Raw genomic sequence first — 144,179 nt, 5'->3', positions numbered from 1 at the left:
TCTCATTGCTCCCAGTTATACTAATAAAGATGACACCAATGTTAGAAATGATTATAAAATTGAAAACAAAAAAGTAATTTTCCAAATTTATATTTACAGAAAAAAATGGCAGAATTGCTCTAAAGGTTTTTTAGTGTGATAAATTATAAAAGAAAAGAAAAGAAATAGGAGCAGACTAGATTATTGACATGTGTGCCTTTCCAGATATTTTAGAGTGACCTCTTACCTCAGTCATCTGGGGCTCCAAAATTTATTCAGTCTATGGATGTAAGCATGATCATATGTCAACAATGATTCAAATAAAGTGAAGGTGTCAGACATTTCTATACATAATATACATGAACAAATCTTTGAGTTGAAGAACATGTATAAAGGAAAATCTCATTTATATCTCTTTACTCTGTCCCTGAGGAGTTTGAGAAAAAGTTCCTTTCTTCATGGATTTTACCTAGGAAGGTAGAGCTAGAGCTGTTAGAAAGCCTGCAGTGGCTGTTCTTTGCAACTTGGAAAATTGTAGCAGCCTGGGCCATTGAAATGAGCTCACCCATTGCTTTGTTTGTTTGCTTGGTTAATTTAATTTAATTTTATCTTATTTTATTTTATTATAAAGGTAACATACAGAAGTGTTACAATTACATAAGTAGGTAATGAGTACATTTATTGTTGAACATTTTTACCCTCTCCCTCATTTGTTTTTCTCCAATTTTCCCTCCTCCTGACCCCCTCCAAGTTGTAAAGTTCATTTCTAACATACTGTCAGATAAATGTACGTATGTATGTATATGTATATATATATGACACAGGGTATAAAAATAAAAAATAGTGATAATAGGGGATAAACCAAAGGAAAAAAATGAAAGAAAAAACAGCTTCACATGGTACATTAAAAAAAACAAAAATAGAAACATATAACAACAAAAAACCCCTCTGTTTTCATATGTTGGAGTTCATTTTGATTAGCATCATTTTGTATGGTCATATGTATATAGCTATTGAGCTACTGTAATCCCCTGCTAGGACTATTCTAAATATATACTAATTGTTACAAATAAGGGAAACCATTGAGCCTATGTTTCTTTAGGTCTGGCTTACTTCACTTAATTCAGCTTGGTACTGGCACATGAACAGGTCTAAGGACTAATGGAATAGAATTGAAGACCCAGAAATGATCCCACAGACCTATGACCACATAATCTTTGGTGAGGGAGCCAAAATTATCAGAAGGAAGAAAGATAGCCTCTTTAACAAATGGTGCTGGCAAAATTGACTATACACATGTAGAAAAATAAGTTAGATCCTTTTGTTTTTAATTGTGAAAATACCGTACAGAAGGGTTCCAATTACATGAGCAAGGTAATGAGTACATTTTTTTATCAAGCATTGTTGCCTCCTCCTTTGTTTCCCCTTACCATCCCTTCCCATCTCCCCTTCAACCCCCTGGCCAAAGTTGTGAAGTTCATTTTTCGACATCACATCTTGTACATCTCATTGTTGCAAATGAGTCCACCTATATCCCTATTTAAACAATTTGTTTTCTCCCTTCCCCTTCCCAAATTATACCAACATCAAATACCATGGGGGAGGGACATACAAAGCAACAAAGAAATCATCTTATGAATATGTTAGAAACAACTTAGATACTTTTATATCATCCCGCACCAGAATCAACTCCAAATGGATCAAAGACCTCAAGGCATGAGCAGATACACTGAAAATATTACAGGAAGGGATATGGGATACATTAGGATGCCTTGAAACTTCCTAAACAAAGATCCAGAAACACAACAAATCAAAGAAAAGCTAGATAAATGGGATTGTATTAAACTGCAGAACTTCTGCATAGCAAAGGATATAACTAGCAAGATCAATAGAAAGCCCATGGATTGGGAGAAGATCTTCACTAGCCATACAACAGACATCATATCAAAAATATACCTAGAACTCAAAAACTCAACCTCCCAGTAACAAATACTCAAACAACCACCCCATTAAGTGGGCTAATGAATTAAAAAGAGACTTCTCTGGAGAATAAATAAAATAGCTATTAGACACATGAAGAAATGCTCACCATTGCTGGCCATAAAAGAAATGCCAATCAAAACAACATTGAGATTTCACCTTATCCCAGTTAGAAGAAAGCAAACAATAACAGATACTGGCTGAGATGTGGCCAAAAGGGAATATTACTGCACTGTTGAAACACTACTGTAGTGTTTTCCACCCCAGAAAACAGTATGCAGGTTCCTCAAAGGATGAAACATAGAGCTCCCTTATGATCCAGCAATCCTACTCCTACACATTTACCCAAAGGGTCACAAACAAGACCACACTAAAGCAATCAGCACAATTATGTTCCTTGCAGCATTATTTAACATAGCTAAGATATGGAATCAGCCTACTCCCCTTAGTAGATGAATGGATCAAGAAAAATGTGTTATACATACACAATGGAATTATATTATTCCATCAGAAAGAATGGCATTGCCACATTTGTAAAAAAATCATATTAGGTGTTTGCTTGTTTGAGACAGGATCTTACTATATAACTTAGGCTGGTCTCCTACTCAGTCTCTGAGGGCTAGGATATAGGAATACATTACCATGCTGTTCTAGGTTTCCTTGACTATAAGGGACCAGTAGGTTTTAGAATGGCAGAAGCCAATGAGTATTATGTGCATTAAGTAGCACAGTTAAGGAGCTAAAATTACTATAAATGGCAGAATATGGAGAAGAATGGCTTGATGGAGATGTGTTAGGTCTTGATAGTTCAGCAACCTAATAAAGTGTTATTGATTTGTACAAAATATACTTGGTCTGGATATTTTGTTACAGCTACAATAACTGAACCAAGTGTGCCCAGTGGTTCCTGCCTATAATCCTGGCTACTCAAGAGGTTGAAATCTGAGGATCACCTTTGGAAAATAGCCTATGCAGGAAAGCCCAGTTGGCTCTTATCTACACTTACTCACTAAAAATCTGAGAAGAAGCCACTGTCTCTCAAGTGGTAGAGTGCTAGGCTTGAACTCAGGGAGAGTGCCTAGGCCCCAAGTTTAAGCTCTAGCATGTACACACATACACAAACCACCACCACCACTACCAACATCAACGAAAACAACAACTAAAAAAATAATGACTGTATGTTTAGTGGTTAGACACCTGAATTGAGTCACTGCAATGAGAAGCAACCTCTACCTCAAGCCAAAACTTAATTCAGTTCCAGAGCCTAGAGACTTTTCATGAAGCAAAGACAGGTTCCTTCCAGGAAGCAAACAAAATTCTTATGAGTAGATATTGCATTTTTTTTCTTGTAGACTTCCATAAAGTAACTAGAGTTAATATAGAGGATGATCATGCACTGAGTAATAAGAATGACCCCAATTTTAACCAGAAACTGACAGTGATAGTTTCAAAATAGTTATACTTATCAGATAATAAATGACATATGGCTAATATCCTTTGACACCTTATGATTAAATTTTCCTCGTTATAATCATATGATATATCAGATGACATTGGTCAAAACATATATCGACCAACTGAACATCTCCTAAGTTAGAATCAGTATACATATCAAATAGCAGAATTACCAGATTGCCTTTCTGCCCTACAGAAGAGCTACTATAGTCTAGAGGGAAAAATAGAAGGTGAGGAAGTGTTCTTCCTGAGAAAAAAACAATAAAGGAAAATTAAATGCTGAATCATAGGCAATTGCAGAATATTTCCTCTGTCAAATATTTGAAAATTTAGGGCAAATTAAAAAAAATTATATTCCTATTTTACTCATATGGATCTTGTAGAGAAATTAATCAGGTGGTGACACTAATTTCAGATGCTATTCCAGCTGTAATATCTCTACTGAAGTAAATCAATTTAGTCTCTAGCAGCTGGTGTATAACTATTTGTCTGGAACATTTTCTTTTCCTTATTGTAATCAGTAAAGACCAACTGAAAGCAATTTGCTTTCATTAGTCAGGATCAACAGTACATCTTCATTATATTATGACAGGGTTTTATCAGCTCTTTCTATCGTAATGGTTTCTATAGGAACAATCACACAGGATATTACATTGGCTCACTATCTTGATGACATCATGCCAATTGGATTTTGAGACATACCAAAATACTACAGATCCCTGTTTAAATACTCATTTACCAGAAAATCATAATAGAAATTTAAGAACCTCAATAAATTTTCCAAGTGTTTCATGGTATGTACCTAGCATCTCAAGATATCCCATCCAGAGTGCCAAAAGAAGTTACCATTGCTTATACTACCACTAATAAGATAGATGAATGATTTTTGGTTGGACTTTTGATTCTGAAGGCAGCACATCTAACACTTCAGGATTCTCTGATCCACTAAAGCAAGTAACACGTGAAGCTGCTCTGTTATTTCTGCATAGAATCTAAAAGAAGAGAAAATGCAAAAGTTTGTTTGGACTGTATTGTATGGTGTTTAACACTTTGAATTTACTTCACATCAGATAAAAAAGTTGCTCATGACATCTCAGAAAATGACACTTATTATTCTGTTGCACCTCTGTGAAAGCCTGAAAGGTATAGGATCACATATAGCCCTGTGGATTTTTGTTTGTTTTTGAGACATGATCTTGGTATGTATCCCAGAGTTGTCTTAAATTCAAGATCTTCCTGCCTCAGTCTCCTAGGTATTGGGGTTGATCATCATGCCTAGCCATATCTAGGATTTTTAAACAAAGTATAGTCAATTGTTCTAACTTTACATTTTGGCCCTTAGAGTGACAGGATGGCTCAATATAAGGTATAGATTTACCATGATCTTTATTTTTCTTACCATACACTATTACTACAATAAATTATACCATAATCAGTGTCATTTTATGAACAAGTAGAATTGATGAACATGAAATCAAAGTGGAACAGCCCATGAAAACTAAAGTAAGTTGCATGAGCAGGCGGCTCAATAGCCCAGGGAGTATCTATTTCAACTTCATCATTTTCCCTTCAACTCTAATAAATGGACTCCTGGGGCAGCAGCTATCTATGACCATATGTCTCTGGCAGAAAAAGTTTCAGGTGTCATTTAGATATAGTTCTAGATGGTAAGCTGTCAACAGCTATTATACAAATAGTTCCATTTAGGAGTGCTATTGAGAGACAGTGAGGAAAAGGTCCTTTTAGTAAGCAAAACATTTAAAAGGTACATTTAGAAGGTACATTGCTAACTGTACCTGGAAGGGACAACGGCCAGGGGTATGGATGCATACCAATTCATGGGCAATGACTAATGGAACAGGTGGGTAAACACAGGCTTAATGGAATGAGCTAAGAGGTTGAGTGCTACAGATGTCTTTGGATAGTGGATGTGGATGATTATACTAGCATTCCAGAGGAGGTGCTCTACAATTGCTTGAATAGCCCAATTGGTGCAAGCGAGTTTCCTTTTTCATGTTATACATTCCAGTACTTTATCACTGGACTTATGAATAAAATGACTACTATAAGGAAGAAATCTACACAACTAGCTAATTTTTTTTCTCACAAAGCTCATATGGCAACCACACAGCTGAATGGTTAATCAACCAGTCGTGCAGACCAAATCTGAGCCTGCACTGAAGCAAGCATTTCCTAGTGGGACTAGTGAGCCATTTGGTGGCAGAATGATTACATTGGATCACTGCCATCCTGGAAAGAAAGACAATTTTGCCTTTGGAAAAAAATAAGATACTTTAGATATGAGTTTGTATTTCCTCCTCTACAATGCCTTTGCCAGCAACACCACCTGCATGTTTTTTACTGAATACCTTATCCTCCATCTTGATATCACACATAATGTGGCTCCTGACCAAACAGTTCATTTTACAGCAAAAACAGTGACGCATATCCATGAGCCAGTGCTGGTCTTACTATGTAATACATCACCGAGAAGCGAGTGTCCAGATAAAATGGTGCAATGATATATAGAAGCAATAACTCATTACCTGTCGGGAAGACAGAGCCAGAGCATACTAATGTTATCTTTCAAATGTGCAACAGAATTTGACAAGATATAGTACATGTTTTGATAACAACTTACATCAAGCACTAGTATGTAATTCTGTTTCTACAAAAGTTGGGACATATGGGCCAGAAACTAAAAACTGGGGTAGGAGTAATTCTGTTCCTATTACTTCAGTGATGCACTCATTAGCATTTTGTTTCATATTCCTGTAAATTTGAAATCTCTAGATTGTGCATTCAGTGTTCATACAGCTGGTTTTGTTTAACTAGAAATTGAGAAATTCATCAACCCATTTCAAAGTTCCTTGTATCACTCTCCTGATAAGAAAAAAAACAAAACAAAACAAAAAAACAAAAAAAAAACGATAAAAACAACTTTGCTTAAACATCCATGTCTGTGATACTTCATCCTGATTATCAAGAGAAAAGGGCTACTTCTTATATGTTTTGAGCCATTTTTATTCTCAGTATTACTGTTATTGCTGCTGATATTAATGCTACTGTTACTAGTGCCATTTCAGGAACAACATTTGGGCCATAAAACCAGTTACAAGACAACAGCCAAGACAGAAATGCTAGCTGAGTAACAAGGAAAAAGAATTGGACACAAGGAAATTATAATACTCAGTTTGAAACACATGACTTGTTGTTATATGTATTTTCACACACACACACACACACACACACACACATCCATGGCAAATTTTGACTGAAACCAAAAGCTAACATTAAAACATTAAAAATATATCATTTAGCATGGAAAAAAAAAACTAAATAAGCGCTAGAAAACCTAAATAGTTAAGATTCCAAAGGACTGTGTGTTTAAAGTTCTGAAATTATCAAATTTCCAAACCTCACTAACATGTGTAACCTGTGTGTTTGTGCTACTTACCCTACATTTACATACATATTGTATCATGACTGGCAGGCAGGGGTATCTTGAATTTTTTTTTTTTACTTATAATACATTAAAGGAAGGTTTCATAGTAAGTACTCATGGCATGAGAACCCCACTAAACTCTATTCTCTGTACTTCTTCCTCTTATGGTTTGCCATATAGTTTATGTATATTTTTTATGCTCATTCCCCTCCTTGTTTCTTAAAGTTACTGACATTTCCCAAACTGCCACTGGAAATCCTTGTTCCTCATTTCTCATGATCTACAAGAAGAAATAAAAGCATTGGCTACAGGTTTAAGCAACATTCCTCTCTTTGCTTGAGGGAGATGTGATCTATTTTCCTGCTGCATCCTGAGTTCTTTTTCTTAAATGTTTCCCAGGGTGTTGCTAAGCCCCAGAACCCTTGGTACGATTGCCAAGAACAAATTGTGAAGTGGTTTCTGCGCTCATTACCTACTAAGATGTTGTTGCTCATCTTAATTTGAGAAAACATACATCCCTAGCCAAAAAATGGACTTCCTTAAATAATGCCTTCTGTAATCAGGGTAAATCTTGGATGAAGTTTTTGAAATATTCTTTTTTTTTTTTTTTAAATTTTATTTTATTTTATTTGAGAACATACTGTACAGAGGGGTTGAAATATTCTTATGAAAGATAACAATTGCATAAAGGAGTGAAGGCAAGTTTTTTTCTGAGCAGCTTTTTAATTATTATTCCTCTGTGTTGAGAACTTGTAGAAGTTTTATGTTGTTACTGTTCTTTTATTTTGGTCAGTCATAGGGCTTGAACTCTGGGCCTGGGCACTGTCCCTCAGCTCTGCAGCTTAAGGCAAGTGCTCTGCCACTTGAGCCACAGCACCACTTCCAGTTTTCTTGTGGTTAATTGGAGATAAGAGTCCCACGGAATTTCCTACCTGGGCTGGCTTTGAACCATGATCCTCAGATCTCAGCCTCCTGTGTAGGATTACAGGTGTGAGACATGGGAACCCAGCTCTTGTAGAAGATTTAACCTGCTGTGGATTTCTGGGAAGTCACTGAATGAGATAAGCTAGCTCAGTAATTGGATTGAGTTTTTGTTTTATTTTGTTTTGTTTTTTGGGTCTCAAGAAATGGTGTTGGGATATGGATTCTGGGAAAGGCTTATGAAGGGCTTCAGGCATTGCCAGCACCAGCTGCAGCTGCAGTCCAGAAAGCGCTTGGTATCTCTGTGTGACAGTTTACTCTGCTGCTTCCCAGGGCTGGGATATTCACACAAACCAGAAGAGATAAGACCAGAAGAGAGCCATTTATGACCTTATAATGTTTGCATTCATGTACATGAGTGAATACAAAATCAGCATAGAAACACATATGAAACACTTCTCTGTGGTTAATATCTTCATCTTATCATCAAAGTCATAAAATCTATGAACTGCCCTCATTGATGTTGAATCTCTCAGGGGCACCCAGCAGCTCAGCTGTCACTGCTACACAACAGGGCATGGAAGACTGGAGGTCTCAGCTCTCGGCCGCTAATAAAGCTTGAATGCAAAACCCAGGCTTGTTACAGAACATGGTTTATCTGAGCCCTCCTCTGAGAAAGGGATGCAGGATGTCTGTATCTAAGCAGAAATGATGGAGAAGGAAGGTGAAGCAGAAGAAGGGGAGCATAAATATACCCTGTGAGCCGGAAGCTGGTGGCTCACGCCTGTAATCCTAGCTACTCAGGAGGCTGAGATCTGAGGATCTCGGTTCAAAGCCAGCCTGGGCAGGAAAGTTCATGAGACTCTTATCTCCAACAAACCACTAGAAAATCGGAAGTGGTACTGTGGCTCAAGCGGTAGAGCACTTGCCTTGAGCTGAAGAGCTGAGGGACAGCACCCAAGGCCAGAGTTCAAGCCCCACGACCGACAAACAAACAAAAAAAAAACCCCACAAATACACCCTGTGCTCTAGGGTGGGGGTGGGGTACACTTGTTCCAGTGACGAGTCACATGGGCATCATCTATAAGTTCTGTCTCACATTGCTATGATACATGGAGTCTAAGGTTATTGTTTTACATAGCAAGTACTTGGATTTCTTTACTAATTTAATATTTAAACCATCTAAAGCTTAGCACTGCAAAAAACCATAAGGAAAATTAGTCTTCCCTCCTTTAAGTTGTTTCTGTTAGGTATTTGGTCATGGTGATGAGAAAATACAAGAAACTGGGTTTTTAAAAGACATTTGAAAATGTTTTTTTGAGGGGGAGTGGGCTAAGCAAGGGTGGACTCTAGGAAGCCTAGAATGTTACTAGTGGAACTTAAAGAGTTATTGTGGCTAGATCTTGAAGAGCAGCATGCCATCAGAAATGTAGACAGTAAAGAATGGCTGACAATGCTGCAGATGGAAACTGAGACTATTGGGAAATTTGTGCTAAGAGTCTAAGTGAGGCTGGCTTCAAAAGTTAGGGCAGAGGAGATTTCACAGTAGTATGCAGGCCTGTGGCACAATCATTGCTGGCTGCTTTTGGCCAGATTTGTAACAAGAATCAGGAACGTAAAAGAGTGGAAGGATTTGAAAAAATTGGGCTCCTTTACTGAAAATGGAACATTTTTAAAATTATGGACAGGAAGTCATGTTTTATCAAGAAGTTCAGATGCATTCTGGTCTGCACTGACACTGTACTGTCTTTCGTGATCATCTGTAGCCCATATGGAGAAATACGGCCTTAAATCGCCAACTGTGGGTTCTTCTGTATGTGATAGTGTGTTATGGAGGGGTTAGGTTAGTGGAATGAGGTGTGTGTGTGTGTGTGTTTTAAAAGTCTCACTGTAGCTGAATCAAAATCTTCATAGTACAAAGAAATCATGTGGGGAGCTTTCAAAACACTGACTTTGATATGCTATTCTGACTTTTTTGTCTTACTGTGGCCTGGGTAGTGATATTTCAAGAGAAAACATCCTGTTGATTGAAATGTTTATTTTTTATTAAGATTCATTATTTTTTTTGGTCGGTTATGGGGCTTGAGCTTTGGCTTTGGGCGCTGTCCCTGTGCTCTTCATCTCAAGGCGAGCGCTCTACCGCTTGAGCCACAGCGCCACTTCTGGTTTTCTAGTGGTTTATTGGAGGTAAAAGTCTCACAGACAGCTGAATCCCATTATTAGAGAATCCATAAGTTACAATAGCTGGCTGGCTAGAAATCAGACTCCAGAGATAGGCTTTATATTTGGTGTTACAATTATATTCTAAGGACAATAGGGAGTTGCTGGAATATTATCTGAAATTCATTTAAAGGCCTTATTACTGTATGCACTACAGTATGGGCAGTAGTTGAGAGTGTGTTTCTTGGCAAGCAAGATGACCATCTGTAAAAAGTATTTTCATTGAGAGGCATTACTGGTCTAAATGAGGAGGGAGTAGCAGAGATGGAGAGAGGCAAACATACGTATAAGATATTTGGAAATGTTTAATGACTAAAAGCATAGGAAAGTAAAAAATAAAAGCAGTGAAAAAGGGCAGATATCCTTCCCAGAACATTAAGTTTCTTTACTACCATTAGCAAAATCCTGAGAACAAAATTTAGGAGATTTTTTTAAACTCTAGCAATCTTCAGCTAATAATCAAAGAATGCTAGATACTATAGTTGAATTGCACTCTTGGCTCTTAAATTCTGTTTGCTGGAAAGACCAAATTATGAATAAATATTGTCATAACTAGCCCTCATAGACTATCTTCAGACGAATGGAGTATTTGCTTTATATGAAAAATTTACTGTGTGAGCACAAATAAGCTGTCTTTAAAAATAAAACCCAATTTAATGAATTTTGTCAAAATCTAAAATACAACAAATATATGCATTTCATTTTGCTTCCAAAATGTCAAGCAAAGTTCTCTTTGAGGAAAATGGTGGTGAGAAAAACACACATTTCAAAATCCACTAAGAATGGATTTGCAGAAATGCCACATTTAAGAGGACAGTGGGTGACAAGGTTCTGGGAATCTTAAAGGAAAACTTTCCAAATATATCATGTGAGTGAGAAATGAATCAGAGAGATGGATGTAGTCATAGTTTTCACTGAAATTCAGCCTCAACAGATTTTTATGAGCATTTTCAAAGAAAAAACAAGTTCAGGAAGTGAATATTACCCATTGCTTCATCTGGGCTCAATATATAGAAAATAAAGTAGCAGTATACCCATTTCATTGATTCATTGGCTTTTATAGTCATCACTATTTATTACAGCAGGTATTCAATGGGCTACCTAATTAGCATTTAAGCATATAATTCTACATTAAATGTATGTTACAGCCTATATAAAATAAGTAGTTTCTGTTTTTATATGTTCTTTTATATTTGATTTCAATTCCACTAGAGTAAGATAGCTTTTTCTTTCTTTAGAGGCCCTATGCAACTCATTTTTTAAATATTGGCTTCTTTTGCTTATGTAACTTAATTTTATTTTATTTTTTATTTTATTTATTTATTTATCGGTTGTGGGGCTTGAACTCTGGGCCTGGATGCTGTCCTTCAGCTGTTCAGCTCAAGGCTAGCACTATACTATTTGAACCACAACACCACTTCCAGTTTTCTGAGTGGTTTATTGGAGATTAGAGTCTCACGGACTTTCCTACTCAGGCTGGCTTTGAACCGTGATCCTCAAATCTGAGCCTCCTGAGTAGCTAGGATTATAGGATAACTTAATTTTAAAAAGTGCTCTTAATCATTAGTCTTCTATAAACAAAATAATCTAAAGATAAAACTACAGACTCAGTGTATTGTATCTGGTCAGGCTGTAGTGTGTGTGTGTGTGTGTGTGTGTGTGTGTGTATGAGAGAGAGAGAGAGGAGAGAGAGAGACAGACAGACACACAGACAGACAGACAGACAGACAGAGACAGAGAGAGGATAAAATTCACCCCAAAAATATCCCTTACAATTGCAATCAGAATTCTCATATTGTAAGAATCAAAGCAGTTAAAAGAAAGTTTCTCAACTGCTCTATTCACCACAGAAGTGAGTGATAAATATTTGAGACACTAGATATGCCAATTAGATTGATTTGACCAGTCTACAATGTGTACATGGGGCATTACATATTATTACACATACATTATGATTTCCCAATTAAAATGTAATTAAAATCTAAAATGTATCAGAGGCATGTTAATGTAGAGAAATGACAAGAGGGACGCAAGAGTCCCTCTTTAGACATCCACAGCATTCCTAGAAGCCAGATGCTAAGCAAATTGCTCAAATAGGAACTAAGCAGGTGGCTTTATACCACTAATGATCAACAGACATGCATTATGGGAAAATTTTAAGTGAGTATAATTTGTGAGAAATTCTCATGTCATTGAAATGCATTATGGAACTGTAGTATATTAGTTTTCTTTAGGGGAATTTTATAAATTTTACATCTACATAAATGTAAGAGAGTACTCACTAGCATGAGCACACACAAACACATACACACACATTTCTGTTTTTCAGGTATATCAGATAAGTTAAGTAGTCTTCATTTATTTACAATTTCAATTCAATTTGTGTTGGCCATATCTTTGCATTGTAACAAAAAATTTAGAAATTACATGTAGATTAAGGGAATTGAGTGATATATGGTCACTATAGACAATACTAGTGTGTTGATAGTATTGATTCATTAATTAAATCACAAGGAAAGCTTAAAATGATCTTACAGTGCAAAAAGCATCAAACTGTACAAAGTTTTAATAATGAACATTTGTATAGTTAAGATTATATCATGTTGTCTCTCTTGTGTCAGTAAACTATGTAAAAATAGTTCATTTCAGCTACACGATACATTTGATATGCATTAAGTATATTTTGAAAATCAAAGCTCCAGATAAAAAATAAAATATAATAAATCAATAGGCCTAATAGTGGATAAATCTTATTTTTTTCTATTTCAGGCACTTCTTTAAATATTTGAGATTATACACTTCATAATATTGTCAATTTGATTAGAATAATGTATCAGTAAGAATGACAATAAAATATTTATTATTAATTTTAATCCTTGGAAGGCAAATGAAACTATGCTACATGTTGCCATTTACTTTCAAACATTACAGATGTTACACATGAATTAAAAACATTATATCTTAATTACTGAACTATGGGGGAAGACAATTCGGCTTTCCCAAGGAGCAATATGTCACTTCTAAGTTTAAATTTAAGTGAGGGATAGTCTTGATTCCAAATATAACCAAGGGCTACAAAAATATGCATTTTAAATCACCTGTATAATTTTAGATCCACTGCTTATTCACAGGCTTTTTGTGAATTTATTTATGGATATTATTTCTCTATTTTTAATCATTATGATGACAAAAATAAGACAGTAATGACTCATAGTATAAGGATTGACAACATCAATTAGAATGTCATAACTACCAAAGTGATTAAATGACTTTTGTTTTTTAGTTTAGTTTTGTTTTGTTTTTGGTGTGCCAGTCCTGTGGTTTGATTTCAGGGCCTGGGCACTGACCTGGAGGTGTTTTTTGCTAAAGGCTAGCAATCTACCACTTGCACTACAGTTCCACTTCTAGCTTTTTCGTAGTTAAATGGGGATAAGACTCTCCTGGATTTTCCTGTCCAAGCTGGCTTGGAACCATGATCCTCAGATCTCAGCCTTTTTAGTAGCTAGGATTATAGTTGTGAGTCACCACCACTGGTGCCTTGTTCAATGAGGCCAATTTCTTTCTTTTTTTTTTCATTTTATTTTATTTTATTTTTTTTGTGGACATACTGTACAGAGGAGTTACAATTACATGGGCAGGATAATGCGTACATTGCTTATCAAGCATTGCAGCCTCCTCCTTTGTTTACCCTTCACATCCCTTCCCAGCCTCCCCCCTCACCCCCCCACCCAATCCTCCCGCCCCCCAACGTTGTAAAGCTCGTTTTCGACATGACAACTTGTACTTCTCATTGTTGCAACAGGTCCTCCTGTATCCTTAAACGACTTGTTTTTCCCCATCTCCTCCACAAGTTATGCTGACATAAAATATAGTGAAAGCAGGGGTTACACTGTGGGGGAGGGACAAACAAAGCAACAAAGCAATAATCTTATAAATGCATTAGAAACACATGCATGAAAGAAAAAAATTTTAAAATACATATCTAAGGGTTCATTTTCCTAACATCACATTATCTGACCTTTTCCGCTTGACTCATACATATACTAGATATTGCAAATAAGGGAAACCATGGGACCTATATTTCTTTGGGACTGGCTTACTTCACTTAATATAATTTTTTCCAAGTTTTTCCATTTCCTAACAAATGGGGCAATATCATTCTTTCTGATGGAGGCATAGAATTCCATTGTGTATATATACCACATTTTCTTGATCCATTCATCTACTGAGAGGCATCTGGGTTGGTTCCATATCTTAGCTATGGTAAATAATGCTGCAATAAACATAGTTGTGCTGGTAGCTTTAGTGTGGTCTTGTTTGTAAACATTTGGGTAAATGCCCAAAAGTGGGATTGCTGGGTCATAAGGGAGCTCTATGGGAAGTCTTTTGAGGAACCTCCATACTGCTTTCCAAAGTGGTTGAACAAGTAATTTACATTCCCACCAACAATGAAGTAAGGTTCCCTTCTGTTCACATCCCCTCCAGCATCTGTTGTTGTTAGAGTTCTTGATTTTTGCCATTCTAACTGGAGTGAGGTGGTATCTCAATGTTGTTTTGATTTGCATTTCTTTTATGGCTAGGGATGTTGAACATTTCTTCATGTGTCTATTGGCCATCCTTCTTTCTTCTTCAGACAAGTTTCTCTTTAAGTCTTTAGCCCACTTTATCAAAATAGAACTTAGAAAATGGCAATAATGCCAATTTCATACTTGTGTCAATGAAACCCTCTTGTCCTACCTCTGGTTCTTTACAACTCAAATGGCTTGCCCTGGCCTGATCTGAGAGCATGATAGAACTGTAGTATTTCAAGTCCCAGCCAGACCTAATTTAGAATCTGCATTTTGACAAGATATCCGGATCATCACTGCACACAGGAAAGTTGTGCTTGGGTAATGCTGATGAACCTTATGTACCTATACTGATGAAATCGGGCTGGTTCGCCATGGATCGCTGTAGACAAGTAAATTGTAAATTTTGTTATATATTATATAGGCAAAGATCAGTACCATTCAAACCCTTCCTGTGGAACATTTAGATTCCTTGTGATTGCTGACAAATGAGGAATTTTAAACTCTTACATCAGAATTTGGTGGCAGCTGTATTAATTACCATTTCATGGCTTTGTGGCATACTCCACACTTTAAAAGGAGACCGTGCACTTAACAGCAGTAGTTTTATGCTGCATAGCTGTTAAAACTTCCCCGGCAAATGCTACTAGCTAAATTATAAGGGTGAATTAAAGGGTGCCCTTTATAAATAATCACAAAAGACCTCTGCAGCTGATTACTGTGTGGGTGTAATTTGGAGAAAGGTTTGCTGTAGGCACACAATTATAGTACTGCTGCTGGAACCGACCCAGGGGCCTAGCCACTTCCAGTGGCACCATCACCACCTGCCAGTATGCTTATTCAGAGCTGAATCAGAGGATGGGAAAAGTCCAATGAATTATAAAGTCTTCATCGAAAACAATATCTAATTAGCTATTACTCTTCTATAATATCCTTGCTTTGAGCTGACCTGAATGGCTCTATACAAAGGCTTTTTTTTTTTTAACCAAATAAACAACTGGATTCACACTGTTTTGCTATCAGTCCTAGGATTTTTTTTCTTTTGTTTTAATCTCAAGTCTCCTGGGTATCTTATAGAGGAGCACAGGTCCTATGGAATCGTTTTCTCTTTTCTTGATGTTGATTCCGTAGCTCAGGGTTTTTAGTACTAAACCAATCTATGTCTTTGGTCTTAAGATTCTTTGGCTAAGGAAGTCCTCAGACTGCACATTTTTATTCTAGCCAGAATAAATGTGGCAGCAAGTCCCTTGCCTCAAGTTCTGGGATGCTTAGGTAGAGTTAGCTACTGAGCAGATCCTTTATTCTGGGGCTTCATTTTCCACTAAATAAGCCTTTCCAGTCCCTGACTGAATTGGATCTGATTTTCGAAAGTCTCTCTGGCTGTCACGCTTTCTGTATAAATGTGTGTAATGTGCATATAAATGATACTTTTGCCTTTATAGTAGTAATAGTCATTAAATTTATCAAATTTAATGATATAAGTCTATAAATGCACATATATATGTGATATATGTGTATACAATATACATGTAGCATAGGTATGATACATGTATATATACATGATATATCATATGATATATGTATATATGATATATGTACAGGTACATACATACATATACACACATGCATGTATACATATATGTGTACATATGTGACCATATATGTATATTCACATATATGTAAACATATGTTTATATTCATATATATATATACAAATTTACATGTGCATATGTATATATATGATATATACATGTATATATATATCCTATATGTTATTTATCCCTTACTATAACTGCAACTGAGGTGTCATTTATTTGACAGGAAACTGAGGCATAGAAATATTATTAGATTTGTTCAAGTTTACAAAGCTAAAAATGAGCCAAGATTCCATCTGAACCCAGGCAGTAGAGATGCTAATTGTTATTCAAAATATATATGTATTAGTTGATGGTCAATATAAATAGCAGAATGAGGGAGCAGAAGTAGAAGAAATCCTGGAATAGAGACCACAATTTAGGCATTGGGAAGAGCAGTATCCTAGATTCATAGTGACTGGCAAGTAGCTGATAGCCTAATGAAATGAGACACAAGTGGTTCTTTGGCTCTGGCTACAAAGAAAGAGGAGCAGAAATACAAGACAATAATGGCAGAAAGCAAGGAAGAGAAGCAGATGTACTCAGGATATCAACCAGATGCAGGTGAAGAATTTTCCCATTAGTTTCTTTCTGTAATCAGGAATGATCCAGGGTGATGTTTGGCCCGGTTGCCCAGACTGCCAGGCATTACATGGAAAGCTGAAGGCTGATGGAAGTGAAACTGAGAAATCTTGGGTTTCTCTGTGACCAGATGAAGGCTTGTGTGGGTAGAACAGGATACGGTAGGGTCAGCTGTTATTCCTTGGGTCTGAAGAGAACTAACCAGTTCTCTATTTTATGCAAAATATTCCCAAGTATTTCCAGTATGTTTTGGAAAGAAGACAGAATTCCTTAAATCCAGTGATGCACAGAGTTTTTCATTAAAAGTAAGAGGTGGAAAGTACTACCACAAGACACATATGATACTATTGAGAGAAAAAGCTTTTAATTAATACTGGAATAGTGATGACTTTGTTGGCAATGAGAACAAAATATTAAAATGCAATGTTATTGCCTGCCATTTCCTTTCCTCTTTCGACAATTAACATAGGATCAAACATTTTAAATCAGATTTCAACCCCATACCAAGCAGCTGTGTATTCTATTACAAAAGACAATATACTCATACATATGCATTATGCACTTAATTAAGAATGTTGGATTTTGATTTTAAAAAGTTCTAATGATGTGCTGAATTTTTATAGTCATTTAGATTTCTGGCTGACCACCAGTTTGCATATTTTAAGTGGAAAGAAGGTATACACAGAGGAAGCTTTCCAAAGTTTACACAATTGCAAAGAATTTACCAGTAGAGGTAAATCTGACTTATCAAGGAATTTTTTCCCCATGAGATTATTTTTACAAGTAATGTGAATTTATTATAGAAAGTTTATAAAAATATATAAAAAGATACAGGAGAAAATCAAAATTACAATCTTGCAGTGAAGTAAATAAATGTCTTATATTTGTTCTCTGTTATTCTATTATATAATATCTATGTATTTTAGGAACATATTTTACAGAATTCATATTATGTTCACAATCTTTTTAGTTTTTGTTAATTTTTAAAGAATAAATATTTTTCTATGCTCTCTCTCTATATATGTGCTCATGACTGCAAAATAATAAAGATAATAGCTAAGAAATATATGAAACTATTTGAGTTATCGTTTTGATTATTATCAGATCTAGAGGCATGATAGCCATGATATTGCAGAAAGGAAAAAAAGAGATAAGATGTAGTGTAGGACAAATTCTTAGACATTAAAGAATGAAGTGAATTGTTATATACAAGAACACTTTATGAAATGAGTTCGAGAAGTGGCGGGGGGGAGAAGAAAATTCAAAGTCAGCTTCTAAAAAAGAGAAGTGTGTTGATTTTAATTAAAATTAAATTGAAGAACTCAAATACGAAGAGTGATGGTTTTCTAAATTATTTACTCTCTAATCATCTGCATATAAAATACATTTTTAAGTATAAGTTAATACTAGCCAGGAGTTAGACTTTAAGTGTACCTCAGACTTCTACAGGAAGAAACATGTATATTTGTATGAATGTGGGGAAGACAAGGGCAAGCCTCCACCAAGAATTTAGTAGAAGGAGGCATGCTCTGAAGGACTGCATAAGGGCCTGGGACTTTACATAAGAAGCAAGTGGAGTGTATATGTCAAGTAGCACTGCTCTGTCTCTGGGACAATTTTGCTCTAGTCCAATCTGGCCAGATAATGTCATCAAGCGTGATACAGCATCTTAATGTAAAACCTATTAGATATGGAAAAGAAAGTTCATCCAAATCTCATTATATATAATAGCAAGGGGCAGTGTTCTGAGCAATGTGTCTATTTACCAGAACACATAACATATCTTCATTATAAACTTTGTAGATTGCCCATGCTGTTTTGCTATGGTGTGGTTTCATTAAACTATATAGCTAAAACTACATTTTCAAACTGAATTATTGAAAAGGAAAAAAATAAATAAAAAGACTTCTGGATTTCCTGAAACAAATTATGAGTTTTGAATTTTGAGTTTAGTTTTCAAATTAAAAAAAGAGAAATATGCCTTCTGACATCCTTTTGTTGTTGTTTTCTTTTCTGAATGGAGTGGTGCCATTGTTTGGGTTGATTTTTGTACTTGGAAGTTTAATTAAAAGAAGATAGAAAGGTTGAGGTATACCTGTTATTAATTTGTTGATATGCTTATTAGTATTCTTAGATGTTTAAAATGTGCCAGTCACTAGTTAACAGCTGGTCTATAGCACTGAATGAAAAATAACCCATACTCCAGTAAAATCAGCTGTTTGGGTGGTGGAGGAGGAGGTAAGTAGGAAAGCTATAGTAAGCAATTTAGTCATAGCAGTAAACTCTGTCAATAGCACAGATTATACAAAGTTTCTATAGAATATATATATATATATATATATGTACACACATATATATATTTGTAGTAAGGTTTTTATATGTAGTATAAAATGCTAAAGTACTATCTTTCCTTATGGAAGGAATAAAGGAAGATTATATAAAAACCGACTTTTTTAAAGAATTAATTATATGTCAATCAATGGTTTTGGAATCATTGATTGAATTTACTTTAAAGGAAAAATTTAGACTAGAGAAAGAACGTTAACTTTCTGTTTCAGTTGCACTTTTCCAATAGAGGTTTCTTTTATCTTGCTCTCCTTTCTGTCTCATGATAAACCACATTCCTATGATTATACTCATCTATCTTTGTCTTCTCTATATCCTTTACTTCCTGTGTGAATAGTTTTCCCATTCATTCTTTCTCCTTTTAGTTTATTTTGGGCTATCTGCTTTCCCCTTGTTTCTCCATAGCCACTATCCACTAAATAGCTTTAAAATTTTATGCAACCAAATTCATCTTCAGGCTACAAAACAAGGCAGGTCATTTATATTCCTGTTGGGACTCTAAAATGAGTTTTGCTTGTCAAGTGGTAAGCAAAATAATGGCTCCATGTAATGTCTACTTTCTATTTTGCAGAAGCTGTGAATATATTAAAATTACATGAAAAAGAGAATTAACATTGCCAATTAATTTATCTTAAAGCAAGGAGATTATCCTAAAGTATTGTGGAGGTCATTTAATTACAAAGGTCCTTGGAAATAGAAGGAAGTAACAGGAGAGAGTGGTAGTGTTAGGATGCTCTCCCCTATTGCTGACTTTGAAAATATCAAAAGAAAACTATGAGCCAAGGATGTGGGAAACTTCTAGAAGCTGGAATAGATGAGTAAGAGAATTGGACTACCTTAGAGGAAGCCCAATTCAGACAGGTAAGCTCTAGAAGTGAGAATGAATTTGCACTGGTTGAGTCACTGTAGAGGTCCTGGAGTTTAACCCTTCATCTGTTACTCCAGAGCAAGGAAGAGGGAAAGTTCCTCTCTGTTTAGTGATTTGGGCACAATACATCAGAAAAATAACTTCAGAGATCACTGACCCCAGTTATTTATAATTTAGAGCCATAGTAATACCTAAAATGGACTAAAAACCAAAAAGGAACCCACCAGATGTACCCTGGGTCAGTATCATGAAGAAAAAGATAAACATTTTTGCCAACATTTATGCAGTGTGTGTGTGTGTGTGTGTGTGTGTGTGTGTGTGTGTGTGCACGTGCATGCATGCACGTGTGTGTGCTAGTTTGTACATGTCTGCTATAAACCTAGGTTGTTGGTGTTATGATAAATAGAATAAAATACTATCAAAAGCATTATTAGTCATCTATTGTTTTCGTATCTTTTACACATATTTTTCTAACATTTCTTAATGGGGCTATTAGTTATTTTTAATGCTTAGAAATATGAAAATCTTTCATTTTCAAGAGGAAGAGAAAATAAAAAGACCAGAAGCAAATAAACCTACGCAAACTAGAATAAGTTCACATGTACAGGGGATTAACTCTATGACCTGACTCCTGAACTGTTCTCTCATAATGAGGCATCACATTCAGCCTGTAAAGGTTCCAGAAAGGCCATACCCACTCCATCCACTTAGAACTAAATGATGATGATGATGATGATGATGATGATGATGGTAATGATGAAATGACCTCAAACATGGAAACTGCTCAGTGACTTTACATAGATATGCCTCTCCTTAACTTTTCCATGAGTCTTTTGGAAATGGAAATAATTACTCTGCAAAATATTCTTGAGCCATACATAATAGATAGAGAACACAGCTTCAAAATCCCTTTGTATTTTCCTGTTCTCCATTTGTTTTGGTAGATTGCCTAAGATTAGGATATTGTTCACGATATCAGTTTATATTTTTTCTCATGCGTATATTCTCTAGCCCAGGTGTTTTTGGTTGAATAAGTCAGACTGCATGTCAGCATTCCAGGACAATAAAACAGCCACAGTCGCTTAGGTCTGACTCAGCCAAACTGTGAATAACATAGCTTCTGAACCAGCTGGGTATTTCAGATTTCCCTAAACACTTGGATAAGAATAGTTGTAGGGGAAGTGAATGTATCTTACTGTTTTTAATGTCTTTTGAATGTTTGATTATTCTAAATTTGGAACAGGGTTTAGGAAGAAGGAGGAGATTAAAGAAAGCGCTATTCCAGCTTCAGAATAAAGCTTTATACCATAGAAGTCAAACACAGAAGAAAAAAAAAGGTAAATAAACAAAACCTGCACCCAAACCAAACTCAAAGTGACTGTAGCATGCCATATAAATTAGAATTTATCTGTAGTAATACAATCATGACATGAGTAAAGGCATGTTGAAAGTAACTAAAATCCAAGAGAACATCAACCTTCCTCCCAGTTGTCATTCACTTACAAGACAGTAAACAAGGTAAATCAGTAAAGTAGAAATAGATTGCTTCTACAGTGAAAAAAATAGCCAGGGAAGAGGAATAATATATGGGGTAGATGTAGGAATACCTGAGGGGGAAGCATAAAATATTTTACCCAGAAAATGTCACTTATAAAAATCTGAAGAAATTGAGGGAAGGAATCATGGAAGTTTTGATTAAGAGCACAATAGGGAAAGACCTAGAGTTTAGGCTGTGACAATTATTAGAGACAGAGGTAAGAAATTATAACTGGGAAAATTCTTATTGGGAGTTCTTATTGGTCACTATGATAGTGAGGATTTCTCATGCTGTGACAAGTTAAGAGAGGAATGATTTGTTTCAGTTTCAGTTATTCATGGTGCAGAGATAACAACAGAACATCATAAATACTAGAAAGCAGAAGGAGAATTCTTTTTTCTTTTTTCATTTATTTATTGTTATTGTAAAGTTAATGTAAAGGTAAACAGAGAGGTTACAGTTACCTATGTCAGATAAAGAGTATATTTTTAAAAACGATATCACCCCTGAGTACCAGTGCTGCATTTGTTCACCCTTTGTCCCACCATGTCTGTACCCCTCATTAGCATTCCAAAGACAGATAAATGAATAAACAAAAGGAAATGAAAACAAAAACAGCAACAAAGCAAAAAACAACTTATTGTTTCCTCTTCCTAGAGTTCATTTTGATAAATATTATTTCCATGTGGTCAGGTGCACATAGCTATTGGAAAAACAATACACTGGGACCTAATAAAGTATACAGGTCTTTAGGCATTTACACAGATTGAGACCAAAGGAGGATATTCTTAGGAGAGGATCACATAGGCAATACCTATGAGCATCAGAAAGAAATTTCTTCAACTCACAAGTTTACTCCTTTCTCCATTTTATTTTTATCTGTAGAACCCAGACAGAGCTCCTCAGCTTAGTCAATACTCTTGGAGAAAAAAATATCCTCACAGGCACACCCAGAAGTATGCCTTATTAATTGTCTAGGCACTTTTATTTCAGTCAAATTAACAATCAAGATTAACTATGACCTTCATTCAGAGAACTTGGCTTTTACTTTTAACAGGAAAAACTATTGGGGAACTTACTAACCTACATAATTTAAGTCACACATTTTTATATCTGATGATACAATTGAAAATTAATTAATATTAGTAAAATTAAAAACTTGGTTATTTATACATACTAAGCATATTTAAGTGATGAATGTTCATGTGGCTATTGGCTGCCATTTTGGGCAACACAGGCATAGAATATTTCCATGTTGCAAGATGTTGTATAAAGTGCTATTTTAGAACAAACTTATTACTTATACATTAATTCTTTAAATTATGTATGCACTTAAACTTTTCTAGATAATGTTATGCTATGAATATAAAATGCACACACATATATGAAAGATATGAACTTTTCTTTATATATATTTCAATTTCCTAAGGAAAGCAAGACATAGGGTTATAGTCTATTATTGAAATATGTTCAGGATTCAAAGGGAAGATTGATATCTATATTTAGGAAAGAGTAACCTTAAAATGAGTTGAAAAATTGAGTTATAAGTCTTCCACTGTGTATAAATACTTCAAGTAAAGGGATTTGATGAGTAGAGTCAGGAGAATGATGCTAGCTGCAAAGCTACAGTGACAGGATATGGATTTGAATTCACAGTATTTGACTGTAAAGGCTGTGGTTTTATTAAAAAGGAGCAAAAGAGAAAAAATGAATCAAGATAATAGTTAATGTGAACACATGTACATTCAACAAAAAATAGAAAAATATTATATAATCTGAGGAAAATGCCAAGACGTAAACCAAAGCTGGGCAGGAAAGTCTGTGAGATTCTTATCTCCAATTAACCACCAGAGAACTGGAAGTGGCACTGTGGCTCAAAATGGTAGAGTATTAGCTTGAGATCAAGTGCCCAGACACTGAGTTCAAGCCCTATGACTGACAAAACAAAAACAAAGTGTGTTGCGTTACTGGCAAGTAGGTGGATAAGTAGATAGATGGCAAAGAATTAAAGATGCAGAAATAAAACAAACTGAGTTTTGACAATGATTCAAATATCTTTGGTAAATAAAAAGTATGTTTTCTGACCATTAGTGCTGGGGCAACTCTATAACCACTTGCAGTTTTTATTCATATGCAAAAAGTAACTAAAAATCACAACCTAAATGTAAGAGCTAAATCTATAAAATCACTAAGTAGGATCATAAGACTAAGTCTTGATAACCTCAGGTTGGCAATGAATATTTTGACATCAAAACACTTGCTATAAAGAATAGAGAAATTGAGCTCCATAAAGTCTTAAATAATTGGGGCTGGAAATGTGACTGAGAGGTAGAGCACTTGCATAGCATTCTTGAAGCCCTGAAGTGGATTCCTCAGTGCTACATAAATAGAAAAAAGCCAGAAGTGGCACTATGGCTCAACTGGTAGAATGCTAGCCTTGAGCAAAAGAAGCTCAGGGACAGTGCCCAGGCCCTTAGTTCAAGGGCCAGGAATGGCAAAAACAAAACAAAACCAAGCAACCTTCTTAAACAGATGTTCTTCAAAAGACATTGTCAAGAAGATGAAAAGGCAACCTATGGATTCAGAGAAAATATCAGCAATCACATGGTAATGGTTTACTGCCTAGGATAATAAAATCATTAGAATACAATATAAAAAGACAAATATTTTAATACAAGTGATTGAAAACCTAAATAAGCGAAAAGGTTTATGTAAAAAATGCAATGAAAACAAAGTACAGATGGCCAATGAGTATGAGGAAAGATGTTCACCACAGTTTCTCATGAAGGGAATACAAAGCAACACAAATTATCACTTTACTCCCACCATCACAGCTATAAACTAACAAGTAAAAATAATTATTACAAGGAATTTGGAAAAGTTGGACATGAATGTAGATGTAACTTGGTAAAGCCAAAGAGCAAATTGTTTTATGATGCCTCAAAATACTAAACATACTTATACAAATGAAAGAGAAATACTAAACATATTTATATAAGCAAGAGAAATACTAAACATACTTACATAGCAAGAGAAATGAAAATATATATTTACACAAAAACTTGTAAATATTATTTGTAATCTTCAAAGGTGAAAACAACTGATGATATAACCATCAGGGATGAATGGTTAGATGGTGATATATGCATACAATGGAATATTATTCATCTAGAAAAGGTCATAAAGTATGACTTCATGAAGCCAAACAGAAAGGTCAAGAATTTCATGATTCAAATAAACTATCAAAGACACAAAATATTAGTGGTCACAAATAGATTCATGATTCTAAGGAACAAGGGAAGTCTTAATGACATCTTTTCTATGTTATTCTGGGGTGAAAGAAAATGTTAAACTAGAAAGCCATGGTCACTAAAGAGCATACTGATGCAGTAGGTGTCTGCAGTCTGCATTTTAAGATCGCTTAATTGTAGATTATATAAGTTTCATCTCATTTGGAAAAAGTACAGAAAAACTTGAGGTATAGCTTGGTGTTCAGCATTCGCCTAATATTAATAAGGTCCTAGATTGGTTCCTAGTAGCGAAGGGAAGAAATGTAATTAAAGAGGGAGAAGAGAAAGAGAAAAGAGTCAAAGGAATGTCATGGTAATTTCCACAGAATTAAAGTTTTGAACTCATATCCCTTAATGTAATAAATTTATAAATTAAAACAACATAATGACAAAAAACAGACAAATGTCAATGAGTCTGGAAACTAAATAGCATAATTTAGAACAGCCAATATGCTAAAGATTATAAATGTATATTATTAAACATAGACAACTTATTTACACTTATAATTTAACTTGTAATACCTAAGCCATGACTTGTTAAAATTTAAAAGATAAAGTGAAGAAGTAATGAAGAGGGAACTTCTACTACGAATTGAAGAGGGAAAACACAAATAAAGAGAAAATAGGAATAAGAAGAGAACAATATCAAGATTGATGGCAAAAATTGTACAAAGAAATTAGGGACATGCATAAAATACAGAAATGCAACAAAAATAAAGAAGTGAAAGGAAACAAAACTCATTTTTGAAAGGTTTGGAAGTCATGTCTAGGTTGTAAGGAAAAGTAAAACTGTCTCTGTGTTTTCTGGGTCTTCAATGAATCCTGTTCTAACTTACTCTGCTTCTGCTGGTTCCTTGCATCTTCTATGTCTGTGCTCCTAAATTATGAGGAATTCCTAGGAATTACACATGTCTGAGAATAGTTCACAGTAAAGAAAAAGGGAGCACTCATAGGATCTATTGGTTTAGCCAGTATTTTTACATCTCTTCTCTCTCTTCCCCTCCCTCTTCTAGTCCTTATGAAAAAGCCACTACATTGTAAGGTTTTAATTTTCTGTTATTTATCATGAGCATATCCCTTCTTACCATGAGCTGTTATATTTCCTGTTTCATTATAGCTAGTGTAATAGTACATAAAGCAATGAATAAAATACACTTTTATCATGAACCTTTTGGACAAATCACAACATTTGATGATGGGAAATGACAAGGCTTATTGCTTTCATTGAAAAATAGGCACTTTATGGCTTGCTGAGGTTTCTGGTAAAGATTAGATTTTTTTAAATTTGTAATCACTATTCTTTTATTTGAAGCTGTCCTTAAACATGATTGTGACTCCTAACTATGGGTCAATTCCTATAGTCACACACTGATATTATTTCTAAGTAATCACGGGAATATACTGAGAACAGAAAGATAAAATACTGGAGATAAACCTCTATTGAAACAATTAGGTATACATTCTGTGCAATGATAGAATTGTTCAACCTTTTCTGCTGAAAATGTGAGTGAAGACATCACACTCCTGTTTAACTGACTGGATCCACTATAGTCTGAGCCATTGTTTTCACCCATTCATGGTGTAGCACAGTCTTTTCCAGAACATAAGGTAGCTATTTTTCTTCAAAACTAGTTTGCATTATTCATGAGCACTAAGTTATGGAACCATCCCAGCTGCCCTAGAATGGATGAGTGGATCAAGAAAATGTGGTAGATATACACAATGGAAATTTACTCATTTATTAGAAAGAGTAAGGTTATGCCATTTGCAAGGGAAATGGATAGACCTAGAAAAAAATACATTAAATAAGTCAGGCTTAGGGAGACAAACTGCTCATGTTTTCGCTTCTCTTACATGTGAAAGTTAGATCTAAAATATAAGCATACATTATAACACATACAGGGTTTTATAAATGCAGGTATATTTATATTGTTTGTGTACAAACAAACTGATGAAAGGTTGGTATACTTAGGTAACAACTAACAAACCCTTTAGCAAAATGAGACTCAGGAAGCAGAAACGTGTTCTAGGAAGAATGAAGGAAAGGACAGGAATTGATGGAGGAAGGGTAAGCAAATGCAGTTGTTATGGTCAATGCACATTATGTAAAATTTAAACTACATAACTTGAGGGTAGACATGGGCGGAGAAAATGGGCGGGTGAGATGGTGGAAGAGGTGACATTGATTGAGATTTATTATGCTTATAACCTGACTTGGGAATTAAAACCTCTCCGTACAACTACTAAATAAAAGAAATGTGTGTTTTGTAGGCATAAGAAAATTATTGGAAAGGCTTCTTGTCATTAGTGAAATTCTCTGAAGTTATATGATATTGATGGGAAGGGAGAATGCTGGGGAAGTCAGCCGAAGAGACCGTCTTTCATAATGGTTGGGCTTCTGTTATGCTTGTCTACCTATGTGCTTAGCCTTCTGTAATGATAAATTTGCCAATATTTTCCCCTATTTTACACGTCAGCTTACCTCGACAGCCTTGAGGACCAAGCCTGCTGCTAGTTCTTAGGAACTATGACCAACAAAAGTATGTATATATGATCTTGGCTCGATCTCTAACCAGGAATTGGAAAGAAGTCATGATCCATATTCTAGGCATCATTGGCTGGCTTTCCCTCGTTTATCCCCAGTGCTGTAAATTTAGCTGACACAAAGGCCTGGTGTTCCTGGCCAGGGTCCCCTAGGTCTCCTTCCCTGAATTAAATTACTAGTGTATGTCTGAGATAAGCAGAAACAGTCATATAAGTTGATGTTAGGCGAAACGAACCCAAAGATAAGGATTCAAATATTTTTTTCTTTCTTGCAATTGTTTCTAACATATTTATAAGATGATTGCTTTGTTGCTTTGTATGTCCCTCCCCCACAGCATAACTCATATTTTCACTGTATTTGATGTTGGTATAATTTGTGGAGGGGAAGGGAAAAAAATTGTTTAAATAGGGATACAAGTGGACCCATTGCAACAATGAGATGTACAAGACATTATGTCAAAAAAACGAACTTTACAACTTTGGTGGGGGAGGGGGAGAGCAGGAAACAAAGGAGGAAGCAACAATGCTTGATAAGAAATGTACTCATTACCTTCCCCATGTAATTGTAACCCCTCTGTACAGTATTTTCACAATTAAAAAAAAAAAGGTGGGACATGGTTGTAGGTATCTGTCATCCCAGCTATATATGGTAGGCAAGGGGGTCCTACCTGCAGGTAAAAGGATCACAGTTCAAAGCCAGGACAGAGAAAAAAAGATATAAGACCTTTTTTGTAAAACAGTTAAGGCCACAAATGGGCTGGAAGAGTAGCTCAAGTGGTAGAGTAGTACCTTTTCAGCAAGTTCTTGCCCCTAAATTCAAATCGTAATACCACCAATAAAATAAAATAAAATAAAAGGTAAACACACCAAAAAAAAATCAGGTTAAGCCGCATTCGCTCATCTATTTACTACTAAACAAAGATGAATTGGATATTTTACTGTTTTCCAGACAATGTCTTACCCTTTTGGAAGACATTAATAAATTGAACAAATCATCTTCTCATGTATATCTAAGTGGAGGGGAGATAAGTAATTTCACACACTGATAGATGTAAGGACTACCAAGAAAATTAAAATAGAGACAGACATCCTTCATCTAGAAATCCAAAATCCAACCTGCTTCAAAATCTGAACCTTCTCAAAAGCTGACATGTTACCATAAACAGGAAATTCCATACCACACCTGACCTTATATAATAGGCTCATTGTAACAATGGTCCAATAAAAATCTTGTATAAAATTAAGGTTAAACTAGGGTGCTCACCAGTGGTGATTCACACTTCTAATCTTAGCTACCTAGGAGGCTGAGATCTGAGGATCACAACCTGGGCAAGAATGTCCATGAAACTCATGTCTCTAACATGAAAAAGCCAGATGTGTAGTTGTGGTTAAACTGGTTGAGTTTCATCCTTGAGGGAAAAGCTAAGTGACAGTGCCCACTTCCTTAATTCAAGTCCTAAGGTTAGCACACACCACACACACACACACACACACACACACACACACACATACACACAGACAAGAAAAAAAAAGAAAAAAGAAAACAAAAGGGATAATGTACCTTGATTAGTGTCTTACCTTCCATCAACCTCACCCTATTTTGACTGCTTTACTCCTGATCTCCAGAAACTCTTTTTACTGCCACTGACTTAGTTTTCCTGATAAAAACAGTGAGTAAACATTTAGTTAATTTTTTAATAAGTTTTTATTGTGAAAATACTGTACAGAGGGGTTACAGTTACATGATCAAGGTAATGAATACATTTCTTAACAAGCATTGTTGCCTCCTCCTTTGTTTTTCCCCACCATCCCTTCCCTCCCACCTCCACCACTACACTCCCCACTGCCTAAATTGTGAAGTTCGTTTTTCAACATAGTGTCTTGTACATCTCATTGCTACAATGGGTCAACCTGTATCCCTATTTAAACAGTTTTCTTTTCCCCTTTCCCTCCCCAAATTATATTGACATCAAATACAGTGAAAACAGGGGTTATACCGTGGGGGAAGGAACATACAAAGCAACAAAAAATCATATGGTACCTTATAAATACGTTATAAACAATAACAAGAAAGAAATATGATCCGATAAGATGAAGTTAAGCAAAATGGACATTTACTTAATTTTCTATTCAGTCATTTTCATGCCAGATATCCTTAAGTTAATCATGCATTTTTTTCAAAAGGATGCTTTTCTAATGTTCTAAACGTGCATCTTATCTTATTGGAAGGACAAGGGGAGAAGGTAAAATAATTGAGTCAGAATTTCATCTAAGACTCACTTTTTCATTTAGTTGGGGAAAACTATGCCAGTCTCACTATTTTTTATTTTTGCATATATAGATTTTTATAACATACTTTATAAATGTTACAAAGATTTACTTTGTTTTAATAAAGGAAGCAGATTACCCATACATTTCTTCAACATTTTGGATTTTTTTGCTTTTCTTTGCAAAATAACCTATATTTTTGCTTCCTGATTCTCATTTTGTTAAATGGTTTGTTTGTTGTTCCCTAAACATACCATCCTTTATTTAGTTTGTTTGTACATGAACAATATAAATGTGAATGTATTTATAAAGAGATTATTTGAATTGAAACAGTAAATCTTAGAGGTTTTAGGTCTTTGGAAAAATTATAAATTCACTGAGTTGGCATGGAAGAGGTGACTTTTATTGTTGGATTTTTTTTTTATTACTTGGATATTTTTCCCCCTTAAAGCTGTAACTCTCCAGATTTCCCTGTTCCAATAGCTGTTATCTGCTTTGGTGAAAAAAATGCAATATAAATTTGATTATATGTCATTTTATCTTGAACTTTCAGCTCTACTACTCTAAAGAAATACTTTATTCACCTTATTTTAGCAAGTGAGAGGAACAGAAATAGAACAATATTGGACCAAGTGACAGCAGTCTGTTAATTTTCACTGACTGCTGATATTACTGGTTTCTTGTGTCACTGAATCAAAAAAAAAATCACTTAAAAAGTTAATGTGTCAAAAAATAAACTTGTGTATTTCCCCCTCAAAAAAAAAAGTTAATGTGATTATTATGAATGTCTTAAAATATCTCATTTGGGCCACATGACTCAGAAAAAAAAGAATGACTTTGTAAAAGATATTCCAATGGTAAATATGTGAAGCAAATAAACATGAGAAGCATTTATAAATAACATATATTTATAAATATTTCTTTTTGCTGGTTTCCTGGTCTTGAACTAAGGGTCTTGCACTTGCTAGGCTGACACTATTTAAGCCATGCTCAGACTCCTTAGTAGGTAAGATTGCAGGTGTAAGACATCTGTGCCTGGTATTGTTAACAACTTATTTTTAAAATCACATGTTTTTTACCTTCAAACTGTTATTGTTCTTTATAAGAATCTTACAGGCTCTTATATAAATTATCATCACATCAACAACACCCTTCCAAATATTCTCCCTCATTCTACATCTGTACTCTAACAGCTCACTTTCAATAGAGCAAATACCAAACAGATAATATTCAAGGTGAGGAAAAAATTATCATGGGCTTAGCTCAAGTTTAGGGCAATTCTGAATGTTCTAGTTACAGCTCCTTCTCCCTTTAAGAAAAAAAAAATCAGAATAAAGATGAATAGAAAATTACATTAAATGATTAATTTAACATTTTAATTACTTAACTATGATTTATATATAAGAAAACTCACAAATTTTAAGGATTACAGTTTCATGATGTGATAAAGAATTGTGGCCGATAAACACAGTGGCTTCTATCTTCAGTGCATCTGGAGTCACTTACCTTGCTTTTATTATTTGCTTGTTTTATGTTTGTTTTCTTAGTTGCCTGATTTTTTCATCACCACAGTTTGTTTTTGACCTTTTATGTTTTGCCATTGTCATGTTACGTAGTCTTAAAATGTGAAAAGTAGTTAGTTTTTATATCAAATAGCTAAGCAAATGAAAAACAATTCATCTGAGTATTTAATATTTCTTTTATAGGTGAAGGATGTGAGGTAAATTTTCACTGAGGAGAGCATATGTCTTGTACAATTAAGTAGCTATGTGGAGAACAGTGCTTAAACCTGACATGTGCTTTCTAAATTGACCACGTTTGTACTATAGTCCTTTGCTTAGGAATGGATTATATTCTTATTCAGTATTGTAATATCAGGGTAACTGTATTAGTGGCTCTGGGATATTCTTTCCACTGACCATTAACTTGCTGTCAATGGTATTTTTGAACTTCTATAAACATTTTCTCTATATATCTTTATAACTGAGAAATATCTTCTGATGTTCATTTGTGTATAGAATCTTAATTTTAGATCACAATATTCTGATGTCTACTAATAGTACTATGGTGATTTAATTGACTCATCTTTAGGTTCACATATATCCTATTTGGCTGGGGTGGTGATCATGGGCTTGAACTCAGTGCCAGAGTGCTGTCCTTTAGCTTTTTCATTCAAGGCTAGTGCACTATCACTTTGAACCACATCGCCACTTTTGGTTGCCTGGTAGTTAATTGGAGATGTGTCTAATGGATTCTTGTCCAGACTGGCTTTGAACCACAATCCTCAGATCTCAACCTCCTGAGTAGCTAAGATTACAGGGATTAGCTATAAATTCCCTGCTCACATATATCCTTTGAATCAAAACTTGATTTCAAGAAAGCAAGCTTTCTTTATTTATCTCACTACTCAGAAGTGGCAGAAGCTTCTGACGTGTCAGAGCTCAAACTGGCTGTCCTGATGGGGTAGCATCAGGTTGTGATGCCTGAGCAGATCTCCCGATTGAATCAGTAGATAGTCACTATATTCTAAGACCTCACCAGTCACAGAAGGACATCGAAGGTGTGGAGGTGATTCTAACAGACATGGTCCCTGTACATGGAACACTCAATCAATACACAAAATAAACAATCATAAAAGTAATCACAAAAGGTGTTTATAAGAAAGTACTGGTCCAATGTATTAGTAGGTAAACATATGACTCATTAGCCTTAAAAAATTCTTCCTTGACTTTAATGTCAGCAAGAAAATGAATGAGAAAAGAAAGAACAAGTCCTAGCAAATTGGTAGCCCTGTTGGCATGTTAGTTTCTATGAGAAAGCTCAGAGTTAAAGAGAGAACAGGGGAAATGGCATTGTTTGTAACTCCTTTGTTATATAAATGAAACATTACCACTATAACTTGGAAGGTGGAATATCATTCCCCTTTAAAAATAAAGAAGCTGATTCTAATACATGGAAAGTAGGTGGTGCAATTGAAGTTAGCTAATTCTTAATGTTTCAGCTTCATTCAAAATCATAGTAATAAGCTTTCTTCACTCAGTCTCCCTTCATACCATCCCTTCAATTTGTGAGGTTTTAATTTTTATTTATAATGAGTTTAACGTTCCTTGGAAATAGTTCAGGAAATTTGGTTAGCGAACAATTTGTAAAGTGATTTTAGGTGAACAAGAGCGAAACAAGCAGGAAAGACCAAAGAAAAATGGCTGCTTCTGCTGTGGTCTCAGTGAGTAGTCCTGATAAACTCTGGTGGCTCTAGAGTGCTCAATGGCATAAACTGCATCACTGTGTTGGGTGAGATGTACTGCTGGGCTAACTCATCTTTGTTCCAAGGAAGGAAAGTTATAGGGCTCTGACAGTCAACAGTTGAGAGAAACAAGGGGACTCTGGACACCATGAAAATTATGTTTTAAATAAACTATGGTCTAAAGAAAGGGTTGTACCAAATACCATCAGTTGAGTATTCTTTAATTTACATTTATATCTGTGCAGGCTCAATAAAAATTATGTGGAGACTGCTAATGACTCGCTGTAAGGTTACTTAAAGGCACAGTAACTAATGAGCTAGAAAAGTCATTTTACAGAAAAATAAATGTGGGTTTCCATATGACTGATCAGTGACATTTTTGGAATGGTAATCATGCCTCAATTTTCCAATGTTAACACTTACTAGAAGAACACTATGTAGTTGCAATGATAAAGCCTTTGCAAAGCCCATTTTTGTATGACTTGTTCACTTTTAATTATCATGTAATTTGGCAGTGTGTGATTGTCAGATAATGTTGTTGGTCATCTAGGTTCTACCATCTGAAATTACTCCAAGACAAGTCTGTTTTATATTTTTCTGCCATTTTCTTGTGGTCTTTATCTTAAAGCAAGGTATCATAAGTCATTTACATACATTATTTATCAACAAAATGAGAATTGAATCAGAATTGTTGGTTTGAGACAAATAATTCTAGTTCTGACAATGACATTTCCTTATTTAATGACATCTTCTTATTATACTATGAATTTAATAAAAAGATTATTTTTTCCCTAGTAAGTCATTTTGCCAGATGGAAGAGTAGAAGTGGGAATTTTTGTTTTCTGTTTTTCTAGTCATGTTTGTGCTGACAACTGAAATAACACAGTTCAACTTCCAGACAACTGCTTGGAAGTTAAATGCAGTGTGTCTCTGCCACCCTTGTCTGTATGAAGGGGTATCAGTATTCTATTTGAAACAGTACGTCAGCATGGGTTTTATCCTATGATTATCTAAATTAAGGTCTATGTTTAGTGGAGACAATAACAGCCATAACAACCCACAGTTTAGCAAAGCCAAGGATAACATTAAAAGTCACAGATGAAAGAGATCTGAGATTCTTTCTTATTTATACTCTTACATGCTTTTGTTTCCCAGCTATATTTTAGAAAAATATGAGACTGTTTCATCCAGAATAGAAGACACAATTACAATTCAGAAAGCAAATATGGAATGAAGGTTAAAAAATAACAGTGGTTATTAAAAGCAATAAGAATTCTAGTATGAAAATTTGGTGTGTTTGAGAAGAATAAATGTTATGCCTAACAAATGTAGCTTTAAACTAAAATTCTGAAAGTTAATAACAACAAATAAAATTTCATTTCTTGGGCTTTTTAAGTAAGCATGCTTATTTATAGAGAGTGGGAGGAAGTAAGAGTAAGTGTATCCTAGTGACCATAGGCAGCACTTCTTAAGACCATCCCATTTCTCTGCGTTTTCAGGACACACTGACAATGTAATTTCAATGTGTTTCTATATTAAAGATTGAGAGTACACTGCAAATATAAAACATGTTTTGGTACATCTGGAATCTAAGCAACTGAAGCACAGAAGAGCTTATTGTGAAAGGCAACGTGAATTTATCATACAGTTACAACAAACCCAAAGGTAAAAAATAAGTTTTATAATTTTCTTCAGTGGAGATAATAGAGAATCATTTTCAATATGTCTTCATTCCACTTACTTGATTTTTCTCTTAAAAATTAAATGTAGCAAGTATTTTGGGGAAAATAAAGAATTCATTAGAAAGAATTTACTGTCTGCTACATAAGAAAATGTTTAGGATTTGCCTGTTTCACTCTACTGGTTTTCACTTATAAAAGTGAATTTGATATCATCGGGTCGATCTAAACTCATTAAGCCATGAGTCGCTTGAAGAAGAAATGGTTCTTAGTAACACATTATATGCTGAAACATTTTCTTAAAATTAAAATACTTCATTTAAATTTCTTTTCAGTATTGTATATATAGACCATGAATAACATAATCTAGCCATTATATTAAAAGCAAATATCATGGAGAGCAAATTATAGATTTTGGCATAGACTAAATGAACATTATTGTTTTACCAATAACAAGCTTTTGAAAAAGTTAAAAAAAATTGGAGTCAGTCTCTTTGTTTGTTTTTAAAATTCTGTTTTAGCCTGTTCTATAACAAAAGTTGAGTGGATACTGATAAGTTTCAGAGAACTTGGTGATTGCTGATGTTGATACACAGCCATTTTGGAAATATAAGAATAGGTTCACTCTCCTGAGATTTTAAAAGACTGAGGGGGACCTTTGTGGTAACATGACTTCTCCAAATAGTGTAGCAAATCAGCAATAAGATTTTAAATCTCTAAACTTCTAATCTAATGTAATTTGCAATAACTAAAATAGAGAATGTATTATATTATCTAAAAGAAGTAGATTAGTTTTTAGGGAAGAATCAGAAAAAGAGGAAAAAAGTGCATGAAGGGCCATGATTTCAGTATAGTGGGCCTTTTTTAGAAAACAACAACTATAAAACACTTGTTGCATTCTATCTTAGTTGCTATTAGGCCAGAGTCTGAGTAAATTATATGTTTGTTTGAAATTTACTGTCACAAACTGAAGCCATACTAATTGTTATAGTACTTGTGACAAGAACAAATGTATTACTGACAATAATAATACTCACATTATGTTAAATTGTTTCCATAGTTCTCTAAAAAGAAACTCAACAGGAACTTTTCCTTAGTTTATTTTTTTGCTTTGCGATTTTATGAGCTGAAATTTCAGATGACATTGAAATGCAGGATTATGTTCTAAAATTATATTCATTTGTTCCATAATAAAACATTCCTGAGACATGAGCAATGACTTTTTCTCCCACTGCAGAGCCTCAATGATCCTAAATCCTCACCAATTCAATAGGTTCAACTAGAGTAGCCATTACATGAGTCATAAATCATGATGAAAGACTCCAATAATAGCGTTTACAGCTAAAATTCATACTGATCTTTATAAATATCTGCCTGTTGATACCCTCCAGGTCTGCCTTAGACCTAACAGATGATAATAAGCATTTTTAAAATGCGAACATGATTCAAGATATAGATTGTAAGTGCTTTTGGTAGAATAGCATTATAGGTTCTTAAAAAAAGACCTGTTTACAATAGTGATTATTTACTCTCAGGCAGAACTGAAATTGCAACTCTCTGTGGGAAACCACTGCTAGTCTATTGTTTGCTGGTCCCAGCAAGTGCCATTAAACCTCCATGATTCAAGCAATCCTTTTATCATTGTAAAATGCCTTCTAAAACGCCTATCTGGTCTCATCTTCTGCTCCACTGTACTTTAAATGAAAGAGACAGAGGAACATAGCAGACCATTCAGTACTCTTTGTTTGCTTGGAAGCTTTGCTATTAGCCTGGATCATCACAGAACATACCAGAGACTCAGGAGCCTCTAGCAAGACCAGCTTTGTTCCTTAATAGCAGATTCAAATTCAAAGTAAAGAGTAGAGACAGAATATCCTCAAGGAGCTTTTAGTTCTGAAGGCCTGTATTGTTTGAAAACAAGTGGTAGAGCTACATTGTTACTGATGATGATATTAAATGTCTGATCTTTTGTCTTATCTTTATATTTTATAAAATGGAGCACATGTTTTCATTAACTGTGGTTTAATTTTAATTAGCCAATAGCAAGGATAATCAGAGAATGGATTCATTGACCATTCCACATGATTGAGTGATGTGCATACTATCTGTGTTGGAAGAAAGGCCTTATAAAAACAGCTAGGGGAGCTGGGAAAGTGGCTCAGTGGTAGAGTGTTTGCTATGCATGAGGCCCTGGGTTTGATTCCTCAGCACCACATAAGAAGAAAAAACCAGAAAGTGGTGCTGTGGCTCAAGTGGTAGAGCGCTAGCCTTGAGCTGAAGAGCTGGTAGACAGAGCCCAGGCCCAGAGTTCAGGCCCATGACTGACAAAAATTTAAACCCCCAAAACCCAGCTAGGTTGTATTTTTTTTCTCTCACAATCAACCTGAGTTTTCAGGGTTCAAAAATACAGATTAAAAGTGATTCTGATTGAATCTCTGGAGGTTCCGTTTTTTTCCCCCTATTCCCACATGTAAAAAAAAAAAAAAAAAAAAACAGACACAAACAAGTAGAGAAATCCTTTGATCTGTCCAATTTTGTTCTGAGATGTTTTAGAGACATTATGCAGAGAAACTGGGTTCTGTTTCACAGGTATTCCTTGTGTTTTGAAATTATGTTTCTAAATATGGACTACATTTTATAATATAAAATAAATAAGGTATGAAAGTAATGATTCAGACTTGCACTTTGTCTAACATTTGGTTTTAGAAAATGGTTGTCATTTCCTTTGAAATCTCATATATAATTCTGAGTTCCTTCTTTCATTGCTCAGTAGAAGTAAAATAACAAATTTTTGGTTTAACAGTTCTATACTTTGCTTTCTACTTTAATCATATATCTCTCTAAGCCAAACCAATATACTGTTTAAATGCTCAGAGTTTTAGATAGTAATTATAGGACAATGTTTAAGAGTTGCCTTTAAACTTTGTTACATATTAGGATCCTGAAATCCATCTTATTGCTTAAAGATATTGTACATTAGTTCTTACTATGATCTTGTGGCAAGAAATATACATTTTCCACAACCTTGTAATTCTTAAACTTTTGTAACATTTGGTCATCTCCCATATATGTTACATAGTATTTGAATATTTTTGTTCAATTATAGATATATTGGAATTCTCCTGGGTAAATACATATTAACCCACTGGGTTATAGATGTGACATTGGTAGAAAACACTGAACATCTATTGACATGAAATAAGCTTTCCAAGATTACTGGTGAGGTGAACATTCACATTATTATTTTAAAGAAGTTTAATTCCCCTTGTGTATTTTTATTTTTATTTATTTTTATATATATTTTTATTGTGAAAATACTGTACAGAGGGGTTACAATTACATGGGCAAGATAATGAGTACATTTCTTATCAAGCATTGTAGCCTCCTCCCCTCGTGTACATATTTTTTTTTTTTGGGTCCGGTGATGGGGCCTGAACTCTGGGCCTGGGCGCTGTCCCTCAGCTCTTCAGCTCAAGGCTAGCGCTCTAACACTTGAGCCACAGCGCCACTTCCGGCTTTTTTCTGTTTGCTTCTGTGGTGCTGAGGAATTGAACCCAGGGCCTCATGCATGCAAGGCAAGCACTCTACCACTGAGCCACCTTCCCAGCCCCATCCCCTCGTGTATTTTTAATGCTTGATAGTTTTTCTTATTTTAAGATTTTGCCTGTGTGAAAATGTACTTTGGTTTTCTTCCTTCTGATTAAGCTTGAGGTTAATTTTGTTTTTCTATATATTTGCTCTTCATCATGTCTCTTCATTGTCAGGCCTGTTCATGGTTTCTGCTACCTTGTCATTGAGTTCTGTGATTTTACAAGACTTCCAAGATTTTTAAAAATATACTTCAGATTCTATCTTCCAATTTGCAATGTGTGTTTTACTTTCCTTTGTTATCACTTAGCATCATAAAATTCAATTAATCATTTCCTCTGTATGTGTAACTTTTTTGTTGTTGTTGTTGCTAGTGGGGCTTGAACTCTGGTCCTGGTTGCTGTCCCTGAGCTCTTCAGCTCAAGGCTAGCGCTCTACTACTTGAACCATAGCCCCACTTTGGGTTTTCAATGAGATGTACAAGATGTTATGTCTGTCGAAAAACAAACTTTGCGAGTTTGGCAGGGGGGGGAGGGAATATGGGAAGGAATAGGATGGGAAAGGATGGGAAGGGGAAACAAAGGAGGAGGCAACAATGCTTGATAAGAAATGTACTCATTATCTTGTTCATGTAATTGTAACCCCTTTGTATGGTATTTTCACAATTAAAAAATACACACACACACACACACACACACACACACACACAAAGAGTATCATGGACTTTCCTTTCGTGCCTGGGCTGGCTTTGAACCAAGATTCTTAGATCTCAGCCTCCTGAGAAGCTAGGATTACAGGCATGAGCCACCAGCGCCCCAGTGTAACTTTTTGAATCTTCTTTAAGAAACCTTTCCCTATTAACAAAAAAATAAACAGGTGATGTAAGATGTCATTTTATGTTTTCATAGCAGTAAACCTAACCCCAGTACCACTTATTAACAATTCTGCCATTTCCCCCAATCCCCTGTATTGTTTATTCTGCCATAAATTAAATTTCCAAAAATGTGTGGGAAAAGGAAGAGTATGAGTGGAGCAACATCTGAGCTATTAGTTTATATCTGAGCCACTATCAGATTGTCTTCATTGTTATAACTTTTTAAGGCTTCCTGATAATTGATAATAGTGAGAATTCTCATACTTTTACATCATTTTAAGGCGTTTCTTATCTATTTAAAGGACTTTGGGATTTTATTTATCTTAATTTTGCAGATTCCATAAAACGTAATCTTTTAAGCTTGACATTGATTTCAAACTACTGTCTGAAAACTGTTTTAAGCAAAATTGTTTTAATATGTATTCATTTTTTAATATATATATTTTATTTTAAAGATACTATACAGAGGGGTTACAGTTACGTGAGCAAGGTAATGAGTCCATTTCCTATCTAGCATTGTTACCTCCTCCTTTGATTTTCCCCTACCATCCCTTCCCTCCCATGTCCCCAGTTTCCTTCCCATCCCCCCAATTTCCTCCCCCCCACTCCCCATCACAAAGTTCATTTTCAACATAGTGTCTTGTATATCTCATTGTTACAATGGGTCATCCTATATGCTTATTCCAGCATTTTGTTATTTCCCTTCTCTTCCCAAATTAGAAAAATGTATATACAAGATGCAGGACACACATACACACACACATAATTATTGTTTGCCATACAAGGGTTTGAAAACAGGACTTTATTCTTGCTCCATTTGGTTTACCTTGTTTTTTTGTGCTTGTTTTTATATTTTTACTGGTTAGTTTTAGATATAGTCTCACAGTCTTCCCTCTGGGCTGGCTGTGAGTCATGGTCCTCTAGATCTTACCTCTCTGAGTTGCTAGAATTACAAGCTTGAGCCACCATCTCCAGGCTCTATTTTTCAATATATATATATTGTTTTATAAAAAATACCTCTTATAAGGTATATATAATTTATTATATTATAAGGTATATATATAATACTTTTTACATGATTATGTAATTATACTTGTACCCACTTTGTACTCTACTACATTTTTACTATATATTAAATTTTTGAGAGCTAACATAATTCAAACAGTATATTTTTAAACTAGTGCATTTTATTTTTTATCATTATTGGAAAGACGATACACAGAGGCTTTACAGTTATATAGGTCAGATAGTGAGTACATTTCGTTTTCAACAGTGCCACCTCTTCCCTCATTTTCTCCCAGTTTTCCCCTCCCTCACTAGTTGTATAGTTCATTATCAACATAGTATCTAGTATCACTGCTACATTTGTTTACACTTTGTCCCACCATTTTGGTGCTTCCCCTTACCATCCCTCTAACAGATAAATTTGCTTACAATATAAAAATACAGAAGTCAAAATCAGTGACAGAGGAGAAAACAAACAAAAAAGCAAACTATCAAAAAAATCCTATTTCCATTTCTTGGAGTTCATTTCAATAAACATCATTTTATATGATCATGTGCACATGGTTATTGAGCCTTTGTGAGCCTTTGTGATCCTTTCCTAAGAATATCCTTTTTTGATCTCATTGTGTGAATATATAGAGTGTTGAGTTCTATATATTATCATGTCCAAGTGGTTTGTGTGTGTGAGTGTGTGTCTTTTATCATCTAGTGTATTTACTTGCAGATTTATAGGCACATTCTAATTATAACAAATGAGGGAAACCATGCAACCTCTGCTGCTTTGGATCTGCCTCATTTCCTTTAATATAATTTTTCCAAGTCCCCACTTCATTGCAAATGGTACAATATCATTCTTTCTGATGTATAAATAAAATTCCTATACATATATGGATATATATATATATATATAATTTTCTTGATCCACTCATTCATCAAGGGGCATCTGGGCTGATTCCATATCTTGGCTATTGTAAACAATGCTGCAATGAACATGTTGTGCTGGGAGCTATAGTGTGAACTTTTTGTGGCCTAGTTATATACCACCATAGCATAAATGCCCAGGAGTGGGATTGCTGGGTCATAGGAAAGCTCGGTGTTTAGTCTTGAGGAACAGAAAACTTGAACAGAAAATGTTTCCCTCAGGATTTAACTGAGATACATCAATTACTGATACTGAATATTACTGTATTTTTGTGATCTGTTTATATAAATATCTACTTTAGTTTAAGCAAACTGTGGTCAGTTACATTCCCAGAGAACCTGGAGAAACAAATTAACCCAAAGTGGTAGATTATATCCTATGTAACAATTAAAAATAATATTATGTCATTTGCAGGGAAATGGATGGACCTAGAACAAATCATGTTAAGTGAGGTAAGCCAAAGCCGGGCCCCAGTGGCTCATGCCTGTAATCCTAGCTACTCAGGAGGCTGAGATATGAGGATCGCGGTTCAAAGCCAGCCCGGGCAGGAAAGTTCGTGAGACTCTTATCTCCAATAAACAGCTAGAAAACCGGAAGTGGTGCTGTGGCTTAAGCGGTAGAGCACCCACCTTGAGCTAAAGAGCACAAGGATAGCACCCAGGCCCAGAGTTCAAGCCCCACGGCGGACAAAAAAAAAAAAAGTGAGATAAGCCAAGCTCAGAGAGACAAATGGTGCATGTTTCCTCTGATATGCAGAAGTTAGATACAAAATACACTGGGATATGATCAATTATATGGGATTATACACATGAGAACCAAGGAGGATACTCTTAGGAGAGAAACACAAATGCAATACTTGTGTGCCTCCTTATATTTATGTAAACTAATGTATATCTATATATAACAAAACCAACACTAAGATATGGAAATAAGTGATCACTTCTTTTCTCTGACCCCAATGAGCTGTACAAGACACTTCGTTGAAAATGAACTTTACAACTTTGGCGGGGAGGGGGTAATTGTGGAGGTACAGGGAAGGGATGATAGGGGAAAACCAATGAAGAGGCAGCAATGCTCCATAGGAAATTACTCATTACCTTGCCCATGTAACTGTAACCCCTCTGAACAGTGTCTTTACAATAAAAATATACAAAAAATAAGATTTCCTTGATGGTTCAGTTTTCTTTTCTTTATTAAAATTTATTTGCAGGTATATCTTGGGTGGGTTGTGGGGAGGGCGTAACTCCAGAGAAAATGGTGAAAAAGTGCAGCAGTGGAGCTCACTAGACCCCGATGAAAGTGAACTATACACTTTGTGGGTGGAGATGGAAAGGAGGGTTGGGAGACCATGAGGGAAGAGAAGGCACTATATGACAGAAAATGTACTCATTACCTGACTCATGTAATTGTAACCCCTCTGTACATCATATTTATAATAGTAATAATAATAATAATAATAATAATAAAGTAAAATGCCTTTAAAATATTTCTTTCCAAAAGCATAGCTTTATTTATCCCAAGCTCTGGCTAAGTTACTTGCAAACCACACATAAATTTTCTAAGACAACAAGGCAGGCTATATCCTCATTTCTATAAAACTGAAATCTCTCATCACTTGTGTAGAAACTTTCTTTTTCATTTCTGGCTCTTCTTTCTCTGCCCTAACTCCAAGTCTAAGTTCTCCTGTCTCTTCAATATAGATTTTTACCTTACATCAATTTATCTGACTGTAGTTATTCCTGTTACAAGATTCAAACTTTTTGGGTTATTTTTGCTTTTACTCTTTCATTCATTTAAAAAAATCAACAGCTTAATTTGATGCATACAGGTTATTATACTGGACTGAAGATAAAAAGATAAATATGCTACAAGCCCAGCCCTCAATGGCAGCTCATGGAAAAGTGGTCATATTATTCCAGCCAGATGAAGATGCCCTAAAATGTAGCCTAACATGGCTTCAGCTTCTAACAACTCCGCTAAGGTTCACTTTTGCCTTAACCTTACTTATACATCCTAAACAAGCATCTTAAATATCAGAATTCCTTCAAAGATTACAAGTTGGGTGCTGTTGGTTGTTCACACTTGTAATTATGAAAGAAAGTTTTGGAAGCATGAATCAAGAGCAGCCCAGACTAAATGTTGTGAGATCCTCTCTCAACCAATAAGAGGAATGGTACATGACTGTAATTCCAGCTGCAGTGAGAAGCATAAATAGAAGAATATTAGTCCAGGCCATCTTGGGAGAAATATGCAACTCTATAAGAAAAATAACCAGCACAAAGACAGCTTGAGATGTGGCTCAAGCCATAGCAGGCATGAAGCCCTTAACCAACTCCAGTACTGCAAAATAAACCCAAACAAAAAACAATTATAGTTATCATCCTGTCTTCATAAAGCATCAATGATGAGCTATCTTAAAGTTCTCAACCTGTTGTTACAAAGGTCTCCTCCAAATGTTATCAATATTTGCTTTTTTGAATATACCATCATTACTCCTTTATAGTTCCGTTATATTATATTTATAAAATTCACACTATGACTTTATAGAAAAATAGAATTTGGAATGGATTTTTATCGTACATAAGAAATATGTCAGCAAAGAGGCGGAGAGGCTCAATCTTTAGGTTCCTTTAGTAATGTGCTACTCTGCTCACAATATTTAACTTACTGAACCAAGTAAAGGATGTCAAGAAGCTATTTTCTAACCTGCACCTGACCTATTGTACTTCATGGAACAGGCTGCTTTTTCTTGGTTGCTTACCTATAAAACAGTAATCATAAAATGTTTAGTTCTTGACCATCAGTAGATAAATTATATTCATTATAGATCAACTTGATTGAAAGTCCTTCTTGCTTTAATTACAGCTAGTGGGGAAGCTATCTTTAGCTGGAATGACCACTAACTCTTGTTTCCCTTTGTTCTTTTTCCAATCCGTTTGCTAGCCAGCAAGAGAACTTCTGTTTCTGTAACAAACAACAAACAGATGATAATGCGTATTTCTAAACAATTTTTTCTTAGTTACTACTGTTGATTCCGAAAGGCAAGGCTAGTGATCTTGAGCTTGGAGTAAGGAGCAGAGATGAGAGATGTCTGTATCTATGTGGCTTTTGAAACAGATATGAAGTACCTCTCAAATGCAGATATTTGCCTGGGATAATTTGTGAACTGAATTTGAATATAGATTATGTCTTTCCTTTCTCCATAACCTTGGGCATGTATTACTTCATTTTCTGCCTGCTTATCTGTAAAATGGACATCCCTAGTTTGATATACACAGTATCTGGAATAATGACTACTTAAAATTTAGCAATGGTGAAGAAATCTTGAACAAACTCTCTTTAAATGGCAATTGTTACCATCTGCTTAATAAATGAAATAAAATTTCTGACCATTATAATAAACTCAATCCTGTTGAATCCTGTTTAAAAAGATGGTTTATAAAAAGTTCACATGTTCCATGGGAGGAATTGAAGACATGTTTTCACATACGACTTGATATTTTTGAATTAATTTTAATAAAGAGAAAACACCATGGGGGAAAAATCTTTCTTGTAATATGGTTGGCTTTGCCCATTACCACACTGAGAAGGTGCATCAGACATGTGTAATAGGTGTAAAACATTCATCCATAGGTTGTGATATCCTAACAGCAGCATCCAAAATCACCTAAGATTTGATATAAGCACAAAACTTGAGGTCTCACAGGCAACCCACTGAATAAGGAACTCAGTAGATGGGGGCCAAATAATCTTGTGTCTGAACCAGCTCTACAGGGAGTGCTAACCCTGGTGTATTCTTGAAGGACTGCTGTGTTAATATAAGTGAATGCAAATCAACACTGTGATAATTTCTGGGAGGAAGAGAGTTGACTATATCTTCCTTGTTTGAGGGAAGTGGGAGCTAACCATTTACTTTGAGGTGGTAAATCCTTCATCTAGGAGGTAACAAAAACAATTAAACTTAGTTGGAAAAAGAAAGTATTGTCCAGGGACTATAGATGGGAAGGAATTATAAGTTACTGTGTCAAGACTAAACAGAAAAGGGAACAGAAGAGAAGGAGAGAAATGTCTATCTTTTGGTTGAAAACATTTGCATAGTTTCCAGACTGTAGACTTGATTAAAAAAATAAACAAGACCTATTTGGATTTATAATATAATACAGAATTTTTCTGTAACACATCAGCAAGGGGAAAAATGCTAGAAATGCCAGAGTGGGAGCTCTGTCTTCAAAGTGAGGATTCCTAAATCTCTAGTTAAAATCAAAAGAAAGGTTAAAAAACCCTATGGTTCCACAATTAGAACAACGAAGATTTCTTTAAACTTGGTCATGTATGTAATATTTCTATTTTCTACTTACAAAGAAACAAATACTCATTTCAAACTGTATAGATTGGAACGTCTTCTTGAGTCCTCCTTTCTTGAATGAAGTAAAGACCAGATCTTAGAAACAAAACAAAAACAAACAAACAAACAAAACAAGGAAAGAACATTGGTACATTTCAGTCCTTGCACTGCTTAGATTCACCGAGCCAGAGGCAAAGCAATTCTTATTTGCCCCTTACCTTCTGCTGATGGCTACCAGCTATGAGGTTTTTACAGTTAGGAAAATATGATTCTGGAAATATGTTTGGAAGTAGTATTTTGTTTTCAAGACACAAATTGAGTTAGTTCCATAGCCGGTTTGTGAGTATGACAAAAAGGTTCAGGAAATAATCTCAGTATGGAAAAAAGGCTATTCTATTCTGTTTAACATTATCACCTTCTAGAGAGGAAAGAAACCAAAGAGTTTGTTTTATTAAAAAAAATAACAGGTTCTTGTTCAGATTAGATTTTAAAAGATTTGGGATTTAAAAATGTCTTAAATAGTGGTATCTAATACCCTCAACCATATACAGAGAACAACTGTCTCCATTTACCTATGCATAATTCCTATTTGCCTGTTAATTTTTTTATTGAAAATGTTTTTTGATAAAATTTGTTTGTAAAGATGTTCTCATGCTGGGCACTGGTGGCTCATGCCTGCAATCCTAGCTACTACTCAGGAGATCGAGATCTGAGGATCATGGTTCAAAGCCCAGTGGGGCAGGAAAGTCCATGAGACTCTTACCTCCAGTAAACCACCAGAAAACTGGAAGTGGTGTTGTGGCTAAGTGGTAAAGTGCTATCCTTGAGCTGAAGAGCTCAAGGACAATGCCCAGGCCCAGAGTTCAAGCCCTATGACCACCACCAACAACAAAAAAGATGTTTTCAGTCCCAATATTGCCACAAGTGTGATCCTGGAAGGTTTTTCTTTCATTATATTCTTGAACTAGCTTCTCTTACATCTTCTCTGGTGCTGAGCGGGAGGCTGCTTCCCTGCAACTCACCTGTGCCAAAGCCTTGGCACACAAAGTGCCATCTCCATAATGCCCTAGCTGCCTTCCAAACCCTTCTTGTCTTACCCTTTTTCCAAATATATTTTACATTGAGTGGGGGGTGGAGGGGGGAGGATGGGAAGGGATGGGTAGGGGAAACAAAAGAGGAGGCTACAATGCTTGATAAGAAATGTACTCATTATCTTGCCCATGTAATTGTAACCCCAATGTACAGTATTTTCACAATAAAAAATAAAAAATATATTTTACATTTAATTAACTTATCAAAATGATATGAATATTTTAAGTTTTTAAAAAGTTGTAGAAATATCATTAGAAAACAAAAAACCTAGTCATCTTTAACAAACTAAATCTGGTCCTATACCAGGGAGAACTTTGTTGCTTTCTTTAAGAAAATGACTCTAGATTATTAAATAACATGCATATAAAGATTGATCTTATATTTTTGGTTTTCATTTTAGATATTAACTACTCACTGATTACATTCTCCTATATTACCTATCCAGTTATACTTTACCTTTCTGTACTCCTCAAAATGTATCTAGTTGTTTAAAGTTATTTCATCTTTAGGTTGTCATTTATTTTATATATATATATTATGATGACCATGTGATTATATTCACACCAGAGTCATGTAATGTATGTATGGAATTTAAATTTCCTTCCTTGTATATTTGTCTTGTATATCTCTTCCTCTTGGTGTTACTTATTCTATCTCTCTATTTAGTTTTTCTATGTACCTATCACTACATAGTTTTCTATGTACAGTATCACTATTTCCTCCCCAAATTCCTGTCATTAATGGAAGTCATGTTATATAACTCTATTCAGTTCATTTTTAAAATTCTCTGTTGCTGTTATGGGGCCTAACATTTCTTCCAGATGTCTTCTTCCCTGATCACAGCCTTCTCTCGCTAGAGATGAGACATGCATAATGCCTTAGTGTATAAAGAAAGTCAAGCTTATCAGCCATAGTCACAGTGTATAACTGCTTGGATACCACTCATTGCCTTCTCTCTTCTTCCAGTAGATAGCTCATTCCTGCCTCACACTTGAAAACTCTTTCTTCAGCAGGTCAGTTAACAAGCTGCCTTCCTGGAGGCACATCATCCTGTAAGTATTGTGCCAATTTCCCTTGTACTCCTCTTATCCCATGCTGCATAACCCTCGAGTTTAGCCTCCTCAGGGCTCTACAGTAGTTTCTAGGTGATGTCATGAATTATGTAATTCCCTTAGGTAAAATCTTTCAGAATCTTTCTCCCAGGTATCTATGATAAAACATATATTATTTCGCATGTTATACAAAGCCAACCGTGTTATTGCTTCTTTCTGGTTATTTCAACTTTTAACTGCAAACTTATCTTACAGTTAGCTAAATGTAGTCTATTTTTTTCAGTTGTAGAGCTTAAACTCTGGGCTTGGGGCTGTCCCTCAGCTCTTCAGCTCAAGGCTAGCTCTCTACCACATGAGTCATGGTGCCATTTCCATTTTTCTGAGTGGTTTATTGGAGATAAGATTCTCATGAATTTTCCTGCCCGGGCTGGCTTTAAACCATGATTCTCAGATCTCAGCCTACTGAGTAGCTAGGATTACAGGCGTGAGGCAACAGCACCAGGCTTAAATGTAGTGTATTTTTATCTATCTGTCTGTCTGTCTGTCTTTCTATCTAATCAAGGTCTATATACAGCAAACTTATAATCCTCCTGTTTCAATCTCCCAAGTGCTTAAATCATGGTATGCATTACCACACCTGTCTCAATCTATTCTTTAAATTTGTGTTCTCAAGGTATTCTGTTTGAAAGATTACCTTCTAGAATAGCAAAGTATTTGTATTTCCTCAAATATTCACTGCACTGGTAGTTTTGCACTGTACTTGCCTTTTCTCTCTTGAGTGGAATTCTTCCTTCTACCACCTGTCACAAGAGACTTGGCCAAAATACCCTCTAGTAAAACACCTGCCATCTGTTTTTTTTTTGTTTTTTTTTTTACCACGTACCTAATGTGGAACCATCATGGGATCCATAAAGCTTTATAGCCCTTATTAATCTTATGTTTGTATCGCCTACTCAGTAGTACACACTCGAGATTGAAGTTCACTTAAATTATTTTTGTCATTTTCTAATCCTTGGATCAAATAGATATTCAGTAAGTATTTGTTGGGTAAACTTTAAAAAAATAAATATAATATGATATGTAACTTTTAAAGATAAGGGCTGACCATGGTAGAACAATAGTTTAAGGCAGCAGGAAGAGAATCTACCTATCCATACACATTAGGGCTGAGATGTATAGCACTGTGGGATCATGGGACAGTGACATAGTCTAAGTGTGACTCAGCTTTCCCATGCAAAATTCTAATGTTCATTGAACTTAGAGGTGTTACAAATTAAATAGCTAAATCTCTTTTATACAACTTAGAACTCTCCCTGACATTAAGTAAATATAGTTAACATTATTGTTCATGCTTAAGTGATTAGTTATTCATTTTAAGTCATTTTACACCAATGAAACAATATTCTACCACCAAAGCTATTTAAACTAGTTAGTGTGTGTGTGTGTGTGTGTGTGTGTGTGTGTGTGTGTGTGTGAGAGAGAGAGAGAGAGAGAGAGAGAGAGAGAGAGAGAGAGAGAGAGAGAGAACATATATTAGGTCTTGTAGAAGAAATCTTGGAAATTTGTTTATAAATGATCCTTTTGAAAATGCTATATCCTCTGATTTTTTAAAATAGTGACTTGACAACCCATTCAACTCAAAAATTGTCAATCAAAATACTTCTCCTTCTATTTAGCACACAGCAGAGTTTTGGTGCAACTTATTTTTATTATTTTTTCAACTAAAAATAAAATTAGAATGAGACTATAGCAAGCTTTTGTCAGTAAGCTGCATCTTGGATTCTGAAGTACTGCAACTTGATTTCTGCCATCTGGTGGTTGAAAATATTGATGTTCTTTCAGTCTGTGATGCTATACTCGTTCTTCATACTGACGTACTAATGTATGTCATCTCTCTGAAAATAATTTACCATGTCTGATCCTGGCATATATTCAGTACTGGGGGCTACTACACATGAAGCAATATGACATGTTTCTTCTCTGAATTCTTCATTCAGAATATATAACTCATTTATTATTCGTATGTGAATGTGTGTTATTGTTTTGGGTCCTATAAATAATACTTTTGAGTAAAAAAATGGAAAGTCTTGGACAAAATTATATTAAGTGAAGTATATTAAATAAGACAGACACAAAGAAGCATAGGTTGCATGGTTTCCTACATTTGTACTAACAAGAATGTGCCTATAAATCACAAATAATACTAAAACAACAACAACAAAAACAAAGAAAAAAGAAAAGAAAAGAAAAAAGAATGGTTACCACTAGGAAATGAGAAAATATACAGGTCTCTAGACATTCAAATTTATCTTTGAGAGGGTAAGAGGGGCACAGAAAATATGGGACAAAAAAAGTGAACAAATAGAGTAGTCACTATGTGGAATATGAACTATCAGCTTGTGGGAGGGGATGTGGAGGAAAGACTGGGAGTGAGCAAAGGAAGGGGTGATTGTTCAAAAAGAAATGTACTCATTACCTGACTTATGTAACTGTAGCCCTTCTGTGCATTACCTTTACAATAACAATAAAATAGTTTTAATCATCTTATAAATACGTTAGAAACAATCACAAGAAAGAAAAAAAAACATTTGAATCCTTATCTTGGGGTTCATTTTCCTAACATCAACTTATCTGACCGTTTCTGCTTGTCTCAGACATATACTAGATATTGCAAATAAGGGAAACCATGGGACCTATGTTTCTTTGGGCCTGGCTTACTTCACTTAATGTAATTTTTTCCAAGTCCTTCCATTTCCTAACAAATGGGGCAATGTCATTCTTTCTGATGGAGGCATAGAATTCCATTGTGTATATATACCACATTTTCTTGATCCATTCATCTACTGAGGTTTGGATGTCCCTCCCCCACGGTATAACCCCTGTTTTCACTGTATTTGATGTTGGGATAATTTGTGGAGGGGAGGGGAAAAAACAAATTGTTTAAATAGGGATACAGGTGGACCCACTGCAACAATGAGATGTACAAGACATTATGTCAAAAACCGAACTTTACAACTTTGGCCAGGGGTGGGGGAAGAGGGAGGAGGAAGGGGGGAGCGAGGGTGGGTAGGGGAGATGGGAAGGGATTGGAAGGGGGAACAAGGAGGAGGCAACAATGCTTGATAAGAAATGTACTCATTACCTTGCCCATGTAATTGTAAGCCCTCTGTACGGTATTTTTATAATAATATATATATATATATATATATTGAAAAGAACAAGAGGCCCAATACTGACACATACACAAAGAAAGAATACAAATCATTTTTACATATTTAATATCTGAGACCTTGTTAAATTTATACTTGCACTAATTTTTATTTTACATTTTAATATGGCCTTTAGGCATTTTCTCTATGTTCTTGAACTCGATGTATTTTCAAAATGCCAAAGATATTTAAGTAGCTTCTGGATAAATTATTGATTTGAGGTAATGTTTTTGCAAGAATGGACAAGTAAACAGGAACATAAAATATTTTTTTAAAGGTGAAGTGTGATTATAATGGGCCAAAGATAAGTAACTCTATGTCTGTTTGTGTTGGCTGGGGAAGAAATTTTTCTTATGGTCAAAGAGTATTCTGTTGAAGAAAGATTAAAAATTAGATTGCTAAATGTAATTGACAGTGTGTCGATATCTATTTGACCCAACTTACTTTTCTCTATCACTAAGTAGTTTTGAAGAAGAATAGGAAGTAATAGTGGATATAAAGCTTACTTTTGATGTAGTATGGGTAGATGGGAGCAGCAAAGAAATAGGCTTTCGGATGTGAGAAGGAGGCCTTAAACGGCTACCAAACTCACATCAACATGGATTCAAATTGTTGAGAGGTCTTGATGACACCTGTGCTTCCAAAGCTCTCTACCGCAGTGAAGAAACACTCCTCAGGGGTCCAGAATTATTAGTTTTGTAGAGCTTTTGACAGAAATGAAGTAGAAGGTTGTTCATGGAGCCTGAGCATTATGAGTCCTAGGTACAGGGGAGAGACCTCTCCTCCTACTCCTCCTGCTTCTCCGCATTCTCCTTTCTTGTCCTCCTTTTCTTTCTCTTTTGCCTTCCTCCCATTCCGCACCTCTCCTTCTTCCTTCTCTTTTGCTGCTTCTGTCTCTTCTTATCCTTCTACACATTACCTTTGTAATGAATTTTCTCAGTCAAGAATGTTATTTCACTCAAATATAATTAAACATTCATAAGGGATAGAAATACACAGCTTTTTCCCCCTTTAATATATTCTATGCTTTTCCTGAAATGGAATGTATTTACAAAAGTATTTTTTGAATTTGTATGATGTGCAATTATCACTGTGTTAACCTTAGAAATAAAAATATCCCTCATGCAGGCAAAACATCTGAAAATATTTCTGTGGATAACCTTGATATGTTGGTAATGGCACTGGAAATTTTCCATTCCTGTTTAAGAAATCAGGGTGATGATTTTTTTTGTCTTTCTAAATTTATTCCTCACCAAATATATTTTGTTCACAACCATAAGAATGAGGTTTAGGATGGTGACAGGTTGTGATCACAATTTTTTCTGTGCCAAGGATGAATTTTTAAAAATAAGATTCTTGTAAGTTTGCCAATCATCATTTTATGGTCGCTTCTGCATTTATTTTGGGAACTGGGTTCATGAAATACATAGATAGATTAAAGAGAAAAAAGCCACAACTCCAGTGGTATTCTCTTTGGAGTAAAATCTTCTGAGAACTTGAAATTAAAAAGGCACAAGATATTGTAAATATTATCTTTATTAAATATCTTCAGAATATCTGTTAATTTACCCATTCTCGTAAAGTGCCAAGCCAGAAATTGTAAAAACTGCTAAATATATAGATGTTTACTACAAATGTTATGACTTTGTTGATATGTGAGGATTTTTAGCATGGATTCTGCCTTTAAAGTCTATATACATTGCAAAAAGATATAAAGGGCATAGTTTACTAGGCAGCAAATACAAATAGCATGGTAGACATTTAAAGCATGATGTACAGTCACAAAAAATGGTAAAATCTTCAGAATTAGAATGAAGAAGGCTACATGTAGTAGGAAAGAAAAACGAGTGGAGAGTTGACTCGTGAATAAAGTAGACAGATATGGAACACAGAGGATGTGGGTAAGAACTGGCATTGTGGATTGATATGTCATCATATTTAAGAATGATGTGACATTAACTTAAATAATAGATTCCATAAGATTAAAAGTTGATTAAGATACCATAGGTCAAATGACTCAAGTTTTATATTCCCTCATTGAATAAATAATGATATCTTGCAGCTATAATTGTCAAAATAAAATATAATTTATCTCGATCATTTTATTAGCTTGTTTGGCTCCAATATCTAAAATGACAGTAATTATGAATGCTACATGCATATGCAAGAATATATTTGAATGCTAAGGATGTGTATGAGAATCTGAGTTTAGTCTTCTATCCTCATATTATGTTGCTATGTTATAAAATTAACTTTGCTATATTTTGCATTAGAACATGTGAATATTTTAGTGTCACAAAAATTATGTTCTGTAATTAATTTTTCAAATTTTATATAGGTAAATATAAAGAATATGATAAGCAAAGGTTTTATAGCTTAATATAATGATTACTAACTATATAATCTCATAAAGATTTATAAAATCTAAAAGTTTATTTAATAGTAGAATAAATATTTTTAAAAGAAAAATTTTATAACCATTGTAAAAGCTTAGCAATAGTTGAATTACAAAAAAATTTTAGTATTTTGTATAAGTTAGGAATGCTACAGCACCATTAAATAATAATCAATAATCTTCATTATTAAGCTTTATGAAAATGTTTGTGGTAAAATACAAAGTATTTTAACAGAAAGGAACAATGTTGAAATTTTAAAAAATCATTGCAAGATTGTTTCCCATATGGAATCAACCCAGATGCCCCTTAGTAGATGAATGGATTAGGAAAATATGGTATATATATTATATATACATATTACATATATATAGGCATTCTATGCATCCATCAGAAAGAATAATGTTGAACCATTTAAAAAGAAATGGAAAAATCTGGAAAATATAATATTAACTGAAGTGAGATAGACCCAAAGAAATGTAGGTTGCATGGTTTCCCTCATATACATTAGCTAGAATGTACAAGTAAACACACTGGATGGAAAAAAAAAATACACCGGGACATGAAATATGACCCAGGTCTTGAGACATTCACATAAAGTGAGACCCAAGGAGGATATTCCTAGGGGAGGGTGACATAGGCACAGTAGCTATGTGCATCTGTCCATATCAAAGAACATTTATGGAAATGAACTCCAGGAAGTGGAAACAAGAGATTTTCCCCCTTTGTTGCTCTTTTTGTTTTCATTTTCTTTTGTGTTGTTTGTTTATCTGCCATTAGGAATGTAAGGTGGGGAACATCAATGGTGGGACAAAAGGTGAGCAAATGCAGCAATGGTAGTCACTAGACCCTATGTTGAAAATGTACTATACAATTTGTGGGTGGGCATGAGAGGGAAAAACTGGGACAGAACAAGGGAAGGGTGACATTGATAAAAAATAAATGTACTCTTTACCTGACTTATGTAACCTCTCAAGACATCACCTTTACAATAACAATAAACAAATTTAAATTATTTTTCAGTCATCAAAAATGTTTATCTTTCTTGCTCACATAAGTTACTTTAGAAATAAATGGGAGCCTTAATTATTTGGTCATATAATAGATAAAGGAATGAAAAGGTGAAAAGTATCTCATTCATTCACTTATTCATTGTAATAATTCTGGATGTGAACATTATGTTTTTCATATTTCTGTGGTATAAGTTATATAAAGAGTCAACTTTCAGTGTATATTGTGCAAGATGCTCTACTCAACTTTCAGTGAATATTATGCAAGATGCTCTATTCTTAATATCTTTAAGGAGGGGCACTATTTTCTAATATACCGGATTTATAATTTAAATGAACTGCAACACTAGGAATAGTTAGTTGTAAAGTTAACTTAAATATATAATAATCATCAGTCTGTGACTGAGAATGATAAACCTAGGCCAAATTAAGGAGTGGTAATTGTACCTCAGAGATTATATAATTTAATAATAAATGTATTTTTTCTTTTCACAAGTATATAAATTAATACCCTTAGGCTTACGTGAAATAACTTTTCCAGGTAATCAGTAGTAAAATTTAAATGAAATTTCATTGCTATTTAACAATCTTACATATCGATGTTTTTCTACTCTGAGGAATGGCCTCAAATTATTATTATTTTCATATTTGTTTAAAAATATTTTAATAATGTATTTCAATCTTATAATGGAGACCTTATAAATCTAAATTCAAATGTATTCATTAAATTAAGAAATTCTAATAACATCTATATCAATATGGCTCATGTCATTGTAGCATAACATTTTGCCAATTTTTCTTGTTTATTGCTATGCTGAGGGAATTTACCAAGTATCTTCATAAAAAGGAATAAGTGATTTATTGTTCATATATGAGAGGATATATAAAATATATATAATTATTTTGCTGCATAAAAGTTTAGGCTATATTAGATGTATACAACAAATGGAGAATATGTTTCATGGGAAATCTCAAAAAAAGAAACTTCATAGCTACTATTTAGAAAAAGCATTTATAACTTAAAAATAATACTTTTTTCTTTTTATTTATTTGGGGATTTTATAATGATTTTAGTATTTGTCCCAATTATTAAAGCCATGTATTTCACTCTCAACAGCTTTATCATAAATAAGTAGTGGGACAACAACAATGATAAAAGACTATTTCTTATACTCTTACTAGAGACCAAACCATGAGACCAAAGAACAGAAAAGCAACATGAAGAAGTAATTTAGGAATCTGGTCAGGATCTTCAATGGCCTGACTTAATCCTAAGGCAAATTTTTGAGAATCATCAGGAATACTGCATCCTTGTCCATTGGACAAAGATCCATAAATATTATACTGTTCAATTGATCTATGAAAAGTATTAACAAATGTGGTGTGCTCGTATTGTAGCTAATGGAGTGCAATGTAAAGGATTTAATCTTTTACCAGTGTGCTTATGAATAGAAGTCAATGTACTAGAAGGTGAGCCAATATAAGAGACCATGAATTGAGCCTCACAGGTCTGTAAGATCTGTGTTTGGGAAGATGATCTCAGGAAAAGGAAAAAACAAACAAACAAACAAAAAACATGGAGACCAGAAAAGCCAGAAAATGTGCTTAGAAAAATCCAGAAGTCATATAGTCAGCATGGATATCTTCTGATTGTTGAGGATAAAAAGAATGGACTGGCCTAAAATATAAAATGTCAAAGAAGAAACAAATGAGATCAAATGAGCAGTTAGAAATTATTTAGACAAATGGGATATTTCCATGGAAATTGTCTTTGATAGGGGAAGACATGTTATAGTAAATTTAGACTTGGTAAGATATCAGAAAGTTCTCAGTCCTCAAACATTTTCATAGGAAGAGAAAGAGAATTTTGTTTAATGGTGATCTAGTTTAGATTTAGGACAATATTCCTAGAGAAAAAATTCCTAGAGGATAGGTGCTTATGATGTAAGTAAAGGCAGAAAGGATACTTGGAACAAATCCTGGAGATCTAGAGAAGAAAGAAATCAAGTTCAAAGTGACAGTGGGTATTTCAAATTCTCTCTCTCTCCCTTCTTTATTTTTCTTTCTCTCTCTGACAAAAATAATTTGGGGAAGAAGTACATCATATAAAATGTTCACAGTAGAAGTGTAAAACTTAATGTTGTTACAATGAAGCATCATCAGAAAATGTAACGTGACTCACTATTTCTAAAAACCATTAAGATTTTAATTTGTACTTGTTTTTTATCTATTTAATTTTCATGGTAGTGCTGGGAGAACTCATGGCTTAGATGCTGTCCCTGAGCTGCTTTTTCTTTCTTTCTCTTTTTTATTTTTTCTCACAACAGGCACTCTACTACTTGAGTCACATCTCCACTTCCAGCTTTTGGGTAGTTAATTGGAGATAAGATCTCAAAGATCTTCCTGCCTGTTGAACTTGATCCTCAGATCTCAACTTTCTGAATAGCTAGGATTATAGCTGTGAGCCACCAGTGCCTGGTTTAAGTTACTCTTTGGTAAGCTGGAAAAAAAAAAAAAAACAAAAATAAAAAACCCCACACTCTGTTTTATTTGTTAATATTTATAATTGTTAGTTCAAGTAAGCTAATATTATATAGCTTACTGAGTGAGAAAAATTATTCACCAATTAGCTTCTTGGTCGTTTCATATTCTTCTGAAATATATTAATTTTTTGCTATTATCATAGGTCATAAGTAGAAAAATAATGTCTTCTTTCCTCAAAAATTACTACTTAAGTTTTGATATTTGCCTTGGGTAGCTCTTGTTAAGACTAAACTTAAGTCTCAAGTTGATAAAGATTGACATTGGTATTCTAAATATTCATTTTTATCAATTTTATCATAAATGTACACATGAGAGCCTCTGGATAGAAGACAGAGTGCCATTATTTACTTAAAAAGCAAAATAGTGAATGTGAAATTCTACAAATTTCAATTCTTACCCCTGGGAAATCTGATGAGATCTAGGTAAAATGACCTAAAAGTTTCAATATCTGTCTTAGGAGAGTAAGGGAGAAATTGGTTTTCTGTGCTTATACACCGAAAGGGGTAGCAGCCTCCCCATACCCTCCAATATAAAGGAAAAATGTTCTTTGCTTCCTACATATAGATAGAAAGGATGCTTTTTTCTCACTATAATTCTGGAATGTAAATACACCTCCCTAAGGCCTCCAAACCAACAGAGCTTCTGGATTTCATAGCCTAAAGGCATCTCCAAGGTCCTAGGCCTCCCTGTCCCTGAAAATGTAAATTAATACCTCCAAAAATACATCAAACCATCTGGACTTTTCTACACAGTTCTCAATTATTGCTTTGGTCCTTTTCATGGTGAATCAAAAATATGATTGGACTATGTGATCATACTACAGAAACAAAATCTGTGGTTTGCAATATAATTTATAATTAAAATTTCTACTTCTTGAAATAGTGTAATTAGTTCAGTTTAGGGATAATTCTCTAGTGCTGATGAAGTATTTTGCAAAACGAGTAATATTGTTCTCATTTATAAAAGGTTTATGTAAAAAAAATCAAACAACACTATGCTTTTGCAACCATAGAATAAAACACAGTGAAAACATTTAGTCAAATTTAAGCTTAATATGCATGTAATTTTTAAACTCTTAATCCTCAGAAGGTGATAATAGAGAATAGCACTATCTTGTATCATTCACCTTGTACCAATTAACAATATAGATGTACATTAAACTTTTTATCTTAAAACACATATGTACATAATTTTTTCTTACTGAGATTCATATACCACGAAGCACTAATTTAAAGTGCACACCTCAGGGATTTTAATCTATTTGAGCTCTTTTACCATTATCAATTTCCCGATCCTTTTCAGCATCAATCTTTTGATCCATCCAGCAGTCACTTCTCCATCCCTGATGCTCAGTAAGACATGTCCTGGACATGTCTTACAAATAGACTCATACAATATATGAGGCTGCTCTATCTGGCTTTTTCCCCTTAATATAGTGGTTGAAAGTCTATCTCTGTTCTAGCATGAATCTGTAGTAGAACTTTTAGTAGCTGAGTTATAATCCCTAGGTGTATCACATGTTGTTTATCTAGTCATTAGTTGAATTTGAGTCAATTCTACTTTTTGACTATTATGAACTATATTCTCAGGAACATTCATATATGTTTTTTATATAAGCATACATTTTCGCCTCTGTTGCAATATGTGCTTGGCAGTAGAATCATTGGGGTCTATGGAACTCTGTTTTAATTTTCAAGGAATCATTAAATATTCATAGTGGCTATGCTATTTTATATTCCTCTCTGTAGTATGTCAAGGTCGTTCATTATAGTCACGCTAATGAAGGTAAAGTGGTATTCCACTCTGGTTTTGATTCATGTTTCCATAATGACTAATGATGTTGAGAATGTTCCTCATGTTCTCATGTTACTAATGACTGCTTGCATATCTTCTTCAGAGACATTTCCATTTTATTCTTTTGCCTATTTTGTTTAATTAAACTTGTCTTACTGCTGGGTTGTAAGAGCTCTTTATGTATTCTGGGTGCTGCACCACTAATAGATATATGATGTAAAAATCTCTTTCATTTTGGGGATTATCTTCACTTAATAGATCGTTTTCTTTGATGTGCAAAAATTTGTAATTTTGATGAAGGATAATTTATTCATTCTTCATTTTTAAATGCTCTAAGTGCCATATTTGAGAAAATATTATTCAGTGTAAGCTCAAAAAGATTTACAGCTTGTTTGCATTCTAAGAGTTTAATCATTTTAGCTTTCCTATTAAGGCATTTAATCAATTTTGATTTATATTTGTATAAGTTTTAAAATAGGCATGCAACTTTATTTTGATTGTTATCTAAGTCATGCTAGCAGCATTTGTTGAAAGAATGCTTCCTCTTTAATTTTCCTCTTTGTCAAAAATCAATTAGTTGTGCAGCAACTTGAAGGCATTCATGTCATATTTTAGATTCTAATGAAAACTTTCAAAAAGCCCACACAATTTAATGTTGTGTTTTATAGTTACTTATTTCTCACTTTCTCTAAAGGTTTTGAAAGATCTATTTTTAAAATTTCATTTATTCATTTATTTTGTTGGTTATGGAGCTTGAACTCTGGGGACTTGGCACACTCTGAGGACTTCAGCTCAAAGGGAGAGCTCTACCACAGCGCCACTTCCTGTGTTCTGGTGGTTAATTGGAAATAAGAGTCTCATGGTCTTTCCTGCCTGGGCTGACTTTGAACCGTGTTCCTCGGATCTCAGGCTCCAAGGTCTATTAATTTTAAATGTTTTGAAATTTCACTGTAAATCCATAAATATAGGACTTCTTTAGTTAATATGCTAGACCTTCCATCTAAAGTTCAAGCTGTGACAGTTTTAAACCACATCCTCAAGCCTCAAGGAGCCAGCTGTATATCCAAAATGCTCGAATTTGAGCTAAATTTAGTGACTTGTTTAATAGGGTTCACTGGAAATGATGATGTGTGATCTTCTGAGATTAGGTCATGAGTGTGATGCTGCTGCCATACTGCTTGTTGGAGCAATCACACTAGTGTCTTGAGCACTAAGAAATCTATTTCATAAATACTCAACTTTGTGTGGAAGACCAGGTCACATAGACTTCAGATGTAGTCCACCTGATTTTAGTGGGCTGAGGAGGAGGAAGAGGCTCACTGTATGTATGTGTGTACACTTGTGTGGGGCGGGGGGCAGGGGGAATTATGTTCCTTCAATTTTCTGAATTATTTTGCTGAATTTAAAACATCTTAATCATATGAATATGAAACAAATTTAGTTTTCTCTACCACCTTTTATTATTACCTACGTACATTTCTTGCTTGCATGTTGTATCATACTTTCTTCTCAGGATACTAGTTTTGGAGGGCTTTTGTTTTTCACCATTGTATTTTCTCTGGCTCCTCTAGGTCTGTGTCTGCGTATCTTTTGTGTTTTACTAGTCCCATATTTAATGTGTTTCTTAAATGTCCCTGGTGATCTTGGATCATCTGTTTATACTTGTACTCATTGTGTATGGTTAATGCATGTTGATTTCCAGATCTCATATTAGATAATATTTCGGAGTATTTTTAATCCAAATTTTATAAAATAAAATTCCATGGTCTCCTGACTATGGCAGTAATGCAGGCTGTGTCCATGAGGATATTATTCTTAGCAGAAATGTAGAGGAGACAGGGCTCTAAGAGTTTAATTTTCTTCTTAACCTCAGGCTCTTTCCCTCTGCTATTTTCTTACACTAGTTATGGGTCCTCTGATGCAGTCCCCCAAACTATGTAACCTCCTGGGGTCTCACTGCCAATAATGCAGATTGGCAGTATATCTCCTAGTGTTTACTCTATATCAGAAGGTATCTTCTTTAAGACTTTTGAAGTATCAAGTATTATGGGAAAAATGTTTTTTTTTTCATCAAGAAAGTTCTGTATAGAATTCCTGGTTACAGATTTCTTTTTCTCCAAAATCAATTGTCTAATTTATCATGTCCAAGGGGATATGTATATATATATACATATATACATACATACATAGTCTTTATCAGTGTGTTTACTTGTAGATTTATAGGCACTTTCTAGTTATAATGAATGGGGGATGAAAAATTATGTAGGTCACTAGGCATTCACACAGGGAGGCCCAACAAGGATATTCTTAGGAGACAGTCATGATGACTTAATCGCCATGGTCTAAACAGCATACAGAATAATATTTATTGAAATAAATATGAAGAAATGGAAATGGGGTTTTATGCTATTTTACTTTTTTTCCTCTTTTGTCACTGCTTTTGATTTCTGTACCTTTTGCCTTACAAGTTTACCTGTTTGGGGGAGAATAAGGGGGAACAAACAATGGTGGGACAAAGGGTGAACAAATGCAGCAGCGATCCTCACTAGACACTCGGTTGAAAGGAGCTGTACAACTTGTAGAGGAGGGAGGTCGGAGGGGAAAAACTGTGAGAGACAGGGGAGGAGGTGACAACAGTTTAAAAAATGTATACATTACCTGAGTTGTGTAACTGTAATCTCTCTGTATATCACCTTTATAATAACAATAAAAAAGTCAATCGTTGCTTCCTTGTAAACTTTGGATGTTTTCTCCAAATACGTTCTTACTTTTTTTGGTCTTTTTTACTTGTGATTATGATATTACATATTAAAATACTTTGTATTGGCATGTGAATGGAGAAGGATAATTTCAGATATTTTGAAATACAAATCTGTAACCAAATAAATCAATTTTTAGAATAATAAGTGGGAATAATATGATTCTTTAGATTAGTGTAAAAAATGATACCACTGAATTTCATATAACCGAATTTCCCTGAAATCTAAACTAAATGGACTACTTCTAAATTACTACATTTAGTACTTTTATTTTGTTATATACTAATCTTTGGAAAGTAGAATAATGTGTGTGTATGTGCATATATACGTATAGTGGTACTCTATACTTCATATTCTCAGAGAAGATCGAATCTGGTAGTTGGTAAAAGAATAACCAAACAGTCCTTGCACTCACAGTTCTGAGCCTGACTGGTAAATTAATTAACAATACTTTCTGTCTACTGTACACTTGGGGATTTATTTAGGTCTGTGCTCGGAGCTGACTTCCCAAGAGAATACAAGTCAATTATAGTTCAAGCTCTTCTTGTCTCATTAGCTACTTGAATAATATATTTGAATGATGGCCCAGGAGACTAGAATTAAGAAGCACTTGATTCAATCCCCAATGAGCTTCTGAGTCAGATAATCCTATGTCAATTACTAGTTGAAGCAGTGCCACACAACCAGCTCAGAAATGTTTTTATTTCTAGAAAGACTGATAGCACAGAGGCTTAGATATTTTTAATATTTAGAGATCCTCTCGTGGTATACATATGTAACTTGGCCAATAACCCTTAAATCATCAAAAGTCTTTATAAATCAAAAGATCCAAGGAGAACGTCAGCTTTATTTTCTTCTTATAAAGTTGATCAATATTTTTGTTCCAAAAAGAGTTGCTTTTAAAAAAGGCGTGTGTGTGTGTGTGTGTGTGTGTGTGTGTGTGCATGCGCACATATGTGTGTGACTGTGTGACTGTTTGTGTGAGACTGTGTGACTCTGTGTGTGTGTGTGTGCATGTGTGTGTGACTGTGTGACTGTGTGTATGTGAGACTGTGTGACTCTGTGCGACTCTGTGTGTGTGTGTGTGTGTGTGTGTGTGAGTGACTGTGTGCCAGTCCCCGGTTTTGAGTGCAAGGTCTGGGTGCTGTCCCTGACCTTTTTTTGCTCAAAGCTCTTGAGCCACAGCTGCACTTCTAGCTTTTTGGTGTTTAATTGGAGATTAAGAGTTTCAAGCACTTTTCTGCCTGTTTGGAACCCTGATGCTCAGATATCAGCCTCCTGGGTAGCTAGGTTTACAGGTGTGAACCACTGGCATCCAACTTCTACTTACTTTTTGTCTGTAGAATCTATGAATATTTAATTTATACAATCATGCACATTTTGACCATAACGTGTGATATTGGTTATATATTGGATTTTATGAATTGTTAGATTGCTCTACACATGTCAAATGACTAAACTGTAGGTGGGTCAGCCTTTGATACTTTCTGTCTTATTGATAAATGAAGATTACCAAATAAGTGGTTACCTATGATGACTAATTTTGAGCATCTAAGGAATTATGGAATTTTGCATCACTTTTGTAAGTCCAATCACCGTGGTTTAAATTCTGCTATTTAAACCATGGGAGGGTGGAAAGGGTAGGGGGAAAACAAAGGAGGAAACAGTGCTCAATAAGAAATGTACTCATTATCTTGCTCATGTAACTGTAACCCCTCTGTACAGCGTTTTTACAATAAAAAACATACAAAAAAACTAAAAAGGAATATATTTAACTCATTTTGTGGAATTTATTTGTGAACAAATTTATCTTGTTGCAACTGTTGCTATAGAATAAAAATCTTTAAATTTGTTTTTAAGTAGATCCCTAATTAACAATATTTCAACATAACAGATAGTTTGTCTTTTAAAATATTTCTCTCCCCCCATGGTATAACCCTTATTTTCACTGTATTTGATGTTGGTATAATTTGGGCAGGGGAAGGGAAAAAAACAAATTGAATAGGAATACAGGGGGACCCAGTGCAACAATGAGATGTACAAGATGTTATGTCGAAAAACGAACTTTACAATTTTGGCGGGGGGATTGGGAGGGCAGGTATGGTAAGGAGAAACAAAGGAGGAGGCAACAATGCTTGATAAGAAGTGTACTCATTACCTTGCTCATGTAATTGTAACCCCTCTGTATGGTATATTCACAATAAAAAAACATTAATAAAAATATTTCTTTCACATTTTGCAATGTTAGCAGGTATTTTTATACAATATATGTGCATATATATATATATCCTCACTGGCAAAGAGAGACTGCATATACTGTTCTTAGTATCCTCTCTTGAGTACTCTTAAGGCATGAGACTTATCCTTCAAAATTCTCTCTAATTGGACCTGACACTTGCTGTGGATTAAATTATGTCATTATAAATTTTATTTGTTGGGGCTGTAGCCTCAGTGTATCTGGTTTGGGATACAAGGTCATTAGGAGGTAATCAAGTTTAAATAAGGTCACAAAAACAAGGCCCTAAATATGGTAAGACTGGGAAGAGAGAAAGTGAGAGAGAGACCAAGAAGACAGAGACAGAGACAGAGAATAATTTCTTCTCTCTCTATGCCATTTGCACATACAACAAAAGGGTATCTTCAAGCCAAGAAAAGAGCTCTTACTTGAAAATGAACATTGCTGAACCTTGGTTTAAAATCTCCAACTTCCAGAAATGTAACAAAATAGTATTTTTTGTTTCTTAAGCTATCCCCTCATGGTGTTTCATCGTGGCACCCTTGGCTGACTAACACAGCAGTTGATAATTAGTAGCATTTTGAACAGCTACATTACATTTTAACACAAATTGATTATAGACTGTAATTACTTGAGTAGTGGTTACAATTTTCTTTTTTGTTGTTGTTGGTGGTGGTGGTCGTGGGGCATGAACTCTGGGCCTGGGTGTTGTTCCTCAGCTCTTCAGCTCAAGTAGCTGTGAGATGAAAAGTATTTTTCATTATGTCACTATAGCATTTACCCAAAGTTCTAAAATGTTCTGCTTACTTTATGGGTCTCTCTAAGAACTTTGTTGAAGTTTCCAACAGTTACTCATCCTTAAGTATAATAAGCATAACAAACTTCATCCAGCACTTACTCATACTTATTGAGTACTTACTATTATTATATAAATTTCATCATATGAGTAAGCAATGCTAAGTTTTCTATTTCACAGACGATGAAAGCATGCAAATAGTGAGAGCACAGGGGTTTTGTAAGACAGTCTTTATGCCTCATTAAGCCAGGGAACCCACCATTATATTTTGCCATGGAGATTGAGCTGCACTATAGAGTATAGGTTGGTGTCCAGGTGACAAGGTTTGCCTGGATAATGTGAGACATACTGTGTTCTCCCTCATGTTCCTAAAAGATGGTATTTTCTCATAAGCAGATTATTTTTCCTTTACTTCAGACAGAGAAAAGGAATTCATCAAGAAAAGCTCTTCTGTGTCTCTGATTACCTTCCAGTTTTGTATCCTTGAACTTGTGCTTGAAATCACTTTGATTGACTATAAGGAGTTCTCAAATACTAATGATGCCATTTAAAAGGAAATGAATTTATTCCCTATGTATTGAAGACTTATTGTTTTATAAAGGTAATCAGTTTCAGTTCTTAACATCTTTTATTTTTTATGGCTACCTATAAAGAAAAAGTGAGGGAGGGAGGGAAGAAAGGAGAAGGAGGAAGGAAAGGATACACACACACACACACACACACACACACACACACACACACACACACACACACACGAAGCCATCTGTCTCTACACTCTAGAGAAATTCCAGAACACATCAAATTAAGTATAGGTTTTCTTTCAGTGAGTCCAGGCTCAGGAAACTTTCTTAAAATTTATGAGAATTAATGAATACAGTACACTATGATCCACAGAAACCATTTTGAGGATTATGTTCTGCCTCTTTAACTTCTCTAGACCATGAAATGAAGGACAGTGTATGGGAGGGAGGCAGACCTCAAAAGAATTCTCCCTATGGAAAAGGATGGAGAACAGATCTGCTAATATATATGTTAACAGTAATAAAACATGCACCTTCTTATGCTTCCTGCCTCAAATGTCTTTTAGGAGGTTCATACACCTGACCTCTTATCATTTTTTTTGCTCAAATAAGCTTTTTCTGTAAGTCCAGTATTAATTATGTCACAAGAAGGGCAATAAACTCTAAAAAATGTAAGTTCATCATGGAAAGCAACAAAAAGGTATCTATCAGCAATACTTTAAATATAATATCTGCATCAAGCTAATACTTTTCTCTGCAAGAAATAAGACTATTTTTAGGGGTTACATAAGGCTTGCTTTTGGATAAGTATTCTTTGAAAGAATAAGAAATTTACTTAGGGAATGATATGACAATTTTGAAAGTATTTCAAGTTGTAACTCTATGTGAACTATTGTTACCTACTTTTCTTTTCTTTCTTTTTATTAACCAAAGAAATCAAAATGAGATAGATAGCAAGAAGTAGCAGGTTGAATCACTGAAGAAATTCTGGGGGTTGTTGGATAGCAGAAAATGAGATGTTTGAAGAATGAAATGTGTAAATTGATGAACTGGTAAATGGGAAAATTCAATATTATTTTATAGAAGATGAAAGTGTGTTAGTTTGTTAGTGTGTTGGTGTTCCAGGCTTTCTCCTGCCCTAAGAACCCAACACAAGCATTTTCCCTACTGTTTAAATCACTGTATGCTGCACCCTGTATCTCCTCTTGGATTCCCAGTCCTGTACTGAATATGATGTTAGCTGGATTTAAAAGGAAAGCAATTAGAATATACTAAGTGATTCCAAACATATGAAGAGCTAGTAATTTACATTCATTTCCAAATACTTGTAAAATATTTTTTGCATTTTAAATAAATACTTCAACTATACTTTCAATTGGTGACAGTTCAGCCACCAATGATAATCAACTGTGACATCAAATGATAGCAACTGTGATATCACTGTTATCATCTTAAGGTACCACTCTCTTACATGCAGTACATCACTGACTATAAAACATTTTTATATGATCAGTTTCTGTACTGTGTTTCCAGCTCTATGTACCTATTTATTTATTTAGCGTGTAGTAGGCTTGCACCTGGGTCTTTTTTTGTAGCTGGGCTTACTTAATAACTAGAGCTGTACAACATGAGCAACACTTCTAGTTTCAATTTGTATTGATTAATTGGATTTGGAATCTTAAATGCTATTTTGCTGGGGCTGGTTTTCACCTACAATGCTCAGATCTCAGCCTCCTGAACAGCAAAGACTGCAGAAATGAGCTCCAACAATTGTCTTATTTCCAACTCTTATTCTTGAATATTAGTACTTTTTAGTACCACTCAAATGGTGTCCATTGTGATGTTCAGTTTAATGTATTAATTAATCTAATTCTTTAGGCATAAGATGCATGTTGGTTACTTACTTGATAAAAGTTTTAATGCTTACTTGAAAAAAGACAGATCATGAGTATAGTCTGGTCGTTGTCTAGTTTTTTTCTAGATCAAAACAAGTGTGTCCCTGCTCATTACAATGCATGTTAGATTTTGGTTGAAAAAATTATTTTGTAAGGACAAATCATCAATAACTTCAGGAAAGAACACAAAAAATTCTGCTCAGCTACAAGGAAAGGAATAAAAATTGATAGTGTAAACATTCCCAACCATTCTGGGAACAAAGAACACTCTCCTATTATTCTGAAATGCCAAATATTTCCAGTGATAAGATTCTTATTATCTCTTTTGTGTAAAAGCATTTCTCAGGTACTCCATCTCTGCTAAGCTTATCTATACATATTCTCTGCATTTCAGTCTTTGAATGTGTATTTCAGAAGATTGTGAGTCCACACCCTTAGTTCTGGTCAGATTACATCAATCAAGACCTGTAGTTCCTCCTCACTTTCAATAGTTCCATAACATCTAGTCACAGAAAACAATGCCTTGATTTTTCCTGTGAAAAGTATCATATGCTGTTAAGAAAAAAAAAAAAGCAGCCCAAACCTAACTGCCATCTTAACAGGAGCTGAATTAACATGAGCATTCTCTCTCTCTCTCTCTTTCTCTCTCTGTGTATATATATGTATATATATAATGTATGTATATGTGTATATATATAAGCTAAGTTTGAAATTAAGACATTTTACTGTGTATTTGACAGATCATTCACTTTGAAAACAGTGCTCCCGTTTTCCTGTCACTTACCTTGATTTTATTGTGGGAGTAGGAATCTTAGTGAAACAAAGGAAGGTCGTATAGGGTGTTAAATGCAAAATAACTGCCATTGCTTTCTTAGAGGATAAGTTTTCTATGAAGTAACTGTCATCTGCAGCTAAAAATAATACCTTGTGTCCTTTTTCTTAACAAATCGATGCATAACCTAGTCAGATGAGTGAATACACTGTTACAGGTATATGACCACACTTGGAAATCAGAAGGATAGGAAATTTCTGACAACGAATTTTCAGTTCTGAGTTATCAATGAAGATTGAAAAATTAATGTGCCCTGTTCTCACATTGAATATAAAATCCATCTATCAATCCATGAAGAATTCTATGAAGTTTCTTTAATCTGTGTTTGTCCAAGAAAAAAAAGGTAGAATTCTTTCTCCAGGTGTTCTAGGCTAGAAGATGAACATAAATATTTTATTATATCTAGAGATGAATATTTTTTGCCAGTTCTGAGGCTTGAACTTCTTCTGCTGAAGGCTAGCACGAGCCACAGCACCACTTCCGGCTTTTTCTGTTTATGTGTTACTGAGGAATCAGATCCAGGGCTTCATGCATGCTAGGCAAGCACTCCACCACTAAGCCACATTCCTAGCCCAAGATAAATATTTATAAAGATAAAGGATGACATGAATATCGCATTTGAAAATGAAAATAAGGTTAATTTAGAGAAGTTGCACATTATAAAATACAAATACTTTATTTTAAGGAAAAAATTTAAAGTTTATTTTTATATGTATTGATTTATCTGCTTAATTTTACTTAAAATGTTATTGGTATATAACTCACACAGCATGTTATCAATCTAGTTACAGTATATGGGTCAGTGTTTTTGAGTGTATTCACGATTTTGCAACTATTATCACAATCTTATGTGTTTATTATATTCCCCCCCAAGAAATCTTTTATTTACTAGAAGTCAAGTATTATAAATATGGATAATTATCCCAGAACCTGGGTAAGTGTAAATTTTACTCTCCATTCTATTTCTACAGTTTTCTGTTCCAGATATTTCTTGTATCTTTGGTAATTGGCTTCTTCATGATCATAACATTCTCAAGGTCCCTCTGTGCTTTCCATATACTGTTCAATATTTTATTCCTAAGTATTACTATTGTATATACCATGTTTTATTCATTCATCTGCTAATGAGAATTTATTTCTACTTTTGGGTTCCTGTGAATAATGTGGCTATAAACATTTATGCATATGTTTTTATGTGAACATATGTTAATTCTGCTTGGGTGATTGTCCAGCTATATGGTGACTCTGTATCTAATTCTTGAAGAAATACCAAATTGTTCTCTATGGTGTCTACAGCATTCTGCTTCCCTACTATGACTAAGTGGGGTTCCACTTTCTCCATTTCCTCATGAACACTTTGTACTGGAATCTGTAGCTGCAATTCCAGCTACTTAGGAAATAAAAAATATTTGGACTGAAGTTGCAAGCCAGCCAGGCAAAAAGATAATGAGGTCCTTCCTCTCAAAAAGAAGCCACATGTAATGGATAATGTCTACAATTTTACCCACATAGAAGGTGGAAGTAGGGGGTGTGTAGTCTGAAGCTGGCCCTGGCAATCGTATGGGATGCTACCTGTTACTGTTGGTTTTCTTGATAATGGCCATTCCAACTGGGGTGAGGTGGAATCTTAATACTATTTTGATTTGCATTTCTTTTATATCCAGAAAGATTGAACATCTCCACATGTGTCCACTGGCCATTTGTATTTCTTATTTGGAGAAGTCTCTCTTTAAGACTATTGGCATTTATTAATTAGGTTGTTGTTTCTTTGAGGATGTGTTTTTAGGAGGTTTAATTTTTTGATCTCTGTGTATATTTTAGATATGAGGCCCTTGTCTAGTAACTTACTAGCTAGTAACTGAAAAACAAACTAAAGCCAAAAGGATTGTTGGTATGACCAACATCATCTCTAAGAAGTGTTAGCCAGATGCAGAGAAGAAGATAAAATAAGCCAAGGCCAATCCAGGAAGGTGAGCTTGAATAATTCACAAAATGTCAAAAGTATAGAAAATAAGCACAGGAGACAGAAAGAGAGCCAGAAGTGAAGTTATTCCTGAGCTCTCTAATTGAGATGATGCAAATGATACAGACCACTCATGAAATGTGCTATGGAACAGTAGATTTTAGACTCATTCATAGAGGGGTGGGTGGCAGGAGAGAGGGACCACTAAGAAAAGAGTCAAGATTCAAGTTCAAAGGTATGTTTATATTTAAACAGTACAAGTGGAGGTGAATTTTCAGAGTTGGGGAAACAACACTATTTTTTGAAACCAAAGAAATCCCTATTAAGACATGGTTCACAGAGATCAAAAACAAGGTGTAAGTATTAATTGCAGCCAAAATAGAGATGCAAGTGTTGGTGACTTTGGTTACAATGATTTGGGAGAGAGAGAAAAAAGTACCACTACATGAAAATAGTAAGAAATAAGAAGTTGGCCAGGGCAGATTAATTTAGGCCATTTTCTATGTTCTGGTTGCTCACACCTGTAATCTTAGCTAGCCAGGAGGCTGAGATCTGAGGATCAAGGTTTGAACATAGCTTGGGCAGAAAAGTCCATACAACTCTTATTTCCAATTATGCACTGAAAATCTGCAAGTAGAACTGTTGCTCAAGTGGTAGGGCAGAATGTTTGAAAGAAAAGAAGCCTTTTTCGTAGACAGATGTAAAGGGACAGAAGTTATTTTTAGAGAAATTTTGATTTTGGTTACAGACAACATTAAGTAGCTTTTTGAATGATCATTATTTCTTTGACATTTATTATGCACATATTTTATCCCAGGAACCAAGATCAGAGTTTCTGCCTGGAATTTAATTCTCACTACAATCTATAGGATAAAGTAACTTGACTGCACTTACTGATGATAAAACTATAGCTTGGCATTTAGATAAATTACATGCAAAAATGAGGGTATGATTTCAATACAAGTCAATCTAGTTTTGCTCATAGTCATTCTAATAGTCCTTTTTGGTCTTAATGTTGTTTACAAATTAGATGAGGATATCCTCTGGAGACTGAACAGTGGATGATCATATACTAGACTTTTGTTGTGTTTTCATTTCCAAGAATTCAGTCTAAGGTAGGTAGGAAAGGTTAAGTATTTCCAGTTCCTAAATTTATGTCCTCAGGAATAGAAAACCATGCGATAAACTCACTGAGACAATGCAGTTTCTTGAGTGCTTGGCTTTGTTCTCCTCCAGTAGGGAGCAGCACACACCACCATATGCCATCATTCACTACCATGCACACAGGAAGCACTGCTGGGTAAAAACAGTAGCACAAAGAACTTCTAATAGCCATAATCCAAGAACAACTTAGTGAAGTACACAGACTGCATTATATAATATAATATTATATATACTTTAGTAAATAGAGCTATATTGTCAATCCTAAGTGAGTATTGAACTAATTATAGATTAATGTAAAAAATCAACTCTTTCATTATAAAACACGATTCTTAAAGATCACAGTAATACAGTATGATGAACTTTGCACAAACTTAGAAAGTTATACATTAAAGGTTTTCTACCATCTTAACCTTTGAAATATGGACAAGAAAGTAATATTTTCATTGTCTATGGAAAGGACTATGGTATTATTGCTATATGGCATTCTACCATCTAAACCTTTGAAATATGGACAAGAAAGTAATATTTTCATTGTCTATGGAAAGGACTATGGTATTATTGCTATATGGCATTTATTTTTATACTTAATAGAACGCTGAATTATGCCATATTTTGTTATAACTATGACATAAATTATGTTTGCTGGTTTGTACATTTGCTTCCTATTAATGTTATTACATTAAATGCACTGTTAATTTTTTTTAGTTTCATAATCAATACTGAAACATAGAAGAAGAATGTTTGTTATGAGACTCAAGATCTTCTCCCAGTCTGTAGGCTTTCTATTTCTAGCTATGTCCATTGCCATGCAGAAGCTCTGCAGTTTAATTCAATCCCATTTATGCAGCCTTTCTTGATTTGTTGTGTTTCTGGATCTTTATTTAGGAAGTTTTGACCTGTACTGAGGAGCCCTAGCATATCCCCTATCCTTTCCTGTAATATTTTCAGGGTCTTTGATCCATTTGGACTTGATTCTGGGGCCAGGTGATATATAAGGATCTAACTTAAATTTTCTACATGTGTATAGCCAATTCTGCCAGCACCATTTGAAGAGGATGTCTTTCTGCCAACTGATAATTTTGGCTCTTTTAATGAAGATTAGGTGACCATAGGTCTGTGGGATCATGTCTGGGTCTTCAATTCTATTCCTTTGGTCCTTAGGCCTGTTCTTGTGCCACTACCAAGCTATTTTTAGAAATACAACTTCATAATAGAGTTTCATCTTTACAATAAAATTTTAAAAATCATAATAAGAAAAACAGTCTTAGTGGATCAGGAAAGAAAATGCACTTTCTTAGCTCTTACAGTATTAAGTTTTGAATTTCTATGGCTCAAATAAAGACATCAGACTGCATCTTCTTTTGGCAATATTGCTTCAGAGATGTTTCAATTTGAAGAAACATATTAAGTTAATATAAAATATGCATTATTTGAGGAATTTATTGGTATAATTTTATTTTCTCTCATAAACATTTTTACTTTATATCTATCTAATTATCTATAAGGTTATAACCAGTCTTTTTGTTATTTGTTCAGAATGAACAAATGTTACTATGAAAACTTCCTGATTGAAGATTTTGATAGGGTCTGTTTGTGTACCTGCTTCCAGCTGACTAATGAATCCGGTGACCTTTGTTTGTTCTCATTAATAGCAATCACCTACTCCTCATATCTTAGTAATTGGAAATTTTGCTTCTCTTCTTGCTTCAATAATTACATTCAAATACTAACTTTTCAAGCTGGTAACATTGTGCATATCCCCTGATTCTCACATTTCTGTATGACTTAGAGGTCTCCTGACCCCAGTGTGACCCTCCACATTTGCATATACCCCATATAGTCTGTCTAAATTTTTCTTTCCTTCCAGATGTTTTGTAATTGTTCTTATTTTTCTCTCTTACAAAAGAAAATATTAATTAAGAACAATCTTCTTCTTGAATTAGCTAGACAAACACATGACAAGTAAAAGCCTCTTAGTAATGGGAACAGAGTCTTCCTCCAAACTTACAGAAAGCAGAAAGCAGATTATATTGGGAAAATCATGATCTGAACATACTTTCATTGAATGAAGACATGTTAGAAAGTTGACTAGAAGAATAGAGAACATAAATAATTCCATAATCTTTGTAACTCATAAAGATATATAATTATTTTGAATATGTAAAGCATTTTAATTTGATTGCATTATTTCTATCACAAGACTGAAATTATGAATGTAATTTTAAGGTTTTAACTTTCTGTAATCCAGTCAAACACAATAAAAATATGTTAACTATGTATTTCAAGCTTACTATTAATGAATCAAAATCAATAGATATAGTTACTTATTCTTTTTATTATTTTGTTTTTATTGTGAGAACAATGTACAGAGGACTTACAATTACATGGGCAAGATAATGAGTACATTTCTTTTTTTTTTTTTTTTTTTGGGTCCGGTCGTGGGGCCTGAACTCTGGGCCTGGGCGCTGTCCCTCAGCTCTTCAGCTCAAGGCTAGCACTCTACCACTTGAGCCACAACACCACTTCCGGCTTTTTTCTTTTTGCTTATGTGGTGCTGAGGAATCGAACCCAGGGCCTCAGGCATACAAGGCAAGCGCTCTACCACTGAGCCATCTTCCCAGCCCCCAACAAGTACATTTCTTATCAAGCATTGTTGCCTCCTCTTTGTTTCCCCTTCCCATCCCTTTCCATCTCCCCCACCTCCCCACCATATCCTCCTCCCCACCCCACCAAGGTTGTAAAGTTCATTTTTCGACATAACGACTGGTACATCTCATTGTTGCAATGGGTCCACCTGTATCCCTAGTTAAACGGTTTGTTTTTGCCCTTCCCCTCCACAAATTATACCAACATCAAATACAGTGAAAGCAGTGACTTATTCTTTTTTGGGGGGAGGGGTCCGCTCGTGGGGCCTGAACTCTGGGCCTGAGCGCTGTCCCTCAGCTCTTCAGCTCAAGGTGAGCACTCTACCACTTGAGCCACAGCACCAGTTCCGGCTTTTTTCTTTTTGCTTATGTGGTGCTGAGGAATTGAACCCAGGGCCTCCAGCATGCAAGGCAAGCACTCTACCACTGAACCACCTTCCCAGCCCAAAGTGACTTATTCTTAACACAATTCAAAAGGTAGTTTCTAATATTAGTAGATTTCTACCTGTAAGTAATTAAAGAAAACACACACAATCTAAGCCAAGATCAGAAAGTCACCATGAGAGTATATGGAGAGTATATGGAACAATTGAATAAATAATAAAGAAGAGATATTCCCAGGAAGGATGAAAAAACATCTCTATCCTTGTGACTGTATACTGACTATAAATGGGAAGAATTTTCACGTAAAATACTCTTGTGAAATTATCCCATGTGTGTATATTCTTTAATTCCAAATCTCAGTTTGTAATTCTCAACCTTGAATAAGTTTAGCTGTGTAAGTGTGGACCCACAATGATTTTATAGAGTAGGTAGGCCTCAAGAGCCTACCCTAGTTTTTGTTATTCTCTCCATTGAGTAAGAAGTAACATTGGCTGCTTCTGTTTTCAGGCTTTATTTCAAAAATGGCATCAAATTGAGATAGTCATCGCAGTGTCGCCCAAGAAAAGAACTACAAAAGGGTCTCTCAGGCACATCAGAGACTTAATGTTCTCTCTGGCTCCAAAACTATACACCATCCTTGAGTGTTTAATGGATACAAATAAAAAATGAATAGTAACTTGAAACAATAAAAATTTATCTTAAAATTTCTATGTGTCAAGAGGGAAAATATTTGTAGGATAGATTTTCTATTCAGTGTCTAATCAGTCTGAAATCAATGTGTGAGCCAATGTAACATTCTTATTTGAGGCTTAAAATTATCTTTAAATTACTCATTGTTATGGAGAGAATTCAGTTTCAATGGGCTCTATGACAAATCTCTTCTGACTCAAGTTTACCTCCCCATTATTGCTTTTATCTTAGAAATGTTCTCATGTTATACCCCCAAATACATGATAGTGTAGAGGTGCTGGTGACTCATCCTTTAATCCTAGATGCTCTGGAGGCTGAGTTCTGACAATTGTAGTCAGTAAAGTCAGTAAGTCTCTTATTTCTAGCTAGCCAGGAAAAATCCAGAAATGGAGCAACAGCTGCAGTGGTAGAGTTGTCAGCCTTGAGCAAAAAGTCAAGTGAGATCATGAGGCCTTACATTCAATCTGAAATACTGACATTAAAAAATACATTGATTTGTGAGAGAACAAGGAGACATTTTTTTCACTTTCGTTCAAATTGATCACTCCTTCTCTTTGAGTCTTGTTTACAATTTCAAAGATGTTTACCTCACAGAAGAACAAACTGTAAACTTTTTCCACCCTCATCTATAATCTTCCACCCTCTCTGCTATGATGTTTACCTAAACCATATATATGCTTGTGATTCTATTTTAACTAGTGTACTCAAGGGAATAAGGGGCAACTTTATCTCCTTTCTCTGTTAGAGGTATTAAAATTGTTATTGAAAATAAAACTGGAAGAGAAAAAATAGCATACTTTGTTTTTATGTGTGCTTCAGAATGTATTGTAAAATTTTTCTTCATGATAATATACTTTACAAATTAAAACTTACGGGTCATTTTACCCTTAGTCTCTTGTTTTCAGTAAGTAATGATAAGAAGCTCATTAAACATTACTTGAACAAATTTGCTATCCCTTAACTTTGATTAAAACAGCACCTCTTATCTTTTTATAGTGACATGATGGGGTGATTATAAAGTATGTAGCATTGTATCTTTTTGACATTTACATAATCTGAATTTCTGTTTGAATGTTAATTTTCTCTCTAGCATTTTCAATCATTCTTACTTTTTACTTGTAGTTACTGGTGGAAACTGTGAAACATATGATGTTAAAATGAGTCACTTTCAAATTCTACTGGTAATCACTAGAAACTACAAAGTTCAGATATTTTAATGAACTCTTTGTTTTGCCCACCACATTTTACTTTTATAAAAACCCACAAAGTAATCAATATTCTTCTCTTTTAGTTGAAAAAACTTTGTTTAAAGAAAGATTATTTGTTGGAGGTTAAATTCTACCTTGGTCTGTTTCCAGCTATTGTAGCGGAACAACACAAACATTTATTTGTTATCATCCTGGAGGTGAGGAAGTCCAAGGTGCAAAGGTTCAGGATGACGAGAAACAAAATGCTTTAGCTCAGATCAATCCACCTATTTGTTTAAAGCTGCAGATTTCTTGGTTTATGTATCTACCCTTTTACCCACATTTAATCTAACTTGATCCCCCCACCTCATAGAAAAACAAACAACAACAACAACAACAAATGAATGTCACACTCTAAATGCTGGATTTCTAGTGGTTGATTGGAGATACAAGTCTTAAGGACTTTCTTACCCAGATTGGCCTTGAATTGCAATCCTCAGATTGTAGCCTCCTTTGTAGCTGGGATTGCAGGCATCAGCTCCCCATGTGCCCACTTCAAGCTCTTTCTTTCTTACTAATGTATCTCTTCAGGCAATGTCATTCCTATCACCCCATTGCAAATACAACGTATCCTTGATGATTCACAAATGATTAGCACCAGTCCAGATGGCTCTAAGTTCTTTTTTTTTTCATTTTTATTTTTTATTGTGAAAATACTGTACAGAGGGGTTACAATTACATGGGCAAGATAATGAGTACATTTCTTATCAAGCATTGTAGCCTCCTCTTTGTTTCCCCTTCCCATCCCTTCCCATCCTCCCCCGCCTGCCCAGTCCTCCCCGCCTCCCACCACCCCCCCCCCCAAAGTTGTAAAGTTAGTTTTGGACATAAGGACTTGTACTTCTCATTGTTGCAACAGGTCCACCTGTATCCTTATTTAAACGACTTGTTTTTCCCCTTCCCCTCCACAAATTATACCAACATCAAATACAGTGAAAGCAGGGGTTATACAGTGGGGGAGGGACATACAAAGCAACAAAGAAATAATCTTATCAATGCGTTAGAAACAATCACATGAAAGAAAAAAACATTTGAATACATGTCTTGGGGTTCATTTCCCTAACATCAACTTATCTGACCTTTTTTGCTTGACTCAGACATATACTAGATAGTGCAAATAAGGGAAACCATGGGACCTATGTTTCTTTGGGCTTGGCTTACTTCACTTAATATAACTTTTTCCAAGCCTTTCTATTTCCTAACAAATGGGGCACTGTCATTCTTTCTGATGGAGGCATAGAATTCCATTGTGTATATATACCACATTTTCTTGATCTATTCATCTACTGAGGGACATCTGGGTTGGATCCATATCTTAGCTATAGAAATAATGCTGTAAACTTGTTCAACCACTTTGGAAAGTAGTATGGAAGTTCCTCAAAAGACTCCACAGAGAGCTCCCCTATGACCCAGCAATCCCACTTTTGGGCATTTACCCAAATGTTTATAAACAAGACCACACTAAAGCTACCAGCACAACTATGTTTATTGCAGCATTATTTACTATGGCTCTAAGTTCTATACCAGAATTTTCACCTGTCCATGCAGCTCGAGGAAGGCATCTCTCTTCATTGCCTGGTCTTCGGCCATTCCTATCTCCTTTCTTATTGAGGTCCAGTAACCTCAGTTACAATCCCAATGATTTTGCTTACTTCAGGGGCCTTTGCACATGTTCTTCTCATGTCCTGGAATAGTTTCCTGATTCCCTTCATCTCATTATTGCACTGTCATCCTCAGTTCAAGTTTCACTATTAAAAATTCTTATGTTCCCTCTGATTACTGCTAGCATTCTATGTTCTTAGGGATATATATTCATTGCTATCATAGCACACATTTTATTTTATTTTTATTGTGACATTCATTTATGTAATGGCTTTCTGTCCCATAGACTAGGAGCTCATAAAGGTAGTATTTGTGTTTGGTCCAGCTCACTATTGAGCCTAGTGCCTAATCTATAGTAGATGAGTAATATATGCTGACTAAAAGAGTAATGGTATGATGCTGCGATAAACATTGTTGTGCTGGTAGCTTTAGTATGGCCTCGTTAGTGATTGTTTGGGTAAATGCCTAAAAGTGAAATTGTTGGGTCATAGGGAAGCTCTATGTATAGTCTTTTGAGGAACTTCCATACTACTTTCCAAAGGGGTTGAACAAGTTTTCATTCCTACCAACAATGCAGTAGTGTTCCCTTTTGGCCACATCCCCTCCAGTATCTGTTGTTATTAGAGTTCTTGATTATAGCCATTCTAACTGGGGTGAGGTGGAATCCCCAATGTCGTTTTGATTGGCATTTCTTTTATGGCTAGAAAAGTTGAGCATTTCTTCATGTGTCTTTGGCTATTCTTATTTCCTCTTTAGTGAAGTCTCTCTTTAAGTCTTTAGCCTTCTTATTAATTGGTGATTGTTTGTTTTTTTGAGGATTTATTTTTGGGGATTTAATTTTTTGAATTCTAAGTATATTTTAAATATGAGACCCTTGTCCATTGTATGGCTAGTGAAAATCTTCTCCCAATCCATGGGTTTTCTATTGATCTTACTTGCTATGTCCTTTGCCATGCAGAAGCACTGCAGTTTCATGCAATACAATTTGTCCAACCTTTCTTTGATTTGTTGTGATTCTGTGTGTCTATTAAGAAAATTTTGGCCTGTGCCAAGGAGCTCTAGAGTTTCTCCTATTCCTTCCTGTAATGTTTTCAGGGTGTATGCTTTAACTTTGAGCTCTTTGATCCATTTGGAGTTGATTATGGTGCACTGTGATATATGGGGATCTGGCTTTAGTTTTCTACAAGTGGTTAACCAATTTTGCCAACACCATTTACTGAAGAGGCTGTATTTCTTCCATTTTATTCACAATATCTAAGATATGGAACCAACCCAGATTCCCCTCAGTAGATGAATGGATCAAAAAATATGATATATATATATATATATATATAATTCTATAACTCCATCAGAAAGAATGATATTGCCCCATTTATTAGAAAATGGAAAGACCTGGAAAAATTTATATTAAGTGAAGCAAGCCAGACTCAAAGAAACATAAGTCCCATGTTTTCCCTTATCTGCAATAACTAGTATATGTCTAGGACAAGAAGAAAAGGTCAAAAGCTATGTACATATGACCATATAACCTGATACTAAACAAAATGAACCCCAAGATAGGGATACAAGAGGTTTTACCTTTGTTGCTGTTCTTTTTAATGTACTTATAATGTGCTATGTGATTTTTTTTGTTTCTTTATATGTTCTTTCTCCATGGTATAACCCCTGATGTCACTGTATTTGATTCCAGTGTCCTGCATCCTGTATATACTTTTTTCTAATTTGGGGAGGGGAAGGGAAATAACAAAATGCTTAGATAGGTTACAGGATGACCCATTGTAATAATGAGATGTACAAGAGAGTATGTTGAAAATGAACTTCACAACTTTGTGTGTGGGGGGGGGGGTTATGGAGGTGGGTAGGGAAGGGATGGTAGGGGGAAAAGCAAAGGAGGGTGTAACAATGCTCAATAGGAAATGGACTCACTACCTTGCTGATGTAACAGTAACCCCTCTGCAAAGTATCTTTACAATAAAAATTATATAGGAAGAAAAAATGAATAATGGTATGACTTAAGATTATTGAGGTTGGATGAGACCTGTATCATTCAAGTGGTTTCTCTGGAAATACATGGCTTTTATTCCTTACCACACTGGGCTGCAGTATTTTGAAAACAGACTCTACTTTTATCCAATCCTATTTTCCTCAAATGTGCAAGCTTATTTATGATAATTGTATCACATTTAAGTTGAATATAAGTAGAAGTAAAACTTAATATAAATCAGCAAATAATTTAGAAAATACATGTACACATACAATCAACCTGAAATAAAATCAAGTTTATGATAGTATTAAACAACTTTCCTTTTTTCCTGATTCATATCTACATTTGAATTTCAACTGACTCTTACTTTACTATGGACAGTAAAATGTTTTAACTCTTGGATGGCTTGAGGTAAGAGATACATTAGTTATGGCTGAAAGTTGATTGTGTGCTTGGATCTAATAACATGTGATCAATCCTCATTCACTGCAGGGCAATTGGATCTCACAAATTTTGCTGTATGGTCTTTTGGGAAATCTCTAAATGCCAACATTTTTCTAGGTTCAAATCTGTGGGTTAAATTATCTGGAAAATAGCTAGGCTGGGGATGCCCTGTTATGATTATTACAACATCATATTAGTGAAAAATTAGAGTGTCAAGGATGAATTTTTCCCAGATGAATAACATCACACTGATTTTATATGAAGTGACAAGTCCATTCTTATAGAAATAGAGACCATTTTCCCTTTTCTCAGTACTAAATCAGATTAATAACATTCTAATGGTTTCAATTTTGGAACATGGGTTAGGATTTGGGTCTAAAATTTTGTGACTTAAGACTATTTATCTTTATGTTTCAGAATTTAAGGTGAACATCTTTATTTCATCTTCAACTCATCCTGGAGAGTCAGGAGAAAGTCAAGTCTAGAAAATTTGAGTGACTTCTCTTTACCCATTTATTTTAGTTTTATTTATTCTACTTTTCTTTGTCTTGATGTAAAGTGACTCCACAAATATTTTTATAATAACAGGCAAACTCAACCCAGAATCGGCTACAGTTCTGACAATTGTAACTTTTCAGCTACCTCTGTGAACTGTCAATCTTTATTCGTAACCCACATCCTTGTAAGTACTGCCCATTATTACCTTACTAATACTGCTAATCTAGGATACAACTGTTATCCTTATCTTATACAAATAGATTTTAAGGAGGCAAGGATATCTCTTCCAGTCTACATAATTTACAAATATAGGTCAAGGTGATCAGGCTAAATGTACCACTTTCCTCGATTTAAGTTCTCTACACAATAAGGAAGAGACTTTGTACTTCTCTTCCTTTGTCTGTCTAAAGATACAGTGTTTTTCTCCGGGTAACTCACAGTATCTCCTCATATATTCAAATCTCTATAGTAATTATGAAAATGAAAAATGAAAACTATCTCCCTAAATTAAAACTCTGAATATCATTATATTACAATGCATAATTATTTTTCATCATCATGATTCTAAGACATTTAGACAAGGATGAACTCTGTTGATAATATTCTATGTAAGAAAATGATTGAACTATTTATTATGGCTTAAAGTAATGGGTTTTAAAGGATCCAGTCTTGTTCTAGACTAAAAATACTCTTTAAATTAGACCTCCCACCATATAGCCAGATGACCAAATATAATGTCCTGTGGATTTTAGACAAGGCAACTTTATCATATTTTATTCACATACTTGTATATCAAAACAAGAACTTTTCTATGTTACCTGTTACTCCATATTTTCCTTATCAAATACCCATTTTTGACACAGTGAGAAAATATGGCCCTACACAATTAAATTGATTTAAAACTTCAACATGTTTCCAACACAGTTCTAGCATTTTTCATCAGCTGACAGTTTGAGATTAATGCCATGAAGAGTATGTGGATATTTTTAATCTGTCATCCTTCTCAGTGTGGAACACTGCTAAGGGGCTGTGGGCTCAGTCCTGTTGTTATTCTTCCCAACAGTAATCTAAGCAGACATCTGCAAGGCCTTGGCAGAGATGGAGTTTGAAGATAGACCTCTCATGGAGTAAGAGATTAGTGTGAAAGCAGAAAATAACAGAAAAACATTCAAAGTGAACATATTGTTTTAAGCAGGTAGACATTCTATTGAATTTTATGGCCTGTTATATCCGAAAATGGAATTGTGTGAGTTGTCTTGGAAGTGCCATTGCATTAATAGATTACAAACTACTTCTAATCTGATCTGGTCATAATACCTGGTGATGATTTGCCTTTAAACTCCTTTTAAAGAGAGAAATGATATTATTTGTGTTTTGGGAAGATAAACGAAACTGAGATATAGCACGCGTTGAGTATGGGAGTTGTACTTTTATTGAATTTCTTATTAAAGAAAACCTAGTAATTATATATAAACTTTACAACTTACCTAATTAAATGTGAGTTTAAGAAGGACTAAGGCCAATGGAAGTTTTCTCTAATTTTTTTTTAAACACCATATATTTAGCAAGGGCGCTTTCAACCTTTGTGATGCATTAGAGAATGTCATTAGTTAAATTCCATAACAATATTTGTCAATAAGTAAACAAAAATCTCTAAGACATTTCTAGGCTTTAACACTTGGTAAGAGTAAGGATGTGCAAGAGGAGAAACCTGAAAACAATAAACGATATCCTTAAAAGTATAGATATGTGCAAAGAAGTATACACACAAACATATACATACACACATACATAATTTTATGTTCAACAAAAAAGAACACAATGAAAACTTATTCAATATTTTCATTTTCAGCACAAAGGCATGCATATTATATAGTTTATATAGAAATTTTGTATCACAAAACACAATTCAAAAACTTCTTTATTATTCTACTGATTGTCTGGGTTAAGGCTATATATGACAGTGGTAGACTAGCTGCTGAGTCAGTGTGAGTTGCTGAATATAATCTAAAGCTACCCCCCTTTTCTGGAATGCACATACCTATGCTTAGTGTGTTGTCATTTTTGTGTACTCTCCCTATGGCTTTGGAAGAAACTATGAGCAATGAAACAGGAAATGTAGATGGTCAGGGGGTAATGAAGACCTTGAAGCCAATGCCCTTCAAGGAGAGTATTTCCAAACAAACAAAAAGAAAAATTTACACGTTGGGATAGTCAGCCAATGAGTAGTGAAAAGTTAAAAAGATGTTTGCCAGTGGATTTAGACAAAGTTGATCTCGTGAGGTAAAATGATACTAGACGATGAAAATCTGTAGCACTGGGAGGTTATTCTGCATCTTCATCATACATATGTCTGAGGATATGAACAGGTTAACTATGTATGGACTCACTGTGGACAGACAGACTCACTTATCCTAAGGGAAATAAAACTGTTTCTTCGCTTCTAAGTTAATTTTAATTGGTTGTATTTTATGTGAATGTGCTCTTCAGTGTTTTCAATGGAATGAGGTATTCAGATTTTAGTTAAATAAAATAATTGCAGCATAGAGGACCCTTTTCTCTGGCATCCTGGATAGTGTTTCTTGCCTAGTAAATTTCCCTAAAACAACAGGTAACATAGGCTCCAAGATCTTTTCAATACATCAAGATATAAATAATCTCCATCAGTTTTGGTGTTTTAATGGCATTAAATGTTTGACCACGTTTTAAAATTTTTTTCTGAAAACTGTCAAGAGTACACATTTAAAGAAAAAAGTCAGTCATATGTATGTTTGGTTTTAGCATAATCTAAACTCTTGAGAAAAATTATCTTTAAAACAAAGCAATAAATTTGCCTGTGCTTATCATATATCATCCCTTTTCTGAAAATATCAATAATTAGGGGGTCATTACTGTCATATGAAATAAGTTAAGGTCTTTTTACTTTATTTTCCCTTTTTGTGACTCTATTTACTGTTCTTTTTCTAATGAAAAGTGTGTTGGCAGTACACTTTAGTGATGGTGAAAATGCCACTTTTCCCCTCATTATTGGGTGGAGTGGTGGTTGAACAAAGTTGTAATAAACAAAGTAATGCAATTGTTCATATTTTAGCAAAATGAAATTTTACTTAGACTTAGTGAAAGGAAATACATTAGTAAGCAGTCAATTGATTACAACATACAAAGCATAGTCATTGCTAGATATCAAATTATGTTTTCCCTTCTTGTCAAGAGCTAAGCTGGGATCCTAACACATTGGTTGAAACAATGCAGATGAATGGAAAGATATGCTTTGTCAAATTAATGGTGACTTGGATTTGAGCAACAGTTTTAAAATGACAGAATAACAAGATCCTAAGAAGAATGTATATCTATATAGTATTACAAATTCGGAGCTGTTTCAATAGCCTTGTGAGTCACCAATTTGACTAAAACATTGTGTAATGTAATTATCAGAAGTTCACATATACTACTGAGCTAGAAGTACAAAATGAACTATGATTCTTAAGGTGACTTTGTTATCTATTTCATTAAGGTTATTGGAAATTCAGATTTGTGTCTGCAACATTATGGTTGAAAAACACATGATGTAAGTGTGCCCCCATGTGGCTATAGAATGATTTGTAAGAAGATCAGAAATATTGGAAAGAGGCCTTCATTTGTTCATACCTTTAAGGGCAGAATTACTCCATCCAAAGCATAGAGCTGTCTCCTACTTTTTAAATTAGTCTTCTGTACAGAATTCATATTTGCATATAAAATATCAGATATTTTATATCTGTAAGACATAAAATCTCAAACATTGAGAGTGAAATGGAAAAGATGTAGAAATCAAGTCTTTTGTTCTTCATGTTTATAGTATATATAAAGTAAAGCTTGATGTTTCTCTGATGGTATTTTATTTTATTTTATTTTTATTGTAAAAATACCATACAGAGGGGTTACAATTACATGTGCAAGATAATGAGTACATTTCTTATCAAGCACTGTTGTCTCCTCCTTTGTTTCCCCTTCCAATCCCTTCTCATCTCCAGGTCCCCCCCCCCCGCCAAAGTTGTAAAGATCATCATTTTTCGACATAAGGACTTGTACATCTCATTGTTACAATGGTCCACCTGTATCCCTATTAAACGATTTGTTTTTGCCCATCCCCTCCACAAATTATACCAACATCAAATACAGTGAAAGCAGGGGTTATACCGTGGGGGAGGGACATACAAAGCAACAAAAAAAATCATCTTATAAATATGTTAGAAACAATCACATGAAAGAAATAAAAACATTAGAATACTTATCTTGGGGTTCATTTTGCTTGACATCATCTTATCTGACCTTTTCTGCTTGTCTCAGACATATACTAGTTATTGCAAATAAGGGAAACCATGGGACCTATGTTTCTTTGGGCCTGGCTTACTTCACTTAATATAATTTTTTCCAAGTCTTTCCATTTCCTAACAAATGGGGCACTGGGGCACTGTCATTCTTTCTGATGGAGGCATAGAATTTCATTGTGTATATATACCACATTTTCTTGATCCATTCATCTACTGAGGGGCATCTGGGTTGGTTCCAAATCTTAGCTATGGTAAATAATGCTGCAATAAACATAGTTGTGCTGGTAGCTTTAGTATGGTTTTGTTTGTGACCATTTTGGTAAATGCCTAAAAGTGGGATTGCTGGGTCATAGGGGAGCTCTATGTGGAGTTTTTTGAGGAACCTCCATACTGCTTTCCAAAGTGGTTGAACAAGTTTACACTCCCACCAACAATGCAGTAAGGTTCCCTTCTGTCCACATCCCCTCCAGCATCTGTTGTTATTACACCTCACCCAGTTAGAATGGCTATAATCAAGAACTCAATAACAACAGATTCTAATGGTATTTTGTATTTAAACAGTTTGATAGGTCAGAGAAAGGAATGTAGACTAAGATAAATCAAATGTTGAAGAAGCTTGTTTGTCCATTTATGATATGTTGACATGGCAGTGTTATTTCCCAGTTAATTATAAATTTATCATGGGTTTGTTCCTACTTCCTGTTCATACTCACAATACATAAAACATAGTATTAAAAGAGTTATTTTTTCTTTTACAGTCTCGTAATACTACCTGAGAATCTTTGGGGTCATTAACTTGCATTCATGCTACTGTGGGATAAAAAACAGACAATGGCACTCCACTGTATATTACATTATCAAACACGGTCTGGTGTATTACTTATCAAATATGTTTCCCCTGTATTATTAGGATGATGCAAAAAGATATATTACTGATGTGCACGTTTAAGGGGAAATATGATTTTAATGATTTTTAAAGGAAAAAAGTAACTGACAAAATTGCATACATTTATTTTGCATATGCAATTTCCCATTGACAAGAATATGTGAACATTTTACTGGCAGTCGTTACCTTAAGGGGTAATTGACTAAGAAATATTATCTATGATTTTTTTAAAAGTCTCTATAGATCCAGAATGTTTTCATTCTTAGTAACAGCTAATAATTGTCAAAATCTGGACAATGGAAATGTTTTAGAAGACTATTTTTATTAATGATTGAAAATAAGCTACTTGCAGAAGTTCAATTCCAAGAAATTTACACACTGTTTTAGTTACCAAAATACATTGGATTTTAGACCAGAGGCACCAGAATTCTTACCCTCTGTGTTCCCAAGAAATTACCTGGATACAGAAGAAAATATATGAATATTTTTGTGAAAATCCTAGGCCTTGAATGCTAGTTATCTCTCTAGAGAAGTCAGTATCTATTAAAACTAATCAGAAAATATCTTTTTCTTTCCTATCTTGAAAAGCATGCATGAGAAAGCATGGAAAAGGAAAGAACTGATTAGAAAAGCCCGCAGTCCTTCAGATTCTCTTTGATTATTATATCTGTAACTGCATCAAACACAAACTTGACATTTTGAGTATCAGTAGCACAGGTCATATGGGAATAAATTTCCTTATCTTCTTTCTTTAAATTTAGGTCTAGAAACTGGTTCTTGATGTAGTTCCCTGCATCTTCAAATGTATTTGGTCCTTAAAAACAAACAACACAAAAGAAATAAACATTAATTCTACTCAACAAAGAATGCAACTATACATTATATCATCACGTTTTAGAATGTTACACTGAATGCTGCGATTTGATGGGGTAAGCATTGTAAAATCATTGGTAAGTATTGATTAGTAAATAGTGAGAATTCGTATAATCTCCTTGTGATGGATCTATGCCTTCCTCACTGGGGATATCTAGGGCTAAAATGTAACTTCTGTATCAAAAAGATCACAATATAATAGAAATGCTAATTAATTTTCACAACAGAATGAGTAATGTAAGCCAATGTTTACATGAAATGCTGTAGGCTTGTGGTTGTGTATGCATGTGGGAATCTGAATGAGAGAAGTGGCACCTTAAGATACAGTTTAAAAGATATGAAAAATGAGTATGAAGTGAAGCAAAAATATTCAGGGAGAAAGGCTTGAAGGCTTAGGCTTTAGGTGGGGCTGGCAAAAAAAAATTGAAAATAGATCTAAGGATCTGATCAAATGGAAATGAATGATATTGGTAAAAGAATAGGGGAATCAAGTTGAATATAGTGTCAGATTATAGGCTGCATCACCATGTAAACAGAGGTGCTGAGGTGAGATGGGAAAGAGGAATTTCAGACTCCCATTTTAACGGAGTAATAATATGATTAAAGTTGGGTAATAGGACACACTGAGTTAATTGGGGTAAAGCAAAAATATTGTAGGGAGAATAAACATATAGTTAGCTAAAAGTGAACTATGGTTGGCTTTATAGCAGAATATACCTTGAAGGACTCAACAGAGGAAGAACTGTAAAGTTTCCTAATGAGGTGAGCCTCTCTCACTTTATTATTATTAAGGAGAATTCACTTAAGAATCATCTTCAAAAACACACATCATAGCTTGGGTGAGACTGTGACTCAGTCTTAGAGCACCTTCTCACCTTGCATGTATAAGGGCCCTTGGCTCAAGCCTAGATATTAAAATATTAATTAATAAAAAATAAAAATAAAATGACACAACATGGCTAAAAACCAAAAACTCCAGTAAAACCAAATGTTCACAAGAGAATACATTCATTGTTGGGAGTAGAGATACTGGTTTAGTTGGAAGGCATTTGTTATTTCACACAAAGTTATGTACAGTCTTAGCACACAAAGCAGCAATTGTACTCCTAGGTATTTACGTAAAAATTGAAGTCCACAGAAAATCCTGTACATGAGTGTTCATCGCAGCTTTTTCATAATTGCCAAATATTGGCAGCAACCAATATGTTCTTCAATAGGTGACAGGATAAACAAACTGTGGTCTGTGCATGTTCAGAATAAAAGGAAATGAGCTTATCACATCCACAGAAAAGCCCAAGAAGAAACTTAAATGCAATTCTGCCTGTTTGATATGCAGTGATTTGTGGGAATTACTGATAGAGAGCGTAGAAAAAGGCAGAATGTGTGAGAATTTGGGAATGCTGAAATTATTTTATAATACTCAAATAATACTGTAATTTGGAACTGAAATGTCCCTCATAGGTCTATGTGTTGCTTATTGCCCAACTTGGCATTGTAAGGTAGAGATGGAAATTTTAAGAGAGAGCTGGTAGAGGGTTGTCTGGTCACTGAGGATGTGCTCTCCAGGGGATTGTTAGCTATTCCTCTTTCTAGTTGGCTTTCTGGATGCCTCAAAATGAGCTCCCTTCCTCTGCTGCATATGCTAACCATAGACGCAAAAAGCTGCAGAGCCAAATGACTGCAAAACTCTAAGCCAAAATAAACCTTTCCCCCTCTAAAATGATTTATCTATTGAGTTTTATTATAGTAACAGAAAGTCAGTTAATGTAGTTGATCAGTGATGTTAATTTGGCAAAACACAATTCCACAAGGAAAGTAACAAACTGTTTTTTTAACTATAGACTTTAGTTAATAATGTGGCAATATGAGTTTAACAATAAATATGTCACAGAAAATTCCAGAATTAAAGGTTTTAACAACAAAGACAACTATGAGAAGGATGAGGAGGAGTGCAGAAAAGAATTCTGTGCATTGTGTGTATGTGTGTGTGTGCACGCTCACGCGCGCGTGTGCTTATGTGTGTGCCTGTGCTGGTGTTGGGCTTGTACTCAGGGCCTAGATGCTGTCTCTAAATGATTTTTCACAAGGCTAGCACTCTACTACTTCAGCAATATCTCTGCTTCTGGCTTTTTGGTGGTTAACTGGGGATAAAAGTCTCATGAATTTTTCTGCCTGGGTTGACTTTGGAAATGTGATCCTAGATCTCAGCCTCTAGAATACATAGGATTAGCCAGGCAGGTGGTTCATGCCTGTAATACTAGCTACTCAGGAGGCTGAGATCTGAAGATTGCATTAAAAGCCAGCCAGGGAAATTGCACAGGACTCTTATCTCCAATGGACCATTAGAAAAGCCACAGTGGTTCTGTAGCTCAAAGTGGTTGGGCACTCTCCTTGAGGAAAAGGAGTCGAGGAACAGTGCCGGGTCCCAAGTTCTAGCCTCATGAAGAACAACAAAAAAGAATAGCTAGGAGGGCTGGGAAGGTGGCTCAGTGGTAGAGCGCTTGCCTTGCATGCCTGAGGACCTTGGTTCGATTCCTCAGCACCACATAAGCAGAAAAAGCTGGAAGCGAGGCTGAGACTCAAGTGGTAGAGTGCTAGTCTTGAGCTGAAGAGCTGAGGGACAGTGCCCAGGCCCAGAGTTCAGGCCCCACGACCGGCCCCTTCCCTCCACCCCCAAAAAAAGAATAGTTAGGATTACAGGCATGAGACATCAGCTTCTAGCTTGAATTCTGCTTTATTTATTTATTTATTTGTTTATTTATTTATTTATTTTCAATGAATTTTTATTGTTATTGCAAAGATGATTACAGAAGGGTTACATGTATATAAACCAGATAAAGAGTACATTTCTTTTTGAACAATATTATCCCTTCCCTTGCTCTTTCCCAGTTTTTCACTCTCATCTCCACCCATAAGTTTTATAGTTCATTTCTAATTAGTGTCTAGTGAGTATCACGGCTGCATTTGTGCACCCTTTGTCTCAACATTTCTGTGCCCCCCTCAACCTCCCAAAGACAGAAAAATGAACAAACAAAAGAAAAAGAAAACAAAAATAAAACGACTAAGGAAAAAACCACATTTCTCCTAGAATTCATTTTATTAAATATTATTTTATATGATCAGATGCTCATAGGTATTTAGGTTGTGTTCCTCTCCTAAGAATATCCTCCATTGTTCTCACTTTGTCTGAATGCCTAGAAAACTATTTAAATTATCGTGTCCCAGTGTACTTTTTAACCATCAAGTGTGTTTATTTGTAGTTTGTTTTTTTTTGGCCCTGGGACCTGAATTCTGGGCCTGGGTGGGTGCTTCCCCTTAGCTCTTCAACTAGCACTCTACCACTTGACTATAGTAGCACTTCCGGCTTTTTCTGCTTATGTGGTGCTCAAGAATCAAACTCAGGACCTCATGAATGCAAGGCAAGCACTCTTCCACTGAGCCATCTTCCCAGCCCCATTTACTTATAGATTTATAGACACATTCTAGCCACCACATATGATGGAATCGATGCAACCTATGTTTCCTTGGGTCTGGCTTACTTCACTTAATATATTCTTTCCAAGTCTTTCTATTTGCAATGATAAAATATCATTCTTTCGGTTGGAGAGTATAATTTCATTGTGTATAGATACAACCTTTTCTTAATCCATTTGTCCACTGAGAGGCATCTGGATTGATTCCATATCTTGGCTATGATAAACAATACTGCAGTGGACATGGTTGTTTTGATAGCTTTAGTATGGCCTTATTTATTTTCTATTGGATAAATGCACATGAGTGGAATTGCTGTGTCATAGGAAGCTCTATTTTTAGTTTTTTTGAGCAACCTCCAAACTGCTTTCCAGAATGTTTGAACAAGTTTACATTCCTACCAATGGCATAAGAGGTTCTTTTGGGCCATATATCCAAAAACATTTGTTACTGTTAGTTTTCTTGATAATGGCCATTCTAATTGTGGTGAGGTAGATCAGACTATGGATTTTAAAAAGTTCAATGTAAAATTTTAAAACTTTTTTTCATCTTTTTTTGTGGTTTTTATTGTAAAAATAGTGTACAGAGGGGTTAAAATTACATGAATCCAGCATTGTTACCTCCTCCTTTGTTCTTCCCCTACAAACTTTTTTGTACTTCTTTAATTTTTGAGTACATTGTAATTTGATTCTGCTGTCCTGCATCTTGTAGATACATTTTTCTAATTTGAGGAGGGGAAGGGAATTAAAAAATGCTTAAACAAGGATACAGGATAACCCAGTGTAACAATGAAATGTACAAGACACGATGTTGAAAGGGAAGAGCTAAGGAAGTGGGGAGGAAAGGGATGGTAGGGTAAAAATAAAGGAGGGGGTAGCAATGCTAGATGGGAAATGGACTCATTACTTGTTCATGTAACTGTAACCTCTCTGTACACTATCTTTACAATAAAAATATATATTAAAAATAGAAAGGTTAAAAAAAATTTAAAAAGTTATAAAAAGAAGAAATGCTCAAACAAGGATAGAAACAAGGATAAGCAAAGCCACCTGCACAACTATGTTCATTGCATAATGCACCACAACCAAGGTATGGAATCAGTTCAGATGTCCATTAGTGGACAAATTGATCAAGAAAATATTGTATACACACATAATAGAATTTTATTCATCCATTAGATAGAATGATATATCTATAGAAAAAATTAGGGTAAGTGAAGTAAGTCTGGCCAAGAAGATAAAAGTTGATTCTTTTTCTACCTCTGTAGAAGCTAGGATTAGCTTATAAACATGTAAGTAAATATATTAGGTGGTGTACAATATATAAATACATTAACTGAAATAAAGACAAGGGAGAATTTAGTGTATTACTATTGTAAGACAAACTCAAAATTCAGCAATATAAATTCCAGGAAAAAGGTACTTGGTTGTAGGAGTAGGTACGGTGTAGGAGTAGTCCAGGTGTAGTCAAGGGTGTAGGAGTAGGTAAATAACAAGGAAAATGGGGGGGGGGGGATGAAATCAAGAACTCAATGTATATGCTATGAAATTAAGAACAGCAAGGGAAGTGGTGATTTTGAATGGTTGAGTGAGAAGGTTGAAAGGGGTGACATTCATCAAAAGACATTGAATTCATAAACTGCTTTGCTAAATGGCAACTACTTTGTACAACTACTTGAAAATAATAAAATAATAATAAAAATGCCTGAGCAAACAATTGAAATAAAGGAACTTATTTCTTTATAAACTCAAAATGGTTCTAAGAAATCAATGTTACTATTTAGTGAATGAGTAGACCCTCTTTATTTAGTTTGAAATAGTATAGAATCATTTAGCAAATATTAGAGCATCTATATTTAATTTAATATAAGCATATGATTATGTTTTTATTTAAAATCAAGTATAAATTCATAAATAACAAAATAAAATATCATAGACCTTTATGTATTAGCTAGCATAAATATTTCTTTCTAGCATATCTGCCTTTATAATGTGGCATACATATCTATGCCAGGCTCTTAATATAATTGGACTAACACATGTATTTGAAGAGTGAAATTGAAATGTTGCTTATTAATAATGGATCATCTAAATACCATCCAAATATTTACAGAAAGTTTCCTCTCATGGTAAAACAACCCTTCAATGGAACTTGACCCTACTATACTGGCTAACAAGATTGACACTGAAATTTTGGGAAACCAGAAAAAAAAGTACCATTTTTCTCAAATTCATTCATGTTATCCAGTTGAAAAGCTTCAGATACTGAAGGGCCACTGAGATCTTATATAGCATTATAAGTTTTTGATAGGATGTACAATAAAAATACCTGCGTAGAATAAAGTCTGCCTTTCTATTACAGTGTTGGTGATAATGCAGTTTGCAGTTTCTTTGATGTATTACACAGAGGAGTAACTCTCTTTTCCAGTTTGTACACTGAGGTTTACTTTAATGTAGATAGAGAAGAATTGTATTTGTAATATTCTCATCTGTTTGGATTATATGCACAACTCAAATTGATTATATTCCTCATTATCTTTTGGATCCAGATTTATGCCTTGAAACATCTTATTACTACATAACTAAAGTCTTACCAGTGTATTCTGGAAAGCAGATGCTGAGATGTACCTTGGCTACCTTCTCTTGGAAGAGATCTTTTTTATTAAGAAAAAGGACAATGGAGGTGCTTGCAAAATACTTGTGATTGCAGATACTGTTAAACAGGTGAAGACTTTCATGCATCCGGTTCTGTTAGGTATAAAAGAGGAGAGTGTTTAAGATCATTGTGCAGTGTGAGAGTTAAACATTCTAAACTGTGATCTAAAAATGATATCCACCTCAGCAAAGCCTTCAGTGAGGTGGGAAATGTGCTAATTCTATTGGACAGTATAGACCTGGGCCTGGTTTACCTTTCACACTTACCACTTCTTCATCTTCTACTAGGACCATGTCATAGGCACTAAGCGCTGCACAGAATATAATGCACGTCACTCCTTCAAAGCAGTGAATCCATTTCTTTCTCTCTGATCTCTGTCCACCTACATCAAACATTCTTCAAAAAACATCAAATGAATAATGAATCCTCTAAGATTTATATAAAGGTTAATAGAGTTAAAAAGTCAATGTGACAATATATTTTAAATGTATTCTTTTGATTTTGTTGATTATTGAATCAACTTTATTTGATTACCTTGCAACTCAAGCACTACAGAAAAAAAACGTAAATTCATCCCCTCCTCTTTTTGATTTAAAAATAGTAGTAGGAAAAAAAATAGTTCCCATTCTGACTTTGTATAACTGGAAAATTTTTAAAATGAGTTTGATTTTTTTTAAAAATTAGCTTTAGGAGACTTTCATGAAAGCTTATCTGTACTAACATTTATTGTAGGAAACTAAAAGAAGACTAGAAGCTCCTCCTGTCATAACAACCTGTTTATTGCCTGATCTATCATCCTACATTGATTTGTTTATTCAAATTATTACTGTTTGTACTCTACATACTACACACAATAAAAGATCTTCTTAGAGTGAATTGAAAGATACAATCACTATCCTCATCAAAGAACTTATTGGCCAGTAAGCAGATGGTTATAATATTATATAGAGAAATACTGTGATATACAAACAAACCTTGACACTCAGGAGGATTGAAGTAAGCCTGGAGATCACCAAAACTCACAAGGGATGTTTGATAACTTGTTGTTGGCCTAGTTTTTGTAATTAGGTGAATGTAACCATTGTTGTAAAAGTAATCAATAGGTTTCTTAGAGTTATTATCAATCCCTTCCTTTCCCTTTTTCCCAGATACTACTAACCCCAAATGCAATCTTAAATCATTCATATCTTTCCAACTTTTCTCTCTCAACACCAGTATCTCTAGATCCAGAGTAAAAGCATCCTCTTTTCTCTGTTTAATATTACAGACACAAAATACATTCTTAGGGCACCTAGACTTCTGTTTTAATGTTTTTAATGTAATGTTTAAATGAATTTTATGAATTCCTTATTATGGCACTTTCCTGTCAGATTCGTGATCACTCATATGACTGCTATTGTTCTGATTCCTCCCTACCTTGCTATGCTCATTTTCTTTCATTATCTTTTCTTCAATGTAGTCTAACCAAAAGTCTGATTTTTTTTTTAGTTCTTACTGTAAATGTAATATCTTTCTGTCTCAAGAATTTTGCACAAGCATAGGGACACAGATTTGTTTTTTCCTTATATGAGTGTTTCTTTGTCAACTTTCAACCCTTAATAACAATAGTTTTCTACAGAAGTTCTATTATGAAATACTTTGGCTTAGATCTGGTGAATACTTCTCCAACTAGTCATGGTAGTGGTGACTTAGAGAATTTATTCCAAGGCTGGTCTTTTCTTTGTGGATAATATTTGGATAGTTTTTGGTTTAATAAATCTTTTCTTCCAGAGATCTCTTGGTCTCAATAATTTTCATTTTGCAGTACCAATGCAGAATTATGCTGGTTAATAGTAAATTAAGACAATATGCTCATAATATTTCTAAGAGTTCAATAGTTACATTTCAATTGGTTAACTTAAATGCAAATTTTAAACTGCAGTTTCAGACTTATAACCTAAAAGAAAGGGTCAGAAATTGAAATTTATCACAAATTTACTTTATACCTACCAGTTAGCATTTTTAAGAAAACAAGGACAAAATATGCATATTTGACATTTATATTTTTAGTAAGAGCACAATTTTCTATGAAATCAGTCTTCTTTGTATTTTATTGTATTTTATTTTTTTTTAGTTTATTCAAAATACCTTAACTTACCTAAACTGTCTTATGTGAGGCAAAAGGAAAAATTCAGGTCATCACTCATTTCTCCTTTAAATTCTCATATTACTAATTACAGTAGATTGATCTTAATACTTTATGACTTCACTATTTTCTAGGACTATAAGCATTACACTTCATTTAAACTTCATTTAAATTTCACTATGAATTTTGAAAGTGGATGCAATCATTTTTCTTATTGCTCAAATGAGCTCATAAGCAACTCATTCAAGCCTTCTTTACTCAGTTAACATTTTTTGAGATTGTTATGTTCTAGACACTAACTGGTTCTCTGAACACCATTGTTATATTGTGTGTCACTGGCTCCTGATAAATAAATCTATGTACTTAGACCAGAGGATTCAACCAGTAACAGTGCTTATCATTAGCTCCAAAACCTTCATCAGTGGACTGAAATTATCTTTACTAAAAGTCTACCCTTTATTTTCAGGATGTGCAGTTTTTCTGTGGGATGTAAAATCTTGGTGGGCAAAAATGTAAACCTCTTTTTTTCTCTTTTAATGAAGATAGGATAGAGCTTCTGGATTTCAGCTTACTTTTGTCCTGATAATACTTCTTTGTGCCATATGGGAAAATACTACTCTACCCACTTTACAGATGAAGAAACCGAGTCATTGAGAAGTTAAGTGGTTTGTTTGAACATTCACAGTAAATAAGGCATGCAGCTCACAAATATAACCCTTGGACTCATTTTCTATCAGTATAATTATGGTATCCAATAAAATATCTTAATGAGCTTAGCTTTCTTTCTAGAGCAAAGATGACTCAGTCTTTACTCAGACTGATAAAATGGCTTCTGAAACTCTATCCTAGCCTGAATGGTTACAATTTCCTCATTTATGTCTAACCTTATAAGCGACATATTGTTTTGTACAGAGTGATGTAAGAGACAAAGGTCCAGGGAACACAGAACATTTTGCTAATGTCATTTGCTATTAGTGAGCTTAAAGGCCCATTGCCAAATGAGAGCAAGAGCCAGACATTTGTTTCCCTGTTGATGTTCCTAGAAATCATGTTATTCCTAAGAAAAGTGAGATGGAAAAGATAGATGAAGTAATTTATTTTTTATATGGAAGAGTGTATAGTAATTAATTTTTCATTTACAAAGTGAAATTAGAAAGTTTTATATATGTACATATATTGATATATATATACATATATGTAGATACATAGGTACATCTTGATATAATGTCTATGTCTATCTATCTATCTATCTATATATTATGACAGTTTCAGTTTTTCCTCTCAATTTGAATTTAGGCCTACTTTATGTAAATTTCTACGAACTATAAAAAAACAATATTCAGACTTCAAAAGTGGAGTGCTTACTTCTATATATGATTGTAGAAGCATTCTTATAAAATCATTATCGTTATGTGAACAATAAAAATAAAATCTGAAGAGAATATATATTTGCTGCCTGAATCCTTATAGTAACCAAATATAAAGGTTAATTACTGATAACACAAGACATCCCTGAATATTCTCTAAATAAAGATTTGAGATGTTTTTTTGTTTTATTTATTAATTTTTGGGGGGGAGAAGGGAAGTAAATTTTACTTATATCTGTTATATAAACTAACAAATTTTGACTTTGGAAGCAAAATATTAATTTTCAATGAAAGAATATGATATAGCTAAAAATATAGGCCAGAATTTTAAGTGATAGCAGAATATTGATTATAGGCTAAATTACCCATGATATTAAAATGGGACAAGCTATTAGTTATAGGACCTTAGATTAAATAGAAGACTAAACAGTTATGTTTATAGTAGTATAAGCAGTTGGAAAGCTGTTGAGTTTTTATGGGTTTTATGGCTATTTGAGAGCAGCTTTCTTATACTTTATACTAGAAGGGATTATTATGAAATAATATGTCTATTATAACTGCTCCACAATCATTGTGATAGCTACAAGTCAACAGTGATTTCCAGCTAGCTTCTGTCAGATATCTTTGCTTAACCTATGTGTGACCATCCGAAAAACCACCATTTCTAAAATTTTCTATGTATTTAACCACATATAAAAGAATACATGATCTACCGATTTCCTTCATACTGTTCTTTTGATAAGATTTATTCAAGATGTTAAACTGCATCAGAGTTGCAATAATTTGTTAAGGTGGCTACAAAGGAGAGGACCAACTGGTAGACCTGAGTCATTCCTACATAGTCCAGTCACAGTGCCTAATTAAATCATTCCCTTGTGCCCAGTTATAAAAACATTGAAGAATAGCTACTTATAGAAACCTACAATACTAATAGAGGTCTAATCCCTTAAAGACTTAGGATTTTAATATGAATCATGAAGATTTATAACCACAAAGGATCTAGTGTCTTTAAATCTCCATAATTGTTAATATTATTTTACCCTTACCTACTTTATACTGAATATTTGTATGCATAAATTTGCAATTAAATACTACTAGGTAATTCTCTGAACTATTCTGTTCATAAAAATATCATGACAATATACATAATATAATCATAACCAAACCTAGAATAACTATATTGTATACAAGCATTATTATTCTAAAAGAATCTGAAAGAGAATAACATCTAACAAGAGAGATAGCAACTGGGTAGATCTAACCAGCCTTTTTCTAAGCACAAATTAATGTAGTAAAGATAATTCAATTTCATATTTCAAGAAAACTTTCATTTATTTCATATCACAGATATGCTGCTCAAACATTCTTGAAACCAGTCATGCTAAATTTACAAAATTGGAAGGTCTTTGTTGTAGTAAGGGCTGACCTTTGGTTTTTCACTCCTAAATAATTTAAAGTACATTCATTTCTGTCTTTTAATATGAAACATTTAAGGAAAAGTTACTTTGACAAATCCTTGTAGATATATTTCTGAGTTATTTGCTCTGAGGAATTGTTCTTTAATAAAAAAGGCTTTTATTTTCATTTCACTTTCCACTTACATAGTACTTTAAACATTTCTAAAAACAATTTATCATTTTGACAGGTGGAGCTATGGTTTGATAAGAATGCTATAATTTGTTTTATCAGTTTGACAGTTGGAGTTTTAGTTTGATAAGAATCCTAAGGTAATTTTCATTCAATGGAATGATACACTGGAGATGATGAGCTACATCAGGAGAGAATTTTCCACTTTGGTGTTCCTATTTAAAATTCTAGTATTCTGTAATTTAATATGCAAATAAGTCTTCAGTTTTAAATAGTCACAGGATGATTTATACTATATGAATACATCAGTGCTAATGCAATATAGTTTAACATCTGGGAAACGGCTGAAATGAGGTTGTTAGGCTCATTATTTTTGCATTTCATATTTCGAAGTATAAAAATTTCTACTATCAAAGTCTACACACATTTGCACAATTCTTTAGCACCTAAAAGAGAGACGATTCAACTGTGAGAATTTACTAAATGATTAACATGATTCAGTTGTTGAGACTAAACTTTAAAAATGGTTTACAATGACTAATCATTCCTTAAGGAAAAAATTAAAAATATTTTTATTTTATGTTGGAGGCTGTTATTTTGTCTTCTCTTCCACTTCTCACTGATAAGAATCACAAATGACCAACAACCTTGGAAGGAATATTTGCTCTATAGTAAAACAATGACTTCTCCTAAAATTATCTGCTAACCTATCAGTGTAAAGAATATGGGTTTGGAAGACAGAAAGATGTACACATTGATCTTAAGACCTGCAGTGCAATGTAAGAACATGGCAAAACTTCCAACTCATTTTAACCTCCATTTCTTCCACCTTTATCTTACATAATGTAACTATACCAAGCTTATCATACTCCATGAAGGTATGGAACACAGAGGGCTTGATATGGTCATTCATTCAGCAAAAACTGATTACGCAATGTTTTCCTCTTCGTAACTGCTGAGTAAAGCCTTAAGAGACATGCCCCCTTGGCCTCTCAGATTCAGCATATATGTGGAAGAAACAGAAACAAAAGAAGAAATGAATAAAGCACAAAACAATCTCATATATAAGGCGAAGGGATAGTGTGTTGTATAAATGATGGAATGGATGTTGTTCTGACAAGAATAGTTGTTGTTCCCAACTTTGCATTTAGTACTATATGTTGAAATTATCAGTGGTGGGGTATATACACCATAGAAATCATCAAGGGCTACAAACTGATGCCCATAACTAACTGATGCCCATACTTGTTCTTTCACTCCATTTTCCCAGAAAACCTGTTAGACATTTGGCACTGCACTGTTGCTGGGTAACAGTGGAAGAGATATGAAGGGATGGTAAACAGCATACAAGATTCCAAGAAGAGGCAACTGATTTGAGATCTCCATGATAAAAAGGAGACAGTCTTTGGGAGGTAGGATACTCTAGGCAAGGTCTATAGCAAGTACCAAGGCCCAAGCTGTAAATTGGCTGTAATTCCAAGTAAGCATTCCTGAGAAGTTACTCAGTAATAGGGGCAGCAACCAGGATTGTGGGCTTTCAAATATTCCATAGGTGACGTTGTTGTGTAGCTGCTTCCAGATTATCAGAACTCAGAAAAGTCCACTGTTTCTTGTGAGATAAGATGCATGAAGTAATATCACATACTGCTGGGACTTCATTTGATAAAATCTTCATGGCAAACTTGCTAAGTATGTGTTCTTTACCACGGTGCTATTTATTGGAAGGTATGGGATTGGAATTTTGGATTGACTAGCCTCAAGACCCATAGGACCTTCTCTGTATTTCTCTCAGAAACATGGAGAGGGGTAAAAGGAGTAAGATCATAAAGGGAATGTGTCAAAAATGCATTGTGAAGGCTACAATAGAAGGGAGAAGCAATGGGACCTGGGTTCCCAAAGGAAATTTCACCATATGAACAAAGTTTAACAATCTGAAGAAATTTGTTGACAAAGAGACACTACACCACTGTGGACCAAGAGAGAATGCCGATTTTAGCATCTTCCCTTTCTGCCCATATTTTTTCTTTGGCTATTCTTCCAGAAAACTATTTGTGGGCCTGAAATTTACTGTGAATTTTGAATGCTTGACTTTCATATTCATTGAAGATAATCTTGTCTATATAAATAGATGTTACAGCTAACCAGTTTCCATCAATATTTCAAAAGCTTTATCCCGATTAAAAAATTGTGACACCAATTACTAGTCATTCATTTTACTTCATGAATGACTATAAATGATTCATATCAGCTTTTCTCTAATTTTTATATTCTTTAAAATTATTGGGTGCATAAAGGACTGTATTAATTATATTTTATTGATTTTTTATTTGTAAAGTATACAAATATGACCAAGTATTATTTTAATATTCATCTCATTTTCCATAGAAAAAAGATGTTAAGCTTAATATAACTGTAAATAAATTTTTGACTTGTCTCATGAAAAAAACAGGAAAGAAAAAGGTGTTACTCATCCAGTAATACATTCTAACACTATATTATTAATTTCTATTCTTGATTAAGTCAGAGTGATTTTTGAGGTACAATTTCTAGGAAGGGTTTGATAATGTGATAGCCATAAAATAATGGTTCATTTTCATATCCAAAACCTACTTATAAAATATGGTTTGTTTTTCTAGTAAATAACATAGCATTCAAATAATTCTCTTTAATTATTTGCATTTTAAGCTAAGGCGACAGATTTAGTAGAAATATTTCTAGCCAATGAGAAGGAAGAGGCAAGGGATATAGGATCTCTGCCACCTGTGGCTTTAAATGTTATTTAAATATATTTCTTTTTTAAAAAATCTAAAAGGCAATTTTGTCAGTTTTAAATATGAGGAAAAGAGAACCTCACTCCCATCCAGTTATGACCAAATCACTGCAGGCTGAGAAGAAGGGTGAAACTCTGAATGAGACTCAGGACAAGCAGTGGGTGTGGACAGCAGGAATAAAGGTGCTTTGAGAAATCAGCAAGTCCAGATTCACTGTAACTGACCCTGGCATAGAACTTCTCAGAAAGAAACACTGAGCCTAATGCACATTCTCTCCATCCTTCAGAGCTGTATTTTTTCATACCTGAAGTTCAAATCTTTGAAGGAGAATTGCGTTTCAATGATTCCTGTTGTTTTCACTCGAGAATGTAGAACATCTTGCTCATTTGGCACATACTCACCAGCTGTTATTCTATCTAAATCATTAAGGTAGCTAATAAAAATGAAAACAGAAATAGAATTGTTAGCAAATATTTATATACTTCATGACACACCAGGAATCAACATAAGTCAACTTTAGTTTAGAGTCCATTAAAAATAATTAACTTCAGTGTGCTGCCTATCAGATTACCAGGTAGGATGATATAGGGCTGCAGATCTGGGGTGTGGCAAAGCTTAACATCTGGGTCCTCTGCTCAAAGAAGCCAGCTCCTCACTGGTCAACCTACACTTTATGAAGTATGTATGATAATTCTGCTGATGTGAAGATGGGAGGATGAAAGGAAATTGCTTTTTCAAGGCCTTTTAAATATGTCTGTCTATTTTGAGGCAAGCATTGTAACACTTGTAATAACGTCGTAGACTTGCCTCAATATTCTGTGGTTTGTATTTGGGCCCTTTATTCTTCTAGGCATTTATTATTGGTAGTACTGAGTGAGGATCAAGCTCAGGGCCTCAGGCTTGCTACGCAGGCATTCAGCCACTTGAATGGTGTCTCCAGCACCTTTTTGCTTTTAGTTAATTTTCAGATAGGAGTTTCAATGTTTTGTTTAGTCTGGCCTGAATTATGATTCCCCCACCTAGATCTCTCACTTGGATGATCAGTGTGCATCATGATTCCCTGCCAATAGGCACAGAGGATTTTTACAAGTGATTGGTTTTAGTGTTGTTATTTGAAGGTTGTTTGTGATATTTTGCATGAGATTCCTAGTTTAGAATTCACCTTTTTACAGCAATTGCCCTAATGAATTCTAAACAGCTTAGTAAAAGAAGTATATGTGAGAGCAGGGATTATACCGTGGGGGAGGGACATACAAAGCAACAAAGAAATCGTTTTATAAATATGTTAGAAACCGTCGCATGAAAGGAAAAACATTTCAATACTTATCTTGGGGTTCATTTCACCTAACATCAACTTGGGGTGGGGGAGGGGGAGATGGGAAGGGGAAACAAAGGAGGAGGCAACAATGCTTGATAAGAAATGTACTCATCTTTCCCATGTAATTGTAATCCCTCTGTATGGTATTTTCACATTAAAATAAGAAGAAGAAAGAAAGAAAGAAAGAAAGAAAGAAAGAAAGAAAGAAAGAAAGAAAGAAAGAAAGAAAGAAAGAAAGAAAGAAAGATGGAAGGAAGGAAGGAAGAAAGAAAGAAAGAAAGAAAAAAGAAAGAAAGAAAGAAAGAAAGAAAGAATGAATATGTGACTTTCATGCTGGTCCACATTCAAACTAACTCATGAAATTGCTGACCTATGACTGCTTCTATACTTTTGGGGACAGGAAGCTGAATTTATATTTGCCCCTAGGGCCTACTCCTTTCATTTCCACTAGTTCAGTGGGCGTTTTTAATCTGAGTCTCTACTCTGTTTAAACTCAATACTATGTCTTCTGTACCCAACAGTGTCCAGTTAGTAGTGATGATGGGCCGGGATAGGTTTGATTAAGGTCTACAGTTTATGTATGCATTAGGATTAGAAGAAGGAAACTACTCTCAAATTTTTCATCCCTGAAACCAAATAAGTCTATATATTGTAACTAAGTGCTTTGCTGCTTTTTGTTTGTTTGTTTTTTGAAAGTCCTAATTAGGGCCATTAGTACTGTGGCTGTTTCTATGAAATTTTTGCATACAAGTAATAATAACTCAATAATGCTTTGAGTTTGGTGTTGATGGTACTAACGTTTGAATTTAAGATTTTGTGCTTACCAGTTAGGTGCTTCATAACATAAGCCATGTCTCAAGTTCAAGCTCTTACTGGAATATTTGCTGACAGATTTGTCTAATACTTTAACCAAGATTATCGATAGGGCTTAATGAAAGGGGAAAAACGTAACCATAAATTTCATTGAGAAGGAAATTGACAGGCAGCATTCCACTGAATATTAGAAATTGTTATGAAGTTGGGTTTATTTAGGGGTGTTTGGACAAATTGTTTTGTCAATGTGTGTGAAAATGTAAGAATGAAATCCTTCTCCGTATCACTCATACAAGCTAACAAAAGTTGAGTGATAAGTCAAGATATAAATATATCAACAATATGTTGTTAACTTTTACCAATGTTTGAAACCTACATTTTATCTGGAGAAGTAAAAGTCTGTGTGAATGTTCTATTGATTAATCTCCATCTGTGATAGTTTATTATTGGTTGGTCACTTCAGCCTTGGTAAACTTTAAATAAACAAACCTACCATAACAGAAACTTATTCTAATGATAGTTAAACCATTACTTGGTAAATATATATTTTTGTGCCTTTATGTTTGCATGTGCAAATGATTTTAGACAAAGCCGAGACATTAGCAGACTGCCAATTTTGCATTTAAAATGTGTATTTTAATAAGCAAATATGGGATTTGGGTGTTCAAGCATGTATGTAAAGCTTAGATCAAATAGGCCCTTAGTATATTTGCCCCAAATCCCTAAAAAAATTTGATTCTTCTTTCATCATGTAAAACATTTTTTTTCCTGGTAAGATATGTTAATTCCTCAAGCATGTGGGATTGCAGAGCACACTAACTGGCCCCAATCACTAAAAATGCAATCTTAACAACTCTCTTTCTTGCTTACTATTGTCAGGTCTCTTTGTTCTTTTCTTTCTCTCTCTTTTCCTTCCTTCCTTCCTTCCTTCCTTCCTTCCTTCCTTCCTTCCTTTCTTTCTTTCTTCCTTCCTTTCTTTTTTTGAGGAACTGGTGAGAATGCCATATTGCAAGTCCCACGCTTTCTTTTACTCTAATTACATTCTTCCCTTTGTTAGTCTCAGGAAAAAGAATGTCTAGATTTGAGATCTAATACCTTATTTGCACATGCATGCAAACGCACACACACACATATATACGTACATACATAAAGGAAAGAAATGCGAGCAATCTTGATCTACTTAGAACATATGAATTAAACATGCAGTATAGTAATCTCATTATACATTGAATCTGTTATATATTAAAGTTTACAATGAAAATTGAATAAAGTATTTTGGAAGACAGAAATGGCTATTTATTTTTCAATTCATTTTTAACAATCTTTTATTTTACTTACCCTTAAGAACATTTTAGAATAGAAAAAAAAACACATTTCACATTTCTAGCTTTGGGCTTATATATAAAGTATTTCTGAGACATAGAAAATACTTTTCCCATTTTCCTTGTTGTTTTATTTTAATTTGTGAAATCAAAAATTGTTACAATATGGACAACATCCATAAAACCAATACAAATCAACGTAGTTTAATCGTATCTAACTTGAAGAAAACATAAATGCTCTTAATTAGATTGATAGTTGGGAACAAAGACATATGTTAAGTATTTAAACCAAAGAATCACTTTAAAAAGTGTGATAAAATGTCATTTCACGGAAGTGGCGCTGTGGCTCAAGCTGTAGAGCACACGCCTTGAGCTGAAGAGCTGAGGGACAGCGCCCAGGCCCAGAGTTCAAGCCCCACGACCGACTTAAAAAATAATGTCATTTCACTAACCTAATTATATGAGTGGCAAATAAGTTGCCAACAAGTATTTTACTACTGAAGCACAAATAATTTCATAAACACAATAAACGAGAACATAATTATATTTCTTTCAATATACTAGCTATCATGATTCCAAGGGGGAATAGTATTAATACCATGTGCTCTCAATTAAATATATTAAGTATAGTTCATCATCCTTGTGTATATGGCTTTTTCTCACTCTCAGTGTAGAACTTTACTAAGCCATATTTTGTAAGATATTCTATCCAGTGTCCTTAAACACATTGTGGTTTCCATTACCAAGGAGTAACATTTGCAAGTAATGTTTTACTACACAGCAGAGACTTTTACTGTTTAAGCCTGGCAGGTACTGAGGCACTGTGAAAAGCAGTTATCAAGTTTATGTTATCTCCAAATGTCACTAGGCCTCTGTCTCCTCAGAGAACTACAGGCAGCATTACCCGTCAAAGCAATGTGTCTTTTGGAATTTGGGGTATAAGATAACAATGACTCTTTAGAGAATGCTCCCCACCACTGAAGTTATATAGCAATTTCTTTGTCTACCACGATTAAATCTGATATTTTCTTTCACTTTTATATTCCTTTAATATTGTTTTTGAATGATGTGTTGTTAGCTTGTTCTTTCTAAGGCCTCTGTAAAGGAATATTTAATGCGTTTTATACATTTTGTATGCACAGAGAGAAATGCGAAGTGGATAATTAGATATCTTATGCATACATTCTTGCATATATATAAAATGGTGGCATAGGTTAAGAACTACCTGTTAAAAGGAAATTGTGATATTAATAATGAAATTTTGCCTGGCTCTGGTGGCTCACACTTGTAATCCTAGTTACTCAGGAGGCTAAAATCTGAGGATCAAAAGTTGAAGCCAGCCTGGGCAGGAAAGTCCATGAAACTCATACTTCTAGTAAACTACACAAAAAACTGGAAGTGAAGCTCAAGTAGCTCAAGTGGGGAACATTAGCCTTGAGCTAAAGAAGCTCAGAAATAGAACCCAGACCCAGGGTTCAAGCCCCAGGACCAGCAAAAAAAAAAAAAAAAAAAAAACTAAAAACTAAAACTAAAAATATTGAAAATATTACTGATGAATCTTCTACATCTTCTACATTCCTTTTGGCTAATGGATAATATTAGATAGATAATATTAGATAATATTAGCTGTGGAAATTCTATCATCATCCATGTGACACCAAAAGTATTTCAAAATATACGAATGTTTATGAAATCAATAGATTACTTTCTTCTAGCATTTTGTACTTCATTTATCAAGCTACTGTGCTAAAGAATACATCACTAATAACATTATTCTGGAGGATAATTTCAGTAACAACACAGGTGATATTGATTAAAATAGCCCCAAACCTCATTGTGCGTATCTATACTGTGTATTAATCATTAATGTGTAACTTGTGGATAATCATTAACACCTTTTCATTAGGAAAAAATGATACTTTTTTTCCAGACAAGTAGTTTTATGACTATATAATTTCACCATAAATTTTTCTACATCTCATTTATGACACTTTGTTTCTTCTTATTTCTCTTCAAATGCTTTTTAGTTTCTATAATTAATATGCAAAGTGATTTACTTTCCTAACCTGTGTTTAAAGTACATAATATGCAGAGTTATAAAACTGTAAAAGCCTCGTCTGAAATCAATGCCTGTGCACATGGATTCACTTACTAAGCTGCTGAGTCATTGAGCTGGTATTCTGATGCCCTTTCAAAGCAGGCCTGGATTCCTGGATCTTTCCACAGTCGTTTTATTACCTCAGCCAGTTGTGGTGTCATGTCACCATCTTCCAGTGTACTTGCCATGGCAAAAAGATGTTGTTGGTCTTCCTAGCATGATGTTTTTTGGTGAGAACAAAAATACAATATTTTAGTTTGACATTTTTATTAAAAATCTTACTCCTTTTGCTAATAATTTCACTTGTTTATGTTTCCAAAATGTATTAAATTGGGTACTACAAAAGTTCCTTGGAAAAGCTCACTGCTGCCTGGAAAAGTTCTTTAAAGAAGCTAGAAGCCAGGCACCTATGGCTCTAGCCTCTAATCCTAACTAGTACCTAGGAGTCTGAGATCTGAGGATTGAAGTTGGAAGCCAGCTGGGGCAGTAAAGTCCATGAGACTCTGATCTCCAATAACCTACTCAGAGAAGGCTGGATGTAGCACTGCAGCTCAAGTGGGAGAGCTCTAACCTTGAGCAAAGAAGAGTTCAGGAACAATGCCTAGGCCCTGAGTTCAAGCCCAAGACTGGAAAAAGAAAAAGAAATTAGGAGATTTTAATAGGTAAGATGGGCTTTTGAAGATGATATCAAAAAGGATAACAGTAACTTGGTTTGGTACAATGTGAACTCAGAGTTCTTAACTGGCATTTTCATATTTTTCAGTTTTGTCATAGTTATAGTTTTTAAAGGAAAACAAAAAGTCCAGGCAATACATTCACCTTACAATATTACATTTAAAAATACATATATAAGATTAGTTGGTATTACGTCTTTCTATATAAGTACCACGCACTAATCAGTTGCACCACTGGAGCTCCCAGCCTTTCTATATAGATCATATAGGTAAGTAACAGTAGATATTTACAGTCCCATAAAATTTGTGACTATCTAACTGCTCATTCCTGACCTCTCAAGTACATTAATAGGGCAGTAATGTAGACTGTTTAAGAAACAAAAAGAAAAGAATAGAAAAGCAATGCTTGATAAGAAATGTACGCATTATCCTGCCCATGTAATTGTAACCCCTCTGTACAGTATGTTCACAAAAAAAAATTAAATTTAAAAAAAAAAGAAAATTTTTTATTGAACAATAAAAAAAATTCTCCTAGAATAATCTTTAGCGTCATAAAGGGAGAAAGAAATAGTTTACTGAATAAACAAACTATTTACAAAATTTATATTAGTGTTTTAACAATCAAAACTCTCATGATGAAAGTATTTTAAGGCAATAATTTGAGTTTCACAGTAATTAAATTGATTGTGATAATAGCTTAGGCAAATGAGGATTTGGGGCTCAAGTCTTGGCTGTCAGATGTCAAAGATTAGGTTCCACTGCCTAATAACCCTTCCAATAGATATTATCACAACAGTTCAGAAGCATGCAATAACTCACATGATCCTTACAACAAGCAAGAGATAGACACTATAGTTTCTCCATTAACATGTGTGGAATCTATACCTCCCACAAGTTAATTTGCTAAACCAATAAATACAATAAGAATTAGAAGAAGACTCAACTCAAATATATTTTGTGTGATGTCAAGGTGTTCAGAATGAAGTATATTCAGTGAGAATCTGTTGCTGTTTTAATAAAATTTGATTATTATCTAAAATTGACTCAAGGTTTATTCAATCATCTTATCCAGTTTGACTCTGTATTTAAAACAGGAGAGTGCCATTCCATTGGTAAATAATGAAAAATCGTATTTCAATCTTTCTTTGCAGTCAAGTTTCAGTGTTGAAACCAAACTGATCAGATGAACATTGGCCCAGTGACTCAATGTCTCAAATCAAGACTTGGCCCTATTTTCTTGTACCAACACAGACTAAAATTTTAAAACCCTTCTGTCGTATTAGCTAGATGTGAGAATGAACTGCAAATCTGGTGAAATGTGATCTAGTCACTTTTGCAGGCAGCGACCTATTTGGCTCCTTCCACTAAGTGAGTGCCTTTTAGGACAAATGACACAAGGGAGCAGCTGCTCACATAGCTTGCTCCCTGAGGGAACCAGTTATGTGTCTTCTTGGAATTTTTAAAAATCAAACTACTAAGTACTTTCCTTTCTCTTAAAATGTGCCGTTCTAAATCCAAACACACTTTATTTGTACAGGTATCGTAACAGGAGTTTTACTTTAAGTGTTTCAGGGATGGTAAGGTCTCCTTCAACATCCCTTCGATATGTTCCTATTAGGTTGATTTCTGTCGCTCCAGGCCACACACTCTTTAAATGGCTGCCTTGATAGAACAAGTCCAGAGAGATTGTTCTTTGGTGGCTGTATATTATAAGCATGCAGGGTTCTATGACAATGCAGCCATGCCAAAATCCCTCTCCAAACAAAATATTAGAATCTTCAAGTGTCAAGCCTAAAATATTATTTGCTGCTGTTGTTAAAAGGAAAATATAGCAGTTAGGAACTCCTATCAACTCCTGAGACACTCTTGAGTAGAATATCTCAATAGCTATGTACATATGACCATATAGCTGATGCTAAACAAAATATATCCAAGACATGGACACAAGAGGTTTTTCTTTCCTGTTGGCTTTTTTAATGTACTATGTGGTTTTTTGTTTCTTTTGTATGTTCTTCCCCCTATGGTATATGCCCTGTTATCACTGTATTTGATTTTGGTTGCCTGGTATTGTATATACATTTATTTGAAATAGGGAAGAGAAGGGGAACAAGAGGAATGGTGAGACAAAGGACAAGGCGAGAAACCAAGGCAGCAGTGACATACACGAGACAATATGTTAGAAATGAGCTGTACAACTTAGAGGGTTGGGGGAGGGAAAGTAGGAGAAAAATGTGGGAAGGGATAACAAAGTTGAGAAGAAATGTACTTATTACCTTACTTATGTAAATGTAACCCATCCATATATCCCCTAGACAAAAAATAATAATAGTAAAGAATTCTTGGGGCTGGGAAGGTGGCTCAGTGGTAGAGTGCTTGCCTTGCATGCCTGAGGCCCTGGGTTCGCTTCCTAGAAAAAAGCCGGAAGTGGCGCTGTGGCTCAAGTGGTAGGGCGCTAGCCTTGAGCTGAAGAGCTGAGGGACAGTGCCCAGGCCCAGAGTTCAGGCCACACGCCCGGACCCCCCCCCCCCCCCAAAAAAAAAGAATTCCTATCAACAAGATGTGAGGATGACAGGGCTTTATCACCCCATTGCTCCCCAGGCATGAATTGCCTGACAACTTTCCCATCAGAGGTGGCTCGTTCTTTAGTCAGAGGTATAGTAGTACCTGCACTTCAGTGCTAGATCCTCCAAGCAAGTTCTCAGGAAGTTCTTGTTATAAAGTTGTCATTTTGTAAAGGTTGGCCTATTAATACTATTTGAATCTTTAATATATATTTTTATTGTAAAGATACTGTACAGAGGTGTTACAGTTACATGAGTAAGGTAATGAGTATATTTCCTATTGAGCATTGTTACCTCCTCCTTTGATTTTTTCCCCCACCATCTCCTCCCTCCTCATCTCCACAACTCCTCCCTCCCCCCCAAGTTCGTTTTCAACATAGTGTTTTGTACCTCTTATTGTTACAATGTGTCAGCCTGTCTCCTTATTTCAGTATTTTGTTATTTCCCTTCCCCTCCCAAATTAGAAAAATATATATACAAGACTCAAATATATATATATATATATTTATATATATATATACAAAATATATATATATATATATTTTTTATATATATAAATATATATATATATATACAAAAATATATATACAAGAATCAAATAAAGAACATACACCAACCTATTCCCAGCTTGATGGTGTATATATGCATTGGTATGCATTATTAAACCTGCCTCATAGTTATCATCCTAGATACTCAAGGGTCTGAGTTGGGAGGCTCAAGTTTTGAAGCCAGCCTAGGCAAGAGTTCACAAGATACATTCTCTACCAATAGTTGGGCTCATGGGTGTGTGCCTGCCATCCCAAGCTATGCAGGGAGCTAAAATTGGGAGGAGGTAAGTTCTAGGTCAAGTGAGAAATTAAAGTCACTGGGATTCTATCCACAGGAGAAGCTGGGCATATGTCCTGGTAGAAAGTAAGACTTTATGTAAAAAAATAACCAATGTATGAAAAGACTGGAGGCATGAGTCAGTGATAGAGCAGAGCATCTGCTCAGCAAGCTTAAGTCCCTGAGTTAATATATACATACATATATATAGATACACACATATCTATTAATATACACAAATATGTATATGTATGTAGGTAGGTAGGTATATATAGAGAGCACTAGTCTTAATTCTGTGATTCCATAGCCCTCTGATTTTCCTGTTGTGATTCCATCCTCTCCTCTGAAGTTTCAATTCCTACCAAGTAACTGAAAATTGCTGGAGTTTTCTTTTTTAATCACTAGGCTCCCTTCTCCGTAATAACCTTCTTTAATCAGTCTAAGCACTTAACTATGCCATTCTATCCCCCTACTTCAAGTAAATAATAGGACATTGAATAACACTATTACAATACCACCTAGATTAGTTCTCCAGACAAAATGGTACTTTGAGGCTTCAAATGCACATTTGCAGTTGTTCATGTATGGTAATAGCTCATGGAATTTACACACACACACACACACACACACACACACACACAGAGTTCCAAAACCAAAATAATTAGTTCTTCTCTATCCTGTCTTAGTGTTTCTTTCTTTAAATAAGGATATACAGAGCTTCACATTCAACTGGACTACCATACTGAAATAGCAGATTCTTTGTCAAGATTTTTCCAACATCAGAATTTTCTTCTCTAAGCACAAATATATTTTACTAAGTCATATATACCACAAATTATTTTTAGATTTTCTTTTTCCTTTAATGATCCTTCTAATTTAATGAGAAAAGCATTAACATTTGTTTATGAAGAAACTTAAATAGAGAGAGATTAAGTAACTTGTCCAACTAATAACTAACAGAGTTTGTTAAGTTTTCTATCAGATTTTCTTTGAATGTCAATCCATATGACAATGTGTAATTTTGGGGGGTCCTACAGTATAATTTAGCTGGCCTCAAATAAACACTTTCCTGTTGTAACATATTCTTTGTAATTTTCAATGAACATTACCAATCATGTTGTTACTAATAAACATTTTTAAATTTTTCTATAAATTAATTAAAATTGAACTAAAATAATGTATAGGTATTAAAGATTGGATTTTATTCAATAAACCCTTTTGACTTTTGCAATCATAAGCATAATTTTATTAGAATATTAGTTTTTATCAAAGAAAAATATTTAATAAGCTTACTGTGCATAGGAAGAAATGATGTTTCTTTAGAGGAACTGAGAAATCTTATAGAGTATATGTTTGAAAAATTGTTATTCCATCTTCTTAAATTTTGGATACATATTAGGATGAAAATGCTAATTTCTCAGGTCACATCATATGACTATTTTTTGTCATTATTTGCATACTTACTGGACTTCTGGGATTCACATAATCAATCCCAAGGGTAGACATGGCTTTCACAATGGCTAGAATGGACTGCAATGTGTTGCTGTAAACTACTGCTTTAAACTCCATGCATTCTTGCTTACTGTAACCATTCTTATGAATGATCCTGGAATTTAACAATAAAATGCTTTAATGAGTTGAGCAATTATATAAAAGTGTACATTAACAATTTACTTAAATAAATTACTGCACAGAGCCATTGAAAATAAAGTATATATAGTATATGCTAAGTGTCAACACTGTTATATCTTTGAATTTTTATTATTGTCCTTTCATAAAATATTTTTTTTAGTAGGATGTCCAAGATAGATAGATAGATAGATAGATAGACATATACACACATATATATGCAATTTATATTTAGGATTTGTTCTAGAAAAAAAATTTAAAAGATAGATAAAAATTATAAACCTTTTACTTAGAACACCACTTTTTTTTCAAGAAATATTTTTCCCAGATTTCCAGGACATAGATAAATATTAATGTCTGAAACTTGATGTTATGTTTACAATGGGCTACCTAAAGGAAGTGGAATAATTTAGTAGAACATTCATGTCTTTCCCTATCACTTACCACAAACTAGAAAATAGGAGTGCCGGCTTTCTATTTTCAGCCTTAACAAAGGCATTTTTTTAATGCAGGTAATTGCTCTCTGTTAAACCCCTGGTCATTTCTCTGTGTGTGTACGTGCCCTTGAGTTCTCAGAGCTGCAGTGCCTAGACGTTTTATTTGGCTGAACTCTCCTCTTCCTTCCACTCATTCAGCCAAAAGTCAAAGTTTTAATAGTTGACAAATAATAGCTTAAAATATAGTTGCCTATTAAAAGCTGAAATCTTTTGTAGGGCTAATTATGTAATTTGTTCCCTCTCTATTGAATAATAACTTCTTGTTCCTTTCTGAGCTTTGGTTGTTTTTAAGAGCTTTGAAGTAGCATTCGGATATCATATTTGTAAATATTCTTGTTGTGTGTATGTGTATGGAAGCTTTAGAATTGGGGATAAAGAGAAAATATTTTTAATATGTTTGTAGAAAATAAAGCCTTCAAATATAAGGATTTAGAATTAAAAGGAGTGAGTAATGTTGCCTATTACTTGTTTAGTAATTTATTTATATTTGATTGCCAACAAATGCCGCATTTCTACTTTAGGCAAGGTCATTCTTATTAAACAGTTAAACAATTTCAATAAAGCAAATAGGATAGACCATAAAGAAAGACTGTAGAAAATGCATTGAAATGATTTTGTGGCTAGATCAGAAATAAATTCATTCAATAAATTTTAGTCCATTGTCAAGAATTGGAATTGAAAAATTATCTTAACTATTAAAATGATAATTCTGAATAAACTTTAGATTTCCTTGGTGGAACAAGTTTGGGTGACTCTGAGTTTATCAAAAAAATGAGAAAATAGCTTTCACAAAGAAATATGATAAATGGAAATTTTAAAAAATCTTCTTGAAGTTGGACTTGAAGAAATAGGAAAATGTCATGGCTTTTCCACCACTGCATAAATTAGTTTCTATGAGAAAAGTATCTTCTGCTACAAGCTAGTTTTTAGTTTTGTTCAAATTAAAAGAGCTTTTACTGGTATTTTCTCACTGAAATATGTGCTAAAGAGAAGGAATTAATCACACAAGTTTCTTCTTCTACCAATACATACAGACTGACTACAGCTCCATGAAACAATGTTATGACCACTAATAGGTACTTAGATTGCAATCCGACAATTTTGTCATTAAATAGTTTCTTTCTTTGGTATAACATAAAAAAGAACAAGATTTTTCATGCATAATTTATAAATAAACTAAAATGATTCTATCCTCCAACACATGCTCCTCCTCATCCCCTTCCTCTTCTCTCCTCCCAACCTGTGTTCCTATCAACTGTTGCTCTTTAAAATTCTCCATCAGTGACAGTCACATGAGTTTTCATTTATTTGTTTCTACTTATCTATAACCATTTTACTCAGATATGGCATTCTTACTTAGAATACCTTTGTGTTTATTATTTCCTTATTTTTTAAATGTAAGTTACATTATTATTCATCTTTTATGTTTGCTAAATAGTGGGAGTATTTGCACAGACACCGTGCTAACTCTAGCTCTCCACTCCTGAATCTCTCAAAGCATTGTAAGAATGGTCAAACACATGGACACATATCACATATTCAATACTTGACATAGTTCTTTACCTACTTCATTTGTTTAACAATAGTGCTTTTCCCAGATTCTCCTGCTCCTGCAACAAAAGGAAGAGAAAACGTCACATTCCTATGCACAGTAATATAACCTGCCTATCCCTTTTTCATTTGCAGATCTTTAAAATATGCCTTCCCTAGTATTCCATCTAAGGTGAGGAGTATATAGTAGCAAAGAAATTATAATATTACATTTAAACATAATTAGAAAAGTTATTTGTCTTCTGGCGTTGTGACCCTTTAAAATGTTTTATGATTTCCATAGACTCTAAGTCACAATTCTTAAAGATCCCAACATATGCCTGAGAAAAGAGCAAAACAAACAAAAGAACAATTAGGCAATAACGTTTTATTTTCAGAATTGTGAAAACTCTATTGTAATTGAAATATGGTTTCTTCAGCATCCTACTCATGTTGATAGGCAGCTATAATTGCATGTAGTCATCAAAAAGAAAGTTGCTATTAACACTAAGCAAGTAATAGCAATAAGCAAACCACAGGAGCTCCCAGGAGTAAAAGGTGATAAGGGAATAGCTCAAAATGGGCTACTTATTTGTAGGTGCAGGATGGAAGGAGGGGAAAGGAGGCTGCAAAGATGACATGAGATTCTGGTGGTGGTAAGGAATCAGTAATATTAAATAGAAATATGTTCATTTACATAGAACATTAATTTTAGGTGATAATGTGCAATGTAAGGTTTAGCTTGATTTATGGCATTTAATTTTGTCTGGTATTTCCTCATTTTGAGTGATAACAATCTCTGTAGATAGATTTTCTTGTGATATATATATATATATATATATATTTTTTTTTTTTTTGGTCAGTCGTGGGGCCTGAACTCTGGGCCTGGGCGCTGTCCTTCAGCTCTTCAGCTCAAGGCTAGTGCTCTACCACGTAAGCCACAGTGCCCTTGGTTTATTGGAGAACTGTGATCCTCAGATCTCAGCCTCCTGAGTAGGATTAAAGGCGTGAGCCACCGGTGCCCTGCGGATATTTTTTACGTTTCATATTTTTTAAATTTTATTTTCTTGTAAAGATGCTGTACAGAGGGGTTACATTTACATCAGTAAGTGATGAATGCATTTCTTGTCGAGAATTGTTACTCCCTTCTTTGTTTTTCTCCTACTATTCCTTCCCTCCCCCATCTCCTCCATTCCTCCCCCCACCTCAAAGTTGTAAAATTCATTTCCAACATAGTGTCTTGTGAGTATCATTGTTGCAATGGGTCATCCTGTGTCCTTGTTTCAGCAATTTGTTATTCCCTTTCCCATCTTCAAATTAGATGCAAGGCACTAAAATCAAATATAGTGACAACAGGGATATACCATAGGAGGAAGAACATAAAAAAGAAACAAACATAATCACATAGTACATTAAAAACAACAACAAAGAAAAACTTCTTGTGTCCATATCTTGGGATTCATTTAGCTTCGCATCATCTTATATGGTCATATGTACATAGCTTTTAAGCTTTTGTATTTAAATGATATTGTTTAGATTGGCATCATCCCTGCAAACATCATGTAGAGAAACTCAACATATACATGCTGTTTGAAAGATAGAGCATGAAATCATCTGATTTTTCAAGCTAATTAAGTAAATCCCTTCATTCTCTTAATTTTCTTGTCTATAGTAAACTGAGAATACCTATGTTACAAGATTATTAGAGGATGATAATAATATAATAAATATTTTGTAATGCACAGTGTGAAATAAAACATTAAGCAATGATTTCTGAGGCTCCATTGATATAATATCCTGGCAGTGTTATAGAAAGGAATAACGAGATTCTGCTGTAGATATCACCCATATTTTCAGAAAATAACTGGATAACAACGTAGAACATGGACTCATATCACAATGTAGCACAAATTCAAAATAGTCAAGAAACTATATATATATATATATATATATATATATATATCCTAAAACTACAAAAAGTTACAGAGAAATTAATAGCTGTAAAACTTCATAATTTTGAATTCCCAAAACTTTTGTTTAATGGATGATAAGTAGATGCACAAACAAAAATTTAAAACAATGATGTTAGACCCAAAGCAAAGATAAAGGGCACTTCATGGTTGGTATGAAGCCTACTCAGCATTGTATCAGAGGAAGGGTAGAGTCCAGTAAAGTTTGGTGGAGATCGGGAGGGTTTACAAGGATGCTTACAGGTGTAAGTATGCGTAATGGATGGATACTGAAAATGACTATGCCTCTGACTGTTAAATAAGGGAAAAAACTATGAAAATTATACTTATTACTGTGGCTCACAAGTGGTTTGTCTCTTCTAAAGCTCAGGTTGAAATTTAATCCCCAAGATTAGCTGTTAAGAGGTGGAACCTTCCACTGGTTAATGGATTGGGGGGGGGGAGAGAGAGATTGAGAGAGAGATTGAGAGAAAGACACAGAGAGAGACAGAGAGACAGAGACAGAGACAGACAAAGAGAGAGAGGGAGAGAGAGAAAGGGAGAAGAGAGATAGGGAAAGAGAGAGAGAGAGAGAGAGAGAATGGAGAAGGAGGGAGGGAGAGGGAGGGAGAGTTTTCTTTTAAAGCTGGTGTGGCTGGGTTTTCTAAATGAGAGGTATCACTTGCTGGGTGATGCCCTGTCCTACCTTGAGAGTTTTAGCAACACAAAAGCCAAAACTTTATGCAGCCCCTTGATTTGGAGCAGATTCAGACAGAAGTTAAGCCTTTTTTTCCCCTTTAGACTGTTCCAAGTATTGCTTCAATAGTATTAGCAAAAGAAAATAGACCCAGATACTTATCTACAAATCTTAGATATACAGAGCATAAGGGAAAGAATGTATAAATTCAGATACATTGAAATTTGAAAGTTCTGATTTTATAGGTAAGCACACACAAAAAAATAAGTGAAGACTAACATCATAACTAGTCTACTACAACATTTAGGAAATATCACTAATATATATCTAAAGTATTATAGCATTCTATAATTAATATGAAATCATATCTTTTAGGATGTACCCTTAGGTTACAACTAACATTTTATTAATACAAGTATGATACTGAAATTCAAGAACTTAAGACATGATATAAATTTCCAATGAGCAGATTATTTTGTTTTCTATTAATTTTGGTGGCACAAGGTAAAGCATAGGGTATGAGTTGTTATGAGCAAGTACTCAAATTAGCCATTTGACATATCCCAAGTTTTTCTACCTGTTTACTTGGGACAGATTTTAATATTGCAGAACTAAGGTAGTATACAGATTTCTCAGTAGACATCCAAATTAAGAAAACCTAATAAAGATGATAAGAAATGTACTCATTATCTTGCCCATGTAATTGTAACCCTCTGTATGGTATTTTACAATAATAATAATTTTAAAAACCTAATAAAGAAAGGTGTACAGTTTATAAGCATGGGATGTCATGGGCTCTGATTTGCCAAAATGGGCATGAGTTTTTGGTAAACAAAAGTAGTTGTTTTTGATAATCCCGAATTTTAATATTTTGGCTCAAATTATACTGAAATTTGTGATGTACTAGAACATGTTGGCTATTCCCACTGGATTTTCAAACCTCAGTCACCACTTGCTATTCACTTATTTTATATTTATTTTATTTTTCTGGTACTTGGGATTGAACATTGGTCTTTAAAATATGTCAGGCAAATTGTCTACCTAACTTTAGGAATGCCCTAGCCCATTTATGTTTGGATTTTGAGAAAGGGTCATGATATGCTTGTCCAGGCAGGCAACCATTTCAAGATTTTCCTGAATCCACTTCTCAAATGATCTTCATTGGTTTCCTATCACTTACTTTTTATATGTTTATTAATTTCTCACATATTAAAAAATCCTGCTCTCTGACATCACTGTAAGGCAAATCACATAAGGACAAGAAAAACCTCATCCTGTTTGTCTCTTTAGTGAATCCAAAGTACTTAAAACAATACTTGACTCAGAGAACCCCAATGAAAGAACCAAACTTTAAAAAATCATACTTCAAAAATAAGATTTAGGGCTGGGAAGGTGGCTCAGTGGTAGAGCACTTGCCTTGCATGCCTGAGGCCCTGGGTTCGATTCCTCAGCACCACATAAGAAAAAAGAAAAAAGCCGGAAATGGCGCTGTGACTCAAGTGGTAGAGCACTAGCCTTGAGCTGAAGAGCTGAGGGACAGCACCCAGGCCCAGAGTTCAGGCCCCATGACCGGACCCAAAAAAACAAAACAAAAAAAAAAAAATAAGATTTAGAGGCTGGGAAGGTGGCTCAGTGGTAGAGCGCTTGCCTTGCATGTATGAGGCCCTGGGTTCAATTCCACAGCACCACATAAGCAGAAAAAGCTGAAAGTGGTGCTGTGGCTCAAGTGGTAGAGCGCTAGCCTTGAGCTGAAGAGCTGAGGGACAGTGCCCAGGCCCAGAAATCAGGCTCCAGGATTGACAGGGAAAAAAAAAGATTTCTGTCCTTTATACTGCCCATTTTGTTCTCAAAAAATTTGTGTCTTCTTTTCAGTGGAATATCTCTCCATGATTTACCATATTTCTTCAACTTTGATGAAGAGATATAGGTTACATCAAAATTCCATTCTATTTTCAACACATTTTGTAGTCCAGGACATATCTAAATGTATTTCATTGGGGCAGCTGTCTGAAACAGCTGCCTGCTATATATGACATTAAGGAAATTAAAGCAGTGAAGCCATGGGACACTACATTTCATTATTGGATGAGGCTGGATTCCTTACCTTACACAGATCCTTCCTGTGGGTAAACACCCGTAAGTCTTTTTATGACTTTGTGTTATATGACAAAGCATGAAATTTATTTTTTTGCGGGGGGGGGGAGGGCGGTAGTGGGCCTGAACTCTGGGCCTGGGCGCTGTCCCTCAGCTCTTCAGCTGAAGGCTAGAGCTCTACAGCGCCACAGCGCCACTTCTGGCTTTTTTCTTTTTGCTTATGTGGTGCTGAGGAATGGAACCCAGGGCCTCAAGCATGCAAGGCAAGGGCTCTACCACTGAGCCACCTTCCCAGCCCCAAAGCATGAAATTTAAAACAAATTTGGTGAATGTAGAAATCAACCAAGGTAATTTCCTAGAATTTCTTCATAGAAGAAACCTCATACATAATTCCAACCTGGCATGATGGTTTTATTTAAAAGAGATGGATTTATTCGATAATAAAGTATCTAAAAATAAAACTATATTTGAATATCACTTATCTATTCCAGAAAACAAATGACTATACTACTTAGTGTGAGGCACAGAGGTATTGTGAGAGTGGCAAAATAGAAATCAGTATTTTTCAGGACATTTTGAGTTGCTGGATTTAGAAACCTTGCTTTTTTTTCAATAGAGTATGTATAGGTTAGAATGAAAGTTATCTAAGCAATGCTGTGTGTGTGTGTGTGTGTGTGTGTGTGTGTGTGCATGCTTGTTCTGGGTCTTGAACTGGGGACCTTGATCCTGTCCCTGAGCTTTATTGATCAAGGCCAGCATTCCACCACTTGAGCCACTTCCAGCTATTTTGGTATTTAATTGGAGATAATAGTCTCACTGATTTCTCCACCCAGGCTGGCTTCAAACTGCACTCCTCAGATCTCAGCTTCGAGAAGCTAGAATTGCATGTATAAGTTACCAGCACCTGGCTTAGACAACTCTTTTTTTTTTTATTAAACTCATTTGAAAGTTACAAAGTTATGGGAATATGGTGGGAAAGTGAATGGACTCTATAAATTAAGTACTTGCAGATGCATTAACATTAAATTTTTCTTCAGCTATATGGAAAATACTGTAGAAAATATGGACTAAGAAAATAATATTTTTCTCTATAAAATTGCTCTTAAGTTCTATATTATTTATGATTTCCACAATGAAGTAAAAGTTAGATCTTTCTCATTTAAATCAAATATTTACATTTTGAATAGTAAATGTTTGCAATATGTTTCTAGAATATGGGCAGGGGATTAGCTTGGTCACAAAGTTTAGGCCTAGCATGCATAGGGTACTAGATTTCATTTCCATCATCATGAGACAAACAAAACTCAGAACTGTCTGAATATGTGTGTCATTGACAAATAGGTATCAACTAGGAACTACTGTTCATCTGACAAAAAATAAAGCCATTTCTGAATTTCATCTTGTGTCTATTATAGACAAGTCCAAAATTTAGAGAATTCAAGTGTCTTTTAGTCTATGTCAGATAGTTGAAGTACACTAGGAAAAGTCTTCAGTCATTCCAAGTACCACAAGAATAAGTTTCAAGAGCCCTTGAAGATACAAAATTCCTACAATGCCTCTTACATAAGATAACAAGACATTTGCTCATACTCTATGTACATTCTCCCTCTACTTTAAATCTAGATTACACATAATACCCGATACAACATAAATGCTATGTAAATAATTGTTATAACTAATATTGTTTGGGACATTATAACAAGAAAACCTCTACATACATTCAGCAAAATGCCTTGCTTTTTTTCTAGCTTTTTCAACCTTTGACATGCCCTGGAATTTCTAGTTATTCCTGAGACTAGTGAATATACCATAGCAATTACTTGTAATTTAGATGACAATTTTATACATTGAAGGTGGGCGTAATAATCAAAGGCCTTTGGAAAGTAGCTAGGAGCTTTTCATGAAACTAAGTATTAAAAGTTAATTGTTTTTCTTCAAAATGTGTCTGGACCATCCTTGTGCTATGTGACTTCAATGTTCTATGTGCAAATCTTGTAAAATCAAATATATCATTGGCATGAAAACTCTAAAGAAAAGCCAATCTGTGTAAAGTCTTTTTCACTATTTAAAAATCCATTGCAAATTTATTTTGGAAATGAACGATTCAATCCAATTCTCAGATTGATTGTGGGTCTGAGTTCACAGGCACTCTTCCATTCTTAGAGGATGAGATCATGTTCCAAAGCCAAAGATAGACATAGTAGCAGCATGTTCACATGTGCCGGTGGTGCCCTGAAATGATCTCTTCTAAACTGTGGACATCACTAACATTTTCTGGGTCAAAGGCTACAGAGGGTTTTTTTTACTTTTTACGAGATTTACATCTTTATTTCCAGTAAATGTTCAAATGATTGAGTAATTGCATTTGTATTTAACTCAACTTTAAAGCAAACTATGTTGTTATTAATAAAATAAAAGGAACTTCTGGATTCTGTTCCACATTTTTATTCAAATATTTAAAACTACAAACTGTATACAACTATTCTTATGTCTAAAACACATATGATGAGCTCTTGGCTTTTTTTAAGCCATTTTTGTAAATGTCATAAAATTATGTCACATTGCAGTAGAGAGAAGCCTTAGGAATGGCTCATCTCTGTGAATACTTTCATTCAGCACCTGAGAGAAGTAAGTCCCATGACAAGGAATGCTTGTCCCAAGGGATTATAATTATCAAAAGCTCTATGTCTACTTTGAAATAAAGAAACTTGTATCTCTTATTAATTTATGCCATATTGATTTTTTTCTAGGCATACAATGATGATATCAATATTAAAATGTGTTCAATACTTATATATGTTATTTAGTAAACATGTGCTTTAAATTAATATGATAGCCATACTTTCAAAGAAATAATTCACATTGTAGTGTCAGCTTTCTCAGACTGGGCAAAACAGGTTTAGAGTAGTTTTTGAGAATAATTTTGTTTGGATTCTTTTTGAATGCATTTTTTTCTTTTCTTTCTTTGGTACTGGGGATCGAACCCAGGATGTTGCATTTGCTAGGCAAGCACTTTAGCAATGAGCTACATCCCAGACTGAGAATAATTTTGTTCAGTCTAATTCTGTGTCTCTTGCACATGATAGCTATTCAATGAGAAAAATGGAAGAGGCATTCTTAATGCTTTTGGAATTAAATAAACATGAGCTTGTATTAATTTCCAGTTACATGTTTCTTTATAAGATTGAATCTCTGTGACAGTCAGTTTCCTCTATTTTAAATTGAGTTAGTAATATTTACATTGAAGGTCTCTTGAAGTTTATACTACAGTTAGAAATGACCTAGAACATATTGTAACATAGAGTCAGCTTTCATCATTTTCTCAAGTATGTGCTCTCATCTTGGTAGAGAGACCTTTCAAGTATAATGTCTTCCATTCCTTTAATACTTTTCTTGTGGAACATAATTTTGAGACATTTTATCCTCTGAATCACACTGAGAGACATTCTGATGTAATAGAATAGCATGAGAATGCCCAGAGCTTGTTTTAAAACAGAATATTTTTGTACTACAGAGCACAATGAATTTGCCTTCTTTTTTTTCCTTCATTGCTTCGTTACAAACCAAGCCTGTATTTCTGAAAGCTTTCCCTTCATACAGTTTTAAACTTTAGCTCTTACCAAAGAGCTTCTTTCAGAAATCACATGAATATATTTGATTATTTCAGCCTCTATCTGGTCATCTATTAGATTCCATTGTATTGTTTTAAAATACAGGTTTCTAAATCAGTATTTTGTTTAACTTCTGTAGGTTTAAAATTTATCCAAGGAAGTATAAGAGGATTAAACAAACAGTGATTATTATTTCCTTTGTGGAACAAGAAAATATACAAACGTTCTGCTAGTTAAGAGTATGTAGCACTCACATATTGTTCTGTTCTCATATCTTTCCAACTAAATCTTACTGGAATGGAAAAGGCGTGAACTGTCAACCTTCCCCCAAATCCCTGAAACTGTACTGAGGAGGAAAAGGTCATGGACAGGAAGCTGTCTTAGCTTACAGTCTATTCTGTTAACAGGAAACCATTCATCATTATAAGTCATTGTTCACTACCTATGGCCAACAATGCTAAAGTTCATCATTAAAAGTAATAATGACTGTAGATTTCTGTACATACTGTGTATCTGGGTAAGAAGATCCTCTCTACTTTGATAAGTGTTTTGCTTATAAATGAATGAAGAGTTTAATTTATTTTTGTGTCTCTTAATATTAAATGCTATGACTTTTCTTCTTTAATATAATAGATAATATTATTTGAGGTTCTTATAGTATTTTCATATTATTCCTAAGAGAATCTCTTATATCAGTCCCCTCTCCTCTGGTTGTATTTTTGGAATCCTGGAATCATTATTATTTATTTCTGCACAGTTGGTGAGAATGACTAGTTTGTTTTAGTCTTGAGCAAATTTTGTTGCCAAGTAATGAGTTGAAAATTTCTAAAAAGAATTGTGTAATTATAAAATTTTCTGTTCATGATCTACTAAGTAGAATTTATTTGTGAAGAATTATGAGTATATTTGTAAATAAATTCAGACCTTGCCTAGTGCCAGAAAATGAATAATAACTGAATGTTATCTTTTTAGTTTGAAAATTACATATTTGAGAAAATGGTAAAGATTATCAAATTCTAAGAGTAAATTTTATTTTAGTAATTATGAGTGAGTTTTTTTCACTTTTTTTTTTTTGTCAGTCGTGGGGTTTGAACTCTGCTTGGGCTCTGTCCCTGAACTCTTTAGCTCAAGGCGAGAGCTCTACCGCTTGAGCCACAGCACCACTTCCAATGAGTGAGTTTTTATAATATGAAAATAATCATAATTCTCATACTATAATACTAAAAATATTAATCCAGGAGCCGATGGCTCATGCCTGTAATCTTAGCTAACCAGGTCGCTGAGATCTGAGGATCACGGTACAAAGACAGCCCTGGCAGGAAAGGCCATGAGACTCTTATCTCCAATAAACCACTAGAAAATCGGAAGTGATGCTGTGGCTCAAAGAGTAGAGTGCCTGCCTTGAACTGAAGAACACAGGGACAGCACCCAAACCCAGATTTCAAGCCCCACGACCGACCCCCCCACAAATATGTGTATCTATAGATAGATATACACACACACACACATATATATATATTCATGTTTTGCAAATATGTATTTGTGAATAAGAAGGGTCATTTGAAAAACCTGAAAATATTAGTTAACAATATTAATAAGTACATTTTAAAAAGATATTCTTTGATCTAGATTTATATTTTTTATGTTTTATGATTGAAGGAATGTTTTAAGAAAATAAAGCTTGGCTGACAATATTGAAATTAATAATATAATGTTTACAATCCAGTACACAGAAAATTTATAAGAGATTTTATAATGGAAAAGGACACTCAAGATCACTTTCTACAATAGTGTTGAAAATAATTGGTTAAAAGCTACTACAATATCATAAGTGAATAGTAGTAGAGTGAATGCTAACTGCTTAGGAAAAAGGTAAAGAAGTACTCCAGTTTGAACAAAGTATAATTTTTTCAACTTCCCCTGGTGCTCCAAATCTCACTCTTACGAAGGAATTTTGTAAAAACACAAAGAAACATAATAAAAAGAAATAAATAATTTCAGAATGAAATTTGAATTAATAGTAAAGGAGATAGAAAAATGCAAATGCATTTCATATTTGATCCCACAATTCAATTATAGGTATTACTAATGAATGGAAATACAGTTTAATCAAACATATGTAAACAAAATTTTAAAAGCTAAAGGAACAAAGAGAACACTTTGTTCAATAGATTTTCTTTCCTATTAAAAGGTACTCTTTCTGAAATATCTTATAGTATTTATTAAAATATATTCTTTACATTAAAGAATATATTAAAATATATTTTTAGATATTATGTTTATAATGTCATATGGTTAACACATGACATTGTTGTCTTTATAGAAGGAATCAAACAAGATAGTATTTCATGAGTAATCATCAATATTTCCTAGAGCCTGTTCATCTGTTAAAAGCAGAAATTTGATATATGTATCATAATTTTACTGTCATACTTTAATCATACAGCAGAAATTTGCTAGTTCTTCAGATCTAGTAAATATTTTTTCCAATACTATGAAAATGCTCTACCTACTTTATAGTACATGGTAAATTTGGGAAGTTATTCTTATGTGTTTTTTTTTTTTTTACTTTTATTTTATTTTATTTTTTTATTGTGAAAATACTGTACAGAGGGGTTACAATTACATGGGCAAGATAATGAGTACATTTCTTATCAAGCATTGTAGCCTCCTCCTTTGTTTACCTTTCCTATCCCCTCCCAGCCTCTCCCCGCCCCCCTACTTAATCCCCCCCCAAAGTTGTAATGTTTGTTTTTGACATGACAACTTGTACTTCTCATTATTGCAATGGGTCCACCTGTATCCTTATTTAAACGACTTGTTTTCCCCCTTCCCCTCCATAAATTGTACAGACATCAAATACAGTGAAAGCAGGGGTTATACTGTGGGGTAGGGACATACAAAGCAACAAAGAAATAATCTTATAAATGCGTTAGAAACAAATGCATGAATGAAAAAAAAAACATTTAAATATCTTAGGGTTCATTTTCCTAACATCACCTTATCTGACCTTTTCTGCTTGACTCAGACATATACTAGATATTGCAAATAAGGGAAACCATGGGATCTATGTTTCTTTGGGCTTGGCTTACTTCACTTAATATAATTTTTTCCAAGCCTTTCCATTTCCTAACAAATGGGGCAATGCCATTCTTTCTGATGGAGGCATAGAATTCCATTGTGTATATATACTACATTTTCTTGATCCATTCATCTACTGAGGGGCATCTGAGTTGGTTCCACATCTTAGCTATGGTAAATAATGCTGCAATAAACATAGTTGTGCTGGTAGCTTTAACATCTAGAATATCACCAAACAATGAGGATCAAGCCAAAGAATGAATTCTTTCAAGTGTGTTCCTGCTTTTTGTAAATAGGGGGCTAGGTTCAAGATCAATCATTACTAAGTTTAAGCTAATTAGTATCATGTCACATATACACTGTTACTAGACCACATTAGCAACTGAGGACACCATTTCAGTTTTGAGACAAACCAAATAGATCTATTATCTGAAGATATTTTATAGTGAGATAGTAGGAAATTACTTTAGAACATTTTATGTCATCTTTATGAGGCCAAAATAAATTTAAAAGTTGTGGTATAACTAATTTGAGTATAAATCAAAAATAAGAAAGAAGGCAGAGATGTTGCAAGATTATCTTTCATAAAGTTTGTAAATGGCTCAAAAACTTTAAACTCAAGAAGAATCTAGGATCCAGAAGTGATTCTTAAGTCAAATCCCTGAAATAATGGAGATATGACAGATGAAGATAATTTTATTCATTTTGTATAAATAGAAATTGACTAAACACCTCCAATAGCATTGGAATCAAACAAATATAACATACTACATGGTTACTGGGGCATTATGTACAAATGTAATTATCTTAAGAAACTTAATCAATAGTACCAATAATAATTCTTTCTAATATAAACATTATGTTTGTGTGTGCATGTACATTTGTGTGTGTGTGTGTGTATATGTATGTAATCTACTGATTTTCAGACTCTATTTTTAATAGTCTCTATTTCATACATCTTTGTATTATATCTATCAAATTTGATTTTCAATTATATATTTTCAGTCATTTGTAAATATTTTTAGTGAGCTTTTTTCCTTCACAATTGAATCTCCAATTGATCTAATAGACCCATCTCAAGAGTCATTACTTTCATCAGGTTTAATTTTATTTGTCTATCACTAAATTATAGTATTAGTATTTTCAATTTTTGACTTTAATTTGTGTTAATCCAACTTTATTAAATTTTAGTTGTAGTAAAATATTTAAAAATAGAAGATACACTGAAAGTTGTGAATTGGATAAATATATGTATTATAAAAAATGAGTTACATGGAGTACTTTTTAGTGAGAGAAGTATCCTCAGCAGTATTCAATGTTTATAAAATAATAGTAATATAATTTAAAGTACATTAGCATTATTCTTGAAACAATTTGAGAGTGTTGATTTACATATCATGTATAAATAGCAAATCAACTTTGCAACCAAGTCACTCAACATAGTTTTCCCCATACAAACCAATAAAGATATTTTAACTTGAAAAAGATTATTTTAATAAATATATATTTATGTATAAATAATTATAATATATATGAGTTTTCTTATCATAATGGTAAATCACATTATTGACACAGATAAGTTGAAACCACTAATAAATATTTATCTCTTGAGAAAGCATGTAATATAATACTAAAAAGAGTGCAATAAATCCTACTTATTTCGAGACATATTTTGTAATAAATCCCTACATGTAGTAATATGCTGGAAATTAATGTTTAAGAAAAGTACGTCAGAAATGAAGAAAATCGGGTTTTGAAAGCGAAATGTTACCTAATAGCAGCAACTTTACAGTTCTTGCATCTCTCTCAGCATCTTCCTGAAGCTTTTTCTCCAGTTCTCTTGACCTTTTGGCTGATTCCTTGCCCTCTGAACTAATTCTGCTTCCCATTTTGCAGTGCTAGACAATGATCAGCTTATTTGCTCAAACTTCTTCAAACACAGAACACAGCCTTGGTTTGGAGATGGGATTTAAGAGGAAAGCTTGCTAAGGTAGCCAACAGTCCATTCCCCCACACTAAGAGTCTGCTTTGACTAAGGCCAATGCATTTTGATCTGACACCTGATCAAGGGGTAAAGCCATGAATCCCTGGTGGAGGCAGAAGAGGAAGTTCATTATGCTTTCAAATTAAATGGTCACTTCTGGCACAGCTTCAAAACCATGCTTATCTGCCTTAAAAAATACCATTAAAACATGGAGAGTGCTGTCCAAATGTATACTAAAGATGATTGATCTACAGTGATCAATTCCAGTGGAATATTTTACAATGGTAGATGACCTTTATTATTGGGACTAGAATCTTATCTTCATTTATGTGCCTCTTTAGATTCTTCATAATCATTCCTATGTCACAAAAGTATTTCTACTATCCACATTTGAAGTCATATCTGTATATAGATTATATACACATTTTGGGAATCTCTTAATACGTTACTAAACTAAAATAATTTTTAAACATCGGGAGGAAATATGGATGGGTCTTTCATTTATACATATCTTAGAGCTAAAACCAGGAATTCAGGGCACAGTTTTCTGAAATTATTGATTTTAGTCTCCAAGATCCATTTCTATAAATTGAGCTTTTACAGCCTGTGAGAAAGTCAATCCATCAACACTAATTGAGGATCTGCTTGGTGGAGACAGTGACCTGTGTTCAATTTAGGCAGCACTTTAACTCTTTATGGCCATTAAGTGACAGCTGCTGTGCTGGAGATATTTGTACTGATTTGGTGACAAGGGAATAAAACTCAATGTTCTTTGAAACATTTTGTAATAATTTTGGTTTGTCCTGAACAGTGAAAACAGTAAATATATTTAAATATGTTCCATACTATTCAACTACTCTAGTGATGCCATGTAATTTTTGAAAATCTGCAGGTTTTGGGTAGATATGATGTTGCACCATTTTTTAATTTATATATAAAAACACTTAGGTAGTCAATCAATATTTTTGGTACAAACAGAGTTGTTTGCCTGTGGAAGCAAATTCCTCTTTCAATGTACATTTTGAGATTTGTGAGCATGTTTAACCAGAAAATGCCAGAATATAGTTAGCACATCAGCCTGTCAGTGCTATTGTTTGTGGAAATTTGAACAAAGTTGGAACAGGTGCAGTTTTGAATATTCATACAGCAAGGAAATAGGCTGTTAAAACACACATTTCTGCTTTGTTTACTTTTATATATTAAATAGGTTGTGCTGAAGATGCATAAACATAGTCAAATCATACTGGACTTCACCCCTCCAAGCTATATTACGATGGTATGAAGATTCAGAAAGGTACATATGCAAAGTTTTATACAAATCATGCAGTATTGCTTTTACAATGCAAAGAGCTTGTCCCAAAGGATTGAGGTTTGCACTGAACACATGATTTATGCTCATTAATGAGAGCAGAGCTCAGTTTGAAAGCAAGGAAAGCAAGACTTGGCACATTGAGTCACTTTTGCTCATTACTTCCCAATATATATTACCCTGAACATTTAGGATCGCTGTTTGTCCTATAGCAGTAGTGTGATGATAGGACACATTATATAATTTACAATCAAGCATAAACATTGCCCGTGCTGTTGCGGTAAGGATGTAGTGTGGTTTTGAGAGAATATATGTTTTCTAAGGCTTCCTAGCTGGATTACTAAAATTAACCAACCTTTTTCAGGCATTGAATTATACAACTTTGCACTGTATGAAGATGAGGAGCCTCCACTTTACTATGTAACCAAAAATTGATCACCAGCTTTGTGAGAGTGTTAGATTATTTTTCCACAAGCAATTAAACTGTTCCTGATAGGGAATTCCAGGTGTGTCTGTTGTATGGGAGGGAGGCTGCAGAAAGCTGAGATACATGCTTTTCAGGCCTCTCCTCTGGGGCCCTGAGGTGAGGCACCGCTAATGAATCCAGGTTGTTAATAAAGCTATTAGTTCATGTTACTTCACTTAGCAGTGTAGGTTCTTTGCTGAAAAAAAGGTGAAAAATCAAGATGAAAGTCCACTAGAGTAAATAATCTTCCACAGTATTTGGTACATATTTACCACAGGGAATACTTACAGTGATAGAGAACTGAATGAAGCTCCTTCCATTCTTGTGTTCAGTGACAATATAGTTTAACTTTGTCTCCAGGATTCATTGTCAAGGCTGGCTTATTTCTGTATACTAAAAATTTTAGAAGGACAAAAAAATATACTCTCAAAGAGGCTCAGTATGTATGTTTTCAACTATAACTCCAATGTTCACACTTCTTTCCCCTCAGCCTTAAAAATAATAGCTTCATTCTCCCATTCAATTTTTAAACTGTGCTACCCAGAGAGGGAAAATTGATAGAGGATGCTAAAAGAGAAAGGATAGTAAATTAGATGGCACAACTGAAATTGAGTTTGACCTTGAGAACAAGAAACATAAAGCTACCCCAAACACCTACATGTTGAGAACACTCGTCAGGAAAAGAGCTTGATGGAAATGTATATACAAGCCTATGCACACAATAAACAAAAGTGTTGGAGTTCTCTGGTATTTTAGCAAAATCATCAAAAGTGATTTTGGTTTACATTTCAGCATCAGTCTAAATGGTTTTGACACTGGCCTGAGAGAAAGATAGCGGACTTGTGGTTGATTACAGACTATCTCCTTTAAGCACTAAAGTCACTTAAGTACTACAAGCCTCGGGGGGGGGGGGGGGGGGTATGTATAATTTGCCTGTTGTTATATTAGGATAGAGTCTCTAGGAATCTTTGAATTTAGATTACCATGTGATTATTTTGTTGCTTTGTATGTCCCTCCCCCATGGTATAACTCCTGTTTTCACCGTATTTGGTGTTGGTATAATTTGGGAAGGGGAAGGGAAAAAACAAATTGTTTAAATAGGGATACAGGTGGACCCATTGCAACCATGAGACGTACAAGGTGCGATGGCGAAAAACAAACTTTACAATTTAAGCGGGGGTGGGGGGTGTAGCTGGGGAGGTGGGAGGGAAGGGAAGGGATGGTAGGGGAAAACAAAGAAGGAGGCAGCAATGCTGGATAAGAAATGTACTCATTACCTTGCTCATCTAAAAAACTTAATTAAAAAAAAACATAAAGTAATTTCTATTTAAAAGTTTTTGGTTTGGCATATAATCCATGATGATCTGCTTTTAGTACTAGCTAGATTTTAACCTATGTCTCTTTTGTCAATATTAATTACCTGGGCCTCTACTGACATCAATCTGGCTCTCCCTTAGGGAGAATACATGTGGGTGACATCAGTGGTTCAGCGCCTGCTGGAAAGAATCAAGGCAGGCTGTCATCTGTATTATTCTTAATTTTGTTCCTGTATCTTATAAGAGATGTTGATTTCAGGCATTGATTCCCTGGGTGGTTTTATCCTGGCTGCCTTAGCAATGACCTTTGTATTTGTAGATTCCCATGAAACTTGAGGCAAAGCATCCCTCCTTTGCTAATGGTACTCAAATGTGCACTTCTGGGAGCTCAGAGTGCAGTGCTACCTCTGGAGAGTTTATACCTTTGTGGGCTTTCATGTAGCAATCTTTTGATCTTAAGAGAGTAAGGCAAAACTTGCTGTGTCAAGTTAGTACATTTAAGTAGCAATATAGTTTAATGGTCAACACTAATTAGCACTAATGTCTTAAGTAGGTAATAGAGACACATGTTTTTGGAGTTGATTTCTACCTATTGGTGCATAAGGATTATTGAAGGAATAGTTACCATTGCTTTTCAAGGTTGGTCTTTCTATCACAGATGCAAATATAAGCTTTTTAACACGTATCTTTTTAATGTGTTTGCATCACTAACTCCTTTCATCTTTTTCCTTAGGAAATTGGGCTTTAAATTGGGCTTTTTTCTCTTTTCTATGTCCACATTCCACCTTAATTTTCCTTTTCCTGCATGCTAATTTCCCCTTCATTAAGAAAATCTTCAGTTTTCACAGAGGACATTTTCCCTTCTCTCTCTATCTCTCTCAGTCTGTCTCTCTCTTCTTTCCCTCTTTTCCTTCCCTCTTTCTCTTTCCTTCCTTCCTTCCTTCCTTCCTTCCTTCCTTCCTTCCTTCCTTCCTTCCTTCCTTCCTCCCTTCCTTCCTTTCTTCCTTCCTTCCTTCTAAATCCATACATATGTTCTTTTTCATGTTTAAAATCGTGTACCACCTGTTGAGTATTCCTTCCTTCTCAGATGTCTAAGGGACATCTGTTGCCTTTGGCTTGTCCTTCCTTATTAACTAGATAGTATATTTCCCAGGGACCATGACCTCCTGTCTTTCTCTAGTTTGAAGTCTGTAAACTAATTGCACTTAGAAGGAAATCTTGTTGATGGAAACAATTACTGAATAGCTGATGGTCCACATGATACTTGAGTGCACTTCATTCCATCTTGGATATACAAGATTCTTTCTCCTAAATACCTGCAAGTATTAAATAGTGACTCTAGAACTGTAAGAATTTATTCAACACAAACCTTCAGGCATATTCCAGGGATGGAATATAGAGTTTTTGATATATTTCCCAATAGAGCTTAAACTTTAAAGTTTGTGTGGAGGTAATTAGGAAGTTCACACAGAAAATAAGCAAGAAAAATCATGTAAAATATATAGATGATTAAAAAGTGCTAGCAAAGCACCAAAGAGTGAAGAGAAGGAGCATAAGAGGTGTAATAGGAAATATAGGATTAAAGCCGGGTGCTGGTGGCTCACGCCTGTAATCCTAGCTACTCAGGAGGCTGAGATCTGAGGATCACAGTTCAAAGACAGCCAGGGCAAGAAAGTCTGTGAGGCTATCTCCACTAAACCACTAGAAAACCGGAAGTGGCCCTGTGGCTCAAGTGGTAGAGTGCTTGCCTTGAGCTGAAGAGTGCAGGGACAGCACCCAAGCCCAGAGTTCAAGCCCCACGACTGACCAAAAAAAAAAAATAGGGTAAGAATCTTATGTGCCATACCTGATGAATATCTTACTGAAAAGGCAATTTATTAGGTTAGATTCTCTTGCAATTGACTTAAGTATGAAAACAATAATGCTTACAATTATTTGGAAAGTGTCTTTTGGAATGATTGCTATCAGTGACTGAGATGAGAATGACAGAGGGAGAAACTGCAATGCAATTGCTGCAGAGAATGCAGTCGACCCTGTTGGGAGATGCACAGCGGAGACAGTCCTTTGGGTGTATACTGGAATAAGACAAAAAGACTGGACCATTCACCCCTTTCAAAAAGGACACATTGAAAATGGGGTTGGCCTAGGGAGAAGGCAATATTTTTAGTGAGATGGATCCATTGTTTTGAGTGAAAGTCATTTCTGAATGAAGATGAACATGTTACCTGTTAGCAAGGGAATACTTTCTGTCTCTTGAAGGTCAGAATCTTGCAATGCACCCGAGTTTTCATTGCAGTCCATCTTCTTGTCTCAGTCTCAGTCGTGCAAAAGACCCTATCAGTATTGTTTTCTTTTTAATTAATGCAAGGAATGCTTTATGGCTATTTTATAAAGTCTGATTTATTTTGCAACTTTATGTATAATACATTCTAACACATGAAATACTGTGAGTTAATTTGTTGTTTTCACTACCATTTGTTATGGGACAATCCTATATGTAAGCTTCTGAGGGCCAGACCAAAAGACTATTTATACCATATCTCAAGCTCTTCAGTCCTGTGACATAGGAGAGGATTTCAGATGACACTTTTACTTATTTTAACTTTATGTTTCATCTGCCTTTGATCTTATATCCCTAGGATCTATCTAGAAAAACATTGAAATTTGTTTGGGGAGAAGAGGAGGATGATAAAGGAGAGTAATTAAAAGGCTGAGTCTGAATGTATAAAGGGACATGCCAGAATGAATCCCCTTGCCCAAATAATTGTTGCTGATAAAAATGTGGGAGAAGAAAAGCTGTAACATCAAAGATTACTTGTTAAGTGCAATTGTTTTACCTGGGATTAGAAGGAAGTAGAGGAGATACTTGACAGTAAATGAAACAATATTCTATCACTCATAACCTTTAAAGTTCTAGTAAATTGGGGGGAAAGAATCTATCTGAATCTGCATCTCGATCTTTATCGTATTTCCTTTTTTGGATTCTGCAAGTACACATTGACTAGATTCTGCAGCTCTTTTAGTACAGAGCCTTTTTTCTCCACTAGTAGGTCTACCACTTTTCTTGCCAGATATACTTTAAGTAGATTATGGTTTTCAGTAGAAGTAAGTGAAATTTTCAGTAAGGTGCTTGTCATTGTGCATGCCAAACACCTTTGAATTGTCTTCTTGCAAGGGAGAATTCTGACCTTTAAAAGGGAATAAACAACAACTATGCCATTTCCACAGGTGTAGAAGTTTCAGGGGAGTTTAAGGATTCAAAATTGGGAGGCTGGGTGTTGCATATCTGTAATCTCAGCTACTTGGGAAGAAGAATTTGGAGGATCACAGTTCAAAGCCAGCCTAGACACAAGTTACCTCAAAAACAAGGCAAGTTGTGGTTGTGGTTGCTGCTTATAGCTCCTGAAGCTCCCTATGAGGAGGTAGGTAGGTTACAGTCAGAGGCCGGTCATTGCCAAAAATAAAAAGTTGGACCTTGTCTGAAAAACAAACTTAAGGAAAGCAATGTTTCTTGGATAAATTTGGGTGATCCGCTATTTAGTGACTGGATATTTAGAACTGTTACCTCCTCCAGTAGGAGAGATCCCTTTATTAGTATGTAATGTCAGAAAAACTCAAGACTTACGATTACAAGATGATGCTAAGTGAAACAAACCCCAAGATATGGAGACAATAAGTTTTTCTTTGTTGTGATTTTGTTTGTTGTTTGTTGTTGTTTGTTGTCAGTATCTGAGCTCTAGGCTCCAGAGCCAAGTCAACTTACAAACCTCCAGGCCTCAGATCACCTCCCATGCTGTACTGGAGCAAGTTACCATCCTTCCCTGTGTTGTCCGGTTAAAACTCACAGACATAGGCTCTGTGACTGTGCATTGCTGGGATGGTTGCTAAGACTCAATTCTCCATATCTTACATTCCAGCAGACCCAGGGACCAACCCCAACCCATTAGATACCAGGGCTAGGCTAGTATTTATAGATCTCTGTTCCAGGCCAACCTCACTGAACGAGAAGCCATACCCACATACTCTTGGCCTGAAGCATCAGCATTCTAGCTTTCCTGAAGATCTTAACATCAAGCCCATCTCTGACTATTTCACATTGCATACACAGAATCTCTTGACAAGGTCATAGATAATGAAGAGGTGCCTTAGACACAGCCAGTTTCCCAAGATTGAAACAAACCCTATATCTAACATTTATACAAATCACAGGACTAAGACCATTGAGGAAAATGATATCACAATAAAAGCATATATGGGGACTTAAATAAATAATGCTTTATAAACTACTTAAGATTTGTAATAATTGAATTGGCCTGGAGTAACTAGATTTCAAGGAGAAATCAAAGGCTTAATGGCAAATATCATTAGGCCCACAAATTAAGTATTCAAATAGGCCATCCTGTATATGAGAAGTAATTAATAGTAATATGTCCATAGTATGGAGACATAAATATGAATAAATAAAAATGACTATTTAGACACTGTGGTTTACAATGTATCCTTGCTGCTCATGAAGTAAAGATTGGGAGGATCACATTTCAAGGATAGTGTGGACAAATTGTTGAGATTATATCTCAACAAAAAGCTGGGCAGGTGGTATGCAATCGCCATACCTTCTCTATGGGAGACATAACTAAGGATATTTCAACCAAGCCAAGGTCCAACTGGGAAAAACAACACATTTTTGCCTGAAAAATAGAGCAAAAGGGATGTAGAAACCTAGGGACTTAGATTTAGCAACCTAAAACAGCCATATATTAAGTGAGAAGTGAACAGATTGACTGAGAAATATAGACAATATGATACCATTTGATAAAAAAACAAACAGATTTCTTCCATGAATGTATGTTTACTTCTATATACTTGTATAACTATAGGGCAAATACAGTAGTCAGCTTTCTTTTGCTATGCCACAACACCTGAGGAAAATAAAGCTTAAGGAAAGAAAGGTTTAGTTTGGATTTGTGGTTTCAAGATTTTAGTCTATGGTCATTTGGCCCTTTTCTTCTGGACCTATAAATGAGGAAGGCTATCATGACAGGAGCACATGGTGGATTAAAGCTACTTGCTTTCTGTCAGCAAGGGAGGAGAAGCAGAGGGAGAGAGGAAAAGGCCAAAGGTCACTAGAGTAGGGCTCACTTCCCATGACCTAATTTCTCTAACTAGGTAAAGCCTTCTGAAGCTCCTGTCACCTGCCAATCACTTCACCAGCTGGGGACCAAGCTCTTAACACATAGAAACAATATAAGCAATAACACATGGAAAAACTGAGGGAAAATATACATTGGATGAATATTTTTGGTTGCCAGGACAAGGGAGTTGAAGAGAGAGAAAAAATAAAGCAATAAGAGTATGGGCAATAATTTTAACTACAATGATTTAAATGCTTGGTACCTGCACAGACTAATTTGACATTTTATTTAATTTTCTTTATTTTGGATTTCAGTTTACATGACCACAAGCAGCTGGTGGTTTTTAGTTATCATGTGTTAATCTGTAGGGAAAACTTATTCTGCGAAATCTATTTTCTTGCCTCCTTGCAAACCCTTGTATAATGCTGCTGTAAGACTTGCATATTCCCTTTAACCTAGCCATTGTAGAACTAAGTTTGGCTTTCTGCTATGACTCACAAAAACATGAATTCTAATCTATTTTATCCTTTCTCTTCAAACTGCCCCAACCACAATAAAGCCGCAAGTCACAAAACTATTTTTCTCCTAACAGCAGCCGATGTTCCAGTGTTTTCTCTATCTATGAATCTTTGGGCCAGGAATCAGTATTGGCCCCTTGAAGGTGGTGGGGAGAGGAGCTCTAGAACTGGGGAGAAGAACTCAGAACAAATAATAGCTCATTTAGAAAATATATAATTATATAATTACTGATGAGATTCTCTTATTTTAATAGCATACACAATTTATAGAAAGCAGCTTTGGTGTGATATCTTCATGCATGCAAATGATATGCTTGGACTAAGTCTGCTGCCCCTCAATTGCTCTCTTTTAGCATCTCTCTCCCCTCCTTATTTTCACTTCTCCCTCTACACGTTCAGAGGTTCCCCTTTAACTTTCATGAATTGTATTTTTTATTTTATCTTTCCTTATTAGGACCTTCCTTTCTGTCATATCCTTCTCCTTTCTGGATGCTAAACAACTTCCCTACTTCCTCTTCTACTTTCTAAAGAAGAAAAGTAGTCATAGATAAATTTAGCTCAATGTCATTTTGGGAATACGTTTTATGCTTCGGGTATCAATACTGAACATCAGTTATGACATTACATGTGTCCATATTTTTCCTCTGTGTCTGTTGTACATAGAGAGTAGGTTACATAAATGCATGAGTTTGGTTAGAGCATTGTTGATATCTGGGTGGTGGTGGGGGACTGGGAAAAATGTAGAGGCTTGAAAATCAAAGTAACAAGTTATTGTATAGATTAAAGGAAGCCAGAAAACATTTTTGAATAAAGGAGTGGCCAAACCTGTGTTGTTCGGTACAGTACAGTAACAAAGACCTCTCTCTCTCCTTTCTCTCTCTCTCTCTCTCTCTCTCTCTGTCACACACACACACACACACACACACACACACACACACACACACACACATGAAGAAATAAATGAATAACCATGATCATTGTTAAAGGAATTTTTGTGTTTTCCTCTCCACATATTCTTGGATAGTCTTAGTTAATTGCTTATTTATTAAATAAAATTTGAAAATTTAACATTATTTTGCCTTTTAGCATATTGATTCTTATTATTTCAAATGTTTTAAACTTAAAATTAAATAACAACTACTGGATTCTTTTAGATATTTGAAGTCCTTTGAATTTTCAAAACATCAGGATCCACCAAAAGCACAATTTCTGGAATGGAGGTGTGGTTCAACTTGTAAAGTGTTAGTTGTGAGCAAAAAAGCTGAGGCAGAATATGAGGCTCTATATTCAACCTGTGCTACCAGCATATACAAAATAAGAAGGAACACTTTCTTCCAATGTAAGCTTGCAATTCAGACAGCACAATATCTTGTTTCTTCTTTTATAAGGCACCATGAAGAGAATGGGGAAAATTCAACTAAGAGTATACTAAATATGACATCAATACTTGAGAACAGCATGGAATTTTATGAAAAATATGGAAGTTATGAAGGACAATAAACTAGGTGGTCTTTCTACCACCTAAAACCAAAGGGCCACAATTTGGGATCATCAGGAGTCTGTACAATCGTTCCTTTCCTTTCCTTTCCTTCCTTCTTTCCTTCTTTTTTTCTTTTTTCTTTCTAACAATATTCTAAAGAAAGAAACTGAAACAGGCACAGGACAAAATGGGATGTTATCATATTCATATTTCATAGCTCCACAAAAAGAAAGGAATGCAGAGCCAGGTACCGGTGGCTCACACTCGTAATCCTAGCTACTCAGGAGCTGAGATTTGAGGATCCCAGTTCAAAGCCAGCCTGGGCAGTAAAGTCCGTGAGACTCTTATCTCCAATAAACCACTCAGAAAACTGGAAGTGGCACTGTGGCTCAAGTGGTAAAGCATTAGCCTTAAGCTGAAGAACTGAGGGACAGAGCCCTGGCCCAGAGTTCAAGCCCCATGACCAACCAAAACAAAAAAAAAAAGGAATACAGAAATGGACAGAAAAGATAAAGATCTCATAGCATGTGAGTAAAAATGGAAAGGGAAATATAAAATTAAGAAATAGTTGAAGTAATTGTTTTTAAAGTACTTTATATGTAACAAGATATCCCCAAACACACATTATAAATTTTAAAACAAATATATGAGCACCAACACCAGAAATGGACAAGTTACTATAAGAAAGACAGGGTGGGCTGGGAATGTGACTCAGTGGTAGAGTGCTTGCCTAGCATGCATAAAGCCCTGAGTTTGATTCCTCAGTACCACATAAACAGAAAAAAAGCCCGAAGTGGCACTGTGGCTCAAGTGGTAGATCATTAGCCTTGAGCAAAAGAAGCTCAGAGACAGTACCCAGGCCCTGAGTTCAAGCCCCCTGACAGGCAGAAAGAAAGCAAGAAGTCCAGAAAGCAACACAGCAAGGAAAGCAAGAACGAGAAAGGAAGGAAGGAAGGAAGGAAGGAAGGAAGGAAAAGAAAGAAAGAACAGACAAGGATGTTCTGGAAATCCAGGAAAAATACATACGGCAGGAATGACTATGATTATATGATTAAAGCTGGTATTCCAGAAAATGCCTAAAACTGCAAAGGAGACTGCACTGAGAGTCAACGGTTTGCAGTCCACCTGCAGATTTAAGAAGATGCTAGCAAAGGCATGCAAATATTTTGAACTGGGAGGAAATAAGACAAAGGACCAATCATGGAGTCCTAAGCATAATCTGTTGTTTTATCATGAGGACAAATATAAAGGCTATGCTCACTTACCAAAAGGTTCTTATAGAGGGGAGCCAGGGCATCATAGTTCTAATCCTAGCTACTGAGAATTGTGGCTCAACGCAAACCGGGCAGGTAAGGCTGTGAGATTCTTTAAATAACCACCAAAAAGCTAGAAGTGGAGCTGTGGCTCAAGTGGCAGAGCCCTAGCTTTAAGCAAGAGAGAGAAAGAGAGAAAGAGAGAGAGAGAGAAAGAGAGAGAGAGAGAGAGAAACTCAGGGACAGTGACCACATTCTGATTCCAAACCCTAAGACTGTCACCAAAAAAGAAAAACAAAGTTTTAATAACAAAATGCTGAAATAAGAATACAGGATGACCTATTGTAACAAGATGTACAAGACACTATGTTGAAAACAAACTTTACAATTTTGGGGAGGGGGGCGGGAGGTAGGAGTTGGGGAAGTGGGAAGGAAGGGATGGTAGAGGAAAAACAAAGGAGGTAGTAACAATGCTCTATACGAAATGGACTCATTACTTTGCTCATGTGACTACAGTATCTTTACAATAAAAATATATATTTAAAAATCAATGCTGTAGTTAAATACAAAGATCTTGTATAACAGAAATACAAGAATTTCCCTTTTATATGTTGTATCTTTAAAGTCTAGAATGAAGCCATTTGTTGCATATTCAACTGAATTTATGGGATACATCTATTTTTATATTTATTTATTTATTCTTATTGTGAAAATATCGTACAGAGGGGTTACAATTACATGGGCAAGGTAATGAGTACATTCCTTATCAAGTATTGTTGCCTCCTCCTTTGTTTCCCCTTCCCATCCCTTCCCATCTCTCCCCCTTCCCCCCCCCCCCAAGTTGTAAAGTTCATTTTTAGACATAACGACTTGTACATCTCATTGTTGCAATGGATCCACCTGTATCCCTATTTAAATGATTTGTTTTTGCCCTTCCCCTCCACAAATTATATTGTCAGTCCTATGGGTTGAACTCTGGGCCTGGGTGCTGTCCCTGAACCCTTTTGTTCAAGGCTAGTATTCTACCACTTGAGCTACAGCACTACTTCCAACTTTTTCTGTAATGAATTGGAGATTAGCTGGCTTCCAATCTGAGGGTGAGTCTCAGCTCCTAGCCTCCTGAGTAGCTAGGATTACAGGTGTGAACCACCCACTGGCACCCAGCTAAAGGGAAGGATCTAACACATTGCATTAAAACATAGTATTTAAAAAGCTGGTGATGAAGCTCTCACATTAAATATTTAAGTACAAGATATTAGAGCTATGTAAAATTTGAGCTTACTTTCTTTGAATGTTTATGGATTGTTAGTAACTAAATATATATATATAATACATATGTATATATCAAACAGCTCATAATTGAATATTTAAAACATTTATAAATAGAAAACACATAATTTTAATTCAAAATCTCTGCCATGTCTTCAATAATTAATAATTCTAACATTTTGAAAAACAATGATGCAATCATATGTCAGAAAAATAATTTATCACCCATGAAACTGACTTATAACTAAATGCTTATTCTATTTGATTAGTTTGGATGGTTTCATATAAGAATCATCCCTGGAGCTAATTCATATGAACTTCCACTTATTACTTAATTCCTAGTAGCTGAAATTCTGTTTTAAGAAATCAAGCCTAGCTGGGCACTGGTAGCTCATGCCTGCAATCCTAACTACTCAGGAGTCTGAGATCTGAGGATCTCCGTTCAAAGCCAACCCTGGGCAGAAAAGTCCGTGAGACTCTTTGTCTCCAATAAACACTAGAAAACCAGAAGTGGTGCTGTGGCTCAAGTAGTAGAGTGCTCGCCTTGAGCTGAATAGCACAGGGACAAGCCCAGAGTTCCAGCTCCATGACTGACAAAAATCAAAACAAAACAAAACAACAACAACAAAGAAATCAAGCCTAAATTCTTTACACTAAAACTTTGTATCAAAATAGGACTTCTGTGTTTAGGATGACTTTTCTCTCCTCTCCAATCACAAGGGGATGCAGTCTTTTTTTGTTTGTTTTTTGTTTGTTTGTTTGTGGGTAGTGGGGCTTGAACTCTGGGCCTGGGTGCTATCTCTGAGCTCTTCAGCTCAAAGTGTGGGCTCAACCACTTGAGCCAAAACACCACTTGTAGGTTTCTGGTGGGTAATTGGAGATAAGAGTCTCTAGGACTACTCTGCCCAGGATGGCTTTGAACTGTAATCCTCAGATCTCAACTTCTTGAGTAGTTAGGATTACAGGCGTGAGTCACCGCCGTCTGGCTGAGATGTTATTCTTTAAAAAAAAATTATATATATATAATATCATGTGTAGTACTGGAATTGCAGAGGGTAGATTTACTAGCTGTGTTGTAGTTAGTAGATAGTTTTAGAAAATCTTTTGTAGAACTGGCAAGAAGTGATGACGTGCATATGATTGAAGAATATGAGTTTTGTGAGGACTGTCTGATGTGTATCTTTCTCTATGTCTCTCTCTCTCAAAGTAAAGTTTGTCAGACTCATTTTTCATTAACTTCACAACTGTTGTTGTTTGTTAATATCTAATAATAGTTATTCAAAAGGTAAAATTTATCCTGTTTTTTATTTCTTGTTTAATTCAACTAGTTTACTGACACTAGTTAGTTTTTCACAGTGACTTCCTATAAGCTCTTCATAATTCTCTTGGAATTTGTGCTCAGTATCAAAGGGAGTTGGCTTTTGGAATCATCCCAGAACCTTTGGCCTATGATTGATAGCATTTACTTAATGATAACCAAAGATAACAAACAAAAGAACATTCTTGAGCAGCCCCCAGAGACTTTCCCCATTGCCATCTAATTTTAGCTTGTTTCAGTTCCCTACCATTGGAGATCTCAGGAGCAATAGCTCCCAAAGTACTGTCACACTTACAGACAGCAAATATACCGGACCAAAGTTGTATTTTTTATATTCAACATTTTAACCTTTCCCCTAAAAATTTAATCAGCATAAGAGGAAACAAACTGTTTTTTGTCTCTATTGTACAATGGGAGTGATATCCTCCTCCACTTCCCCAATGATATTCAGGTTCCAGATGGCTGCCTTTTACTATATAAGCTGAATCAGGGCAACTCCCCAGAACATGTTGATGAGCTTATTTTACAAACAGGATAACTAACTCTAAGATGTTTTCTAAGATGTTGTGGATGGCCAAACTTTACTCTTAAGATGATTCATAGGACTTATAAGTCAATTTTGGAGTAAATATCCAGGAGTTATTTGATTTCTTAACTTTAAGATGACCCAAGAAGGATGAGATTTAGAGAAGAAACCTAGGATTCAACTTTCAGACCCAGCAAAGAAGATAAAAAATAGAAAAGGAAATAACCACAAAGAATTATATTTTTAAAAACCTTACTGTTTCTAAGCTTTCTCATGATTCATACAAAACACATACACACACACACACACACACACACACACACACACACACACGCACACACACACACACACACACACACACACAGAAACAAGCACTTATGAAAACAGAATTGAAAAAACTTGGGTAGTTTTTTGTTTATTAAAACCAAAATTATTAAATATCAAATTTCTATTCTCATTATATATGAAATGGTTTAGTCTGAATATTTATTCATGTTCACACCTACTATTTTATGGACAAAAGAACTAAAAACAGAAGATCTACATTTTTAACTTTTGATGGAAATGTTATATTTCATTGATTCTATTTAGATAAGAAACTGAGTCTCTCTTTCTGGCCAAGAAAGATAACAAATTTGTATAATAGCTTTGTTCAGTAGAGTCTTAGGCAGCTATTGTTTGTGACCATTTGAGTATATACCCAGCAGTGGGATTGTTGGGTAATAGGGGTGCTTTATATTTAATATTTTGAGCAACCTCAATACTGCTTTCCAGAGTGGTCGAACAAGTTTACATTTCCACCAACTTGTAGTAGCATTCTCTTTTGGCCACATCCCCATCAGCATCAGTTATTATTTGTTTTCTTGATAATGGCCATTCTAACTGGGGTGAGGTGGAATCTCAATGTATTTTTGATTTGCATTTCTTTTATAGCCAGAAATGTTGTACATTTCTTCATGTGTCTATTGGCTATTCTTATTTCCTCTCCAAAGATGTCTCTTTTTAATTCTTTGGCCCACTTATTAATGGAGTGGTTGTTTCTTTGAGGATTTTGTTTTTCAGGTTTTTTTTTTTTGAGCTCTAGGTATATTTTTTATATGAGGCCCTTGTCAGTTGTATAGCTAGTGAAGATCTCCAAATCTGTGAGCTTTGTATCTATCATTCTAGCTGTGTCCTTTACCATGCAGAAGCTCTGCAGTATACACTAAAGTTACCAGCACAACTCTGTTCATTGCAGCATAATTTACCATAGCTAAGACATGGAACCAACTTAGATGCTATTCAGTAGATGAATGGATCAATGTGGTATATATATATATATATGCATATATATTATATTATATATAATATATATACATATATATATATCAATGTGGTGTATACACACACACATACACACACACACAAACACAATGGAATTCTATGCTTCCATCAGAAAGAATGGCATCGCCCCATTCATAAGGAAATGGAAAGACCTGGAAAAAAATCATCTTAAGTGAAGTAAGCTAGACCCAAAGAAACATGTGTTCCATGGTTTCCCTCATTTGTCATTTGTCTAGGATAGTCCTCACAGAAGATCTCAAGAGCTCAATAGCTATGTACGTATGACCATATAAAATGATGCTAGTCAAAATGAACTCCAAGATACAAAAACGAGGTGTTTTTTTTTAATGTACTGGTTGAAGTTATTTCTTTTTGTTTGTTTGTTTTTCATTTGGTTTGTCTCCTGTTGTCACTTTTTTATTTTGGTACTCTGTGCCTCGTATATATGTTTATCTAATTTGAGGAAGGGAAGCGGAGTTATAAAATGGTGAGACAAAAGACAAAGGGTGAACCAATGCAACAGCGATACTCACAAGCCACTATGTTGGAAATGAACTTTACAACTTGTGGGGGAGGGAAGTTGGGGGAGGGAAAGTGGGAAAAAACAAGGGAGGAGATAACACTTTAACAAAAAATGTACTTAATACCTTACTTATGAAACTGTAACCCCTCTCTACATCACCTTTACAATAAAATAAAATTTTAAAAAGTCTTAGATATAATTATTCTTTTCTTTATTTGTAGAATATTTCCATTTTATCTAATATGTTTGTTAATGACTCAGGTTTTTTCTAGATAGTTTGAGCAATTAAATCATTATATAACTTAAGGAGCAATTTTGCTCACGGTATAAATGACATAGGCACTATTAAGCAGTTTAATGTGTTGGTTTTTGATTTCCACTTGTGTATGTGTGTAGTGTGGCAAGACCTTCCCATGTTCTATTCTTCAACTTAAGAGTTTATTCCTGTATAAAGGAGCTAAATGCCGGGAGCCAGTGGCTCTTGCTTGTAATCTTACCTACTCAGGAGGCTGAGATCTGAGGATCACAGTTTAAAGCCAGCCTGGGCAGGAAAGTCCTTGAGGCTCATCTCCAATAAACCACTAGAAACCGGGAGTGGTGCTGTGGCTCAAGCGGTAGAGTGCTGGCCTTGAGCTGAAGAGCTGACGGATAGAGCCAAGCCCAGAGTTGAAGTTCCAGGACCCAAACACACACACACACACACACACACACACACACACACACACACACACACACACACACACAAGGGTAAATCTGATGCTTACTTCTGGGTTTTGTTGTGTGAAATGAAGGCATGGTGAGTTTAACACTCTTATCAGTGCGGACCACAGTTGTCTTTGAATGCATTAAATATTTAATATCACCTATTAATATATTGCTTAATAAAATTGTCCTTTTAATATTTAAGTACAGGGAATTTAAAGGAATTTAAATTTAACTAAGTATCACTATTCCACAATACTATGAA

At 34.7% G+C, this 144,179-nt stretch overlaps 1 protein-coding gene across 1 annotated transcript; it reads right to left on the bottom strand.

The window, feature by feature from the left end:
• Window positions 1–85,823: 85,823 nt before the first annotated feature.
• Window positions 85,824–126,791, bottom strand: Gnat3 (G protein subunit alpha transducin 3). Its single transcript, XM_042684692.1, has 8 exons — window positions 126,567–126,791; window positions 113,401–113,443; window positions 111,172–111,313; window positions 105,702–105,859; window positions 100,401–100,529; window positions 92,513–92,642; window positions 92,185–92,338; window positions 85,824–86,061 (listed from the first exon to the last, which is right to left on the bottom strand). Exons 1-8 carry the CDS (start codon window positions 126,682–126,684, stop codon window positions 85,871–85,873), a joined length of 1,065 nt encoding a protein of 354 aa, XP_042540626.1. The 5' UTR covers window positions 126,685–126,791; the 3' UTR covers window positions 85,824–85,870.
• Window positions 126,792–144,179: the final 17,388 nt, after the last annotated feature.

The sequence above is a fragment of the Dipodomys spectabilis genome, unplaced genomic scaffold (assembly GCF_019054845.1).
Source record: "Dipodomys spectabilis isolate Male_0828 unplaced genomic scaffold, ASM1905484v1 ptg000089l, whole genome shotgun sequence".
NCBI lineage: Eukaryota > Metazoa > Chordata > Mammalia > Rodentia > Heteromyidae > Dipodomys > Dipodomys spectabilis.
Note: the sequence above shows the minus strand (reverse complement) of the source record. Positions and strands in the feature narration are given on the sequence as shown.

Bases quoted from the DNA above. Each gene is read 5' to 3' on its own strand.
- Gnat3 (XM_042684692.1), bottom strand. From the start codon at position 126,684: ATGGGAAGCAGAATTAGTTCAGAGGGCAAGGAATCAGCCAAAAGGTCA. The intron at 111,314-113,400 runs GTAGGTAAAGAA...GTTAAATTCCAG, and splicing joins ACTATTGTTAAACAAATGAA to GATCATTCATAAGAATGGTT. The intron at 105,860-111,171 runs GTAAGTATGCAA...ACATCATGCTAG, and splicing joins ATGTGAATCCCAGAAGTCCA to GAAGACCAACAACATCTTTT.